Source organism: Acomys minous, assembly GCF_964271855.1.
Source record: "Acomys minous genome assembly, chromosome: 18".
Classification (NCBI taxonomy): Eukaryota; Metazoa; Chordata; class Mammalia; order Rodentia; family Muridae; genus Acomys; species Acomys minous.
Window position 1 is genome coordinate 69,024,750 of NC_140501.1, and position 144,179 is coordinate 69,168,928.

At 42.0% G+C, this 144,179-nt stretch overlaps 1 protein-coding gene across 1 annotated transcript; it reads left to right on the forward strand.

The window, feature by feature from the left end:
* Positions 1-22,346: 22,346 nt before the first annotated feature.
* On the forward strand, positions 22,347-116,508 carry ARMH4 (armadillo like helical domain containing 4). The gene is made up of 9 exons (XM_084768031.1): positions 22,347-22,475; positions 23,277-23,365; positions 30,934-32,332; positions 35,560-35,808; positions 38,054-38,248; positions 59,380-59,634; positions 107,616-107,647; positions 113,992-114,126; positions 114,339-116,508. Exons 2-9 carry the CDS (start codon positions 23,309-23,311, stop codon positions 114,405-114,407), a joined length of 2,391 nt encoding a protein of 796 aa, XP_084624157.1. The 5' UTR covers positions 22,347-22,475; positions 23,277-23,308; the 3' UTR covers positions 114,408-116,508.
* Positions 116,509-144,179: the final 27,671 nt, after the last annotated feature.

Consider the following 144,179-nt stretch of genomic DNA (forward strand, 5'->3'; position numbering starts at 1 on the left):
CTTTTTACATTTGTTGTAGGTGGTTTTGTCTTACTCCTTCTCTATGTGAGAGCCATGTAGCTTTATGTCTTTCCCCGTCCAACCTTGGTCTTTACTTTGACCAACAGAACGTATTTAAAGCATTTTTATTACTTTTTAAAAAGCATAAATGTCAGATTGATGCATATCTATCCTTTAGATCAGTATAGATAAGTATATATGATCCATTGTTAAGAAAAAGGAACATACCATAAAGTGTCACTTTAAATCCTAAGCAGTCTCTTGTAAACAACTCATATCAATAGGGTGTCAAGCAAGTGGAGGTCTGGCTTTTGTCTCTATTGTGTTGTAATTAAGGGCTGGTGACACCACCGCTGCCCTCTTTAACTATTTTATCTCAATTTAGTCTAAGCCTTGGGTCATTTGTGTCTATTTAAGCTTTAGTTAGTGAAATCCTGCCCATCATTTCTTGGAGTTTAGTTATTGTTATCTCTCTTTAGTGGACCTTTTCTAGAAAGCCCTGACAAACACCTTGTAGCTAAGGAGCTTAGAATTCCAGTTGTTGTCAACTTTGGGGAGAAGAACTCAGTTCCTTCTCCCTTTCTAGGTGTGAGTAACTTAGTCTCACGTTTCTCCACTCTCTGCCTATCTCTTTGGACTTTTTTAGAGAGGGTAAGGAGAAGTGTGACCATGACTATGCAGACAAATTCATAAGCACCAAAACAAAGCCAAAAAGGACCCAGGAGCCTCCTGCCATGGCGCCTTGGAAAGGGACCATAGTGGCTTTTATTTTATTCATTTTCTAGGCATTTAACTCCATTTTCCAGGCTAGTTTAGAAGACTGCCAGTCTCTTAGGCCCACCTCTCCAACTGGCCACGTGTATGCAGCCATCTTTGCTCTGGCCCATGGATGCTCTCGGGGAGCTACTATCCCCTTTCAGACTATGACAAAATGTGATTCTTAAGAATGTGGATACCTGCCTGCCTGCCGCACGTTGGGCACCACTTACTGTTTTTAAAATTATCTGTATTACTTGTAGGCCTGGCTAGCAATCAATTAAGACATAGACTCTTGTTATATTTTAAAATAGCCTTAGTTAACCTGGGGCAGGGCAGATAGCAGTCCTCTGAGTTACCTCCCATAGTGGGGCAGGTATGGGATCCCTGCCTCAATCCCATGCCATCTGCTTCCAATAACTTCTGTCAAGCTACCTCCCATCCATAATCCCAAATACTTGGTAATGTTCTTCATCTGGGCCAGATTCTCCATCCATGCCAGCCATGTCCTTCTCCTCCATCTAACCCCATGGCGGCCTTCCTCTCTTCACTTCAGGTCTCCTTTCTCCTCGTGGTAGTCTTTCTTCTTCCCAGAATTCCTTCCTCTCTAAGCCCCGCCCATCTCCTGCCTGCCTGGCTTTTTATTAAGCAAAAGGTAGGTGAGACAGCAAGCAGTAATTGGCATCAAAATACATCAGATTATTCCAATGTTCTCCCATCTTCATGCTACTTTTAATACTAATACTACTAATAATAATAATTTTAATAATAATAATAACACAAATGCAAATAACTGTTTACCAGGATTTCAAGCAGAGTGGAAATCCCACATTGAGAATGAAGAAGAGGAACCACAGAGGCCAACATGAGCTACAAGGAGACAGTCTGTTCTAATAAAGAGAGGAGGAGGAGAGGAGAGCAGGAAGGAGGGGAGAGAGGGAGAGCAAGGACAGAAGGGGAATTAGAGGAAAGAGAAGAAAGGAGAAAATTGGTCCCACAAAAGTTCCCCCCCCCCAGTAGCTCCAAATTCTCTTTCAATTTCTATCCCAATAAATTTTAGAAAAGTGGGTAGGTTAATAATCTTAAACTGTATTTGTGTCCCCTGAGCACTAGCTGGTATGCAAGGCACCATTGCACATGAGTTATGTATATTTTCAACATTAATTTTTATCTTTATGATCAATCAATCAGCAAAGGTTTTTGACTTGCAGAAATTACATAGTGTAATGCAAAGACATGACCAGAGAGCTTAAGGTGATTTGAGAAGAGGTTATCTATTAACAAGCATTACCAATACTGAACTGCATAAAATGTCTTATCTCTTCCATCAGTGTTCTCAAAGTGGCACTTCTTTTCATCATCTCTCCTCATACTCTCCCAAGAAGAACCATCTGATGGGGCCTAGGTGGAAGGTTAATATCTCATTACAGTCTCTGTGCATGGAACGGCCTCCCTCCTAGAAAAGAACCACGTGCTCTGTGAAGGAAGCACTGTAATTTAACTAGTCTCACATCTCTCACGACACCTACAACAACACCCTGACAGCTGCTGTCCAAAAAGGGTTTGTTGACTATTTGTGTCCAGGAGTTCATACCAAAATAGATACGGATGCTGTGATGCTCATCTTTTTTACAACTGAAATTTGAATTGGATTCTTCTGGCAGATGAAAGAAAGTGTGGCCAACCTCAGAGTGAGGTGTATTAACCCCTTACACAAGAAGGTTGGCTCCATGTAAATGGCTCTGAGACTTGGGGTTTGATTTTTACATCCTATGAAAAGAGGTCAGTCCATGCATAGATGTGGTATCTGAAGTCAGAAAGAGACGCAAGCCAACTGTTGCTTTAATTCCCTCTCTGACCACAAGCCTGTAATCCTTTTTTTTAATGTGTGAAGTTCATGTTCATTCAAAGAGTAGCAGTACATGAACAAGAAATTTTCCATGCGTAAAACTTTAAAACCATAGGTTTCAACCTCCCTAATCCTATGACCCTTTTATACAGATCCTTATTTTGTAGTGACCCCCAACCCTAAAATTATTTTGTTGGTACTTCATAACTATAATTCTGCTATTGTTATTAATCATAGTGTAAATATCTAATATGCCACCACAGGTTGAGAACTAGTGCTTTAAAGTGAAGGAGAGAAAAAAGGAAAGGAAAGGAAAGAAAAGAAAGCATTCCTTCAAGCTGAATCCTAAATTCAAACACTATCCAGGCTCAAATCCTTTGAAATAGCCACAGCCATGTTTTGTCTTACTTATTCTTTCTGAAGACCTGAAACATAAATCAGACACAAAATATTCACTTTGCAGAGTCAGATCAAAGCAATTCTTTCCTAATTTGTTTACTAAAAAACCCCTAAAGGTGAAGGGGTTTCAGATTGGAATCACAGAAAACCTGTCTCATACAGAGAAAAGCACTTGCTTTGGGACTCCTCTAACATTTGAGCCTTCCACATAGAAGGACAAACAATTTTACCCCAGAAAAGTCTAAGCAGAGGTAAATACTGCTTATCATGTGACAATCTTCCTTTCTCCCCACTTTTTCTCTTAGGGGCTGTCTGTGAGTGGATTCAGGCAGTGACAGGTTTTCTTTTCCTTCTCTTGTAAAAGGCACTTTAAGGCACTTGCCACTGCAGCTTCTGCTCAGCTTCAGACACTGTCCCCAGCAGTCCCCTGACAGGGACAAGCACATTTCGCTCACATCAGGTTCTGTTCAGTTTATGAAAGGAAACAAAACAACAGACAAGCAACAATCTCAGCCAAGACGAGGCAGGAATTCTCAAGGAGGGACTGGGACAGCAAGCAACCCAGCCACAAAACCATAGATCCATAGTTTCTCCTGCCTGCAGGATGTGCAGGAGCAAATGATGAAGCAGAACTTGAGGTAAGGACTGGCCCAGTTTGAGACCCATGTCATGAGTGAGGGCCCACTCTTGACACCCCTAGTGATGTTCTGCCATTATTGCAGACAGGATCCTGGAAACTGATGCAAAGATCCACAGACAAATATTAAGTGGATCTTGAGGAATCCTGTGGAAGAGGGAGAGGAAGGATCGAAGGGGCCAGAGGGGTCAGGGACCTATAGAATCAACTGACATGGTCTCATAGGTACTCAGAGAGACTGAATTGCCAACCAGAGAGCATGCATGGGAAGAACCTAGGTTCTCTGGACATATCTAACAGTTGTGCATCTGGGTCTCCATGTGGAACTCCTAAAGCAGGAGCCGGAGCTGTCTCTGATTGCACTGCCTGCCCTTGGATCCCTTTTCGCCTGCTGGGCTGACTTACCTAGACTCAATAGAAGATGAGCCTGGTCTTTTTCTTTTTAATTTATTCATATTACATCTCAATAGTTATACCCTCTTTTGTATCCTCCCATTCCTCCCTCCCTCCCATTTTCCCCTAACTCCCCTCCCCTATGACTGTGACTGAAGGGGACTTCCTCCCCCTGTACCCTATGTACCAAGGGGTCCTGCCCAAACTATGGCACCAGCCAAGGACAATAGAGGCCGTATACTTCAAACCCCTACCCAGATCTAGCCAATGGACAAGACATTCTCCACAGCTGAGTGGAGAGTGGGGTCTGACTTTCACACATACTCTGGTGCCTCATATTTGACCACGGCCCCTGGATGGGGAGACCTGGTGGCACTCAGAGGAAGGACAGCAGGCTACCAAGAAGAGACTTGATGAGCCTGGTTGGTATCCAAGGGAAGTCTCCCCTCTTCTGAGGAGAAGGGGAGAGGCGTGAGTAGGAAGGGAAGGAAGGAAAGACAGAGAGACTGGGGGAGAGGAGGGAAGCTGCAATCAGAATGTAAAGTAAATAAATAACCTAGTTAATAATAATAAAAAAGAAATCTCAGCCCACTTTTTCTTATTGTTCCTCTCCATTTTCCTTTAGATTCTATTTCCCTGATTTCCCTTTCTCATGCTCTACTGATTTCCTAGATTTAATATTGCTGCACTTAAATTTTAATGTCTTTATCTGGTGTGTACACTGTTTCTTTTTTCAAAGAGCGATGTTTGAGCATTTTGGTCCAAGCCTGAGTTTCTGAGTCTTTAATTCCAGTGAGCCACTGTGTTGAAGGCAGCCTTTAGAAGCATAACAGAATCTTGCACAATATAAGGATTGTTCACCCACATACTTTTTTATAGGCTCATGCCTTTGCCCAAGGCACAAATACAAGCACTTGCCATCACCTTCTCCATTGGGAAGAAACATGACATCCATAAAGGCATGTAAAATAGCTGATGAAGCTACGCTAGCAATTATATACCTTGGGAACAGCCAGAAGGAGAGGGAGCTTTGAGATGGTGCAGTTGGGGACTTGGAGAGCTAAGAGACATACTTTCTTTGGGAACAACTGGAACAGGGCAAAGCTTCAGTTATTACACCCTAGTATAGTCACAGTGCTCAACATAATGAAAACTTTCTCAATAATTAAAATCTCTCATCCTAAGCTATTCTTCCAAGCGCCTGATACACCCCTATCCCTACAGAATCACTTCCGCCTTCACTGCCACCATGCAAAAGAAGTGTTAAAAGCAGGCTTCTGTTGTGGGCTGAGACGTGTCCCCTCAAACTTCATGTGATAAAATCCTAAAGCCAATGGCAACTGTATTTGAAAGTGGGGTCTTTAGAGAGGTGATTAAATTAAAATTCAATCCAAATAATTCATATTTATGATAGTAGAATAAGCAATGTGGGCACAGTGGGTCATTTCGGTGACATCACAGAGAGAAAGCTGCTTTCTACAAGCCAGGAAAGATGTGCTAGAAGACACTAGTCCTCCTGGCGCCTTGATCTTAGACTTCTATTCCCAGTGTAAGAAAATTAAAATGTGTTGTTTAAGGCCCCTAGTCTGTAGAAAAGCACGTTCCAAGGCAGCCCTGACATGGGTGTAGCTTGGCACGTTCAGTGTCCCTGCTGAGCTGCGCTCACAAGCTCAGGATCATCTTTATGTGCATGAGTGTTTTGCCTGCTTGTATGTGTGCACGTGCCTGGTGCCCTCAGAGATGATAAGGTCGCATTGGATCCCCTGAAGCTGCCATTTATGGATCATTATGAGCCACCATGTGAGTGCTGGGAACCCAACCTGGATCCTCTGCAAGATCGGTGAGTTCTCTTAACTGTTGAGCCATCTTTCCAGCCCCACATATCAGACACTTTTTAATAGGCTCCATTATTAAGGAAGATAGTAATATTGTCTTTACTGGAGTAAGCCAGCAAACTTGTTGTAGGACATACTCACAAGTACTAAGCATTTACTTTCTAAATGAGAAAATAATAATAATTCAAATCCTTTTGGATTGTTGGAGGGTTGCTTTTTGAGACAGGTTCTCATATAGATCTGGTTGGTCTTGAAATTCGTGTGTAGCCAAAAATGACTAGATTTTCTGGTTCCCTTATGTCCTCCTACTAGATAGACCACTACAAATGGATTCTTCTACGTCATACTAGAGATGGAGTCCAGTACACATACGCTGGGCAAGCACTCTAACAAGTTCTAGCTCCAGCTCCACTGAGTGGGTTAAAGTAGATAAGCCTAAGGGTAACCATTTTTCTCTCTCCTGTAAATTCTACCTTGGAACAATTATGCTTTCCCCTGTCACAGATTTCTCTACAAACACACTTGTTTCTGAATCAGCCCGAATTTTCATTGATGGCTGGGATATTTGTCATAAATATCCAATACCCACCATCAACACAATAACAAGAGATGAAGAAAGCAGAATAGCTACACAGAACAATGAATGCCTTCGTGTTGTGTAAATACATGTTTATGCACTTATATATACATGTACAAATAATTGTAATGACATGTTAATTAAAAACAAAATTGATCTAGTTATTTTTTGGCTGAAACTCAACTGCTTTATCAGCTACAGATGAGATTAGCCACATCAAGATCATCTGTTTCCCATGAAAATTTTCTAAAAGTTTTTCTGTATTATAGGCATATTGACTACAAGCCTGCTGCCCTAAATAGGTTGTGGCATGAATTTGAAATGGTTCCAAAAACTTACATTGGGCTTCCTTTTGGATGTTGGTGCTCCCTTAAAGACCTCAAAGTATTAAAGATTTGGTCCTTAATGTGATATGATTGGGAGTAATAACTTTTAACACGTGTGACCTAAGTTCCTGGGGCATGTCTCCCAAAGGACTATGAATTCCTTCTCTTTATCTTCCTGTGTGCTCCTGGTAAGCGATATAAGCAATTTCACTTTTCAGGACTCACACAAGGATATGTTGCCTCACCACAATTCTCAAAGCAATAAGGCCAGTCATAGGTTGAACACTGTAAATCTATAAGCCAAATAAATCTTCCTTCTTTATAAAAACAAATTTCATCCTGTGTTTGTTACATTCATGGAAAGTTGCTGTATAAGTAATGGACACTTTCCTGGGATAAAAACATGGCTTATGACCTCCTTCCCTGACAAAATGTTATCTTGTCAGACTCCCATATGAATGTCATTATCAAGGAAAGGTGACAGAGAGATGAGCCAAGTATGTGTGTATGAAGGGGGGAAAGTCACTAAGAAACTCATTATTTTGCCCACTTACTAAAAAATTTAATTGCAAACAAATTACAAAAATATAAAGGTTGAAAAAGTTTATTGACCTCAAGTAGTGGTCTCCAAAACATGTGGAAACTAAAGATCAAAAGCTTTGACAGTCACTGCCTTCGAGCTTTAAAAAGACAAAGCTGTACTGACCATTACGAGCAGGAGTGTTGCTGCTTTCCAGTGTTGCAGGACTTTGGGTGTCTTAGCAAATCTCTGCTGTGTTGGCCAAACTATCCATCTTATGACCAAAATACCACCTCTATAACAAAAATCCTGAGTCTGGTAGTTTAAAAACTAAAAGGGTTATTTTGACTCACAGTGTTAGAAGTTTCAGTTCAAAATTGGCTGATTCCAATATTTGGGGATTTTTTATAAGCATGTAAACATCATGGGGGTAGTTTTCAGCAAAGTAAACCACTCACCTCATGAGTCTGAAAGCAGAGGAAGTGAGTGACAGGAATAGGCCATGGTCTCACAGTCTTTCTCAGTGATACACCTCCACTGACCTAAGAGAATACTACAGAAGGGCTACCCATCCCCTCTCTAAGATGCTACCAGTTCAAAATAGCGCCACTGCAAAGACTAAGCCTTTACCACACAGGTTTTTAGGGGATGTCTTGTTTTACTTTGCATTCTATTGCTGTGACTGATCACCAAGACCAAAAGCAACTCAGAAGGAAAGGCTTGATTTCCATTTATTGTTGTACTATACCAAGAAGGAAAGTCAGACAGACTGAAGGAGCAGACATAAAAGTGCTGTGTACTGCCTTGATCTCTGTGGTTTGTTCAGTCGGCTTTCTTATACAACCCAGAGCCATCTTCCCTGGGTGGCACCACGTACAGTAGGCTGGGGTCCTCCTAGATCAATCGTTAATCAACAGTGTTGCATTTTTCAGTTGGGGTCCCCTCTTCCTAGGTGATCCTTCCTTGTGTCAGTTGATGAGCTCTAGCTCCAGTGATAAACCTTGCCTCAAAAAAATAAAGAGTGCGAGAGAGAGAGATCCAACATTGACCTTAGGCCTACATGGATGTATCATCACAGGCATATGCACCCAGATGCCCAGGCATATTCTACACACACACACACACACACACACACACACACACACACACACACACACTGAATGAATAAACAAAAATCTGTGGGAAATTGAGAGATTCAACTCTAGGCTTCTTTTCAGCTTGTGGGATAATTTCTTGTGGGAGGGGAGTGTATTGGCTTGACTGTGCCTCACTGGCCTTTGGAAACAGGGTTTTATATAGCCTAGGCTGACTTCAACCTTGTCATGATGAGGCCAGCCTTGAACTCCTGATTCTTGTGCCTTGCCGCCCCCCCGCCCACTGCTATTGATTGTTGAAGTGAAGCTCTGTGCCCTGGCTTAGTTTTCTTTTGATTGTGAGATAAAAGCAGGCGTGGTTTATGGAAAGGATAGGATTCACTGTTGGCCAATGGCTGTGTAGCACAGCTCTTCACGCCATCCTCTCTAGCTTGCTAGACAGTCCACTGTGGTTTGTTTTCTTGAATTCTTGCATGCTTGTCTTCTGAGGCAAGGTCTTACCATGTAGTCTTGGGTGGCCTGGAACTCACCATGTGGACCAGGTTAGCCTTGAACTCATAGAGCTCCAATTACCTCTGCCTCTCAAGTGCTGAGATTAAATGTGCATTGGGCTTTCAGTTTTATTTTTTCTTTTTAAAGTATTGGTAGGAGTTTGGTTGCTATGAATATGCAACCTAAAATACTTCTTTTTACCTTTTTCCTCCACAGGAGGAATTAATAATAAATGAAAAAATAAAACGAATAGATCTGGGCATAGTGGAACATGTCTGTAATTCTAACCCTTGGGAGGCTGAGTCAGGGACATCACAAAACATTCAAGGAAAACCTGGACTACAGAATGAGACACTGATTAAAGAAAGAAAAGGAGGGAGATAGAGGAGGAAGGCAGGATGGAAGAAGGAAGGGAAAGGAGAGAGCAAGGGAGTAGAAGAAAGTCAGGAGAGAAGGAAGGAAAACAGAAAGAAGGGAGAGAAGGTAGAGAGGGAGGGAGAGAGGGAGAAAAAGTTATTTACACCAATACTGATACACAATGCAAATGCATGTTTGTATACACACACGCAAGCCAGGAGAAGTGCCTAGTCCCCACTATCACAGATGGATGGGATGGGGACAGGGCAGGAAAAAAAGCCCTGAAATCTGTTTATCAGACCGTGTAGACCTGCATGACAAACAGCAGAAACAAACAGCAGCAATTTCAATATAAACCAGGTCTTGCCATCTACCAGATGCCTTTAACTTGGGCAGTTCACCTAACATCTCTGAGTCAGAGGCATCCAAAACTAAAAACAAAACAAAACAAAACAATAATAATCTCCCCCACAGAGTGCAATTTGTAGAGCACAGCCTTAGCTCCATGTCACCAAGGAGAATGAAACTGTTGGTGCCTCTCGCCTTCTCCTCCTTGGGCAGCAAAAGGTAGTCTAACATTCCTTCAGACACATGGGCAGAGAGTAGGACCAGGAGATAACAGTGACAGCAAGTGGAGGAGTTCAAGCCTGGGCCAGGTTCCTGCATGGTGAGCTAAGCTTTCTGGAGGAAGGTGTGGAGTGAGATGTTCATGGGAAGGGAAATACAGTCAGGAGTGGGGTCTGCAAGGAAGGCACCGAACACTGAGATGGGGTGGATAAGAAAGGGTATTTGTCTATTTCTTTTAGCACACCAAGCAGTTCTAAGCTACGCCCTTGCCCCAAGGAAAGGTGTGTAATAACAGAAGCATGAATATTGGGAGAAGGTTGGTTAGAGGGTGAAATTAGACTTAAAATGGCCTGAGACTGAGCACGGTCAGTAACAGCCATTGAATCAGGGCCATGGAAACCTTTGTCCTAAACCAAGATTTGATAGCATGTTCCCTAAGTAAAATAACGAGGAGGGGACAGGAGTTTGATGACAAAAAGATCCAATTATCAAAACTGTGATAGATACAGGAGGAAGGTCATGTCTGGAGGAGCAGCTGCCACAGGGAGTGGAGTCATTGTAACCTGATACTGAGTCAGCCCAAGACATGTCATCTGATTGGTCCCCAGGCCTGTGGCAGGTCTAAATGCACAGACGTAATCCACATCACTTGCTGTGGGCCAGGAACGCTGTAACACAGTGATGTGAGTTTGTCAAGAGGAGGACAAAGATTCTGTGTAATTTCCAAGTCAGGGGCTTCCAGACAATGGCCAAAGTCAAATTCTTTTTTTAAAAGATATTTTATTAATTTATTCATATTACGTCTCAATTGTTATCCCATCCCTTGTATCCTCCCATTCCTCCCTCCCTCCCATTTTCCCCGAACTCCCCTCCCCTATGAATGTGACTGAGGGGGTCCTCCTCCCCCTGTTTTGGAGTCTGACAATAAATAGATCACACTGATTATAATACTTCTTTGCTATTGTTTCTCACCCACCAGGGAACTCCTAAACAGTTTTCTGTTGCACCTAAGGAAGGGGAACAAATAAGCTGTGCCAGGCAGACATGAGACAAACTCAAATTAGAAATCCAGAGTGGAGAAGTGCACCTTCACTAACTTTGAGTATGGGGGGGGGGAGGGTCTGCCTTAACTGACAGAGGCTGGCTCCTCTCACTTGCCCTAGAATAAAGTACCTGCTAATAGCTACATATTTGAGGCAGTGTCAGGTAAGTTGAAGAGAGAGGGAAAGAGAAAGAGAGAATGTATAAATATAGAATCACAAAATATGCCATTTAAACCATTTTTAAGTGTCAAACTGTGTAGCATGACCTATACTGTGTAACTAGGCCCTCTATGTAAGTTACCCTGTACATATATTTACATCCTGTGCATGTGCTCACATCCTGCAAATATATACAAACACTATAATTTCGAACTCAATCACATAACAGATAGAAAATAAAAACTGCTGTAGCGAACATGTAGAGATTTCTCCAGCCACTATTGTATCTGAGAATTTTTTTTTCCCAGAAATTGAGACTAAAAAAAAAAAAGTCTTACAACATTCTTCCCTCAGCTCAGATCTCCACTGGTAAAACAAATCAGCAGAAATCTCCTAACAATGTAAGCAAAAGTCCCACACTCTCACCTAAATTGTTACCCACTCTTTGCCAAAGCTAAAGCTGGTTTTGTCGGGAGTGACTTCTGTGGACGGGCATGGTGGTGCACGCCTTTAATCCCAGCACCCAAGAGGCAGAGGCAGGTGGATCACTGTGAGTTCGAGGCCAGCCTGGTCTACAAAGTGAGTCCAGGACAGCCAAGGCTACACAGAAACCCTGTCTCAAAAAACAAAACAAAACAAAAAAGAAAAAAAGAAAGAGAGAAAAGAAAATATGCCCTTTTGTAGTTTCCCTAGGACACTGGCCTGATAGAATGAAATTACGCACTCTGTTTACAAAAGGAAAAAGGGAGAGAAAAGCAAGACTCTGTATGCTATGTGGGGATGAAGTTGGAAGTGCAGCAGTCACACGGAAGATCACCAACTCACGACCTCCATACGGTTCACCAGGCCAAAGCCAGAGGTGGCATTTAGGGACCGGATAATTCCATTCTAGAATTAATGACTGAAGCTCAGGATTGGACCGAAGTATTTCATCATTCCTTTTTGAAACCAGGAACACTGTACAAACTAGAAAACACATTAAAAATTAAACAGCAGCCACGGGAATGTCGGAAGTCAGCCGAGCACAAGAGTGGAGAAGTGGAGAGGGACGAGAGAAAGAAGAAGGCTCAGATTTCTGTTTGTTTGTGAACCAAACAGAACTTGATGTGAGTGAAATGTGCTTGTCCCTGTCAGGGGACTGCTGGGGACAGTGTCTGAAGCTGAGCAGACGCTGCTGTAGCAAGTGCCTTAAAGTGCCTTTTACAAGAGAAGGAAAAGGAAATCTGTCACTGCCGGAATCCACTCACAGAAAGCTCCTAAAAGCAAGAGTGGAGAGAAAAGGAGATTGTCACATGGCCACTTCATTTACCTTTGCTGGGACTTTTCTGGGGACAAATTCGTTTGTCCTTTTGTGTGGATGCAGCCTATGTTAGATGAGTCCCAAAGCAAATACTTTTCTCGGTTGGACACAGGCTTTCAGTCATTCCGATTTGAAAAGAAGTCTCCCCTTCACCCAGAGACTTTTTTTTTGTAAACAAATTAGGAAAAGAATTGCTTTGATCTGATTCAGCAAAGTGAATGTTTTATGTCTAGTTTATGTTTCAGGTTTTCAGAAGAACAAATACAGCTCTGGTTATTTCAAAGGATTTAAGCCTGGATAGTATTTGAATTCAGGATTCAGCTTGAATGAAGGCTTTTCTTTTCTTTCCTTTTTTAACCTCCCCTGTCTTTTAAAGTCTTACACACGGAGTATTTCTTGTTCATGCACTGCTACTCTTTGAACGAACATGAACTTCACAAATACAAAAAGGATTACAGACCTGTGGTCAGAAAGAGAATTAAAGCAACAGTTGGCTTGTGTCTCTCTGATTTCAAACATCACACGCATGCATGGACTGACCTCTTTCATAAGATGTAAAGAATAAAATTCATTAAACCACAAGTCTCAGAGTCACTTATACAGAGCTAATCTTCCTGTGTAAGGGGTTAATACACCCCACTCTGAGGTTGGCCACACTTTCCTTCATCTGCCAGAAGAATCCAATTCAAATTTCGGTTGTAAAGAGATGGATATCACAGCATCCATAACCATTTTGGTATGAGCTCCTGGACACAATTAATCAACAAACCCTTTTTGGACATCAGCTGTCAGGGTGTTGTTGTAGATGTCGTGAGAGATGTGAGACTAGTTAAATTACAGTGCTTCCTTCACAGAGCATGTGGTTCTTTTCTAGGAGGGAGGCCGTTCCATGCACAGAGACTGTAATGAGATATTAACCTTCCACCCAGGCCCCATCAGATGGTTCTTCTTGGGAGAGTATGAGGAGAGATGATGAAAAGAAGTGCCACTTTGAGAACACTGATGGAGGAGATAAGACATTTTATACAGTAGCGTATTGGTAACATTTGTTAATAGCTAACTTTCTCTTCTCAAGTCAATTTGAGCTCTCTGGGCTTATTCTTACATTACACTACGGAGTTTCTGCAAGTAAGAAATGAAGCAAAACAAACAAATACACAAAAATGTGCTGATTAACTGTTCATGGAGATAAATTTAATGTTGAAAAGCATAGCTCGTGTGGCATGGTGCCTTGCATACTAGCTAGTGCTTAGGGAACACAAACACAGTGTAAGATTATTAACCCACCCACTTTTCTAAAATTTATTGGCATGGGAATTGAAAGAGAATTTGGTGCTACATGAGAAAAAAAATTTTCTCCTTCCTTCCCTTTCCATCTATTTCCCTTCTTTCTTCTGTTCTTACTCTTTCCCCCACTGTCCTTTCCTTCTCTCTTTACTAGGGCAGAACATCTCCTTGTAGCTCATGTCGGCCTCCGTGGTTCCTCTTTCTCGGTTCTCTAAGTGCGAGTTCCATTCTGCACTGAAATCTTGGTAAAAACATATTTACATTTTTGTTATTATTCTGACTAAAGATCAGCACGGGGATGGGAGAATGTCCACAGAAGCTCTGCTTTCTCCGACGTTGCTTGCACCATCAGCCTGCTGCTGGTGGAACATACTCTTGGGCTCTCGCATATCCTGAGCTTGGATCTAACATTTTGGCCTCTATTCCTTAAAAGAAAACTGAGCGATGTCTGTTAAAAACACGCTACGAAACACTTTCAGTAAATCTATCTGGGAGTCGCTCCGGGCCTATCTGACCCATAGCTCTCTTACTGAGTAAGGTCAATGTGCTTCCTCACAAGGCCACAACTCAGCACAGACTCAGTGTTTCAGAAATCTACAATGAGAGAGAACATCTGACTCTCTTACCACTTTATCCCAGTGCCCCACGGGTTCCTCCAAAAGAGCATCCTTTGAGCAGGCCCTAGTAGCCCATATCTGCAATGCCAGCACTTGTAATGCTGAAGCAATGTTGTGCATTTCAGACAAACAAATCTGAGTTTTGTTTCTCTTGGGAGATCATTTATCCATTTCTGCTTTTCAAAGGAGTAGAAGTTCCTTGGTGACAAAAGCAACAAGTATGTGTCCACTTCTCTTATAAATATTGCTTACCCATTCTTTAAAATATTGACTCCAATAATGACTGCTTTGATGAAAAAAAGAAAAGGCCAGGTGGTGGTGGCACACGCCTTTAATCCCAGCACTCGGGAGGCAGAGGCAGGTGGATCACTGTGAGTTCGAGGCCAGTCTATATAACAAAGTGAGTCCAGGACAGCCAAGGCTACACAGAGAAACCCTGTCTCAAAAAAAAAAAAATAACAGAAAGAAAGAAAGAAAATAAAAAAGAAAAGAAAACACAGAACGCAAGAATGGACATAAGACTATTGTCTGATGACTGAATGATAAGTCATGGGGGCCATTTTGAACATCGTTGCCAAAATTTTTTTTGAATGAAAAGACCTATTCATTGAACAACATAACACCTTTGATGCTGAAGACATCTTAAAGGGGATGTTTATAACCCATCTCACAGGATACCCTTATGGCTGTAAAATAAATAGGTTTCGTTTTTATATAAATGTTTCAGCCTGAGACTTTTTCATAAAAGACTCTTGTTGAAGGGCTGCACTGGTTTGACATTTGCTTCACTCAGCGTCTGCATGGTCCTTTCCTATCGTATCTTGCCTCTTCTATGCAAAGGGCAAAATCCCATTTTTTTTTTAAAAAACAGTTTAATAGTGGAGTTCATGGACTAAAGATAGCAAACAGTGATTAAAAGGTGAAAGAGTACATGTTAGAAAATGATGTACAGTATTTTGCTCTTTGGAAAATGATTTGGGGTGGGTGGGTGGGTTGGATAAAGAAGCCTGCAGATCCATCTGGGTGTGTTGTGTTCTGAAGTTAAAAGCAACTGCTCTATATAAAAAATTTTCATTCTGAAGCATGTTTAAGGAAAACCATTTTATGACAGAATTTAAATCACCTACTTATCTTACTAATAAACTGTACACCAAAAATAATTTTGTAACTTTACTAGCACTGAAGTAGTGTACCACTGGTTCTGCCAAGTGTCCTCAAGAGTTTGGGGTGCACAAAAAGATGGGAAGTCACAAAATGGATTCTAACTAGGTACCATTACTTTTCCACTCTCATCTCCACAATCAGCAAATTTCATAGAACGCTGAGTCTGCAGCTTAGTCCTGAGACCACTACTCCACACCAGAGACCACAGCTCAAAAGATCAACTTTAAAAAATCAAAAGCAAGCAGGAATTTCCCTGGAGAATTAGTCAAATGGTCATGGAAGAAGGCTTTGGGAGAAACTGGAAGGCTCATGTGCATCAACTGCTAGGAACGCTAGGAAGGAAACACATCACGGAGTGAAGACTCACATATCCAATTTGCAAGTGTCTTCTCCTTCCAAACTCAATGGCTGCACCTCCAATAATACTGATATAATCTAAAGGATTGGGTGAAGAATCAAAGAAAATGTTTCCACATGTGCCCTTTTTCCTTTTTAAATTTATTTATAATAAAGTACATATAGTAAGACTGTATGAAACAATCAGGAAAGGCATATGTAAAAGTTATGCTTAAAATATTTAGCTCACTTTTATCTGGCAACCTTGAAGAAAATACTACTTATCCCAACTAGGTGAATCTCAAGTTTTATACATATCACATCTTATATTTATCAATCTAAGAAACATCTTCCTAGACCTTAAGGCATTTTCTTAAATCCTAAACAACTTAATCTTAACTGTGAAATTATAACTATCTAGTCTTCAACCCCATTTGGTCATGTCAGGTACTAGTCTACTTTACCACAGAAATATACATCCTAGGTTGGAAAGATAGTAAATATCTAGAAACTAGCAACACCTGCCTATTCATATTTCCTATAGATGGATATGTAGATGATTGATAGATAGAATGACTCTACACTACATAAATATAAGCGTAAATCGATAGATGGTCCTCGAAAACTTCAGAGACCTACAGAACATGGCATTTAAAGATGTTTTTTTATTAATTTAAGGCCTTTTTGACTTGAGACTATCAGCTCTTGAAACACCCCCAGCCTACCTCAACTAAGATGATGAGCATCATAAAATCTCCTTTTAGAGATAAGACCATTACTGGCTAGCTAGCTACTGGGCAAACAATGCGCCAACTCTTTCTACAGACAATGCGCTGTCCAAAATTCACAAGACTTGGACACCTGCTGAGTTGACTACCTAGCTCTGCCATGTCAGGGTACACAAGTCCTTTATATTCCGTGATTCACAATTATGTCTTGCAGATACACTGGGCCAAATGTATGCTCCAATGTCATACAGAGAGATTGCATGACTAACCAGGCAGTAAACTCTCTCTGTCATTTCTTAGTTTTTGAAGCTGCTTGCCTGTACATCCTATTTAAGTAATAATTTTATCCCTTCAGGTGTGCCTTTTACCTTTTCATTACGGCCACATAGCTCAGATTAAACCAATGAGAGCAAGCACAAATAGTTCTTCTGTAATGCGATATAATAGTAAGAAAGAGGAAAGGCAAAGTGACGTCAGAACTTGTTGTCGTTATTTTTATTTTGTTGGATAAAGAGCTGAGAGGTAAGTTGATGACAGTAAATATAGCTAGCTGTTACTGTTTCTATTTTAGACACATCCTTACATCCAGGCTCAAATCATTGCTGCAGGATTAATTTTAAATGAAATCAACTGGACTCCAACAAAAAAAAAAAACCATATTTCACAAACACTAGCACTAAGTCAGGGTAAGATCTGCCAGCAACTTGTAAAAGCTTCTTGATCGTGTCTTCGCAAGACCTGAGATGCAACTTCTGTGGGCGTCAGAACATCTGCGAGGGACAGACCTCTACAGAACAGTTCCAAATGCACAGAACAGCAGTTTCTCCCACACAGAGGTCGTCTGGATAGAAACACTGTTCTTTGTTTTTGAGATGATTTTATAAGTGCAGGTCTTTTGCCTGTTTGTGTGCCTGTGAACCACATGTGTTACTGGTACCCTTAGATTCCAGGAGAGAGTGAGTCAGGTGCCCTGGAACCAGATGTATGGAGAGTTGTGTGCCGAGTTGTGGGTGCTGAGAATGAACCCAGGCCTTCTGCAAGAGCAGGTGATGCGTTCAGCCACTGAACCTCACTTTAGCTGCAGGAGTTCTCACTTTAGCCGAGCCCCATGGAGCCATGTGCAGGAGAAATCAAAGTACACAACAAATCTGTGGCCACTAGGTGATGCCAGGCAAGAAGAAAGGAAGTCAAACTCTGCAGTCATCTGCTACCCAGGCACTACTTGAGACATACGATGCCGGTATGTCAGCTTCCGCTGAGATGAGTGGCCTGAGCAGTGAGCGGTCAGTTGTACTCTGGTATCTTAAATATTCAAAAAAAGAGGAAGATACGAAGCAGCAGAAATTCCCAAGCTCCTTGTGACTCATCTTCAAGTTCTGACCCAGACAGGCTACATTAAAGATGAGCCAGGACTGGCCCTTAGCAGATGATAAAGATCCACAGGCTGCTTGAAACCAATCATGAGAACAAAGAGGAATCAGTGGCAGTGGTTTCCCATTGGCCAGCACAAATAGTAGTGCTCTATACTAGTAGGAAGGAGGAAAGACAAAGTAACGTAAGTAATGTCGTTATTTCTTCCTTGTTGGATACAGAGCTGAGTGGTAAACAGGTGGCTGTAAGTAGCTGGCTATCACTGTTTTTAATCTTAGACACATCCCAACTTCCAGGCTACATGGAGCATCTCTTAGCTGATTACAAGGCACCTAAAGGTTGGATCATTCATTGCCTTGGTTGTCAAGACCAAAACCATAATGGAGGCAGACATGTTTATGCTTCTTTTAATAAGAGTCATAAATAATAAAGCCTCTGGATACTCATTGCTTTCTGCTTTTTTTTTTTTAATGTATCCAGCTAGTCCTCTTTTATAAAATTATTTCATCAACAAGACAAAGATTGTAAAAAGAAATTCTGGGCACTTGATGCCATCACCTGAGCATAGTATTAAAAATTGATATACTCTTAAGTGTTTCTATTCCTTTAAAATAGGTTCTAGTTAATTAGTTTTTATGTGTACAGATGTTTTGCTTGCATGTAGAAGTGACTTTGTACTAATTTCTGCATTGCCCAATGAGGCCAGTAGAGGGCAGTGGATTCTGACATACTGGAGTTACCGATGGCTGGGAGCTGGCTTTTTTTTTTTTTTTTTAAATTGGAAATCAAGCACAGGACCTCTGGAAGAGTAGACAGTGCTCTTAACTCCTGTGTCATCTCTCCAGCCCCTTTCTACTCATTTTAATAATAGTCTCACTCTGCATTTCAATTTTTTCCTATCAACACTTCTCCTATGGCTATTATAAATAAAGCTGCTATGAACGTAGTTGAGCAAATGTCCTTGTGACTTGGTGAAGCATCTTTTTGGTTTATGCCCAGGAGCGGTATAACTGGGTCTTGAAGTAGATTTATTCCCAGTGTTCTGTGAAACTGCAGATTGATTTCCAAAGTGGTAGTACAAGTTCACACTCCCACCAGTAATGGAAGACTGTATACCTTGCTCTATATCCTTGCCAGCATGTGCTGTCACTTGAGTTTTTTATCTTAGCCATTCTGACAGCTATAAGGTAGAATCTCAGAGTCATTTTGATTTGCATTTCCCTGGTGACTAAGGACATTGAGTATTTCTTTAAGTGTTTCTTGGCCACAATAGGATCCTCTGTTGAGAATTCTCGGTTTAGATCTGTACCCTATTTTTAATTGGATTATTTGGTTTGTTGATGCTTAATTTCTTAGATCCCATTTCCCTAGCAGGGCTGCCTTATCTTGCCTCAGTGAAAGAGTAAGCACATAGTCCTGACAGGACCTGATGAGACAGGAAGAGTTGGTACCCGGGGTCAGAGGTTGGGGTGTGGAGGTCAGGGGTGGGGGTGTGGGGGTCAGGGGTGGGGGTGTGGGGGTTAGTGGTGGGGGGATGGGGGTCAGGGGTGGGGGTATACGGGTCAGGGGTGGGGGTGTGGGGGTCAGGGATGGGGGTGTGGGGGTCAGGGGTGAGGGTATGTGGGTCAGGGGTGGGGGTATGGGGGTCAGGGGTGGGGGTATGCGGGTCAGGGGTGGGGGTATGGGGGTCAGGGATGGGGGTATGGGGGTCAGGGATGGGGGTATGGGGGTCAGGGGTGGGGGTATGGGGGTCAGGGATGGGGGTGTGGGGGTCAGGGGTGTGGGTGTGGGGGTCAGGGATGGGGGTGTGGGGGTCAGGGGTGGGGGTATGGAGGTCAGGGGTGGGGGTATGGAGGTCAGGGGTGGGGGTATGGGGGTCAGGGGTGGGGGTATGGGGGTCAGGGATGGGGGTGTGGGGGTCAGGGGTGTGGGTATGGAGGAAATGGGTGGGAGGGTGGGGCTGAGAGGAGGGGAGGAAATGGGGTTTTGATTGGGATGTAAAATGAACAAATAAATAAATGAAAATAAGCATTCAAAAAAACTATAGTGATATTAAACAGCCATTGTTTATTTAGTTTTTGAAGTTGGGTATTCGAAATCCCTTTTGACTCAAAAGATTGTAACCAGTCAGAACTTAGTGGTAACCCAATACTGTCAGGGCTAATAAATGAAGTGCAGGATTCCCAGTATAATTTGCATTTCTCACATACGCCATGTAATTTCACCATAAGTATGGCCTAAATGTTCATTAGGACACAATCATCTTGTTTACACTAATTTCAAAAGCATTTTTATTTTATGTGCATTGATGTTTTGTCTGCATAATGTACATCTGTGCACAACTTGCCTGCCAAGTGTCCACATAGGCACAAAAAGGTGTTGGATTTTTCTGGAATTGGACTTACAGTGCACTGTGAGGTGTTTGTGGTTACTTGGAATTAAACCATGGTCCTCTGGTAGGCAGCTTATGATCTAGCATCTGAACCATCTCTCTAGGCCTTATATTAATTTTTAAAATTAGATATTTACCATTTGATAACCAGTGCATCCTAAAGTTGACATAGATATAGTTTATCTGAAATTCAAATTTAACTGAAAATTCTCTAGAGGATTCCTAAATCTATCAGCCCTCAAACTTTTTTCCTGAATTTGATGCTTTATTCTCTAACAGCTGTGGGTATGAGTATGTGCAAGAATTTATGCATATCACACACACATGCACATGTACACAAAACATACATTTTGTTGCTTTACACATTAAATGGCAACAGCACTCATAATGTGTGAATGTATTGGCTTAATATACTGAGGACACTTCTCTTGGTCTACAAATCTTGTGTATGTTGAGGTGGGGGAGGAAAAATTTTTGTCATTTGAGATAAGCCATATCAACTAGGATGGTTTAAAGTAGTTCTGATCATCTTGTACAGGATAAAGGATTGTTATAAATGTGTTTGAGGAAGATTGTTTTAGTTTTACTGCCCAGCTGGCCTAGTTTGCTGTAAATGGGAGAGAAGAACTTTACTATGAGAAAGGGGTATTGAGGAGATGACAGTGTTAAGCAGGCAACGCAAGTGACACTCTGCATTACTGACTTAGGAGTGTCGAAGAAAGAGATAAATCAACAGAGGCAGGATGATGTCAAAGAAGTTTTGACTAGATAAAATTTGTGGGTGGGTCAGGCCCCGGATGTGGGTGGACAGAAATATCATCTTGCTATTTTTTCTATTTCTCCCAGAACTCTGGATTCAATATTCACCTTTCTAGTTGTTTTAATTCATCCTATTCGTTTCCAGAATTTAGGTTTAGCTGACCCATTTGTGTGTGTGTGTGTGTGTGTGTGTGTGTGTGTGTGTACGCGTGTGCTAGCTGGGACCTTACCATATTATAGAACATTATGGAGAGACATGACCTGATTTTTAAACCACTGACGTTTAAAAAATGCTGAAAAATGACTTAGTTGGGTGTGGCCCAACTGGCAGGAGACCTGGTCATCACGCTGTGCATTATGTATTAAGTTGAACATATACAGAATACAGATTTCACCCATCAATTTAATTTCATTCAAAAACTATTTGTTGGCTACCATTCAGAAAAAAAAAAAAAAGATAAAGCTATTCTAGTCTAAAGGGAAGTGGGAGAAAGAAGTGCATACTCGTGTACAGTAAAAAGTATCTGAGCCAGAGATGAACACACACACACACACACACACACACACACACACACACACACACACACCACTGGGAGTAAAATGGCCCACCATGAAGAAAGGAGTTCATAAGAGCCAGAACCTAGGGGAAAGTGCTCTGTGACCTTTTTTAGAACTCACTTCTTTTCCTGCACAGTTAGGAGACGAAAAGGGGAAACTGAGTGCCTAAGAGGAGCAAAGATGACGGGCATGGGCATCCCTGCCTTATGTCATTGTACCAACTGCAGTCCTGAACCGAACCTTCAACTTTCAAGGGATTATCCTACCTTTCAGAGCCCCTGTGCAGGTCAGGAGGTAACTTGCATAGCACCTTGCTTTGTGTCAGAAGAAGCAGAGTCAATAACCTGTACTCTTTATTAACTCTTATTTTCTAATTCAGAGAGGAAAGAAATCGGTTTATTTTTGTTTGTTTGTTTGTATTTTTTTTTTTCAGAGTTCCTTTAAGACTCTGCTTAGGCGCTCTGTGAAGCTGCCCACTGTTCCCAAGGGGGACCACTCTGCAGCTGAGAACTGAGTGCCCCTTGTTTACCACGCACCAGCACCAGAGAAATTCCTGCTCAGAATGGACCAGGGCTCCAGTGTCTTCTCTGAAGGGACACAGAGAGCTGCAGCAGTGGCCTAGGATATGAAGAGGGGTATCTGGGGGCAGGATCTCCTGAGGAGTCCCAGGCGCAGGATCCCATCCTTATCCAGGCGCGTGTGGGAGCAGAGTTGTTGGAGTGGAAGCAGTAGGGGCGTGGTGCTAGCTCGTCATTGCCAGAGGGGCGGGTGTACCTATCCGCTGGCCAATCCCTAGCCTTCGCTGCAGCCTTATGAATAAACAACAAAGGCAAGCACCCTCCCTCTGGCATCCCAGACAGCCAAGGGAGTGTGGGCGGCCTCTAAGAGGGTCATGGCAGGGATGCGTAGAACCCGTGCTGCAGCTGTCCTTCGCGCTCAACTGTACTGAAGGCTCGCAGGTGAGGACAAGCCCAGCTTCTGCAGACCTGGCGAGAGACAGGGGTGGAGCGGGATTCCAGGGCGTTACGGGGTCGCTCAGTGAGTGGGGTGGCCCTGGGGTGGAGCGCCCTGCACCCTCCCTGGAACGCTGTACCTAGGCGCTGACTGAGCAGGGACAGCTCCGTGAGCTCTGGACGATTCTTGCAGGCCTGGCAAGACTTTCAGCACTACTTAGTCCGCCCGAGCCCTGCAGCTCAACACCGGGGAGCTGCCTTTGTGCAGGCAGAGCTTCCAGGCTGCTTTTGTGTGGAGTTGTCCCTTTTGCTCTGCCTCCCCTTGAGAAGTTCCTCAAGACTCTTATACTTCTTTCAAAGCTAGCATCTTAGTGTTCCAGGACCATTTAGAGCCGAGCAATGGAGGAGCTATTGCGGGCTGCTGTGGCCTCTAATATAGGTCCTGCTACTTTACAGAAAACAAAGATATGAGTGTTTAACGCAGGCATGTCGGGGAGCCTTCTTGCTCTTCCTGAGTCTCCCCAGGACAGATGAAGGACTCTTCTTGGGGAGGTCCCCTCATTAGAAAGAGGGCCTAGGGATCAGGCTGGGTCAAGTCCCCACTGCACCTGATACTCAAACATAGCACAGAGGCGTTGTCTGGAGGTGCTGAGACTTTGCATGAGCATCCTGGTCAGTGACAGAGCCCAGCCAATGTAGATGCTAACGCTGTAGAAGCTAAAACCCTGGGTAAGCAAGGGAACAGGCAAAACGGGACCCTCAAGAGTTTGGGTATCTCCAAGATGAGAAATCCTTTCCTTTCCTTAGAAAGAAGACTTGTACACCAAATTAAAGCTCAGATGTCTCGTGGAAGACTGCAAAGAAGGCCGCTTCAATCGCCTCCAATGCTTTCCTTTGTAAGTTTTCCTTTGAAACTTAAGGGGAGTTAAGACGGGGTTCAGAAACCACCCACGGAGTTCCAAAGGAGCTCTTCACTGAGAACCAATACATGTGGTCAGACATTGCAAACCTCCCCCTTCTTTGTGTGTTTTTCCTTGATGTCAAGTCATCTATAAGAGCTCCCATGGGTCTCGCTCAGCTAAGCATCTTCTGAACAGTCTGCTTGAGCACCAAAGCCAGCAAATCCTTTGTACAGCATCATTCAGAAAGACTCAGAGTCTGCAGGGAGGTTTTTCAAAGAGTCTGAACACTGCTTCTATTGTTCACAGAAGAGATTTAAAGCTGGTCCAGTTTGCTCTTATGGATAAAGCAGAATTTGTGACATCGGCTGTAGTAATGAGCCACACACTTACGCAGCAGTCTTAATGTTGATTGCAAAACTCCCAAGGCTCACTAAGACTAAAGCAACCACAGCAACAGAGCCAATTAGGGAAATGTGGATTTGCCTTTGTTTTCATGGGAGGCTTCAGATTGCACATTGCAGATCTTTGCTGCTGGACCTTCACAGTATGGAAATTCATCACTATTGAAGTGTTTTAATTCTAAACATGTGCTCATAATAGAAATGGGGATGGTGAGATCATCTTGCAAGATAAATTTTCACTCGTGAATTTCAGGTGTGTGTCACCCTATTCAGTAACTTTAAGGATTCTTTTCAAGTTGGATATACCCTCCCTCCCTCCTTTCCTCCCTTCCTCCATCTCTCTCTCCTCTCTCCCTCCCTCCCTCCTCTCTTTTCTTTTCTTTTCTTCTTCTTCTTCTCCTCCTCCTCCTCTTCTTCTCTCTCTCTCCTCTCTCTCTCTCTCTCTCTCTCTCTCTCTCTCTCTCTCTCTCTCTCTCTCTCCGAGATAGGGTCTCACCCCAGCCGGTCTGTAACTAGATGTGTAAATAAGGCTGTCCTGGAACTAGGAATGTATGGCTGCCTCTGGCTCTCTAGTGCTGTGGCTAAAGATGTAGACCACCATGCATGGTACATTGCTGCTGTTAACCGAATTTTATTTATTCTAACATAATAACGAATCCCTTCACAGTGGTCTGAATTTATTCTCTAAGATGAAACCTCCCTTTTCCATTAAGGTATGTGTGGCCAGTCTTTTTTCATTCTGTGTTTATTTGTTGATGGTGAGCAGACTCTGGGAAACTTATTCTGGCTTCCTTGTAAACACAGGCTAGTGCTCAGAGACCTTGCCAGGACAATGAGGCTCATGGACCACAAAGGACAAAAACAGAGGGCCGAATTCGGCCATTGAAAAGAACTGCCTGATATGGAAACAACTGCTTCCTGTAGGAAACTGACTAGGACAGGGTTCTGTACTGAAGGTGTGAAAACTGAAGTTAGGAGAAGGACAAACAGTCCACAACTGATTGATGCTGTAGATACTTCACACCGCCACCCCTCACCTTTGTAGTTTGAGAGACTTGTATATCGGAACCATGTTGGCAATGTCTTATATTGCATGATATTTAAACTTCTTCCAGTGGTTTCATATCTGCTGCCATTGTCTTTTGTCTGTCACCCACCCCTTGAAGGAAGTAGAATGCGTATGATGATGCCGTTGATGATGATGATGGCTTAGCACGAGCCTCAGTCCACTTACCTCTGTTTTGCCATTTGGTACCTTTGTTGTCATGATTTGCCTAAGGCTCAGCTAGAACTTGAATATTTTGTTTTAATCTCCAAGGCTAACTGCTCTTATCAATGACAGGATGATATCTTTTTTTGTTGTTGTTTTGTTTTATTTTGTTTTGTCTCACCATTATAGACAAAGCTTATGAAGGGAACAATATGCAAACCTCATTTGTGGTCTAAAGCCTAGAGAGAGCACTTGGCTGGCGATTGTCCTGCCCACTCATCCCTCCTCCATCAGCCCTGGCCTGGGCTGCTGTGCTCCTTAGGGAACATTCTTCTCTGTAGCTTCTCTTTACTGTGATGGAATGCGCTGCTGAAAGGATTGTTTGTCAGCCCATCTCGTTCACTTACAGTAAAGAATGGCTATAGCCCAGATCTTAGAACCAATATAAGAGACCAATGAGAGTTGCCAATAGCACATCAAGTCAGTAATGCGGTGCCTTTCTGCCAAGATCTGTAGCTTGATTAATAGGGCCAGAGTTGACTAATGAAATAATATTGACAAGGAGAACATTGATGGTTAGAAAAAGACAAGATAAAACAGTAGCAAATGGATCAATGAGGATCAAGAAAAGCACAAAGTGAAAAGATTATTAAGGCACCTACAAAAAGGAGTGTTTTTTTTTTCATCAATCAGAGAATCACTCATTGTATTTCTGAAAGGCTAGAGGGTAATTGGGAAACAAGCTGACCCAACACTCTGAAGCTATTTACCTGTAACTGTGACTCCCTCTGTGTGTGAGAGGGACACACACACATACACGCACACACGCACAGACACACAGACACACACACGCACACACATACACAGACACACAGAGAGCAAGAGCGAGGGAGAAGAGAGAGAGAGAGAGAGAGAGAGAGAGAGAGAGAGAGAGAGAGAGAGATTCTTTCAAAGGCTAAAATAATGTAAATAAGAACACACACAATTTGTTGGTACATTGAAATGTCAATTTGGATAATTAGCCCAAAATGATCAGGTGGTGAACAAAACATATAATCAGACCAGACAAGGCTAGACTAAACGCTGTCAAAAAAATCTTCTGGTACAAAATGGACACTGAATAGTCCCTCCCTTGATTACTCATGTTTACTCTGTGCCACCAGCTATGTACTTACTATCTCCTCTATCCACTTATCATCATTAAAAGCTGTAGGCAAACAACATAAACTTATAAAACCAGTGAGTACGTGGAAGAGACGTAGTCTCCTTTGAAGAGAGGTGACTTACTGAGATGATAGTTAGTGGTAAAGAAACTGAGAGAAAAATGGAAAAGAGTGGGCCAGTTTGTTTGCTTGTTCGGTTGGGTGCATTGGAGGTTTTTTGTGTTTTTACTTTTATTTTCATTTTTTTTTCACAGAAGCTTCCCATGAGAAATATATTCAGGACTTAGTATGGGCTGCAAGGAAGAGCAAGTGTCAGGCTAATATGGTGGAAGCAGAACGGATGTAAGTGCTGAGGACTAAAGCACTTAAGAGGGAGCTGTATCACCTCGAGATGGGAGTTTGCTTGGCCCTGGCATGAGATTTGGATACTAGATATGCTCTGTGTGTTGGGGGAGCGAGGAGTGATGTCCATTTGGGGACATTGCATCCTGTGCCATAGAAAGGTAGAGAAGCCAAGTGCCAAAGGCAAGGATCTTGAAGTCTGAAAGATTTCAAAAGATCAAGCAAAACCACATGCTATCACTGAAGCAGGATAAGCAGCCTCTTAAACTTGTGCTTTTATCATCTCAGATATAATCAGGATCATGGTAGCACCTACCTCATTAGGTGGAATGAAAGAAGGTAAATTTCCACCAGGCACTTATGAGCATTTGGCACAAATCGTTACCCAAGCAGCAGCCACTCTGGATTGATCACTGTCATTTTGTTCTCAAGAACAAACCACCTGGGTGGTCTATAACAGATCACAAAGGAGACAGTCTAGACAGATTCACCAATTAGAAGGCAATTAAAATAATGAGGATCTAGCTAGGAAGCAACAACTCTAAGAGGAATAATGAAGGACAGAGTCACAGAAGTTTGGACTCCGGGATTTAAAAGAGAAAAACTGAGGATGATACAGAAAATTGGGTGGAAAAGAAAGTTGTGTTTGAGGTAGACCCAAGTAGCTGCCAGGCTGTGAAAGACAAAGAAAGACCTGTCCGGAACTGCAGGTTATCTGACAGATTGAATTACAGAGAAATTTTGCTGCAGCCAGTTCAGCTTGCTTTAAAGCTCAAGCAGATAGAAAGGAAAAGGACCAGACCTACAAAAGACTGCTAGCTCACCACCCCATCATGGCAGCAGACAAAGAAAATCTAAGAGCAGGGATCTTTCCTCTCCGTTTTTCACAATATTTCTGTAAATATCAGCCAATTTTCACAGTTTACCTTCATGGTCAGTCCTTCTAGAACAGTGTTCATGGTCCTTTCCTAATAGACATGCAGTTCAACTTACCCTGTTAGTGTCTTCATAGTAAAAATGTTGAACATACTGGTTTACCCATCATGCCCTTGTTTTGGTACTGCACTGAAGCAAGGATGCTCTGCCTTAGTTGGAAACACATTGACTAACTAAAGGTGTAGAACGCCTGATGTTTAAGTTTAAGGATAGAATTGTGATTTTAAAAAAAATGTGGTTTATTGTTTTTGAAGCTTCAATATACAAGACAAGACAAAGAAAGAGATTCCGGACTGTGTCTGTTTAAGATTGTCAAATATAATGCTTGACAGAACAGCTTATGTGTCCACTGGTGGCAGAAATGCCGCAGATTGTTCAGAGGACAGCCAAGCCATTAGGATGCCTTGACAGGGAGTGACAGACAAGGTGATACTGGTTAGCTCCCCAAGAAATGCTTCCTACACTGGTGGGGCTAATATCTGCCCTCTGTTAGGAATGTGGTTAGGGTTTGTCAGCAGACTGGCACCGAGAGACGCAGAAGGAACAGCATCCAAAGATGCAGTATGAACAGAAAGTAAAAGAAGCATTTCTTCCTCTTGTTCCCTAGTGTTCTGATGTTTGAGGTAATTCAAAGGGAGACACAGATGCTCAGAAACAGTGGGAACTTCCCCCTTCGCTTCTCCCAGCAGAACAGCCTAAAGAGGATGCAGGCTTTTCAGCCACTAAGTGCTCAGCACTTCCTCTTTCCTGGGCACTTGGACACATAGTGGGTGTAGTGTAAAGGAAAGAAGGAAACCACCAGAGTCTACAGCATGTGGCTCCAGGGTTTATTCAGGGTTAAGAATATTAGCACTAACCTGACTGTGGCCAGGCTTTTCTTCCTTATTTTCTGATACCCTGCGGTTCCCATTGTCTGAGGCTAAACTCCTAAGAGAAGTGATGGGGACCTGCACTGAGCCTGAAAGATGAAGGGGTCTGCAGGTCGCCCCCTAACTCCTGTGAGTGGCAGCCTGCTTGCTGCTGTCCTGCCACAGGCTGCCATTGCACTTTCCTTTAACGTTCACATGTTGCTTCCCATAGCTAGAGCAGGAGCACATGACCTCCATACGCAGACACACAGCAGGCTGTGGTCCACCCCACGTCCTCTGCTGTGATTGGATTTAGAAAGCAGGTGGCCAGCACTGAATCACAGAAGAACCATCTTTTAGGGCAGAGGCAGGATTCCCTGTACACAGACATTCTAGAACTCCAGCTGTAGATGAAAGAAAGACCCCGAAGGAGACTTCTGTCTTGGCAAGGAGGTCTAAGCTTGTTAAACCTTTACCTTGTGCTCCTTTCCCCTCCACCTAATTTGTTCATAAAAGTCTCCTCTTAGCCCACGAGAGTACAAATCATAAAATGTACAGGACACATCCACCTTCATCCACTCATTCTCACTCATGATGTGGGCCCTTCCAGTCCCTGATGGGAAACGCTGACGCTGCAGGAGCAGTCTCGGTTTTGTTTGACTTCATTGTAACAAGACATGAATATGCAATAATGAAGGTAGAGGGGATCTCAGAGTTTGTTTTCTTAACTCCTGAGGAACTGAAGATATTTATTCAACACCACATGGCAACTTTTAAGAAGAAAAGTAAACCTACAAATCAGTTTGTAATGCTAGTCCATGTCCACCTAAACCTGTTACCACCCTCAATGTTTTGGGATGCTCTGATTTTCATCCAGAAGCGTAGACTATGTGGACTCAGCCTTTATGCACATGGTTTTCTGAACTCAGGGCCTTGTGCATGGCAGGCGGCATCCTGACACTCAGCCCCAGTCCCAGACTTCAGGGTATCCCTTTTGTCATTATGGTTAGTAAGATTTCACTGAATGACAGAAGAATGGGCAACTTCCTGGCTAAGTTCAAAATAAATCGGAAACCTGTATGGTTATTGTCAGTATTTTTGTTGCTTACAATATTGACATAGTTTCCAAATCCAATTTGTCTGCACAGAAACCCAAAGGCGTAGACGCAGTGTCCATGGACACTTGATTCACAGTCTCACATGTGTGCATGACCTCGGAGGTTAGTTGACTAGATGTTTCTGTGTGTCACAGCCTCACACATGTGCATGATCTCAGAGGTTAGTTGACTAGATGTTTCTGTGTTTCACAGCCTCACATGTGTGCATGACCTCAGAGGTTAGTTGAATAGAGATGTCTGTGTGTCACAGCCTCACACATGTGCATGATCTCGGAGGTTAGTTGACTAGATGTTTCTGTGTGTCACAGCCTCACACATGTGCATGACCTCGGAGGTTAGTTGACTAGACGTGAATGAAAGAAGACATGTACCTTGCTTAAAGATAGAAATTGGAATCTTGGATTTTAAGTTCAGGATTTAATCTTTTAGAAAAAACATGCAGAATCTTAGATATTTTATCCTTATTGTGCTGGGGAATCAAGATTTGGAAAATTTTCAATAAAGTAAAATCCAAAGTCCGACCCAGGACAATGGACAGAAAGATTTGTAAGCTGTTAAATTCGGGGAAAGATAAGCTGTTTTTTAACAGTAGCAGTAATGAGAATGACTAGCTTGAAGAATATAATGAATCTGGTTTTTGTAAATCTTAGCAAACCAATAAGAAATGCAAACTTGAACATTTTAAAAACAACATATGTTCATATTGCCTAAGTATCTTTTCTGATTCTTAAATTTGGAAAGATGAAGGTTTTGTGAGCAATTTTTCTTGTTACAAACAACTTGAACATTTTAAAGGTATATTTTGGCGGAGCATTATTACACCGGCATTTCTAAGCTCATGAAAATAAACAATTTTCAGCATATTTTGATACTTACCAAGTTTCAAAACATACTTTCCACTTTTGACTGCTCTAACAGATTACCGTAGCTTGGAAGTAGGGGTAGGGGAATTGTAAACAACCCCAGTCACAAGATCAACAAAACCCCTCATGTTCATCTCTTACATTTATATGCATGGTCAGGAGCCCACACTAAGGGCAGCAACAAGTGTGGAATCTGGTTAGAGCCTGGTCCATAGAAGCCACAATTTTATGTGTCCTCACATGATGGACAGCAGGGGAAGGGGATGTCTGAGGCTTTTCCACGGGGACCCAGCCTCATTCATCAGAGCTCCACTTTAACTATCCTTAGGATTAGATCACATATAAGTTTTAGGGACACAGTCACACAGACCCCAGCAATACAGACATTCTTTAAATGAATTTGCAATGTTTACTTTCCATCTCCGAGGCATGGTGCTATTTCTACTGTGATCTTGTGTACCCCTTTCTAGGTGCTTTAAGTTAAATCAGTAGGGGAATTCAGCAGGGGGAAGTGAACTGGGTTATCCATGTCTCAAGGGCACAAAGAAATAGAACAACCGTCTCCTACCTCCCTTCCCTGTGAGGAAGTCAAGGAGATCACTGCACTTCTGCTTCAACCTAAAGGAGCATATTTACAAAATACGTCCCCATGACAGTATGATGTGCTTTGCTTCCCTACAGGACTCAGTTACTGCACCTGTCAACTCCTTCAACTTATCTTTCTCTTCCACGATGAGCAGACCAGCTCTGCTGCACACCTGCATGGCTTTCTGCAGCTTTCTCCTCCTCACCTTGGCCACAGAGTGTCTAGCTTTCCCAAAGGTGGAAAGGAGGGAGATGACACAGGCTTATGAGGAGAAAGAGCAGTCCCGGAAGATGAGCACAGATGACAAGGAAAACGTCTCCTTTGCTGCCAAGTCCGTGCCCCAGCAGATGTTCTCTGAAGCTCCAATGGTTCTGTCTGCAGGACCTACAGTGACACCATTAAGTAAAGTATTCTCTGTCAGTGAAGAAACCCACCTTCCAGGAGCTGGGCTTCTGCATCCTACCAGCCCTGACCTTCTCTCTTCCAGTGAGCCAGTGGCCTCCGCAAGTGAACAAGAGCATGGTCCCAGCCAGCTCAAAAGAGTGTCTCCTGAACAGGGACTTTACAAGGCCACGTTACCCATTGCTGCCTCTTCACCTGCATCCTTGAGTCCTGACCAGGAGGGAGCCTACAGAAGTTTTAGCCCCCAGCCCCCTGTAGACAGGATCACAGATGGAACACACAGCTTCCTGAGATATGTGGACAATCAGTTGTTTTCAACTGAAAGTCAGGAAGCAGCTAGTCTGGAAAACCCACCATCTTCCTATATAAAGACCAAAGAAATGCCATCCACCAATTCAAGAACTGAGCAAGTTAGAGCAGATGCAGCCCAGAGCAGGACTGCCTCTCCTGGGATCGATTCCACAAAAGACACAGAGCCTGATGGGGAGAGGACCCCACATGTGCCAGCAGATGATGCGCAGAGCACTCCCACCACACACTTGGTGGCAACCCATCAGAATGTCTTCAATATTGAGTCAACAGCTGACAGTCTTCCAGGGCACCCTAAGGGCACAGTGAGTGTCAGCACAGCTGCCTCAGTTTCTTCTGACCTGAGTGATGAGTGGGATGACACCAAATTTGAGAGTGTAAGTCAGATGAGGCCCCCGGAGCCAGGAGACAATGCAGAGACCCAAGTGAGAACAGAGCCACCATATAGGACATTTGTGAGCTTTGAGGGGACTGAGAGGAACCCCACTTCTATGGAGGCCACAAAGGTGGCTGCAGGGCTGCCAGGAGGAGAGACGCCCTTGGCAACAGCCACAATGACTGCACTTGAGGGTGAGAGGTCACCAGTCTTTACTCATCAGATTCCCTTCACTCCCACGAGGCTGACAGAAGACTCTGAAGTTTCCACTGTGCATCTGTTCCCAGGTACAGGAGGGTTCACAGCATCCACTCAGGAGGACAGGACCATGTTTTCCCCAGAGACTGCAGTTTCTGCCTCTCAATATGAGTCTGAGGCTCAGCAGGCAGCAGGAGATGTGCTAGCAGGTAAGAAGTAAAAAGCTAAAACAACATTAGAGCTTTCCCCAATTTTCTTTTTAATACGGAACCTTTCAGTTCAGATTATTTTTATTAGTGTTGTTGTTTAATTTTTTGAGATGGGATCTTTAAAGGCTTTCTTGAATTTCCTGGTCCTTAGCTCTGACCACAACTGCCAGCACTGCAGCTGTGTGTCACCATGCCTGGCTGCATGCATTTTGTTTGTTTGTTTGTTTACTTTGGTTTGGAGAGAGGATCTCAGTGTGTGTCCTGAGTTGCCTTGAACCTAACGTGTTATTCAGTTGACCCCAGAATTGTGACTCCTGCCTCTACCTCTTGAGCAGTAAGATTACAGATGCCTCCGGCTTTGGTTCTATTTCTTAATGGTGACTTAGAAACAGGCCTCCGGCTTTGGTTCTATTTCTTAATGGTGACTTAGAAACAGGTACTCAGGTTTTAAACAAAATCATAAATATTCAAATAAATTGTATATGTTTCATAAAAATCATAGCCTGCACATAAGTCGAGGTCTTTAGCTGGGGACAGTTCTGCAAACACCCCACTCTTCTTGGCACACTTAGCAGTCTTTGGAGATGGTTTTAGTTGTTTTGGTTGAGGCGTACTGCTTTCCTCTTCTGGATAGGGGTCGGGGATGCTTTACCATATTCTCCATCTGTGGGACAGCTCCCGGAAGCAATGGTCTCGGCCAACACATCACCGGCATTGAAACAATGTAGTTGAATATTTTTTCTTTCTTTTTTTGTTGGTATTTTTGAGGCAAGATTTCTCTGTGTAGCCTTAGCTGTCATGGACTCGCTCTGTAGACTATAGGCTGGCCTCTAACTCCTAGAGGTCTACCTGCTTCTGCCTGTCTGAGTGCTGGGATTACAGGCATGTGCCCCCACACCTGGTTATTTTTCTAGTCTTTTTTCATGAAAAAATATAAATACGTATGAAAATGTGAAGGAAGCACCTATGTGTTTAAATAACTTAACAACAATGGTTGATATTTACATAGTAATACAAAATATGTGACATCTTTGATATTTGTTATCAAAATAATTAGGTAAATTTTTATCTGATAATATTAACCATTTTGGTCCTCTGACCTTATTTACTCAAAAATATATTATCTCGAAATAATATAGAAAAATTATACATAATTTTCTTGCTTCATTCTGAATTTCCAACTTTTTCTTGGCCTCTATATCTTTGAATATTGGAAGGTGAAAACTTTAATATTTGTTGGTGATGAATTATGTTTTTATTATGTGATTGGTCACATAATAGAATCTAGAAGGAAAGGCTTATTGTAAATTATATATGTATTCTTACTTCAAATTGTTTCACAACGTGCAAATCTTATGACGTGGGCCAAGTAACCTATTAATGAAACAAACAAACAAAATATTTGTAATATGGCCTATAAAGTTTTATTGTGATATAATTCAAATGCTAAAATAATCATTTGATAAACAATAAAGGTAAGAATGAATAGTTTACATGCCTATTTGAGTTTTTGGGGTTTTTTTTGTTTTTTGTTTTTGTTTTTTTGAGACAGGACCTCAAACTGCTCAGTCTCTCACTGGCTAAATGATGAAAGCTGGCTGTGAATGCCATGCTCTCTCGCCTCTACCTCCAAAGTCATTGTCATTGTCGTGTGTTTCATGTCCAGCTTCTAGCTCAGTTTTTGAACACTGGATGGGCTGGTAAAGTGTAAAATTTCATATATATGCATCCAGAAAATGTTTTATAAGTTGTGTTTAATCTTTAAAAATTGAGACAGTTTCTTACTATGTAACCCTGTGTGGCCTCAAAAGTGTGGAGATCCATCTGTGTCTGCGTCTCAAAAGCTGAGATAAAGGCATTACCACCACACGTAGCACTTTCGTTTCTAGAACGTGAAGTCACATGGTCCCCAGCATACACTGCACCATTACATTTATATTGTTATATTTCGGGTTTCTTTCAGCTTTTGCTGGTGCAATCTCAAAAGTAAAATGGATTTTATGCTAGTCCAACTATTTTGATGACCAAATGTGCTCTTGGTAATAATTGCCTCATTTACCTACTGTGAACAGGCTTATTGGTTAAGAGCCTGTAGTGCTATTGTATAGGACTTGATTTTGGTTTCCAGCACCCATATCAGGTCCCGGGAATCTAGCATCCTCTTCTGGCCTCCATGGACACCTGTACTCATGTGCACAGACACACACACACACACACACACACACACACACACACACACACACACACACACAAACATGTAATTAAAAATAAAATAATTAAGAAAAAGATGCCTACTGAAAACCTACTATGTCCAAGGGACTGTTCTTTGTGTTTGGCATATGTAGTGTTCCCCTGGATTGGGCAGTGATCGCCTTTAATCCCAGCACATGGGAGGCAGAGGCAGGAGAATCTCTGAGTTCCAGGATAGCCAGAGCTACACAGAGAAACACTGTCTCAGAAAAAAAAAAAAAAAGAGGAAAGGAAGGAAGGAAGAAAGAAAGAGGTAGGCATTATTATTGTTCTTATTTATAGCTAAAGAAACTGGAAGCCTAAAATTGGTCAGTTTACGATAACAATGCAAGTGAATGATTAAAGCAAAATTCAGTCCATCCCCTGAGGGATAGCTTTGCATGGTGGTATTACTGCCCTTCTCCCTTACCACAGGTGAGAGAGTAAATTAGGAGCACACACCACACCCCGACTCCCTTGCCTGTCCATCCCGGAAACTAGGTGAATGCTGGTTGTTATTATTTTTTAAATTTCAGTTTTTTAAAGGCATGGTTTCTCTGTGTAGTCTTGCCTGTTTTGGACTCTCTTTGTAGACCTGCCTGGCCTCAAACTCAAAGATCTGCCAGCCTCTGCCTGTGCCTTCTGAGAGCTGAGATTAAAGGCACGAGCCACCATGCCTGGCTTATAGTTTGTTCCTTAACAGACTGATTGAGTTAATATTCAAATATGTCTGAGGAGCTCAGCTGGCATCTTCCTATTCTCTTTCAATTCTATTCTAGGTTTTTTTGTTTGTTTTTAAATTAACTTCTTTATTTCTGCCTTAGATTTCTCCATAACTCTCCCAGGCAGCAACTGTAACACTGTTTACTGACCCTTGATTCTCAAGTTGTCATTGTTGCTCTAGAAAGAGCTGGCCGTCCTTTTTCAATTTAGTAACTTCATAGTGACATTACTCTATAGGAATGTGGTCTACTTTAAGATGTTTCCCTCCTTTTCAGACATCACTCAAGAGATGGCAGTGGCCACTCGAGAACTGGATACTACAGTACCCTTGGCGACACAAGAGCACAGACCCACCATGGAGGTTCTCAGAGGCAGTGGGGAGTCTGAAGAAGCCATGGTATCCCCCTCTCCTGTACCTGTTTATGTGGGTGCCACTGAGCTGTCCAGAACATGGGGGTCTCTGGCCACCCCAGCCTCCACCACTGCTGTCCCTTTGTCCCTGGAAGCCACCTCTTCCATAGAAGGTCAGTAGGGGAGTGTGGGTTCAGGGTTTAGGGGATCTTTACTGTGAGCTCCTGGAATGAGAGAAGCAGCTGGCCCTTTCACCAGCGTACATGTGTCCCCTACCTAGAAAGATGGTCACTGTCTTTGCTTCTAAAAGTGTGTTATAGCCTCAAAGGATAAGGGTGGCTCTTCTCTAGGTCCCCAAGTCTATGCCTCCTGAGGTCTCCCTCCTAAGAGCCAGATTAGGGAAATGTAGAAATAGCAAGGACCTGGGTTTGAAGCTGCCTTTGGTCCTTTCTAAGATTGGCCTTAGGTAAGCATGTAAATTTCTGCAGGCCTCTATTCATTTCCAGTAATGTCCACTTGGTTATTGTAAAGAACTATTCCATGAAAAGGGCTTCCTGTATCATAGGCCGCCAAATTGCCTGCTCTCTTGAGGGGTAAGGAAGTTTAAAGTGTGACTGCCTATCAGAATCTCTTAGGAATATATATGTGTGTGTGTACATATATAATTCATAATTTATATTATATTTATTATATCATTATGTAATTTATATTTATTACATCATATTTTTAATGATATTAATTATGTTAACATATGCTAAGTTCCCCAGGGTGCTTTGGCACACGCCTGTAATCTCGGCGATTAATTATATTATGATTATATTTATAATTTATAATATAATTATCTTATATCATTTATATTATATTAATTTATATTGTATTTATTTTCACTATATATGTATGAAGATGAAGAACAATATGTAATATTTATTTATTTCTCTGTTACCCAAGTAAAGATGACTTTCATGTGTTTATTGCGATACTTTTAACAACGTAATAAATGCTTTCCAATCCTGCCCCCTAATCCTTTTTCTAAAACAACACAAAAGTCAACTGTAGAGTCTTGACAACAACCTCCATGAAATCTCTTTGATGATGCTCGCTCTCAGTGTCTCTCTCCCAATTGACAACTAACATTATCAATTTCGTTTTCATAATTTTCTTCATTCCATACCACCTTTAGTTTTCTTGTATCTATAATCACTACTATATGTACACATGTAAAATTGTTTTGTTATTTTTAACTTTATAAGAGAAATACTGTACTACTGATGAATTTTTTTTAGAACTTACCAAACAATTTTTTTTTGAGAGAGGGTTTCTCTGCATTGCCTGGACTGGCCTGGACTCACTTTGTAGACCAGGTTAGCCCAGAACTCACAAAGCTCCTCCTGCTTCTGCCTTCCTGAGTGCCGAGATTACAGGCGTGTGCCAAAGCACCCTGGGGAACTTACCATGTTTACTTATTGTTCTGACTGCCAACTATCCTGTAGATTTTTTTCTAATCATTGTATCGTACTCAATTATGGAAACATCTTATTATTCATCCAGTCTTCATCTGTGCTCCTGCAGTTTGCATTTGGGGCATTTCCAGCTGTTGTGAATACTGCTGTTATGAACACTCTTGTCATGTTTAGCATCGGGCATGTGAGGGACTTTCTCCTAGGTAGTGAGTCATTGGCCATAGGAAGTATGAGTGCTTTGCATTAGGGGCCAATGACTCCTTTCCATAGTGGCTTATACTTCCAATTTATACTTCCAGAAGAAATATAACAGAGCCGGGTAGTGGTGGTGGCACACACCTTTAATTCCAGCATTTGGGAGGCAAAGGCAGGCAGATCCCTGAGTTTGAGGCGAGCCTGGTCTGCAGAGTGGGTTTCAGGACAGCCAAGGCTAAACAGAGAAACCCTGTCTTGAAAATATATGTGTGTGTGCGTGTGCGTGTGCATGTGCGTGTGTGTGTGCGTGTGCGTGTGCGTGTGTGTGTGTGTGTGTATAATGGGGCTCTGTGCAACAACCACTATGGACTTCATTTGGACGCCTTGAAATGGAGTCTACTTTAGACACAGATCAAAGCTCAAACTTTTCCATGTGATTTTGTAAAGTATACTTGGCCTTCCCAAAGTAGTCCCCAGCATTTAATTTAATACATTTTTTTGTCAACAATTTTATACCATTCATTACACTGTCAATAAAATAAGTGGGATATTAAATTTTAAAACCAAAATTATGATTTGAAATAGTGTTTTTTCCTGGATAAGGAAATGTTTTTGTCTGTAGCTGGGCTGATGTGAGAAAAGCTGAGCTAAGTACTGAATTTACTGTGTATAACACACTGGTTTCTTGTCTTTCAAAGCTTATGTTAACATTTTTTTATATTGATAGTCTTGTGAGTCAAGACCTGTCTTTTGTGTTCGGCAGACCTGATGGATACAATCACTGGGCCAAATGAGGAATTCATGCCAGTTTTGGTCTCTCCAATGGTACCCCCTGAAATGACTGTGGAAGCTCCCACAATTTCTCCAGCACTCTCTTTTGAGGAAAGAACTAGTTTGTCCATCAGCCCCACAAATCCGACTGCTTCTTCTTATGGCCTGGAACAACTCGAATCTGAAGGTATGCTTGACTCTGACCACATATTTGAGAAACTAAATATATGTGAGTTTAAGTCACTGAATAAACTGTGTTCTGCCTCTGATTTTCTATACCCTGTGAGCTAAGAAGGTTTTACATTTTCAAATGGCTGGACAAACATGGCAGAACAATATTTTGTGACATGTATAATTTATCTAAACTTCAAGGTTCAGTGATCGTAAGTAAAGCTGTATTGCAGTCCAGCTACATGTCTCGTTTGCATGTTGATTATGGTTACTTTGGGGTCATAGCTCAAAACTGAGAAGCTGTGATAAATACTGTGTTCCCCAAAGCCCTGGCAATACAAACATATGTATGTATGTATGTATGTATGTATGTATGTATGTATATTTGTGATCATCTGCTGCAGTTGAACATTAGACTCAACCTTGAAAGTTTTCAGTGAGTCCCAATATATTATATATGAATGTGTGTGAGTGTGTGTGAGTGTGTGTGTGTGTGTGTGTGTGTGTGTATGTGTGTGTGTGTGTGTGTGTGATCCTTAACAGAAGATAAACGTTAGACCCAGAGTCCTCCTGAAGAGCTTTTTACTCTTCTGAGATCACTCAGAACCCTCTGCCTGAGATCTCTCTCAGTGATTCCAGTTAAATTTACCTGGGCAGGATATGGCTTTAAGATTAAAATGAGTATCTTAGTTGTTTTATTATGCAAGCCGGGTAAGAATGGTAGATTTAAATGGAGGAATTGTGCTTTTTCTACTTTTTTTTCCCCATAGAGCCACTCTCTGTATTATTCTGTATGATTCTTGTAGTAACATCTTTGAGTTACTGTCTAGACACAAACAGTTTTTTTTTAATTATTATTAATTCTGAGAAACTCGTGCCAAACTGTGCTGTAAGACACTGGCTTTGATAATGAAAAATGCAACTGAGGCAGAGCTGCACTTCAGCAAACAATAGGAATGGACATAGGGCCACAGTCATGTGACTGCTGGAGTCATCTCCCTGAGAGGTGGGAGGTGCCAGGTGCAGGGATGCTAACCCGGAACACAGGAAGCTCTTAGGCAGCAGCCATGTCCTAGGTGAGAGAGGACAGAAGATGCACTGGGACTTTGTTTTCTCTGCAGGGAGGAGGTGCAGCCAGCTGTGTAGAAGATGCTTTTTCTCCCAAAGACTAGTTTTATCATTAAAAAAAAAAATGTGTGCTTGTGTATGTATGTGTGTGTGTGTGTGTGTGTGTGTGTGTGTGTGTGTGTGTGATGTGTGTGTGTCATGTGTGTTGTGCCCTTAGAAGGAGAAGTCAGAGGCATCAGATGTTCTGAACTAGAGCCATAGGAAGTTGCCTTGGGTGCTGGAAATCAAACTTGAATCCCTTGTAGAGCAATGTGCACCCCTAACCACTGAGCTGTCTCTCCAGCTGGTCTTACAGCCTCCCAGGGTGACACTTGTAATCTGCTCACTGAGAGCCATAACAACTTAAGAGTGGCTTGGGAATTTCACAGCCACTGTGAAATTTAAGCTGGTTTAAGAAGCAGACAGTGTGGTCTCAGAGGTCATCATCCCTGTCACACCCCATGAAGACAGGTGCCACAAACAGGGCTTTGAGCTCGATGCCTCAAGTTTTCAGTTCCCTTGAATGCTGTCTGTAAAAAATCCTGTTTCCTTGAATTGACCTGAGATATAGGTGGCAGCTCAACTTGCAAAATTCATTAAATCAAAGAAAAATATATTTAGGAATAGTCTATATTTGCCTAACCATAGTAATTTTCTAAGTTTAGTAGATGATGACAGTTGTATTGAAATACGTTAGAATTTTTCTGATGTGCCTAAAGATATTATGGCGTTTGAAATCTGTTCTTCCACACAATTCAGTTCCAGCTTCTTTTTTGAGAATAGTTTGTCAGGTTTTGAACTGAATTATGATTATTGTCAAAGTTTCTAAAAGATTTTTTTGGAACATTGAACCCCTACTCAGATCTAGCCAATGGACAGGACATTCTCCACAGTTGAGTGGAGAGTGGGGACTGACTCTGACACAAACTCTGGTGCCCCATGTTTGACCACGTCCCCTTGGTGGGGAGTCCTGGTGGCACTCAGAGAAAGGATAGCAGGCTACCCAATGAGACTTGATAGCCTATGATCATATAGTGGGGGAGGAGATCCCCCTCGGTCACAGACTTAGGGGAAGGCAATAAGGTGAAAGTGGGAGGAGGGAGGAATGGGAGGATACAAGGGATGGGATAACAATTGAGATATTATCTGAATAAATTAATTAAATTTAAAAAATAAATTAAAAAGTACTTTGTAATAGAAATATTCTTTCTGCTACATTGTTGGGCTTAAGATAATTAAGATCTAGTATTCGATTAATTAGTACATAATTTTTCCTAAAGACTAAGATGAATAATTAATGTTGAACTTCTATGTATTAAAGACATCAGGACTTTATCCTGGTGTTTAATTTTTGGAAGGCTGAAAGAGCTTTATGTATTTTAACAGATAAGCCCACCAGACTCCTGGCTATAACAGGGGCCTCCATTTTCAGCATGTGACTTTCTGCCTTGCCTAAACATGATATAAATGTCATGTTAGGTATAGACTAAGCAAGTGTTTTCATTTTACCACAGGATTGCAACCAGAAGAGAATTTGTCCTTATCAACATGTATTGGTAGTGTCACGTGTTCTTAAACTGACTTTCAAAGTTGTTTGTTTGTTTTTGAGACTGGGTATTACTATGTAATTTACTCTGGTCTGGACCTAGCTATAAAATGAGTCTGAGGCCAGTCCTGGACACATTAGACCCTGTCAAACACACACAAATGTGTAAGTTGTTGTTGTTGTTTATTCATTTAATCTTTTATGGCATAAAAGCCATTCTCAATCTGTGTGTCACAACCCTTTGGAAGGAAAGTCAAATGACCCTTTCACAGGGGTCCCCTAAGACCACCGGAAAACACAGATATTTTACTTTACTATTAAAACTGTAGCAAAATTACAGTTATAAAGTAGCAACAAAAATAATTTATGGCTGGGGGTCCCCACAACATGAGGAACTGTCTTAAAGGGCCGCAGCATTAGGAAGAGTGAGAACCAGTGGAGTAGAGGATATCTGTTTGCTTTACATAATTTAAAACTGTGTTGTGTTTTGTTTACTTCTGAGGAAATGGAAAATAATCTAGGCCGCAAAATGACAACAATAATTCTGTAGAAAGTAGTACATTTCTTGAAAAACTCAGCGTTTAGAGACTGAAGCTGTAGCTCCGTGGTAGGATACTTACCTAGCATGTGCAAGTCGCTTAGTTCAATCCCAAGTACCACAAAAAGGAAAAGAAGAGAAATTCAATATTCAGAAAAAAATGGATTGGTTCTGCTTTTGCCTGATACTCATTTATGTGAGCAATAGGAAATCAAAAGCTGAGCTATCTCAGACTGTGACTACCGTCCATTTATTCTCTTATCTGGGCTATCTCAGGCTGTGTGATTATCTTCCCTTTATTCTCTTATCTGGGCTATCTCAGGCTATGTGATTATCTTCCCTTTATTCTCTTATCTGGGCTATCTCAGGCTGTGTGACTACCTTCCCTTTTTTCTCTTATCTCCTTTGTTAAATGTTTGGAAAAAGGAGACAGGAAGATGGAGAGATCAGGCTCTCCTGAGATGCTGGAAGAGAGGAAATTGAATTCTTGTTAGGATGGTCCGTTTAATGAATGTATGAGGACAGTGTGGAGACCACGCCTTATCCCAGACAATTCCCATTTCCTCGTTATTTCAAATGGCCCATTGAATGCAGGTTGTTTTTTTTTTTTAATATAATAAATGAACCAGAATTCTGTAATAACTACAGGAATAATGGAACAGTAGTTGACTTGCTGGAGGGTTACTTTTTAATGTGTAATTTATTTAGTTTAATAATTATAAATTGGTTCATATACAGTATAAAAAGGCAGAGAAGCATAAATTTCTCTCCACAGATGACATAAGAATTTCAAGAGAAAGTAATGTTTTTGATTTTGCTTTATTTTGTTTTGTTTTTTGAGACAGGGTTTTACTTTGTATCCCTGGCTAGCCTGGACCTCTCTATGTAGACCAGTCTGGCTTTGAACTCACAGAGATCTCCCATCTTCTGCCTCCCAAGAGGTGGGTCAGAAAGTTGTGTTTGGAAAAGGTGCCTTTACTTGGGCAACTGAGATGATAATTTTTACAATATGATGGTCTTTTGCAGTTGACTCTGAAGTAAAAAAGCCTTGCCTTTTCTTTTTTTTAAAGATTTATTTATTATGTATACAATGTTGTGTTCACATGTAACACCTGCACACTAGAAGAGGGTACCAGATCTCATTATAGATGGCTGTGACCTGCCATGTGGTTTCTGGGAATCGAACTCAGGACCTTAGGAAGAGCAGCCAGTGCTCTTTTTTTTTTTAATTTTATTTTTTTATTAATTTATTCGTATTACATCTCGATTGTTAGACCTTCCCCTGTTTCCTCCCATTCTTCCCTCCCTCCCACTTCCCCCCTTCTCCCCTTCCCTATGTCTGTGATTGAGGGAGACCTCCTCCCCCTATATATGCCCTTAGAATATTGAGTCTCTTCTTGCTAACTTGCTATCCCTCCTCTGAGTGCCCCCAGGCCTCCCCATCCAGGGGTCGTGGTCAGAAAAGGTCACCAGAGTTCGTGTGAGAGTCAGATCTCACTCTCCACTCAATGGTGGAGAATACCAAGTTTGTCGGCTAGGTCTTGGTAGGGGTTCGAAGTTTACTGCCTATATTCTCCTTGGCTGGTGCCTTAGTTTGAGGAGGACCCCAAGACCCAGATCTGCCTGTCATAAAGTTCTTCTTGTAGGTTTCCAGGACCCTGGAGGTCCTACTATTTCCCCATTCTTCCATGCTACTCTCGCCTAAAGTCTCAAAAGGGTGTCCACTCCTCTGACCCACTTTATTGGTAAGTAAAGTTTTTCATGGTACGTATCCCTTGGACTAGTGTTTTGATATAAGTGAGTATATAACGTTTGTCTCTTTTTGCTTCTGGGTGAACTCACTCATTATGATAATTTCTAGGGCAATCCATTTGTCCACAAATTTTGGAAATTCCTTGTTTTTAATAGCTGAGTAGTATTCCATAGTGTAAATGTACCACAGTTTCTTAGTCCACTCTTCTAATGAGGGACACTTAGGCTGTTTCCATGTTCTGGCTATTATGTATAAAGCAGCTATGAACATGGTTGAGCATATGTCCCTGTTGTGTGTTAGGGCATTTTCTGGGTATATTCCAAGGACTGGGATAGCTGGGTCTTGAGGAAGCTCTATTCCCATTTTTCTGAGAAAACACCAGATAGCTTTCCAAAGTGGCTGTATTAGTTTGCATTCCCACCAGCAATGAAGGAGTGTTCCTCTCTCTCCACATCTTCGCCAGCATGTGGTTTCATTTGAGTTTTTGATCTTAGCCATTCTAATGGGTGTAAGATGGAATCTCAGTGTTGTTTTGATTTGCATTTCTCTGATGACTAACGAGGACGAACATTTCTTTAAGTGTTTCTCAGCCGTTTGATATTCCTCTATTGAGAATTCTCTGTTAAATTCCAAGCCCCATTTCCCAATTGGGTTGTTTGTTTTGTGGTGTTTAATTTCTTGAGTTCTTTATATATTTTGGATATTAAACCTTTGTCAGATGAAGAGTTGGTGAAGATCTTTTCCCAGTCTGTAGGCTGTCGTTTTGTTCTCTTGACAGTGTCTCCTGCCTTACAGAAGCTTCTCAGCCTCATGAGGTCCCATTTATTAATTGTTGACATTAAGGCCTGGGCTGTGGGTGTACTGTTCAGGAAGTTGTTTCCTGTGCCTATGTGTCCCAGGCTCTTCCCCACTTTTTCCTCTAACTGAATTAATGTCTCTGGTTTTAAGTTGAGGTCTTTAATCCACTTGGACTTGAGTTTTGTGCATGGTGACAAATAAGGGTCTAATTGCATTTTTCTACATGTAGACATCCAGTTAGACCAGCACCATTTGTTGAAGATGCTATCGTTTTTCCATTGAATATATTTGGCTTCTTTGTCAAAAATCAAGTGAGAAAATGTGTGTGGATTCATCTTTGGGTCTTCAATTCGATTCCATTGATTCACCAGCCTATTGCTTTGCCAGTACCATGCTGTTTTAATTACTGTTGCTCTGTAGTACAGCTTGAGATCAGGTATGGAGATTCCTCCGGAAGATCTTTTATTATATAGGATTGTTTTTGCTATTCTGGGTTTTTCATTTCTCCATATGAATTTCAGAATTGATCTTTCAATATCTTCAAAATATTTTGTAGGTTTTTTGATAGGGATTATGTTGAATCTGTAAATTGCTTTTGGTAAGATGGCCATTTTTACTATGTTGATTCTCCTGATCCACGAACAAGGTAAATCCCTCCATCTTTTGATGTCATCTTCAATCTCTTTCTTCAGAGGTTTGAAGGTTTTTTTTGAATAAGTCCTTCACTAGCTTGGTTAGAGTTACTCCTAGATATTTTATGTTGTTTGTGGCTATCGTGAAGGGAGTAGTTTTCCTAATTTCTTCCTCTGCCTGTTTGTCATTTGTATACAGGAAAACTACTGACTTTTTTGAGTTTATTTTCTATCCTGCCAATTTGCTGAAGGTGTTTATCAGCTGTAGGTGTTATTTGGTGGAATTTTGGGGCTCACTTATATACACTATCATATCATCTGCAAATAGGGATAATTTGACTTCTTCCTTCCCCATTTGGATCCCCTTGATCTCCTTTTGATGTCCTATTGCTCTGGCTAGAACTTCAAGAACTATATTGAAGAGATATGGGGACAGAGGGCAGCCTTGTCTGGTTCCCGATTTTAGAGGGATTTCCTTGAGTCGCTCTCCATTTAATTTAATGTTGTCTGTTGGTTTGCTGTATATAGCCTTTATTATGTTTAGATAAGTGCCTTGTATTTCCGATCTCTCCAGAACTTTAAACATAAATGGGTGTTGGATTTTCTCAAATGCTTTTTCTTCATCTAAAGAGATGATCATGTGGTTTTTCTCTTTCACTTTGTTTATATGATGGATTACATTGATGGATTTCTGTACGTTAAACGATCCCTGCATTCCTGGAATGAATCGTACCTGGTCATGGTGAATGATGTCTTTGATATGCTGTTGTATTTGCTTTGCGAGTATTTTGTTGAATATTTTTGCATCAATGTTCATAAGAGAAATTGGTCTGAAATTCTCCTTTTTTGTTAGGTCTTTGTGAAGTTTAGGTATCAATGTGACTGTGGCCTCATAAAAGGAATTTGGTAATATTCCGTCCATTTCTATCTTTTGGAATAGCTTGAATAGTATCGGTATTAGCTCCTCTTTGAAGGACTGGTAGAATTCTGCACTGAAACCATCTGGCCCTGGGCTTCTTTTGGTTGGGAGACTATCAGTGGTTGCTTCTATTTCTATAGGCGAAATAGGGCTATTTAATTTGTTTATCTGATCTTGGTTCAATTTTGGCAAATGGAATCGGTCAAGAAATGAGTCCATTTCCCTTAAATTTTCAAATTTTGTGGCATAAATGCCTTTGAGGTAGGTTCTTATGATTCTTTGCATTTCTTTGGTGTCTGTTGTTATATCTCCCTTTTCGTTTCTGATTTTGTTAATTTGGATAGTGTTTCTCTGTCGTTTAGTTAGATTGGCAAACGGTTTGTCTATCTTGTTAATTTTCTCAAAGAACCAGCTCTTGGTTTTGTTGATTCTTTGGATTGTTCTCTTTGTTTCTAATTTATTGATTTCAGCCCTGAGTTTGATTATTTCTAGGCGTCTACTCCTCTCGGGTGTTTCTGCTTCTTTTTTTTCTAGAGTTTCCAGATGTGTTGTAAGTTGTTTACGTGGGATGATTTCCTTTTCTTTTTAAAGGCACTTAGTGCTATGAATTTTCCTCTTAGCACTGCTTTCAATGTGTCCCACAAATTTGGGTATGTTCTTCCATAATTTTCATTGAATTTTAGGAAGTCTTTATTTCTTCCCTTATTTCTTCCGTGACCCATGTGTCATTAAGTAGAAAGTTGTTTAGTTTCCACGTGTTAGTATGCTTTTTGTTATTTCTGTTGTTGTTGAAATCCAGCCTTAGACCATGGTGATCTGATAAGATACAAGGTATTATTTCAATCTTCTAGTATCTGTTGAGGTTTCCTTCATGACCAACTATGTGATCAATTTTAGAGAACGTTCCATAGGGTGTTGAAAAAAAGGTATACTCCTTTGCATTTGGGTGGAAACTTCTATAGATATCTGTTAGATCCATTTGATTCATGACATTGGTTAATGATGTTATTTCCCAGCTTAGTTTTTGGAATCAAAGACCTATCCTTGAGTGAAAGTGGGGTGTTGAAGTCTCCCACTATTAATGTGTAGGTATCGATGAGTGGGGCAAGCTTTGTTAATAACTCTTTTACAAATGTGGGAGCCCTTGTATTCGGAGCATAGATGTCCAAAATCATGATGTCTTTGTTGACTTTACCTGTAATTCAGATCATCAGTTTTGGGACCTAGAATAAGGTCTTCACACAAATGTTCTGGTTGTGTAGATTGATCCCAGCTACCTGTCCTTCCTGTGGCTTTGTAGTCATGACTCCTGGTTGATCAGAACTTCTGGGGGCGTAGCTGTCTTTTAGCTCTGTGTCTATACCCTGTAGAGGTGTCCAGCTTTTCCCAGAAATATATGCCTGGAGGGCCCAAGGTCACTCTTGGTCAGCAATTAGATACTGCAAGCAAGACCCACGTTTCGACTCCGGATAACATGAGAGTGCCTGCCTTGCTTGGGCCAGGAGCCCCAGCTAGGCTCTCTTGATCTTGTTCGGGTAGTGCAGGGCCAGTGCATTGCAGCTGGGTAGGAACAATAGGGTTGTAGAGCTCTGGCGGTCACCTGGGGAACCAGATCTTCCCGCAGGGCTATGATGCTCCACTAATGCTCTAGGTCAGTAAATAGACACTGCAAACACGCCTCACCCACGTCTTGTCTCCTGATAATGTGAGAGTGCCTGCCTTGCTCGGGCCAGGAGCCCCAGCTAGACTCTCTCGTTCGGGGAGTGCAGGGCCAGTGCCTTGAGGCTAGGTAGGAACAATAGGGTTGCAGAGCTCTGGCGGAAGCCTGCAGAACCAGGTCTTCTCGCAGGGCTATGCTGCTCAGCTATCACTCTAGGGAAGACCCACGTCTCCCGATAGGTCTGTGGAAGCAGTCCAAGCTGATTTCTCACTGCCCCTGTTTGCAGGCTCAGTCCGCTGTGATGGGTGTTAGGTTGGGCCCCGGATGGACAGCGAGCTGCAGTCCCACTTTAGCTGTCTCTGTTGGGTCCCGCTGCCTGTGTTTCCACTCAGCCTAGGTGGGTGACCTCCGCAGTTTGGGGTGGTGTGGAAGGAGGAATCCTAGGGCAGATTCCCCCTCTTCACTGAGACTCCTCGCAGCCAGTGCTCTTAACCTCTGAACCATCCCTCTTTTCTTATTGGTTAATTAGACAGCAATTTGGCGGCACCCTAAGAGATACTAGAGAGCAGCTTCTCAGACCTCCACTTTTTTTTTGAAAGCTCCACTGAGGAAACTTCAGGGGTCATTTGATTTAATATTATTTAATGTGGATGTATGTTGTACCTTCAGGCATGTATGGGCACTATACGGATGGCTAGTGCCACAGAGGCCAGAAGGACATTGGATCCCCTGGGGCTGAGCTGCCATGCAGATGTTAGGAATGAATCCAGGTCCACTGCACAAGCACCAAATGCTCTTCATCCCTGAGCTAACACTCCAGCCTTCTAGGTGTCAGATTTTGAAAACAGATGGCTGGCCATTTCAGTTATTGATTACCTCTCAGTGTGGGTCCTTTTGTTGTCTTGCCCTGATGTCATCATGCCTCCTCGGGCACCAGTGACAGGCCTCTCCTGAGCATCTGTCAGCTCTGTAGGGTAGAAGAGCCAATCTCTCAGCACTCTGTATGGGTATCACGTGCTTGCTAGCAATACTCATGTGGCCAGTGGTATTTCAAAATATTTTAAATTGGGAGTATGAGCCACTGCTACGAAGCTATATACACAAATTCTGCCATAGGAACAATGACGGCTGACAATCATTCTACTTTTCTGATGTCTTCTTAACATAAGAAATCATTTATGCATATACTCACACAATTCAGTAACATGGTTGCAGAGTTGATGCCCACATCACGTGGGCACGTGGACTTTTCCTAGTGGCAGCTTCATGCTGCTTAGCATGCTCATCTGTAGTCATCCAAAAACATCCTCCATGGGGACTGATGGTAAGTGTTTTTGTCTAGCAGTGTTATTTACTCATTTGATTATGAGTGTGTTTGTGAAGAATTTGGCAATTTGGGGGCTACCAATAAGAATAAAGGATTGAGCATGACCTAACAGAGCACAGGTTTAGTAGATGTGTAAACAACAATGCAAGGTGAAAAGTGAAAGTGTCAGGCTCCAGGCCAAGGTTAGATACCTATGGAATGTGAACATGTGCTCATATGTATTTAGATCTTGGTGTATATGTTTATTCATCATTGCATTGTTGCTGACAGAAAAGGAGGTGCACCAAATCCTCAGATATTTAAAAATGTCAGGGTTTTTTGCGTATGTTTTTACGCTGTCCTTTAGACATCTTGCCGTCTCTGTTTCTGTTGGGTAGCTTCCAGTCATAGGGGAGGGGAGTAAGGGGGAAATGGGAGAATACAAGGGATGGGATAACCATTGAGATGTAACAAGAATAAATTAATAAAAAATAAATTAAAAACATAAAAAAATAAAAATAAAAATGTCAGAAGCATGAATAGATATTATATGTGTGTCACTGATGATAAATTAATTTATGAACATTGACCCAATCAAACTTTTCTAATTCAGATAATGGTGAGATTAATTATTTTTTAAGATTAGCTTTTAAGCTTTTAATCTAAGCATTTGAAAGGCAGAAGGAGGCAAGTTGATCTCTGTGAGTCTGAGGGTAACCCGGTGCTCATAATGACTTCTAGACCAGCCAGAGTTATAAAATGAGTGTGTGTGTGTGTGTGTGTGTGTGTGTGTGTGTGTGTGTGTGTGTGTGTGTAGACAAATGTGACAGAATAGGCAGTAAAGAAGAGTCGGCTACATCCTCAGTCTCAGACCAACCAATCTTTTACTTATTAGAAGCTGTATTTTGCTTCTCTTGAGAAGGATGTTCAAGCACCAAGTGGTTTTATTCTGAATGACTGATGTGGACTCCTGCACCATAGCTGAGAGGCTCTGTGGGGGAGTGGTTGGAACAGAGATTTCTAAGTGTGGTGGGTTTTCTGCAGTTGAAACACACATGTGGCTTGGAAGTATGTAATTGCATACAGAGATTTCAAAGGTATTTAAAAAATGTTATTGCCATGTCTTAATCCTAAATAATAATGGGCTCCATTATGATATTTTCATCTAGATAGCAAAAGTATTTTAGATGTTTGCACAGAAGGTATTTTTATTTTCTTTTAAACAATATTTTAAACCTACAGTATGGTGTGTGTTTGTTTTGTGTCTGTGGGTACATGGAGGGTGGAGGACATCTTGCAGGAGTCATTTCTCTTCTTTTACCATTTATCAGGCTTGGCAACAAGCGCCATTACCCACTGAGCCAGCCCACTGGCCTTTCATCAGGGTTCTCAGCATGAAAGTGTGTGTGTGTGTGTGTGTGTGTGTGTGTGTGTGTGTATGTCTATGTCTCTGTGTGTGTGTGTGTGTGCGCGTATCTGTGTGTGTATTTCTTACTGAGGTAAGCATGAAATTTTCATTATGCTGAGTACAAACCATTACAAACCTGACAGATGTGTAAACGGATATGAGGATAATATCTATCACTGGCACTCTGGCTCACTGTGTTCATCACCTTGGGGCTGCTTGGGTACCCTACTACTTCTGCTTATTTATTTTATTTTATTTTTTAAAGGCAAGGTCTCATTCTTTAGCCCAGACTGCCCTAGAACACACTGTATAACTCAAGCTGGCATTGAACTTGTGGCAGTCCTCCTGTGTCAGCCTGCAAGGTTCTCAGATTATAGGCGTAAGTGACTACACTTAGATCATATTACCTCTTTATGTTTAAATTCATCTATGATCCTCAAAGAAAAGATCAGAAAAAGATGTGATGTATCTATTTAGATACATAACATTGTTAAAAAATCGTCACATTTGGAAACATTTACTCTGTTCTGGTTTGGTAAGTTCTGCCTATGTTTCCTAGTGCTTCCTTCTGCAGCCAAGCTGCCTCTTTCTACACTGATGATAATACCAGACAAAAATACCCCAAGGAACTATCCCCTTCTAAAATACTATGTGCATCTCCAGGGCTTCAGCATGGTAGACTAATTGAGGCCTAGTAGTGACCCCATCTCCCGCATACACACGGCCTCTCACCTTTAACTGTGGGAAAGCAACAACAGTTCAGTGACCATCATGATTAACTCCCTGTACACTCTATCCTCCAGAGACAACCCCATCCTCATTAGAAGCCTGTTTTAGTTTCATCTATGTTACTGTGGTAAAACGCTGTGATCAAAAGCAATTTGGGAATGGGAAGAGTTTCTTTTTAACTACGTATTATGTTCCATAACTGAGGGGAGTCAAAGCAGGAACCTAAGGGCAGAAACTCAAGGCAGGAGCTAAAGGCAAGCCTGCTGGCTATCCCTACAGCATTACCTCTAGCCAGGGAGCTCACAGCTAGGCAGAGAGGCACAGACTTTCGAGGAAGGCTGCTTGATGGCTCTCTGGCAGGATCATGCTCAATTAGTTTCTTATCTTTCCTAGGGTCACCTCCTTAGAAAATGATGCTGCCCACTGTGGTCTGGGCAACAAGCAAGTCAGTTTCCCAGGTACATGCCCACCAAACAACCTGATCTGGCCAGTTTCTGTCTGATGACTCTGAGCTATGTCAGATTGACTTTCAGAGCTAATTAAGACAAAGCCCGATTCGTTTCTAGATATTTTAGCACCATTCTCATTTACAGAATAGTAAGGTTGTTGTGTCATAGACAAATAACAATCAGAGCTACATTATTCCAAAAATAGAACAATGAATTGAAAATTAACATGGGGGAAAAGAGGCAGAATCAGCTCTGATCAAATGCTTCCTCTGTGAAAGCCTCTGAGACCACTCAGCCTCCAGCAATGACTGAGAGAGTATGCTGGGAAAACTCCCTTGCTTCTGGCCACAGATGGACTCACTTGAGTATACGTCCTGGCTCCACTAAGAAACCACACTGAATTTTAACCAAAGATTTTATGTATTTAGATCTCAGTTTTCCCATCTGTCAAACAGGGACATTAATGTTTTTAACATTCTTACTGTGCATTTATACATAGAGTAAATATATAATGTGACTTAGTTTCATGCTTAATGACTTCATTTCATAAAATTATGTATCACTTATCATGCACTACCAGGGCTTATTTATTACAGTACAGGATATCTTCTCCATGTTGTTATTGTCTGGGTGGCACGTAGGTGACATGGCAATAACAAAAACAGGACAGGGAGACAGCAGGAAGTGTTGGAGTGCTGCAGGGAGGGCACACCATTTCTGATCCAGACAGATGTTTATTTTGCCAGGAGGAAAATCTGAGCTTAGTGGTACCCGCTCTAAGAAAAGACCAGTCTTTTCATGTCGTATGAAACAGTCTGAATTGTGTGGCCTAGGAATCAATCCAGGTGGTTATCCATTTTAAGTAATTATTTAATTTCTGGAGTCAGCATCCTGCAGTGTAGCCCAGGTTGAACAGACACGCATGATCCTTCTGCCCCAACCTCCCGAGGGCTGGGATTGCAGGTGACACCAGGCCTGGCCTCAATTTCATTTTTATAGTCTGCACATTCCACATGCATCTGCTCTCCTAGACAGCGACAATCAGCTTAGGAGGTATCACCTGACATCTTTACATCTTACTTAGGAGCGTGCAATTACTTTCTAGTCATGCATACAATGGCCTGTCACTGTCAGGTGGTGTGTACAGTCACAATTACAACTTTGTCCTTATGATGACCTTCTTGTTTCCCTTCTCTCACTGTGTGACTACTCAAGTCTGGCGCTAGTTTTGACCCCAAATTGAGCATCTAAAACAGTGTGAATGAGGTGACAGTTCCCAATCACATTCTTTTATAAACGTCTTAGGTATCATGCGCACCACTGAGAGGTCACATTACTTCACAGCCTCTGAGGAATCTGTACTGACACTTGCACTCAATTAGGTCAGGGAACTTCAGTATTCTTAAGTAATTCTTTATATTGTATTTGGCAAGAGATAAAGGAGGGCATGGGGCTTAGTCTCTAGCATTGGCAGAAGTCAATTTCTATAAGGGTCGTCTCTCCCATGCCACCTTCCCCAGTAAGACAACAGGCTGTAGATGGACTTCCCTTTAAAATATGTCAGACTCTTTTGACACACACACAGTACAATAATAAAAACTGTATTTAGGCTCCATAAAGGGGGTATATATTGAGGGGAGGTTTTGAGCAAGACACAGTGCTTGATCCTTAGAATGTTGTAAAAAGGATTTGACAAAGTCTGCTTTCAAAAGTAAACACTCACGGGTATAATAAATAAAACATATCTCCACAAAATAGCCTACCCCCTCATTGTTGACTCTTTTTACAGTTTGAAGGGAAAAAAAACTACCTTAATCAGTATTTTTAGAATATCAATAATCACCCTATCCAATCTGTAGTTTATCTTTTGCGTGGGTGTGATGTTTTATGCATAGTTTCTATTCATTTGCTTAAGGAAACTATTATTTTATGGTAACTGAGATAAAATATTTTATTTTGCATGTCTCAAAATTTATAGATTCAAGGCTAACACCACATCCGTGTTTCCCCATAGACCAGCCTGCAGAAGCAGAGTAGGGACAGCCCGTGTCCTGGGAGACACGCAGAGAAACTGTGATCTGAATTGAGAGTCATTTGCCTAACAGTAAGAAGCCACAGTCTAGAGTTCATCACTATTGCTATAAAGGCTCTCTGTATTATGGTAACGTTAGGATGAGAATGGCAGAGCAGAGCACATCCATGTGGTCCAGCCTGGGAGGAGGTTAGGTATTAATTAGCTATGGCAGGTGAACTGGGTGGAATGCGCTCTCCAACCTGTTAGCCAGAGAGCAGGAGGATGTGATCAAGAGCAAAACATACAGATTTAAAGAAAGGAAGATTAAATGAAATCAACAAAAACATTGAAATATTTTGCAGCTACTATTTGAGGTAGACTAATTGTCTTGCCTCGGACCTTTTCTTTTCTCATTAAAACCAGTTTTAAACAGTGTTAAGGCCACTTACCAGGAAAATATAAATTATATGTACTGTTAAACATTAAGAATGGAGTTTAAATTTTAATTTTTTTATAAAATAGTGCAGGCAAATATGGGAAGCTTCAAAACATGTTTATTTGGTATTAAGAAGAGATAAATGAAGTGATGGACAGAATATTTTGAAGAAGGCAATATATAATATCACTTGAGTTTTATATTTTAATTAGGTGTGTGTGTGTGTGTGTGTGTGTGTGTGTGTGTGTGTGAGTGCGTGCACATATGATGCACATATGAAGGTCAGAAGGTGACTTTGGGCCTTCTTCCATCATGTGGGTTCAAGGGATCAAACTTGGGTCATCAGGGTTGGTTGGCAGCAGGTGCCTTTACTCCCTGAGTCATATCACCACCCTTTGAGGTTTTAACTAATTTGAAAAGATACAAGTAGATCATTATGATGGGCAGATCTGGGCCCAGGGGTCCAGTTCAAACTATGGCACCAGCCAAGGACAATACATGCAATAAACTTTGAACCCCTACTCAGATCTAGCCAATGGACAGGACATTCTCCACAGTTGAGTGGAGAGTGCGGTCTGACTTTCACATGAATTCTGGTACCCCATATTTGACCAAGTCCCCTGGATGGGGAGGCCTGGTGGCACTCAGAGGAAGGATAGCAGGCTACCAAGAAGAGACTTGATACCCTATGAGCATATACAGGGGAGGAAGTCCCCCTCAGGAACAGTCATAGGGGAAGGGAGTAATGGGAAAATGGGAGGGAGGGAAGAATGGGAGGATGCAAGGGATGGGATAACAACTGAGATGTAATATGAATAAGTTAATAAACTATATTTTAAAAAAGAAAAGATACATCAGGTAGCAGATGTTCATATAACTATTTGAAATTAGGATTTGAATAACAAAAGAAGGTCTTAGTTTGTTGGGAGTGTATCAAGGGAAGACAATGTAAACAATTTGTTAATGTATTATATTTGGATTTCAGGTTTAAACAGAAATGTGATGGGTTTTTACCATAGAAAGGTCAGTAGGTCATGGATAATTGAGTTTATAACAAGGCAGAAGGGTCTCTAGAAGGCATACTAGCTTGGATTTGAGGACAAAAGTGGGAATAAATTCCCAGTAGAAACCCAGAGGCTTCTCACACTTTAGAATCAAGCCCACCTGCAACTTGTAACAAGCATCAACAAGTTAACACGCAGGCGATCCACCATAACTGAGGGCAGCAGAGACTACACTGTCAGGCACAAAGTGTGTAATAGCCATGTGCAGAGAAATGAGGAATGAAGTCACAACACAAACATGTGACCCAGCAGATGGCATGGGGGAGTGCTAGGAGGAGAAAGACATTCTTGAAGTCCAGATTAGAAAGAACAAATTCAGGGAATAAAAAGACAGATCCTTTCCAAAGAAACAGGAGTCTGAGAACAGACTTCACGGAGGACACTGGGAATGTAAGCTACAGGACAGGATTCCATCGTCAGCATGCCGGGAAGAGAACAGCCAAGAATTCTGTGCTCGTGCATTTAAAGAGTAAAGGCAACGTACTAAAAACAGACTCTACAAAATGAGCTGCTAAAAGAGGAAGAAATACAACTCTGACAGGAAGGGCTGAGACTCAGGAAGAGCTAGGAACAAAGTAAATCCACGACCATTTACAGACATTACAACCACTTATACGTTATGAAGCAGGAGGAGAGGACAGAGCCAAACAGTGGACAGCAACAGACATAAATCAGGGCGGTATCACGAGGATAATAAAGATATCTACTTGCTTGTGTGTTTGTGTGTGCAGGGACAGCAGTGCCAAGGGTGCATGTGCAGGTCAGGGGACAACGTTTGAGTCCATTTTCTCTCACCCCACTGAGGATTCTCTTGCTGTTTCTGCTGCTGCGCAGCATCTGCCAGGCGAGCTAGTGGCTGATTCTCGTGTTACTGTAGTGGTGCATGGATTACTGATGCTTCTAGCGGCATCAGCATCTGTTTTTCAACCTGGAAATTTTTCTCACCTGTTGAGCTATCTCACCAGCAATGATTAGAGCCCTTTTAAATGACAGGTAAGACAGTGACAAAAGTTAGTTTTTGTTTAGCTAAACATGAACACTAATGTTTTCAGAATCAGTTCAAGGCTTAGAAACGTAGTGGAATATATAATTTAAAAGTGCTAACATATGCCATTCAGTAAATTTGAATAATATTAGGAGCAGAAGGAGGTTAAGGTAATAAAGGAGTATGCATAAAGTTGCAAGAATATGTGTGTGAGAAATATTTAGTTTTAGTATGTGTATGTGTGTGTCTGTGTATAACCATGTGCATGTGAGCATGTGAGTGTAGGTAACATCACAGGGGATCCATTTAGATGTGAAATTTAATATGGTTCTGGGCTACACAAAGTGGGTGTTAGAGATTGAACATGGCCCTCTGCAGGAGCAGGGTGGTCTCTTGACCTCTCAGCCATCACTTCAGCCCTCAGACAAGATTATTAAACACATTCTAATTCTTCAGTGGAATGGTGAGTTCTCTGGGGTTGTGCATTAGCAAGCTTGGTGACACATTTATGGTATTTGTGTATATATGTATGCTATTACATTGAAATTTGATGTTAAACTTCATAATATACATATACACAAATATCTTTGTATATATCTCACATATGATAAAATATGAAGGTGGGAATATTTAAGGTTTTAGAAATGTAGGGGTTCAGTAAATTCTCAACCAGCTTAGAGCCTTGAGGTGCTGAATTTTGTGATAGAAATGTCTGCGGTTTCTCAGCAATCCAACTCTTAGAGAGCCATCTGCTGGAGGATTGCTTCATAGCCTTAGAACAAATTTAGGCTTCCCTGTCTGGCTTTTAAGTTTCATACTCAATTTCATGCTCAACCTAAGAACAAGCTGAATATAAAAATAATGCCACTCCTAGGGCTGTACTTATTCTCATATGTGGAAACCTTTTTGCCAACATTGCTACTAATCAAAACAATTTAATTCAATTAATTACTATTGTCATCTGTGTGTCCATGTGTTTGCATATGACGCATGTGAACGCAAGTGCATCCTTGCCATGGTGTGTGTGTTTGGGGAGGAAGTATCAGAGAGCAACTTCTTTTCTTCCATCATGGCTTTCAGGGATTGGACCCAGATCCTCACGTTTTGGTGGCAAGTGCTGTACCCACTGAGCCACATTTCTGCCCTTATTTTTGAACTTTAAATATCTATTGCCACAGAGTTCCCAGATATCAGTAAACATTTCTTCCTTGGAAAGGTGTTCCCATTCCTCAGAGGGACATGGCAGAAACTAGTACAACTTAGCCCAGGGAAGTTCCCTTCTTCACAGTAGCCTGCTACTTTTTTGTGTGCGGTAGTTTGTCTGCCTTGGATCCTTTTTTAAACATAGGAAGGGGAAGGGAAATTCCAGTGAAAAGAGAACTCTGTGTTCTAAAACTAATGATCACATAGGTCAAAGGTGAGGGTTCATATGAAGAATGGCTGCTGTAAGAAGGCAGAAGGAACAGGTGAGGAGCTGTTCAGAGTCAGGAGGGGGAGACATGCTGGGGACACAGGTTCTTCTTCTGGTACTTTCCCTCATCCTGGGATGGCACATCTGCAAGCGTTCTTCACTCCTGTGGTGTGCTAATGACAGTCTGGAGACGCTCACTATGTGCTGGTCTTTTGGACCTGAAAAAAAATGTCTGCATTAGAGATCCTGGGCCAGCCTTTGCTGAGATCTGCCCATGAGAAATTTATATTAACCTAGAAATAAGCAAATTAAAGCATGATCTTCAGTGACCACAAACTGAAGTCATGTTTGTAATTAATAAGAAAAGTGAGCCCTAACCTAGAAGGAGAGCTATTCTGGGTTTGAACAAACTCGTTTTATCTGAGCACCCGAAGTTGTTATTAAATGAGCCCCCGGTGAGTGAGACAGAGCCTGTGAATTCCTTCCCTGCTCAGGCAGCAATGTGAGTTTGTGGGATAATGCCATCATTGCCTTTGGGTGTCTCAGAGGCTGCACCTCTCAGAAGAACAAAGGCTCCTGTGGGTTATGAAGCTGCTCTTAGGATGGTCTATCAGAGCGTGGCCAGAGAGATGACACTGGCTCAGAGAGAGGCTAGACACATTTTTTTTTCTCTTTCCTGGTCATGTGTGATAAGACATTATTAAAAAAAAATTTCTACTCTGACCATATCACTTAATGTCACCAAGCATTGTTGAGCCACCTGGTGTTCTTATCTGGTACTGCTGCTTTGTGTTTTAGTGTTCCCTCCCTCCCTCCCTCCAGCTCTCCCTTCCCAGTTCCCCTTCCTCTCTCTCCCTCCCCCCTCTCTCTGTGTGTGTGTGTTTGTGGGGGGTGGGGGGGAGATGAAGCCTAGTACTTCACGTGTGCTAGGCAAGCACTCTCTCAACTGAGGCACAACCCAGCCCTGACAGTACTTTTTTAGTTCATCGCACTCATAGCAAACTAAAAGGAACAAGAACCTAGTCTGTGTTGTTGTCCATTGATTACTTCCACATCTCCACCTTTCCTGGGCTTTCAATCTTTGCATGTGATGTCATTGTCATGGCTGTCACATAATGTGTCTCAAGTAGACTTCTTGATTTTGTATATTATCTTTGCATTCCGATTGGTCATGGCAGGAATCTTCTTCCCTCTTGTTTCATATAATAACAATCAGCAAGTGTTTCTCCTACAAATTGTATCACCAGCTCTCCAGATCTGCGTCATATCTATTTTCAGGGACCATTTCTCATCCCCTAACCTAAGTTCTAAGAGCCTCCTCATGGAAAATTAAAATCAGTGAAGCCACTTAGATGCAGATTCCTAGGTCCCTCAGACCACTCCACTGGCTGCACCAAGAAGGCTCAGTTGTAAAAGTTAACTCTTAACAATGCTGATGTCTTTTCATGGGTCATGGGCGTGCATGATAAATGTCCAATTTCATAACTCTCTTTAGCACTGACTGAGGATGTTGGTGTAATTATTTCCAGGTTTGGAGGTTACTATCCTACAGGGAAAGTGCAACCCAAGCCCATATGCCTCTCATGTGACATTGCTGAATTCTATTCACTGATGTAGAAGATGGAAAGAGAAGTCATCAAAATAATGTTTTCTTCTTTAATATTATTATTAAAAAGATGAAAATAACTTCTTTTTATATTCTTTGATATGTGAGGGTAATTTCTAACAGATAAACATTCTATGACCTCCAGAAAACAGAATGTCTCCTGTTCCTGTCTTAGTTCACCTTCTATTACTGACCAAGAGCAGCTTGAGGAGACTGCACTCATTTCATGTTTTACATTATAGTTTACTGTGAGAGACGTCAAAGCAGGAGCTTACCGGCATGGAGACAGGAACCTGAGGCAGAGGGCATGGGGGAGTGCTGCTTCCTGGCTTGCTCCTCTTAGCTTGCTCAATCTACTTTTTTTGTACAACCCAGGATCACTTGTCCAGGGATAACACAGCTCACAGTGGGAAGGGTCCTCCCACACAAGCCATGCCCCACAGACCTGCCTACAGTCCAGTCTTATTGAAGCACCTTCTCAGCTGAGGTTAATTCTTCCCTGATGAATCTAGCTCGTGTTGTGTCAAGCAACAAAACAAACAAACAAAACCCACAAAAACCTAACAACCACAATTCCTAAACTTTAACTCCTAGTAAACGTGAGGGTTATCTTATGTAATACAGGGTGCATATCAGGCACACCATCTCGTAAAGCTTAGACAGCCCAATGTTGACTTTAACACTTGGTTTTAAAAAGGCAAACACGATTATTTTGTAGTGTTTGTGTCACTTCAAAAAAAGTGTCATTGAATGTCTTCAAGGTTTTCTTTGAATTCTCTTTTCCAGAAGTTGAAGATGATGAGGATGAGGAGGATGAAGATGAAGAAGAAGAAGAGGAAGATGAGGAGGAAGATGAGGAAGATAAAGACACAGACTCCTTGTATAAGGACTTCGATGGTGACACTGAGCTACCAGGGTTTACTCTGCCTGGCATCACATCCCAAGAGCCTGACATAGAGCCCAGAGGCATGGATCTACTAGAGGTAGCCACCTACCAGGTTCCAGAAGCCATTGGGTGGGAACAGCAGAATCAAGGTCTAGGTAAGAGCCTTTCGACTTATCCATTCCTTTCCCCCTTGCCTAAGGGCATCTGTCTTAAAGAAACATTTTCTGCCTATGGTTATGTGTGTGTTCTTACAGGCAGATTATCAGCTATGTCCCCAGGGATTCTGGATCTGTGCTTTTACTTAGCTGACTCCAATGCACCACTGCCCATTTCCAGTCTGGTTACTTGATGTTTGGAGAAGGAGAGATACTTAGCCAGGCCTCAAGCAAGCCACACACATGGACTGGAATGGTTTTTGTCACCCTCTGTCCTTTCAGAATTTGTTCCTTAGAAGTTTCTCTCTTGGTACTGGATGAGGCATTTGATAATTTGGGGACTTTTCACTTTAAATGCAATTTCACTCAACAGTCACATGTTTGGTCACGTGGTGCCTCTTTCTCTGTGAGTGGTCCAGGTTGCTAACACAGATGGCGGTGTGGGCTAGATCCCATCTCTATACTCTTTCCAGGCTATGAGTGCTTCCAAGCCATCCCTTTCTTTTAAAATATATTTTATTAATTTATTCATATTACATGTCAATTGTTATTCCATCCCTTGTATCCTCCCACTCCTCCCTCCCTCCCATTTTCCCCTTACTCTAATTGCAGGTAGACGCTATTGAGCCCTGAGTAAGAGACTCACACTCTTTTCTTTTTAAAAATTTATTTATTTGTTGACTTTACATCTTAATTGCAGCCTCCCCCTCCACCTGCTCACGCCCCTGGACACCCTTTCTCCAAATTCTCCACTCTCCTTCTCCTCAGAGAAGGGGGAGGTACTCCCTGGGCACAACCCTCTCTGGCACATTAAGTCACTCTAGAACTAGACACATCCTCTCCCACTGAGGCCAGACAAGGCAGGCCAGTTAGAGGAAGGGGATACAAAGGCAGGGATCAGAGTCAGAGAGGACCTCCATTTCAGTTGTTGGGGGACCCACATGTAAATCAAGCTGTGCATCTGCTACATAAGTGCAGGGAGCCTAGGACCAGCCCATGCTTACTTTTTGGTTGAAGATTCAGTCTCTGTGAGCCTCCATGAGCCCAGGCTGGTTGACACTATAGGTCTTCTTTACTCTCTTGATGTGATGAGTCACCTCTTCACCAAAGAAAATCTTTTTAAAAAATATTCTGAGTCATTAACAGCTGCGGGGGCGGGGGGCACTGACATTAAACATAAAAGTCATCAAGCCACCCTTGGAGGTATTTCTTTCAATACTTTACTGTTGGTTTGGGACATGCTCTGGATGGAATTCTGTGCTTAGCACCCTGTAGATTGGGATAAAACTCTAGAGAATATATAGATGAGATTTCCTATGTAATAGGCACATGGTGAGGAGATGTCATGATGGAGAATGCTTCTCCAGAGCATGTGACTTTGTGTACAATGCTTACTGTTGAATTTCAGCTTGGTGAATCAATGAATATAATTGGCTTACTTAACAATAATATGGGGTCGGAGTTTCTTACAGGAGTACAAGTGATCTACACATAGCCACATCATTGAGAAGTTCCAGCTTTGATGACAACCTCCTAAAAGCTGCATATGGAGTTTCCCCATCAGCTAGGTCCCTCCTAGAAAGGCTGAGAGAAGCATCATTATCCCCTCACCTGAGATTATAGCCACTCAGTCCCACCTGTGCCTCTCTCCCCACTACACAGAGTCTTGGGAGGAGATATGGAAGGGATGAAGCTCTGCCAGCATCCATCTGAGCCCAGTCAGGCCCAGCTTTTGACCTCTAGAACTATGAAGTAATAGGTTTGTGATGTTTTAAGCCCCTGATTTTGTGTTAACTTGTTATAGCAGCAAGAAGAAACAAATTCAGGTTTCAGTAACTATTTAATAAAAGTATAATTGTATGTCACTTGTGGGCGGCATGCAGACATTGTAATCTTAGGTCTGACTTTTCTTCACAATACATCAGCAAAAGCGCAAATATACCAAGACCTATGAAGTAACTTGTACTTGTTACTTTCTATGAAGTAGCAAGAACAGAAGATGTAGGCAACATTCAAGCACAAAGCAGTAGATTCACAGACCCAAGTTTTCTGAAATTCTGTCTTCTTCGCGCCACCTGTGTGTTGCTATGAGTGCAGAGAGCTCTGCCTCTAGCTGAATTCACCTTTCCAGGAAGTAGTTGGAATTGAGCCACGAGACCACCTGGAGAGGGGAAATATGATTGGTGCAGTGGGTAGAGAGGGTGTCACTCACACGCATCAGTGAGTTCAGGTCTTCTGTCTTCAATCTAAAGAATTCTGCAACTAGCCATGTTAAGCTAATGACTTTACTTTAGATATGTGTTAAGTTCATAAACTCTGGGGGAAATCTTACAGGCAGCATTACTTCATGCCTTTCCTCATGAAGAGAGCATCTTGGGCCACTGTACCATTTAACTGATGTTCTAGAGGAATGAGATTTTGGAAAAGCCATCAGTTAGTTGAGTGCTGAATCATTATAACTGTCTTCATTTTTATTCCAAAAAGCCTGCATTGCACTGGACACTAGATTGAGGAAATAAATTGTTTTGGGAGTTCCTTTAAATGTCATTATATTTACTTAGTGAATGGTCTCAGGAAGAATGCTGGCAACAGATACATCTTTCACTCTCTATGGGACATTCGCTGAGCCCCTACTGAATGTTTGCTCTGTGTTTTGTAGATCGTGAAAGACTGATATGTTACCATGTCATAAATTATCCTGGAGCAGAGAACAGCCTCGCAGATGTGAGGATAGTAGCCGAGCTATTCCAAAGCGGGGAGCAGAATAATCGCCATTGCTTTACTTTGCATAGTTGGCATCCATCTGTGAGATGTGACTTTAGAAGGTTGTATTGCCACCCACTAATTTATGTCACCTTTTCTAGTAGATCCTTCTTTAGATTAGGATGCAGTGCCTTCAGAAGGCAAGGGGAGGGGGATGCAGACTCGCTCTCTGGGTAAGACATTTCCTTAAGAAGTTCTCATGCATTATACCCCACAAGGAACCACTTATCAGCTTCCTTAGCTGGCCGTTTTTCAAGTTAAATGGGAGAGAAGCGGAGGTGAATGTGCTTTAGAAAGACAGCAAAGCAGAGTGCACTGTTGCAGTAGTGTGGCAGGTACGCCCTCGAGAAACAGACTGCTCGGCCGTAAGGAAGACTCGGCCTTAAAACACGACAGCACTCCCTTCTCATCTTTCACCATCAGTTTAAAATGACGCACAGCTGAGACCAAACACTTACCTTATACTGTGGTAGCAAGGAAGAGGTGCTTTCTAAAGGACAGTGGCAGGGTGGGCATGACAGCAAATGTTAGTGAATTCTTACAAGGGACATGTAAGCTGAGGTTTCTGGGACTTTTGCGGTTAAATATGTGTGTGGAAGGAAAAGAGAAGAAAAACATTAGTCTAATGTAAAAAGCACAAAGAGAGACAGCACACTGGGCGAATCTCCCAGAGCAGGGTCCTCAGTCTTGGCTGCCTACTTAGCTATAAGTAGGTGCTCAGTTAGCTTAAAAAAAAAAAAGGTGCCTGAATGTGACATCTACAGACTTGCTGCCCTAGCTGGGATCTGCTGACCGTCCTGTCTTGGGGAGGTAGCTTCTGTGTAGGTAAGAGCTCTATTTGAGTAAGAAGGTTGGAGACGCTTCTTTCTCTGCTTTGAAGGAAACCTTCAACAGTAAAAACTTATATTGCTTCTAGTAGTGTTTTGTGTATTGATGCTTTTGGTTTTAGGTTTTATGGGTTTTCCCCCCTGAATGGGATCTTGTGGGCTCAGTCACACTGGTCTCAGAGTCTCAGCCTTGCTGTGTAGCCAAGAATAATAAACATTCACTTCTGACCCCTGCTTCTACCACTGGGCCCAGTTCTTTGCAGAGCTAGGTATCAGAGCTGGGGTGTCATGTGTGATAGGCAAATATTCTGCCAAGTAGCTTGTGCTGTGCCCCCTCCACAGGGATTATTACTGTTTCTTAAAAGAAAAATCTTCCGGCATTTTACAAGTCATATAGAGAATGGACGGAAATTCAATGTTCAAACTTTAATTTCCTTTGAAACATCATGGTCCCCATACAAATTTCAAGATGTAGACCTCAGAGGTGTGGATGTAGACACCTGCACCTGGGATTGGCCAAGCATTTGCTGATACATATGGGTCCTTTCTGTCTCAGAGATGATAGTGGGGTAGGTTTCTGGACTAGAGTCTAAAGCCACTCTATTTTCTTTGGGGATTGAATTATTTTTCCTAGACAGGTCAAACAGGTAACTTGGATGCAGACATCGCTTCTTTCTATCATGTGCCTGCCTTTAGAGTAGAGATAAAGCCAGCATCTCCCTCCCTCAGGTGCATGATCACATAGCATGCATTGCCTTGGAACCCAAGGTGCTGTTTCTTCACAGGTCTTTCCGTTTGATGTGGGTCACTTGTAGATTAGTAGTAGTTGGAGATTTCTGTCTGCCTGCATCCACATATTCAGTGCAGTTTTAAACACTCCCGTTGTGTAAATTTTCCATTTGTTTATTTTTATCTCTTGGTCTTGTTACATTTTGTGAGGCTCTCTCAGTCCCCTCCTTAGTAGGAGGTAGGCTATAAATAGGACAAATGCAACAACATGACGGACTTCCTGCAGCTCAGTCCCACTGTGCTCCCAGATGTCCAGAAGGCTGCAAACCCCAAGTCATCAGCTCCAGCAGACAGGAGGAGTCCTGAGGAGCCTGAAGAAAAGGAGGAGCTGCCTGCATGGAACTGGATGGACACTGCATTTCCTTCCGCGTTACACTTCATGGGCTCTGATGAGCAGCTGTGGGTGCTGCTGGTTATGAGCTGCGGTTTCCTTTTCACCAAGGGCTGTGAAGGCGTCTGGGAAGAGGAGAGGACTGACAGACAAATGGGGCTTGGAACTGACAGCATTAGCTGAGCTCAGAGTCTCATTGTATAATTCCAGCACTGAGGCAGGGGGATTGCCATAAGTTTTACATAGGCTGCAAATCTGGGCTATAAGGTACTCACCTTATAGATAGTAGCTAGTATGGGCTACAGAGTGAGACCCTGTCTGATCCTCTCTCTCCAAGCTGAATGGATATGAAGCGCAGTTTTGTGGGTTGTGCTGTGCCATGTGTGGTTTTCTTGGATTGACTTGTATAATACTCATCGGGAGCACTCCCTCCCCCAGGATTTCAGGCAGAGACAACTGACGGAGCTCACTCATGTCAGAGCAGTAGAGAGAACTATGTCACTAACAAGATACCATTCACCTCGTCATAAATACCCTTCTCTTTCCATGTCTTATTTTGAAAAGAAAAAATTAGTATAATGTCAAGTCTAAGGCTTCTTCTTCTTCTTCTTTTTTTTTTTTTTAACACTCTCACACATTGCAGGCTGGCCTCAAACTACCTATGTGGTTTGTAATGTCCTTGAATTTCTGATGATGTTGAAACATCTTAGTGCTGGGATTACAGGCAGCCAGCTCCCTGGCAGTGCTTGGGGTCAAACCGTTGGCTTCAGCACGCTGCATGCTAGGCAACTGCTCTCCCCACTGAGCTACACCACCAGCCCTACCTTTCAAATATCAATGGGTGGAATCCACAGTGCTGTACTGAGTGTTAGTGGGGCAACGTGGCAGCCATGTGCCTTAATGATTCTCCCAGGTATATTCTTGCTAGGACATGAAACATTTCAGCTCAGAGAGAAGTCTTTAGGTCACTTAACTCCAAGAACTCACAGTTGAGTGCGCTGTAGCAGTAAGCTCTATGTGACCTTCCAAAAGAATTGTTAAGCCACCTGGGGATGCTGAAGCTGTGTTTGGGATTAAAAGGGATGCTGATACAGAGTCAAAATGCAACTCGGGGAAATGCAAAGGGGGAGATTAAATGTTCAAACAAGATCAAGTAACAAGAGGTTCAGCAGATCAAGCATCAGGACGTCTCCTAAAACGTACTTACCATCCTTCTGCACCCCTGATGCGTGCAAGATTTTCGTGTTCTAATCTCCTCCCGTACTTCCTTCAGTTGCTTTACAGAGGCTGCCTCCATGATGCTCCAGTCATCTTCAGAATCACCGGGATGTGTATGGAACATTGCTGAGGAGGCAGTTTTTCTCCTACACTTTTCTTTCCGTGAATGGTCTTCTTATTTCATTCTTACAGATGAAAAGTCTGTCTACACTCAGATATGGCTGAAGCTTTTCCCTTGGGAACCCAGCTCACCCAAACCCCTTCGTGAAGTCATGGGCCTTAGCCTCCAGCACTGACTACTACTGATTGCTTGAAGGTGGGGGTGAGGGGTAGCTGACTTTGAGGTAGCTGCCACTTGGGGTTGGGAACATTTCAGCCCAGCTGGGAGAAGGGAGGGGACACTGTCTCTGATAGCTATAGTCATGGTAGAGGTTTAAAAGACACCAGTTTAGACTCCTGGGAAAATGATAATCCATCAGACTCTGGAAATTCTCCATCATGTTCATAACAGACACCAAGCTTAGGTATCACACAGCAGTAGGAAGCCACCTGACTTGCGCTCTTTGGATTTCTATGTAGAATTCATTCAATGTGGTTTTTATCCACTCCAAAACCTTTAATAATAACTAATGATGCCACCAAGGTATAAGCCTTGGAGCCCACCCTCCTGACTCACTGCCCCCCCCCATCTTGTTGCCTGATTTTACTTTGGCATATTTTAAGAATGAGATAAGCAGGATGAGTTACTGATAGGGCTCCGACAACTGTAGGATACTTGAATGCTTTTCAATGGCTCCTGACCTTGAAACTCATGTTAATGGCATAGGCTCATCACTCTGTAGACAAGATAGTTTTAACACAAACTTCCACTGCATGGACCAACTCAGCAGTAGGAAGTGGAGGGATTCTGACTGGTTAAGTTGTGCTAACATTCACTAAGGGCCTTGTGAATATATGTTTGCATATGCGACTATTCATATATGTGACGCACATGGGTGTGTGTGAGCACAGTTGTGGAGGCCAGACATCAATGTTCTGTGTCTTCTTTTTTTTCTATTTTTTTAAGTTTTTAAAAATTTTTTTATTAATTTATTCTTGTTACATCTCAATTGTTATCCCATCCCTTGTATCCTCCCATTCTTCCCTCCCTCCCATTTTCCCCTTATTCTCCTCCCCTATGACTGTTCCTGAGGGGGATTTCCTCCCCCTGTATATGCTCTGTGTCTTCTTTAGTTGCTCTCCACCTTGTATTTTGAGGCAGCATCTCTCACTGAACCCAGAGTTCATTTATTAGGCTATGCTGGCTGGCCCATGAGTCCCAGGAATCCACTGGCTGTGTGCCCTTAAACACTGTACTTATCTACATGTGACACCATATCCAGTGTTCATATGGGTGCTGGGGACCAAACTCAGGTATTTTTCTTGTGCTCTGGGCACTTAACTGACTAATGCAGGTCCCCAGATTCTCCCTCCACATCTTCCCTTTCACAGTGATTCTTTCTTCTTTATATTTCTTTTTATAAATTAAAAAAATAATTTTATAAGTTAGAAAATGAAGTAGCAGGTTTCATTGTAGCGTTTTGTAACTATGTTTTCATACTTTGTTCTTCATCCTTCTGCCCATCACACTATTTATTTTCTGGAGAACATTTTGAGGCTAGATTATCCAGAACACGATCTAGCACTTTAGATTTTTTTAATTAATTAATTTATTTATTTATTAAGACAGGGAGTCATTCAGCTAGCCTGGCATCAAATCTGCTATATAACTGAGGATGACCTTGAACCTCTGAAACCTCTGCAGGTGCGGGAGTTACAAGCATGTGCCTCCATGCAGGACTTTAAGTGTTGCTAGGTATTGAGCCCAGAGCTTTACAGACACTAGGAAAGCACTTTTTTCAATTTTTTGATCTCCAAACTGAGCTATATCTCAAATCTTAATTTTTTTAAGCTTGAGTTTTGTGTCTTGTACTATTTTGTGCTGTAGAAATGATCAGACCTTGGAAACAATGGGCCAGTTACCTTCACTGGCACAGACTGTAACTCAGATGAAAATCAGATGTTTCCTTTTCAGAATGAGAGTTTATTACAGACTTTCAATTGTCTGAGTGTAGGGGCATGTGCTTTCAATTGCAGCAACAAGCGGCAGGTCTGAGTTCAAGGCATGGTTGGACTACCTGTTATATTCTTGTCCAGCCAAACCTACCAGTGACTCAGAAAGAAAGAAAGAAAGAAAGAAAGAAAGGGAGGAGGAAAGGAAGGGAGGGAGGAGGAAAGAAAGAAAAAAGAGAAAAGAAAAGTAAAACAAAAAAGGGAAAACTGCAAATATTTAATCAGAGGGTCTTATAGAGACAGATGTTGTAAGGTTCCCACCAAGGAATAAAAACAGCTTAGTCTTGCCTAGAGCAGTAGACACTATGTACACTGTCCTCTTCGCCACTGGCTAAAACAGACACTAGAGTTGCTTTTCCTGCGGCTCACTTCTAACTCACCTCTTAAATGCTTATGGATTCTGGTTCGAGAATTTTCCTTTTTGTCTGTCATTATTGGTTCTTGTGTCAAAGTTCACCTTAGATAAATTTAGACTCATTTGATTTTGAAAATTTTTTCTGAAAACTCAAACCCAAATATCTTTTTAAATTAGTACTATTAATTAAGTTATTTGTTTACTTTACATCTTGATCTCAACTTTCCCTCCCTCTTCTCCTCCCAGTCCCCATTTCACTTTTCTGCCCCTTCTCCTCAGAAGAGGGGAGACCCCCATGGACATCACCCAGCCTTGGCACATCAAGTTGCTGTAAGACTCTGCACATCTTCTGTTGAGGCTAGGCAAGGCAGGTCAGTCCAGGGAAAAGGATCCAGAGGCGGGCAGTGTAGTCAGAGGCAGGCCTGCTCCCTCTCTAGGACTCGCACATGAAGACCCAGCTGCCCAGCTGTTACATATGTGCTGAGGGCCTGGGCCCATCTCATGCATGGTCTCAAATCCAAAGAGCTAAGTGTCAAATCTTCCCCTTGATTTAATATTTTTTAGTCCCTCAGGGCTCTCATTTTGATAATGAATCATAGTGAATTAGATTACTGGAAAACATCTTCCCTTCGCTAGGAAGGAAGTCCTGTGAAAACCCAGGAGTCGATTCTCCTTCGAACAGAGGGAAAAGGAGACTTGGAATGAAGCCAGAAGCCAATCCCCGCATCAGCCACAGTTAATAAAAACATTAATATGGCACATTACACCCCAGGAAAATGCTGTGAACTAATTTCCTTGCAATCAGAATGCACTTACAGGGACCAGTTGGGGAATTATTAACATGTGAAAACCTTTAAGTAGGCTCTTCTGGCAATTAAACAAGAAGAAATATTAGAACTGAAAAAAATTTTCACAAAGGAAGAAGCAAAGTCTAGATTGCTCTCTTTAAACAAACAAACAAACAAAGACAATGAGCCAAGGTGATGTTGAAAGCCTTCTAGCTGTGTCCAAACAAAATCAATCAGGCGATTGTCCTTATCTCTTGATTTGAGATTATGCTAGTCAAAGTGATTATCTTAATGAAATACAGGACCACTGTATTAACCAATCTGAAATAGAGTCTGCAAACAAAACTGGATTTACTCAATGATGTTTAGAAAAGGAGCACACTTCACCATTCTCTCTCTCTCTCTCTCTCTCTCTCTCTCTCTCTGTGTGTGTGTGTGTGTGTGTGTGTGTGTGTGTGTGTGTGTACATGCATGCATGGTGTGAGCATGCATGAGGAGGCCAGGGTCCTACATCTTCCTGGGTCACTCTCCACCTTAGGCTGTGGGATAGAGAGGGCTTCTCGCTGAACCTGGAGCTTCCTGATGTGCTAGCAAGGCCTGGGGGTCTTCTCACCTCTACCTCCCAAACACTGGGCTTACAGGAGCATACTGCCCCTGTGCCTAGTGCTGTGGCACTCTTCAAGCTTGTCTGGCTGCCCTTCACTCATGAAGCCTATTCCTCAGGCTGCACTTCATGTTTACAATAGAAATCAGAGCAGTTAAGTATATGTCCCCGTATCTTCAGTTAGTGCTGAAGCCTCTTACAGCTGAGCCTCCTGAAATCAAACAGAGAACTTGGTCATTTTCTTTCAGTATTTGAAAATCAGTATCTATGGCTTTTCTATCTCAGGTCCCTTCTATTTCTTATTTGCACAGAAAACTTCATTCACAGAACGTGGTGCAAGATACAGATCTGTGGTCATCCAAAAGTTCCAACTCAGTCCACGTAAAAGGCTGTGGACAGTCATGTGTGGACAGACAGAGTATTAGGACTCAGGGAGGGACCCAAGAGTGAAGGCAGGCTCACCACTGAGGAGGTTTTGACTTAACATCTTCCACATCTGAGCTCCTCTGTAGGACTGAATCTCAGGGTGAATTAAGCGGGCATGAGTTTTCATGTTTCCCTCTAGAAAATGTAGCAACAGTTTGAAACAGGGTGGGCTAGTAAGGAAAGAGCTGAGAGAAAGAAAGAGGGGGGTTCTTTTTTAAAGATAATAACTGCTTTAGAAATCAAAGGCGCCACATGTGAATATGTGCACACCGGATGGGGTTTGTGTTTGATTACTAACAACCAATACTGCCTCTACTATCTTTTGCACCTTTAGCTTTGTGGTGTTGGGGACCTGAGCCAGGGTCTTGCACATGCCGTGTAAGCTCTGTCCCCTGACCTGGCTGCCCATCTCAACACCTGAGCATCTTCTGACGTGCACAAGAGGCACCAGTGTGCTAATTTTTCAAGCGGCCAAGATATACCTCATAGTATTCTAGGTTTCAGATTCTTTTTATTTAGGTTGGAGTTGCCAATTTTTACGGGACAAATTCCCAAAGAAGTGGGAATTTCACAAAGCCGAATATAAACATAAGCGTGTTATTCAGACAAGAGGAACTGAATTAATGGTGTTTCCTCTAGTGAGTCATCCGTGATAGCCCCCTCCTAGCCCCCTTCAGCCAGGCTCCCAGGAGGGGGCGCTGCAGCCAGGCACTGGTGTTCAGGGTTTTGAGCCTAATTCTCTGTGGACACATCAGTGAAATCAACACAGAAGTGTGTCCTCTATTCAAAGTAGAGATAACTTTAAGGATTATTGTACATAATGGCATGTGGCATCTAAACGCCCTGGGGTCTTTCTTGTCTGAGGCATCCTCTGCAATAAGCATTTGGGAAGATGGCAGTTCCTTAAATGTAGCAATAGATGGCGCTGTAGTCAACTAAAACCTCTGGAAATCTGTGACCTGAAGGATTCTGTTAAAGGGAAAGTAGTTTAAAATTTGCCCAGGCATCACAATTTGCTCCTCACTCCAAACTCAAATCCTTCAGCCAACACAAAATTTTCTAAAAATATATAGATTTATTATCATTAATTTACATATGTGTGTGCATGTGTGTGTGGGAGCCTGTGTGTGCCATGATGTGTATGCAGAGGCCAGAGGACAAGTTGCGGAAGTTACTTTTCTCCTTCCACCATGTGGGATCTGGGAATCGAACTCAGGTCATCAGGATTAGCAGCAAGCGCTACCAACTGAGCCATATCACTTGCTCTAAAGTTAGCTTTCAAAGCTTTCAAAATATATATTCCTTATGGATTTTGATTGGATTCCTTATGGGGTTTTACACTTAAGTGTTCTTCTGCTTTTTTTTTTTCAAATTGTCCCCACACACCCACTTCCTTCACTGTGGCCCCTGCTCCTCTTTGATGCATTCCCTTCCTTGAGATAGTTTTCTGTTGTGCTTACACGGCAACATAGACTATTTCCTCTATTTCTTTAAGACCCCTTCCTCTCTATTATGATCTCCATTCTAGTTTTATGACACCCACCCAATATCTACAAACACACACACACACACACACACACACACACACACACTTTAAATGTAGGTTTTGCATTTGAGAGACAGTGTGCAGTATTTATCTGAATCTGGCTCATTTCCCTTAATGCAATGATGTTCAGTTTTATCCATTTCCCCCACTCCAAAACAAATACTATTACACACACACATACACACACACAATTTTTTTTTTAGGAAAAATGTGATCTATAAATTGTTCCATTCCATCCATCCAACAGATAGATAATCATGAGGCAACCATGAGCATTTGGGAGAGCGGATTAAAGAGGTGGTGACCCCCAAGAAATGATCCCACTATATGCTAAGGCATAAAACTGGGAAGCCCTTGTCACCTGGCTTCACTCTCTTTAGGAACCCCACCGGCTTGTGCTAGGTCTCATTTGCCATCTGCACTATTTGAATTGCATACAGATTAGCTTCCTTCTCCTGATGTTATTTAGGTAATTTAAACTACCTAAATTAATTACAATTCATATTACTGTCATGTATCTCCTGATTGAATGCAATCTGCCTAGTGTTCGGCTTTTGCACTAAAATACTCTGAGAAAGTCCCAGTATCATTAGCATGTGGTGTGTGGAAGGCACATTTAATGTTGAAGCACTCTGTCTTTCCCTGGAATTTTAATTCATCTCCCACTGGGGTGCTTTGATCCATAAGCAAAAGGAGTGGGAAAGGCAAAGCCAAGAGTTGATCTGGCATGCGGGAAAGGACAGGCCATTGCATTCAGTCTTGAACATTTTAACCAGACAGTAAAATAAAGGTTGACACAAAACATAAAACTCCTCTCTTCCATATTTACCTGTATCTCCAGTGGCTCACTAATTATATTTTAAAACCCAAATTCAATGCATCAAGCATTCTGAAGACTGATTTCTGAAGGACTAAATCTAAATCTGTTTGTCACCTTTTAAGGGGATTAAAAAATCTGTATTGTAAGAAAATCTGTTTCATGAATCACTGGTAGTGGTTCTTGCCTTTAGTTAGGACCTCGCAGAAGTAAGTTCCCTGTTATTTTTGATGCTATTACTATTTTATTTCATTTTTTTTACAAAAAAATGCTGTCTCAGGACTTCTGTCATTTTTTAAAAATACATTCAAACCCTTCATTTAATTATCATTGTATAAAAACTATGACTTAAGGCTACTATGATATTTCCAACAATTTTCTTTAGATAAGTAAATATTTACACATACCAGATTACAAAATAAATAATCAGTATAGTGAAAAGCTTACTGCATTGTTTCTCTTAATTTGTGTATGTCTTTATGTCTATTTCATATCTCTCCTCTCTCTCTCTCTCTCTCTCTCTCTCTCTGTGTGTGTGTGTGTGTGTGTGTGTGTGTGTGTGTGTGTGTGTGTGTGTGTGTGTAGCTGAAACTAGTCTTGAACTCAAGCATGTAGCTCAGGCTGGCCTCAAACTCTAGATCCTGTAGGCTTGTCTCCTGAGGTCCTCTTGTCTGTGTTAGGGAGTTGGCAGTGCTTGATGATGCTGTAACTTGAAAACGGAAGCATAGTCTTATAGTAGCCCAGGAAGACTTACTGCTCTGGCTGTGCTGTTAGCATGCTGTGGCCTTAAGTAAACCTTTTAGTCACTCAGAGCCTTTAGCTTTTATCTGATATGATGTCACCTCCAATGGAGCTGGCCCATCTCCCCTTCTGAGTTTATGTTGCTGTCCTTGGTCTGAACTTTCATCCTGTGATCTAGGGACTATCAACTTTTTCTTCTTCAAACTGATAGGAGTACAGAGCCCAAGACCCTACTTTTCCAGTTCTTCCACTTCCTGTCTATTCTCCACATGGTTTCAGAGACACGGTGTTGAAACACAGTCTCATCTCCTCTGTTAACAGCAGCAGCTCCACTGAACCTCTGATGCCACCAAGTTCTGAGGGACAACTCCCACAAGACAGTAGGATCCAGTTTATATGAACCCCTTGAGCTGGCCACCCCCATTGTTAACAGGGCAAATTAACTTTGCCTTGCATGGCTTTGGAGCTCTGCACTCTGGGGACTAGAATCCACCCTTTGTAAGAGCCACCTTGTGCCGCCTCATCGCTGTCTGTATACTTTGTACCTGGCGCGGTGTCCTCACAGCTGGAGCATGCAGTGTTTTTCTATGCTTCTGCACCTGCATAGCTCAGCCTCTCTGACTGCAATTCTCTCTCCCAATCCAACCTCCTCTGTCGGTGGATGTTCACTCACTCTACAACAGATGCAGAGATCTAATGTAGGAGAACGCTTCTGAGATAACTGTCCCATTATTTTTTTTTATCTCCCACAGCCCTGCGATAACAGTATTAAATTCATTACTGTCTGTTTTCCTTATAATATTGTGAGCATTGTTTTGAAATGTTATTTTAAGTTTTCCATTTTTCCTTAAATGTAATACACACACACACACACACACACACACACACACACACACACACACACACGGATGTCTTGCCTGGATGCATATCTGTGCACTACTCGTGTGTCTGGTGCTGGATAAGGCATCAGTTCTCCTGGAACTGTAGTTACAGACAGTTGTGAGCTGCCATGTGGATGCTGGGGATCAAACCAGGGCCCCTGGAAGAGTGGCCAGTGCTCTTAATGGCTCAGCCATTTCTGTAAGGCAAAGATATTAGCTTCTTAAGGGTGGAAACTCATGCCTTTTCCTACTCTGTACTTTCAGTGGCCTGTCATAGCATCTGGCACATTCCTGAGAGTAATGAACAAACAGATGCATATATGCTGCATAGATGCATGGATGGGCATAATTATTACAGTGTTTCACACCTCAGTGGAAATGGCAGCAACTGTGGGCAAGAAGAAATGGGTGGCAACTGGCACGCTTACCTTTCGCCTTGATATCTTTATGTCCATCCTAAACTGATGGCCAGGAGATCTTTGGAGAAGATGCTTCTCATGATGGGAGGATCAGCGACTTTCCTTTGGCTATGTAACTCTAAATTCAACCACTAGCACACTTCCTTGCTGACTGGGAAGCAAGGCTAACTGTTCTCTGATTCCACTTCTGTGTCCTTTAGTAGCAAGTCGTTAGGAGACAGTTGTCAGTTAGACCTTACTGAGGCTCGCACATCTTAGTTTCAGCCGAGTAAGTTAAATACGATGCTGTCTGTTCATCGTGTTGCATCCTGAAAAGCACAGGGTGTACTTCAAGGCTACAGCATGCATCAGGTGGAGACAGTTACTGTTGCCAGTGAACTGCGTGAAAAGTTACATGGAAAGCTTATCGTAAAAACATTAATGCTGCCGCCTTTGATGGAAGGACATTAGGAACTGAGCTCTTCTGTTACAAGGCTAAGTATGGAAATTCCATTCCACTTTTGTACAGTTGATGGTTATAACCAGTTTGCAGACAGCCAGGTTGGGGAAGATGAAAATAAAAAGAACTAAAAGTTTTTATTTTTAATTTTTGAGATTATTATTTAATTGCAGTGTTTCTACCTTCTCTTTCCTCCCTCCAGTCTCTCCATATACACTTTACTACTCTCCTTCAAATTCATGGCCTTTTTCCACTAATTGTCATTTTGTGCATATGTGGATATTTCTATACATATCTATTCCTAAACACAACCTGTCCAATTCACATAGTGTTACTTGTATGTGTGTTGTCAGGGCTGACCCTTTAGCACCGATAGCCAATTGGTGTGAATTTCTCTGGGGAAGACCACGTCTCTTGTCCCCAGCCTTCCTCGCTTGTCTATACCTGTTTGTACAGGATGGAGGCCTCATGGCTTGTCTCTGTCCTGTTTGGCATGTTCTTTGGCGTCATCCTTCTTCAGCTCACACTTGGGCACTCATGCTGCCGAGACTTTGTGTGTGAAGCCTCTGTTATTACCGAGAGACACAATCTCACAGAAAACTCCTCCATCCTCTGGCTCTTAAAATCTTGTTTCCCCATCCTCAGCAATTGTCTCTGAGACCTAGGTGCAGGAGAGTTTTGATATTGCAACTGGGCTCTGGAACTCTGCAGTTGGACTGCTTGTGGCTCAGTGATCTCTGTCTGTTGTGAAGAAAAGTCTCCTTGGTGAGAGTGAAGACTACATTTATCTGTGGGCATAAGGGCAAATGTTTATAAAAAAAATACTGTTAGGGATTGTGCTGGTTTAATAAATTAGTGGTTATGCATTCTCTTCCAATAACCAATCATGAGCTCACAAACGCTGAGCATTCAGTCACTTTCCAGTACAAAGCATGGTCTCCCTCCCATTGAATGAATCATTACTCCAATGCAAGAACTGTTGGTTACTTCCTGGATGTCTGTGCCATTACCACACTCTTATGTTTATTGTGCTGTGCTGGTCATTGGTGAGGTTAATAGCTGAATAGGACTGTTGGTTTCCTCCCTCCTTGGACGCTTGCATGTCACCCTCTGGTACCTTGAAAGGTAATTTTCAGGGAGGGGACATTCAGCTCATTCCCAGATCAGGGGTGTCTGGGCCTTGTTTCCTAACTACAGGGCATCTTACACAATAGGAATTTACCTTCAACCTCTGATGAGCATCCAAGGTCAACAGCAATGGGCTGTATGTTTTGAGACTCCCTTGGATAGTCCTGACTTACAACTCAAAAGAGGGTCTCTCATGCCTGGCATTAGGATTTTGGTTAGACCAATGTTTCTCAACTTGTCATGGACCCTTCGGAGTTCGAATAACGTTTTCACAGGGGTCACCTAAAACAATTGGGAAAACACAAGTATTTACATTATGATTCATAACAGTAGTAAAATTACAGTTATGAAGTAGAGACAGAATGATTTTATGGTCAGCATAAATTGAGGAGCTATACTAAAGGGTCACAGCATTAGTAAGGGTGAGAACCACAGGATTAGATGCTCTTTGGCTTTTGAAGGGGACACTGCCATCCTAGATGAGAAAAGTCACACTTATATATATGTTTATTTACACATGGCATTATGTGTATTATACTTTTACTCTTTTATCACTGTCTGCACAGGGCTCTGCGAGGCTCTGGGGGCTCCGGCCTTCACCCTGCTCTCCTTTGACACAGCTGTGCAATTCTGTTCTGCCCTTCTTCATGGATTTGGTCTGATTTCTGAGTTTCCCACTAGATTTAAGATCCCAGAAGTTCAGAGCCTGCTTATCCACAGTTAGCTCTCTAGGGTCCATAACAAGGCCGGTGGTAACATAGCGCCTCAGTGAAGATTTGCTGAAGGATTGGGTGAAGCTTCCAGAGAGAAGTGCCCACCTAGACAACCAAGCCTCTCTGCTGCATCGAGCTTACCTAAATTCACAACGTTGATGGTGGAGGCTTGAGAATCTTCATCTTCACAGGGAAAGCTCTGAGGCCAAGAGGAAACCCCATCCTGCCTCAGTTCAGATGTGTCGGAGATTATTTGTGGTGATGACTTTATTTGGATTTTTTTTTAACTTTTATATTTTTCTGTCTGCTTGTTTGATGTGTACGTGTGTGCACGTGTGTAGTGTGTGTGTGTACACGTACATACATGTGAACTCATGAGTCTTACTACACGTGTGTAAAAGTCAGAGGACAACTTGCAGGACTCGGTTCTCTCTTTCTACCATGTGTGTTACAGGGACTCAAGTAAGGTCTTAGGCTTGGCAACAAGCATCTTTATTCACTGAGTTATCTTGCTGCCTGGCCTTTGATTTAAATGCAAATGCTATTACATTTAGATGATTCTAAAATTGTGCATGCGTCTTGTAGTGTATATATAACTTTAACATCAATGGTCAATATTATGATTAGTAATGTACACAGAGTGCATGATTTGGGTTTAGGATGTTGTAAGTTGCTTTTAATTTTCTGTATGGACAAATGACCAGATTGATTTTCTTCTAAGGTTCCTTTAGAGTTCAAAAACATTTGCTGAGCTTGTTAGAGCCTTCTACCTACCCTTGTCTTTGCTACTTGAAATTGAGTCTCACATAGCCCGGGTTAGCCTTGAACTCACTATGTAGACAAGGCTGGCTTTGAACATCTGATAGTCTTGCCACAACTTCTTAAGTACAGAGGTTGTAGTTATTTACAGGCACACTTAGCTGGAATATTTTTCTTTCTTATATTAAATTCATTTAATTGAGGAAAAGCACATTAAATTCACATAAATAAAATTCATATAAAATTATCCACTAACCGTTTTGCAGTAGGTATGGAATTCAGGGGCACTTAATATACACAGTGTTTTGCTACCATCACCTCCATCTGGTCCCAAGGCACTTTCATCACTCTTAGCAGAGACCCTGCATTGATAGGCAGGTGGTTTTACTCGCCATTCTTTTCTCCTCAGCTATGGCAACTACAAACTCTCTCTGTGGAGTCCCCTGCTCCAGTTCTCTGTCCTCCTGACAGTAAACATGTAGAAGAGAAACGGCCTTCTCAGATGGCGTGCAGAGGCAGGAGCAAAGAGGACTAGGTTTTGTTCTGAATTGTTCTTAAATATTATTTTAAAAAAGTGCCACACAGCACAGAACAGTATCACATACCATGAAAGACAGTAAAAAAAAGTTCGGTAAATTCTTGAGTTCTCACAAATTCTCAAAAGAAACTTAATATCCTCTGGTTGGATTTTAGAGAATGAGCTTTTCCAAATGTTTTTTAAATAATAGCAATATACTCAGCATAAATGGTAATAATAAACTTGCTTATTAAAATAGAACACACTCTTTTTATAGAAAGTTGTGTTTATCTTAAGGGCATTCCTGGTTCTTAGTCCTTGATAATTCTGTCTTCTTTTCAATTAATAATTATTCTGTATTTAATCTTATAGTGAACGCAGTCTTTAAGAATGTGTCTGGTGGCATTTATGTGTGTCTTAGCACATTATATATGCATTAATAACTACTGCTGCCTGATCACACCTGTATGTTTCCATTTAGAATCTTACTAGATGTTCATGATTAAGATTCTATGCTACCCTAGTCAGTGAGGACCGCGTAAGAAACAAGCATTTCGGGAAAAACAAATGAGTGCATAAATATCAAGAAAATGTCTTTATGTGATAGTCAATATTTGTTAGATTATTTAAGGCAAAATTTTAATACCAATATTTTGGATGTTTGACTCATGTATTATTTATTCATGTTACAAAGTAAGCATGGAAAATTCTTCAGTTTCCATTTGCCAGACTGGCTACTTCCAGGACACTTTCCTCCACTACTGTGTCTTCTTGCAGTCTAACTAGTTATTCAATCAAGAAAATTGTCCATCAAGCAAAAGCCAGATCGATTGCAGCTTGCAGAAAGTTTCTGTTGGTCACTTTTAGTGTTTGCACAACTTCTTGCCTCTGTCCATCTGTGTGATTGAGAGTTGACTGTGCAGCTTGACATGTGCATTGATTTTTGCCTCCCTATTGGCTACAGCAGACATGAGTGAGGGAGTGGTGATGGATGATAGCACCACAATGTTCTTGGCCAAAGCTATGAGGCTACGTCCTTCTCCAACTCACTGAATCAAAACAGAATACTAAAAACTGTATGCTTGGACTGGCAAGCCTTACTTGGGATGAAGATAATCAAATTTTATGCTTATTTAGAAAAGAAACAAACAAACTGTAACCTGCCTACTGATCCTTGATAAAATGTTACTTTAAGAGAGATGTAAATTGGCTCTTAAGTCTTCATCCTTAACATTCTGTCCCCTTAGAACTTGCTATCCCAGTGATGGCTTGAATTGTGTCCTCACCCCAGAAAGTACAGTGAAACCCCAAATATCAGTTCTTTTGATTGTTTGAACTTATTTGAAGTGGAGTCTTTGTAGTTTTTTTTTTCCAGTTAAGATAAATCACAGAAAAAGTTTTTATCTAGTGTAGCTAGTGTCTGTATAAGATGAAGGACATTTGGACAAACTAAAGAGGCCATGTGAAGACTGAGGCTGCCAGACATTTGTTACCATAAATAAAGCTTTGCCTGGAACTCCCAGATCCTGGAGGAGGCCACAAGGACCCTTCTTTGGAGGGTTTAGATGGCGAGTGGCACTGACAGCACTGTGATTTGGGAATGGGTTTCTTTGGTTTTGCAAGCATAAACCTCCATGGCATCCATTCGTCCAGCTTGCAGTGCTTTGCTCTGACAACCTGAGGGAGCAGTGCAGCCACCTGAGCCTCTGCTCTCTCCCTTTCTCCTAGACAAGCTGCAAATAGGCTGGGTTGCACTGTTCCACTGAAACTGAGCTTCCTGGGGTCTTCAGGACCTCCAAGGAAAGGCTGAGGGTGCAGACTCCAGATCTTTATTGCTGAGTCAAGTCTTAGCTGCATGAACTCAGGTAAATTAAAGAGTCTGTGCCTTAGTTTGTGTTTATAACTAACACATGAATTGATGTGTTAGAAGTTAGCAAAGCTAAGACACTCATTACAGTGCCTGGTACATGGCACCTCCTTGTCATTCTGCTGTTCTACACGCTGTCCCCCCATAGTTCTCTGACCTTCTGGCTGCAGCCCTGGACTGTGATGGCCGCTTGGTGCCCTATGTTCTGCTGCAGTGTGCTTCTCTTCCCTGCCCTTGGCTGTTCGCTTAGTAAAGATGTCTCGGAAGGATGTGTAGCTAGTGGGTGGGGCCCAAGTATAGAATCCTAACAGTTCTTAGCTTTATTAGGTGAGTAATTTTGAATAAGTTTCCCTTTGTGGGCCACAGATTGCTTAAAAAGTGCTTCATGAAATAGGAACAACCTGTCTGTGGAAGAAGTAAATCGGATTGATTAAGCAAAGGGCCCACCCGAAGCTGGACTTGAACTGTGGTTTCTGGGACATGGTCTGTCCCAGGCAAAAGTGCCATTTAGTTGGTGTCTTCCGTGATGACACAAGAAGCCTCTGTGACACAGAGGCTCAGCTTTCTACAGCAGCTTTTCCCACTGGGGTCAGTTCTTAGGAAGCTGAGAAAAGCTTACCAGATTAAGCTTTAGTCATGGTTGATGCTTACAGCCCTCCAGCCTCTGCTCAGAGGTGATCAGTCTCCATCCTCCCTTGGGGACAGCAACTGACAGATTCTGCCATTGGAATGGAGGGCAGGGTAACTAGGCATAGGACTGATAACAGGCAGCCATGCAACCCTTGGTTTCAGAAGTGATTAGTTCCTGGATGAGGGTTAAACCTAGTGAGAATGTTTGACTAGGATGATCTAGGTCATAATTTTGATTCCCAGCACCACTACACAAACAAAAGCAATGAGACCCCAAAATGAATGGTTCTAATATAGCCAGTAAAGGAAACTGAGCAATGGGAAATACGAAAGGTTCGTTCCTGACTTTATTCAGTGACAACTGTCATGAGAAGGGGGGTAGGCTGGAGCAGTGGGACTTGGCATGTAGTGTGCCAAGCCCATACTCTGAAGAAGGGTGTCACATGAACCAGGCAGGATTTCAAGGCCTAGCCATTGAACTGAGCCTCAAAAAATGTATCTAGTCCTAGACTAGGCAATGGAGAATACACCTGTAGACTGAGTAGGTGCAAGGGCTGGGTGCAAGTTTTGCAAATCATAAGCAAGCATGCCGCAGTCAGGCAATGTGAGAAGGGTCACCATGGGCCGGGAATGTGACATGAGATCTGAGATGGGACACCTGAGCCTTACCAAAGGGACCCAGGGAGCTGGGGTGGGGCCGCCGGTGTAGGTGCCTCTGTTGATATTAAACTAGGTGCTGTGCTTGATCAAGGCTGCACCAGTGGTCTGACCTGGAGAGACCCTGGAGGTCTGGGAGAAGAGATTAAAGTGTGTGGATGCCTAGTTGTTTGTTGCTCATAAGTGTTACAGACACGTGGGCAGGCAGGGAACCTGGGACTTCTGAGAACATCTTCCTTAACACAGGTAGTGAGGAAAACCCCACAAGCATAAACCCAGAGATTTTCTACCCAAGCCTTGCTTGTTGGTGAAGGAGTGGCCCTTTTCAGCCATGGGTGTTTGTAAAGAGTATTCAGACTCAGAAGCTTGCCTTGTGTTCCTGGGTTTATAATCCTTCACAAATGTTGAGGGGACATAGCTCCATGGGGACAATCTGCAAGGCCACTGTCATGGGTGCCATTATTCTCCATCGGCGATAAATGGATTTAAGATTCCAATATTACAGCATCCAGTGATGAGACCAGTTTCTAAAGATCAGCAGCTATTAGGAATAAATAAAGGTATTATCAAAGGCTTTACATCCCTCCCAGTTTTAACTGGCTTTCATAAGTTTTTTTTGTTACAATCAAGAACAGATTGTGTTAAAGTTAGACTAAAGACAAACATTAGTGTGAGGTGAGTTCCAAGCCAAGAACAAGCTGTTCCCGCCTGTGTCAGGGTTATGAGGCAAGAGTGGTGAGGCTGAGTCACTGGTGCAGACTGTACTGCCCTGTTAATTCTGGAGACAAGTTCACACCTTTCTCATGTAGACTGAGTATCCTGCAGCTCAGCTAAAGTGGTTATGAAGATGAAATCACCAGCATGGTAGTCAGATTCGAAAGCACACCTGATACAGACTACAATGCACTGTGCTCCAGTATACCCAGTGTGAAGACGGTAAGGCTGCCTCACCCTGAGCATAGGCAGTGTAAGTGTTAGTCTCTGACTCTCACTGTGTTTTCTATAGGCTCACAGCATGCTCTAAAACTGAAACATGCATCCAACAGACCCTGTTACTGACTTTCCAATGGTTTTGGAGCCGGAGTTGCAGTCATGGGAGAGTCGGCTACACAATTCTGGAAGCTAAAGGAAAAAATAAAATAGAGTAAATCAGGGTGTGGTGGTGCACGTCTGTAGTCCCAGCACTCAGGGAGGCAGAGGCAGGTGAATCTGTGAGTTGGAGGCCAGCCTGGTCTATAAAGTGAGTCAAAGACAGCCAGGACTACACAGAGAAACCCTGTCTCAAAAAATAGTATCCAAAAAAAAATAAGCCAGAGTATAAAAACTTCGCCATGCATTAATAATCTCTAGTTCTGCTCACAGTCTACAGACTCTAGCTGATCATCAATTCTCCATAAATGCCGTATGCAGAGAGAGTTACTGCTTCAAAGAGGTTTCTGTAGCACACTTGTGCTGAGTGATGCAGAAAGCATTGGTCTTAGGGTCCTTTTTAGATGACTGATGTTAAGCTTTGGTTGAACTATTTGCAATAGAATACACGGGCTGCTACAGAAAAGACATTTGGCTCTCCATCCCCTGGACTGTGGGACTGCATGCTTAATATGAAAGGCTGGTCATAGATGGTGACTTCAAAATCAGAGCTCATTCTGAGTGGCAATTCAACATCCTCCCCCGGGTTCCTTTCTACAAGCAATATTTCTGCCTTGGATTGGACAACATGGTCATCCAAGTGGCCTGTCACCCAGCACTCAGCAGGTCCGTTAAGAGCATGACCTGCTGGCTTTTATAAGTATGCTGGAATACTCAGAACCTCAGAAAGGCCCTTTAAATATTGTGTGCAGCCTTCTTCTGTCCCTGAGCCTTGCAGCCCTGACTTATGCTAGCATGGCTTGCCTCTGATTGTCACTCATGTCACTGTCCCTTCTCTTAGTGACTGCAAGGTGGATTCTGTGTTTGACTTCAAACTGTGCACTTCTTGCACTTTGCTCAGGACATCGCTCAGTGTTTAAAGAGGTCCTCTTGCTTCTCAGAACGCCTTTCATGTGTTCCTAAGGACTGTGCTAAGACGTTCCTGTCATTCCTTTCTCTTTCTGTAGTCTGTGGATGGGGTACTGGTTTGCTTACTGCTTATGTAGCAAGTCATGAAATACAGTAGTGGAAAGGAATGGGCTTCCCTACCTTTTCATTCTGCCATTCTTTGCTGAAGGAAAATAAAGAACCAAATTTGAGCAGAATCAAAGGTAATTGGTCTATGGCACACTAGGGCTCCATGCATTTGAGTTCAGGATGTGCTATAGTCACTTTAGTTGGAATCTTTGACAGTTTGTGCTAAACTATGCCTTGTGTGCAGAGTAACCCTTAAGTCCCTAACACTGTTTCCCCTATGGTTGCTTTGAGAGTAAAAGTGGCTGTGTAGGTGCAATGAGTAAGCTGGCTCTTTGTATATGTGCCGCAGGCTATTAGAACTGTGTCTTATATATATAAGTGAACATACGTGTGGTGTATACATGTGATTGCTCTGTCCATCACTCTTTGCTTTATTTCTTTGAGACAGTGCCTTTCACAGTCTGGGCCTAGGTTGGCAGCCAGCAAACCCTGGTGGTCCTTCTGTCTCTGCCCCTCTACCCACCCTACTCGCTCTCGCCCTCATAAAATGTCTTTACCCACTGAGCTATCACTCAAGGCCATGATTGTTGTTGACTCTGGTGTTCACTTAGGCTCTGAGAAGCCTAGTACCTTGCAGGTGTTACAACCTGTGAGACTTCCAGGTCTTTTGTCTCATAAACCATTATTCTAGTCACAAAATCCAGGATACTATAGTTCCTTCATTAATTTAACCCCTCAACACACACACACACACACACACACACACACACACACACACACAGAGAGAGAGAGAGAGAGAGAGAGAGAGAGCCCCCCTCGCTCTCGTAAAGTGTGCCTGCACTAGAGTCATTAGATCTAGGTGTGATTCTGTTCAAAATTAATTAATTATATGATTTGATTAATTCATTTCTCTAAGTCTTACTTTTCTCATCAGTAAATGAAAGATGGCAATCTAGAGTTGTGAGGATTAAATAATCTAACGTGTAAGCAAATTGTTTAACAAATAGTCTGCACCCAATGAGCCCAGTGAAATATTTGGTTCTACTTCGTCTCGTGTATGAAACACTGAGGTTGGTTAAAGAGCTAATGGTGAGTGAGCCTTTTTATTAAAGTTGAACAGCATCATCTTTGTACTCTAATTCTCAAACAATACTTAACCTCACTTGCCTTGTACTGTGTTGAATCTATACTCTATTGACTTGGGACCCTTGTAGTGTAAGAGCCAGAGGTCTGGATAGGTAGATAGTTCTGATTCACTGGTCATTCAGGATCCATGTTCCTTCTTGAGTTTTGTTTTGTTGCTTACTGTGACACTTCCAGCCCCTTGGGAAAGGGAGAAAGGGAGAGTGTAGAGGAGGTGTGCCTACTTCCATAAGGAATGGGCCCTGCAATTACATTTCATTGACAATAACTTCATCACAGTGACACATCCAAGTGCAAATGACAAATACACTAGTGCACCTGTGCCTCATGTGACAAGACATGTGGCCTGTTGTTGTAGGACAAGGGAAGAATAGGCTACAATGGACAACAGATCACTCTTTCCTTGGAATCCAGCCTAGAGAATCACACATGGGAGAAGAGGACCTATGGCATGCTTCAAAAGCACTACAGGGTGTCTGTTTTGTAGATGGGTCAGGAGTGTGGATCCAGACTCTAGTTCAACAAGAGATTTGACGTCACGACATTGACCAAGATACAGAACCCATACATCTTTGCTTGCTTCATGAGGAAGCTGTGGGATGATGGCTTGTCCCCATGTCCGTCCCCAGTCATCTGTGACTGCCTTGGTCAGTCATCTCAGGTTCTCTCCCTCAGGGTTGCTTCTTCATGGCACTTCTCATGGGATGTAACTAAAAGGGATGTATTTGCTGTCATCTATTATTTCACTTCATCAAACAATGAGTCTTGTGAAGAAACAAGCATGTCACAACAGGCTGCAGATACCAAAAGGCCAAACAGTATTTATGGATTGATTGGCTTCTTGCTTGATAAATGCAAATCAATTGCAATTTATTGGACCAAAATGCCAAGCACTGCAAAGTTTTCTTTTTTTTTTTTTTTTTTTTTTTTTTTTTTTTTTTTGAATGAATGAATGAATGCTCTCAGCATTGAGAAAATAACACCCAAGGTCTTTTCTGTTCTTACATTTGACAATCCTGTGACTCAACCAATCTCCACTTGGGAGTAATCCCATAGTCGTTGCCTGTGCAGGCATGCCTTCTACAAGTTCTTCTATCACCAACTTAGGGTAAAAGTTTCCATCTCCTTCCGTGACTCCCACAAGGTCAACTTAATTTATTCCAGTTTAAGAGAAAAATGTCCTCACCTCTATGAATAGAGCTATATTTTAAAATCCTCTAGCCTTTCAAGCAAAGGGGCTGAGTACTTAACAGGGTATTAAAATGCAGGGCCATGCAATTTGCTGAGCATTGGAATCTTGTTTTGGACATTAAATCCTAAAACAAATCCCTCAGAGATTCACTTGGAAAACACCACGAAAGCACTTATTTCATAAAAACCTAAGCCTCTGTTTTGAAGCCAGTTCCCATCAAGGGTTTCACTGGTGGGTAATGACTGAACAGTAGAAAATGTGTAGCCATGGCTCTCCAAGGCCTGTGATCTAGATGTTTGATTAAAATGCATATTGAGATTTTCACAGTTATACTGAACTTTCCGGAGCTACTGGCATGTGGACCAAGCTGTGTGTACAGATGTTATATAGAATAGGTGTATATAATCATGAAGCCATATCTCTACAGCCTTGCAAGTAACTGGTTTTTCAGTACACCTTTCAGTGTGGTTACAAAGCCAGGCTAGGGTGCTGGGAATCAATTCTAGGTCCTCTGCAAGAGCAGCGAATGTTAACTGCTGAGCGATCTCTCCAGCCTCCTCCTCAAACCAAAGTGTAAGGCCAACAAAAAAATCAAGAACAAGGCCAATTCCACTGTAAAGCAAGGCCTTGTCAGCAGCTTAACTTCTCTTTCATTAAACAGCTGAACGGCCTGTCCCTTGTGCCCTGGCTTGTGTTTAAAGTCCATTATAGGACTGTGCATCTCCACCAACCCCCAGTTCTCCCCCCCCCCCTTTTTCTCATTTGTTTACCATTGGTCATGACAAGATTTATAATAAAAGAGAAAGCAAGGTAAGAGTTTGAGTAAAGACAAGCCCAAGGCTTTGAAGCATATGGTTCTCCTAGGACTTGCTAAGACTGAGCAGTCACGGCTATGAACCTAAAAGTTCTATTAAACCATCAAGACCCCAGAGAAGGGGCTGCTCATCGGTCCTCCATTCCTAGGACTGGGTGCATGCAGGACTACATGGGATGTGGTGCTAACAGTGTTTACCTTGCTAGCAGAAAGATCATTGCACAGATGAGACCCATCTGAAAGCACTCCACGTGAATCCCGCGGTGAAAAGGTAACTGTCAGGCCATGAAGCTGACCTGTGAACTGAAGAGAAGTTATTGAGAGATTCAGTTTGACACCACTGCTTTGATGCTCTCTTTGTGAGAACCTAGATTGGAGACAAGGCCACCAACAGAGATGCTTCTGGAGAGATCACTCACGCCATAAGCCACAGGGTATGAAGTAGCATTAGGTTTCCACATTAGTGGTAGAGACTCAATACAAGAAGTGTGCACTTTATGTCTGAGCTGCAGGGGATGTCTGTAACCTTACAAGGGACAGCTAATGAGGCAAGTGCAGCGCCATTGAGTCACTAGGTCATTGCTTTGAACCCTGGGAATGAAATGAGTTCTATGCTTGAGTTTTAGCAGTGATGAAAGTCCCCTCAACTAGTTCTTTCATATAACTAACTACCTGTGATTGATCAATGACGGGGCTTTTCCTTGACAGCACGGACTGCATCCATCTCTCTATCCATTTTCCAGCAAGTGTCTGACCACCAAAGAAGCCCTGTCAATCGTTGAGTTGACTCCCGTCACCACAGACAGCTATTGAGTCCAAACATCTGGTTCTTCTAGTTCTCCCTCCTTCCTTTCGCTTTGGGATCTAGAATGTGCAGCCTTTCGTGTAATGTGGTGACATAGATAAGACAGGCTTTTTGTAAAATAATGTGAAATTCAGTGTCTCTGATTGTGGCATTGTTCACAGTTCAGAATCTCATATTTCTTACAGCAGTGAAGACTGTCGATTCTCTGTGGCCATTTTTTTTTGTTAAGTTTTTCTTTTTGTTTGTTTGTTTGTATTGGTTGGTTTATCTCTCACCACTGATATTTTCTGCTCCGTTAATCAAGAATTCCAGTGGGTTGATATTCTTATTTATCAAATCAAAGGCCTAATTAAGGGATAAAGCATTTTCAAGCTGCACTCCAAGGACTTCTGGCTTCTTGCTCAACGGCATCACTTCCTTCCTGATTGTCCCTGCTGTCCTCTCTCTGTCTTATTTGCCACAAAGCACTCGTTTCACCTCTTGCCTGTCTTCTCACATTCTCGTGTGCTTGCTGTTCTTCCTTCCTGTTCTCATTTCCAGCATTTTCCTTGCATTAGGTTTTGAGTTGCTATTCCCTTCAAATAACACTATTAGAAAAATGCCGTATTCTCCCCCAGAAGCAGACAGGCTTAAAGTGCTGACTTCCAAGGTGAACTTTGAGTCATACGAAGGACAGAAAACAGCCATATTGTGTCAGTATATTAGGAGTGGCCATCATCACCACACAAAACCTGGTTTCCTTTCAGACATCCCCCTTGTAGCTGTGTTTCAATAACCTCTATGGAAAACCTTGTCACTCATCAAAGAATATAGCCACTTAGTGTTGCTTCATCTGTGACTGAGTCCGCTTCTCTTTTATGCAGCTTTATGTCTTCATAAAGTAAGAAGAATACATTAGAAAAGTTCACATAGATGCTCAGCAGGTGACAACACCAAAGATGTGACTGTCTTTTTAAAAATATATTTTATTAATTTATTCATATTACATCTCAATGGTTATCCTATCCCTTGTATCCTCCCATTCTTCCCTCCCTTCCATTTTCCCCTTACTCCCCTCCCCTATGACTGTGACTGAGGGGGACCTCCTCCCCCTTTATATGCTCATAGGGTATCAAGTCTCTTCTTGGTAGCCTGCTCTCCTTCTTCTGAGTGCCACCAGCTCTCCACATCCAGGGGATGTGGTCAAATATGAGGCACCAGAGTTCATGTGAAGAATGTCCTCCTGTCCATTGGCTAGATCTGGGTAGGGGTTCGAAGTTTACTGCACGTATTGTCCTTGCCTGGTGCCCAGTTTGAGCAGCATCCCTGGGCCCAGCTAGGTGAGAGAAGCATGGGAGAATGGGGAAATAGAAGGATCCAGAGGGTCCTAGAAACCTACAAGAAGAAGATGTGACTGTCTTTGAAAAAGGAAGCTTGAGTCCCGTATGTTATAACTCTCAGGAGAATCTAACGGCACTGCCACTTCTCCTGGGAGGAGTCCTCTGGAATAACATACATCAACTCTTCCATGCAGTGTTCTATGGCGGCTAATTTGGTAACTTGAGCGTCTTTCTCCTCATCACACTCAGGGCTTTCTTCTTCTGCATCGGGGCTGTTTCCAAGATCTGCCTTGCTCTGTTTCATTTCTGTCCGTCCGCCCCGCAACCCCTGCTCTTCTCGCCTCTCTCTCTTTTTATTTTGTTATATGTTGAGACAGAGTTCCACACAGTAGCCCAGTTTAGACCTGAACTTACTATGTAGCCCAGGCTAGCCTTGAACTCATGGTGTTCCTCCCTCCCCAGCTTTGTGCGTGCTGGGATTATTAATGCGTAGTGCCACGCGCAGCCCTCTGGTTCTGTTATCTCAACATCTGTGCACATCTTTCCACATCACCTAGCCTTTCTGTGTGGTTTTCCTGAGTGAATTATCTCCCTGGCTTTTCACTTGTCACCTTGAGTCCCTAAAGTCTTTTTCTCAATTTATCCAAGGTCCCAGTTACCTTGCCTGGGTACCTATGCCACCTTAGTCTTTTTGCCTCAGACTCCTAAATAAGACTGTGCATTAGATCAAGAAAGCAAATAACTCCTGTGGAAAGTCTGTGTACTTAAAGGTGAAGAGTGCAGGCCCTCTCTGGGCTTAGGCCCCAGCTCTGCACAAGGCAAGGTGCGTGACCTTGGGTGAACGGTTAGCCGCTCTTGTGCCAGTGTTCATATTATCAGACAGATATAATCCCACCTATGTTATATAAAAAATAATTAAGTGCATCAAGATAAAGGCCTTAGATCAGTATGTTTGCTACAAGGTGCCACACGCAGCACCAGGTGCTCACTCTTACTAATATATTAAAACCCATGTTCTGAGGCTGCTGAGGGGGAAAGGATAGATTTGGCTTATGCTTATCTAAGGGGACGTACTCATTTTGAGGTTTTAATCTTGTCCTCACATTTAGATGAACGTGTAAACACAACAGAATCAGCAGTTTTTAAACATGTTATTTGACCAACTCATTGGCATCTGAGCAAGGGTCTCACTGTGCTCGCGATCAGATTCTAGTGATGCAGTGAAGTTTGGCTCTTGAGGCTTAGGGAGAAGGATGGAGGGGAGAGAAGTTGCCTCCAGCCTCGTGGTCTGAGCTCCCCGTGTTGCCAGGGACCAGCTCCAAGCAGTCAGCGAGGCGGCCACAGTGACTGGGGACAAAATGATTTTAGACTTGATCTCAGTTCTACTCAATACACAAAACTGGCCTATTTTTATTGTCACATAAAGGAGTTAGTGTGTTTTTTTCGTAGACCTCTGTCTTTATTAAAATAACAATCTAATACAAATAATATGTTAGCACTGGAAGGCCATGAGAACTTTTATCTTGTCAAAAGAATTTGTCTACATATTTCTCAAATTCAGGAAAGAAGAAAGTAAATGCCAGTTCATAAACTGTGCTGAGCAGATTATGAAATACAAATCCTTGGGTGCATTTGTTAAAGCTACGGCCCCGTGAGTTGAGGCCACTGAGTGAGGCCTGTACATCTGTGTTTCTGCCAAGTCGCTCGGGTAATGCTGTTAAGCTTGGTGTCTGCGTTCTTTCTGCTCTTCACCTTCAGACTTGAAATAATGGTACTTGTCCATTTCCTAGTGTCCAAAGGAGTGATGAGAATTAATGAGGCGATTTACATAAGTGATCTTGCAGGAAAAGTAGGATTTCAGTGTAATTGTCAAGGGCAGAACCGAAGCAGAGCAATTCAGCATATGGATTGCTCCCCAGGCGTGAGAGGCAACTCAGGCACTGGATTAGGAGAGCGAGAGTAATCTATGGCTATAGCCAGACTGCCCTGGAACTTTCTAGGTGACCTTGATTCTCCTGGCCACACTCTCCCCGCTAAGTGCTGCCACCACAGATGTGTGCCACTGTGCTTGACTCCCCATGTCATTTTTGAGGTATACAATTGAACCCATTCTACCGTGTCTCTTTTTCACTTATGGAAGCTTAGACCATGTCACAACGTAGAATGAGTTATTGTCTAAACAGCTGACTTGAAATGCAGAGAGTATAACCAGTTAGCAGCCACGGCAGGTCACAGGGTGATCCGCATCTCCTGTAGCTCAGGTGTGAGTCTTGTCGGTGCTTATGCCACGTTTGCTTGTTATCATGCCTGAAGTCACCAGAGTTAAGAAAGGAGGGTGGAGAGGGGGATGAGTGTACTCAGCTGATGTACTGAGGGTTCACCATCCTCCCTCCCAGCAGTTGCCTGCCACACTCCCCATTCTCTCCATCACCTGGGCGATGCTGTCATATCTCACCATGCAATATATGTACATGTCTTCATTGTGCCTCCGAAGTCTGGGTGTGTTAACTGAGCCATGATCCGTGCATTGAGACTGAAAGGCTCTTAAGAATGGGAGGAATATTGGACATCTTTGGATCCTATCTCATCAGTGCTTGCTTTAGTCTGGGGACCAACATTCTTTTTGTCCCAGGCTCTTAGTGGCTCACAGTTATCTGTTCTAGGAGGCTACTTCATGGACCTTCTTTTACATGACAGAGTCAATGGAAAAGACTTATTTTTAAAATGCTCTACAAAATCAGGCCGGGCGTGGTGGCGCACGCCTTTAATCCCAGCACTCGGGAGGCAGAGGCAGGCGGATCGATGTGAGTTCGAGGCCAGGCTGGTCTACAAAAGTGATTCCAGGACAGCCTAGGATACATAGAGAAACCCTGTCTCGAAAAAAACAACAAAAAAATGCTTTACAAAATCAAGTGTGATGTCGCATGCCTGAGGTTCCAGCTATTTGGGAGGCTGAGGAGATGTGATTTGCCTGAGCTTAAGGCTCCATGTTATTATTACAATGAAAGAAAAAGCCTCTAATTTAAAACTGTTTTTCAAAACCAGGCATTAACTTTTGGTAAACTGTTGTAAATGCAACATATATCTTCAGAATAATCAGATCTGAAGACACTCAGGCAAGTAAGGCTTTCACTTTTTGTTTATTTTAGTTAAAAGAGAATTGGGTCTTGTCACGTTCTCTGAAGAGAACTGAGATGTGTCTGCTTGCAGAAAAGACTATTGCAAGGCAACACCCAGAAGACAAGAGAAGTCGCATGGAAGAGAGAGCTCCCCGGGCTGCAGTGGCAGTCCCACTTCTGTGAAGGTGTCAGCCACAACCCAGGTCACAGCATAAGGAGTTTGTTTCCCATTTGGATAAAACTGATGCTATACTACAGAAAAGGAATTCAGGACAAGCCAGAATGAAGCCAAGTCAGTGAATTTATAAAGTATTTACACAGCACCATACAGGAAAAGACAGAGCACTGAGACTGAGATGTGGGTGGTGGTGAGAGAGATGGGGCTAAGTGTCTTTTAACATGGCTATATAGCCCTGTGGTTTCATAGGTTATGTTGCTCCAACACTCTAATTTATTAGATTTAAAGAAAAATAGCTTAAGTTTTAAGTATAGTTTACAAATTAAGTAAATTACAGGACCTCATTTCCCTCCATTTTATAAAGAATTTCCTTTTGTAAGTGAAATGAGAAGGTGGTTTTATGAGGCACCACACTGTTTCAATTTAGGGATGAAATGTTTCTTGTGATCGGGTGTTTCCACATTCTTGGCACATTATCCAAGAATCAAATAAAGGAGTACAGGGACTGTAAAATAGCAAGACTGCTTTATCCAAAGTGCCGTGATAGGACAGAGCAGAAAGCAGCACACTGTCGTGAAGGGTGAGCCTCTGGAATGAGGCTGCTCCGGCGCCCTGGAGGAGGACGGCCCGTAGCTTCTTTGTATGTGTTCTGAAGGAAGGGAGAATTGGTTATGAAGGACATAGTTTGCACGGTTCTCTATTTTCATTGACAGTTCTAAAGTTATATAACCTTTTCTCTACTGGGCATGTCCCTTCCTATAATGCATCTGATTTTAAACATGTGCATGCGCACACCCGATTATTTATAGGTACAAGGTAGTTAATAAAAGATTTTCCCTAGAAATCTTGGAAAGCGTAGTCTTCTTATTTATTATGGGCCCAAAACCAGTTCAGGCTGGAGCGGCTCCCTTACCCTTTTATGATTTATGAAGTTAAAACCTAAGTGTGATGGTCTCTAGAGGGAGGAGAAACGTATTCTATTGTTCAGGAGGGGTGCACATCCTGCCTGATGCAGATGGATACCCTCAGCTGCTAACAGGTTGCTAGGTTTGTTGTTCAGAGAAGGAGTTTGCACGTATCTAGTTCCTTCAGGTAAAGGTCTACTATCTCTCAAGGATGCTCTTAGAAGAGACAGGTGGACATAGCCTAAACCAGGTAGAGTCTCAGGTGGCCAAACTATCCCCTGTGTATTCTACTCTCAAGAGGAGAACTGATATGCTAAAACTCAAGGCTACAAACAATCCCAGCCCCCAAATTAACACAGCTCACTTGTTTTACCATTTTTCTTTTCAGTGTCTTTAGGAAAACTACAAGTTATCGCTATAGGCAATTTTGACTTAGCCAGTTGTGTTGGAGTTTCTTGCCTCTTGGTCAAGAAGACAGGCAAGCTTCATGCCAGGACAAGAGGATTCTCTGCCTTCTCATGCACCCCCAAGTCTATTTAACCTGCCTCAAAATAAAGATCAGAAGGAAAAGGACTGGGCAGTGTCAGACTAAAGTAGAGAATCAATGAAGGGGAAGCCTTGCTTTTCATTTGGGATCAGCAGAGCAGTGTGATGGTGACGCATTCCATGGTGAGCTGTGAACTAGTTAAGAGAGGTCACAGCAAGGGGAAATGCTGACAGACACAAATCGATGAGGGTTCCATCAGGTACTTTTGAAACAGTACTCTCAGGCCATGATGATTAACAACAGCAGTGGCCTCTGTCCAAAGTTTAAAGGGGCAGTTTCTGCCCTGATGGCCTTATAGAAGTACTTTCCATATGAGGTTGTAGCTGCCTCCATGGAAACATGCGCATCTGGGAAAGCCATTTGCATAGTTACGGCCAGGCAATGTTTATTGGCAGAGCCTTTTATGGACAACTCTAGTTTGGGTATGACAACTTTCATCTTCCTTTCCCAGTGGAAAAGGACTCAGATGGTATTTCAGTCCAGAAACTGTTTTGTCAAGGTTCAGTGTGGGTTCTTGAGCCATTGCTCATGGGAAGATGTGTGTCCTCAGACACCAGCTGACACCGGAACATGCAATTCTGTTATAACCTGGAAGTCATGAGGGGAGGCATTGGAGCTGCACAGATGTGACAGCCCCAGGAGCTGCAGGGAGGTGGGTGATGGGTGACAGAGGAGGCAGAAGGTAGAGCAGATGTGAAAGTTTGGAGTTGAGGAAGGCTTTGCTCACAGAAAAACTGAAATCACATAGAGTTGTGTGGGACAAGAAATAGTGTATATCTTTGCTTAGAGCAACAAGCTTTGCAAGGATTTTAAGCAGAAAGTAATTATATCAAATTGCATTGGGGGAAAATGGTTTAGAAGGAAATAAGGATGTATCTGTGGTACAAGAGGAAGGCTGACTACAGCCTGGTTAGGAAGCAAGTGTGGCAGAAAATTCCAATGCCAGGGAAGACTGTTCAGGATACACTTGCACAGTGTCTGTTGGGATAATTTTCTTTCTGATAATAACTATGTCCTGCATTTCAGTATATTAGTTTACCATGGTTTGCATTACAATTTTTGGAATACCCTTTATCTGAGCACTTGGAAGGCAGAGGCAGTTGAATGTCTATGAGCTTGAGGCCAACCTGGTCTACACAGTGAGATCTGGGTTAATCAGTACTACATAGAAAAAGACTCTGCCTCAAAATTAATAACAATAACAACAATAGCAACAACAACAATAATAATGATAACAACGACGACGCAACAGTTGGGAACATCTTTCTGATAGTTGAGGTGTTCCAGGGAGTGGAAGTTCTTTCTGAAGCCTACTCCAAAAGCATCTGCATTAAAGATAAGACCTCACACAAATCTTGGAAAGCTTCTCTGTAACACTGTCTCCCAGGGGAAGTGGCTGTTATTTGCTTAGCTTCTTAATGCATATTTGTAATTTGCCATAGTGTTAATGGCCTTAGACATCTACATTATGAAGAAAATAAACTTATTAATAATGTAGTTATAACGCCAATTAAGAGAGTGGTTTGTAGCTGCTTCTTTTTAAAATAATTCGAGCATTTGTTTGCCACTAGGTAAAAACAGATCTATTTGGCAGATGAGTGACTTTGGGACCGCTTGCAGCTAGACAACTCATAAATGTTTGTGGAAACGAATCTAGGGGACAATCAGATTTTATTTCTAGTGGTTAATAGATGCTCAGAGCTTTGGGATTTAATTATGCCTGCTTTAAAAAAAACTAGAGAAAGAGAATTCAATTTCTTTTAGACCTAACTGCAGTGTTAATTTCAACTCATAGATGTATGAAGCTTTACTGGATTCTCTGACACACTACCTGGTACTCATTAGATTCTCAGTAAATATTGGCTACATTGTAGAACCCTGCTAATTGTGTTGAAGCACATCAAATTGTAAGCCTAATTCAATTTCTGGATAAGCACTTCCAGTGAATTGAAAGCAGGGTCGTGAGGAGATATTTGATTGTGATAGTATGGCTGATATTATTTGTATCTCACACAAAAGAGACTAAAAATAGAAGAGAAAAGGAGAATCTGGCACATAGGATTGCTTCTAGGCCAGCATCCTTTTGTCTAGAATTGACTCGTGATTGTACAGTATACCAGAGAAACCACATAAACAGGGGATCAATTCAGTAAGAGGGCTTCTGCACCCCAGGCAGGCTGAAATGGCTTCATTTGCTCTAGGAGAGGACAGTAGGCAGGCAGCACCTGAGGACTGGGACACGATGCACCAAGCAGGTGCAGATGGACTATGAGTTCTCATCTTTCCCTCTTGGTAGCTTCCAGAATGCTACAGGTCATTCGTTACCCCATCTCTTATCAGTTAACACTTTCACATTTTCTTTCCCTTAGAATAATAATAATTTCTAGTTTCGCTTAGAGTGTAACATGAAAAATAGTTCATTTTAATGGCTGGATAATATGCCACTGTTAGCTGATAGACAGATGAGTTGTTTATTCATTTGGATATTTAAATAGTGCTGGTGCTAGTATTTATTGTCTAAGACCTGTTCTCAGTGCCTTTAGGTATATCCCCAACAGTGCGCTATAGGATTATGTGGTAATTTTGTGATCTATATTTGGGGAGCTAGCAGGTTGCTCTTTGTGTGTTCTCCATCACTTGTTCTTTTCTGATCTTTTTAACAAGCTCCCCTGGCTTAAACTAGTTGGGAAGTAGCATCTCACTTTGGCTTTGATTTGGATTCTTCTATGACCAATGACACTTGGCAATAGACACACATAATGTTATATACTATATAAGTCCACTCATACGCTACATTCTGAACATGTATGAGTCAGCAAGCATGTTAGTAGTTCCTGGGGATGTTGTGGGGGAGCTCTCATGGAATATATGTGCTGGAATTGTTTTTGAAACTCATTAGAGGTAGCTGTTACCTAACGTTGTAAATGTATTGAATGCTCTTTAACTGTAGCTTTAGAGCTCTTATTTTTGTTACAAGAATGTTGTCTTAGTAAAAAAAAAAGTGCCTTGTTCAAAGTTAAGTGTGAATCTCCAGTTTTCTGCAGTAGGGTGGGCTGAGTGACCGGACTCTCAGTTTCTGCTAGAACACAGAAATACTGGCTAAGTCATGGTTTCAAAGCATTCGATCTGGACAGTGTGCATAGCTGATCTTGAAGAGCAATCTCTTGTTGTGAGAAGAGGCAATGTGAAGCCCAGGCCATCCCACTACCAGGTGATGCACAGTGGACTGTGAGTGTGGGGACACTAGACCAAACAGCATATGATTGAAGGGAAGAGTTTAAAACCAACATTATCAATAGACATGGCCTTGTGCCACTGCAAGTCAGAAAGCCAACCAGGAACTCCTGAGCACAGAAAGTGTCCTGGGAAAGCAGCCCTCCAGGGCGTAGCCCCCATACAGAGGCCTGAGACATATCAAAAGAGCACCTCTCCTTCTGAGCTTCTGACTGGGAATGAGGGAGAAAAGCCATTGGAAATTCTAGGCTTGACATCATGATGCAAGGATCTTCAACTGGTAATGGAGTCTAGGACTACCTGTCCAGGGAACACGAGGGTCCTGGTCCAGATGTGCTTAGCACAGGCAAACAGGAATGTTTCTGCAATTCAATATCTCTGAGGGAGATCAACTTCCACTGAAGAAGTAAGTTCACAGGAAAAATGCTAACTTGTGAAGGAAATAAATGATCCAGCAGGAGGGAAAGTAAGTGAGCATAGGAAGCTCCCCGTAGTGAGTAGCGATGCTCAGGCTCCAAGTAACTAAGGAACAAGTGAAGGAGCAGAACAGCCCCACACCCACGGAGAGCCAACAGCTGCTCCCCTGAGCCCAGGGAAGTCTGGGGCCTGACCTGCTCTCCTGTGTAAAAAACCAAGACCCTTAGACTTTCCATTGGGAGCAAGAGCCCAGGGGAAATTCAAGTAGTTCACTTAGGCGGCAGTGCAGTTCTATCCTTGGGTATATTTACTGTGATGGCAGTTGATCTTCTGTTTTAACATAGAAAAAGCTGCACACAATTCATGTCCACAACTTGATGAGTTTGGAGATAAGTGCACATTCCTGACACCAAGATCATAAAGAAAGATGTCACCTCCCAAGTTTCTCCTGTCCCCTTCCTTCATCATTACCATCATCATCAGAACCCTTTGACTTAAGCAGTACTTTCTTAATGAATGGACGTAAGTCTTCTCAACACATACACCAACACGATGTGCAACCACGTCAGTAGCTATGTCAGATTATAATGATCATTTCATAGTACATCCATATGTTAAGACTTTAACAAGAGGCTCATCCTTGTAACAAATTTTTACAAATATGGCATAATACTGTTGGCTTCAGGTACTATACTGTACGGAAGATCTGCAGCCTTATTTATCTAACAGCATCACAGGTGTTTCCCTTAGCACCATCAATGCACAAATGTTCTTAGGCAAATATTTGCCTTAATTTCTCTTGGGAGTAAATCTTGACATTGTTTAGCACTGTGGATAGGCAAGCCTTGTGGACCGGTAAGTGGGACTTTAGGAAACAAACCCTGAAGCAAGCTTTAAAACCAATTTAGTATTCATTCGGCACTTTGTTTCTAATTGATTTCATTGGTTGGCTGTGTCAAAGCACTGGGAAAGTGGGAGCTTCTTGTGATTAAGTAAATCATGTCCAAAACTCTAGCTGAGAGCCAATGGTAAATGAGGTCCCCAGGAAATGTCCCGCTCACCTCAGCCCTGGGTCCAAACCATGGCTTTTGTCAGTGAAGCTCAGAATTTATATAAGAAAGAGTGGACTGTGTCTCTGTCATAAAGCTGATGTACTCTACCATTTTACATAGCAGTTGAGCCCGAGGAAGGCCTGTGTGCTGGGCTTCCGGGCTTTTACTCTGACTAAAGCCTCAGGGTGTCTGGGGATTGTACACTTCACATCAGTGGCTCTGTTAAGCAGCTCAGCCAAGCTTGCCTCCAGTGGACTTTTGGAAACAGTAAGCTTTCTATTAAAAAATAAAGCGGGTTGTAACATCCCACTTACTGGGCATGTATCTAAAGGAAGTGGAGTCAGCATATCCAAGAATACCCAACACCTCTGTTTGCAGTGGCACTATTCATGACTGCCGGGATATGGGGTCACCGAATAAAGATGAAGAATACGTGCGCAGCAGAAGTGTACTTGGTCAGAAAAGGAGGAAGTTCTGTAATTTGTGGCAACGTGGACGGGGCTGCAGATGTTCATATTAGATGAGACAAGCCAGGCCCAGAAGGGCAACTGTGGAATCTAGGAATAATCCCAGAGGAGCAGAGCATAGAAGGTGCTTACCAGAGTCTGAAAAGCACAGGACGAAGGGCTAGAGGAGAGATAAACGGGCAGACAGCAAATTGTAGCTATGTAGGAGGAACAAGATCTAGTGTCCCCAATATAGTAGGACAGAAGTATTATACATTAAAACATGTTATGTATATATTTTGTATATATACACATATATTTGGAGATATGTATATATTTTGTGTATATATGTATGTATTATGTATATAATTGCTACAAGTTTATTATATATTTTGCAAAAGTGTAGAAGAGTTTTAAGCTTCCCAACACAAAACCATAAATATTTAAGGAGGGAAAAACACTAATTGTCTGACTAGATCATCATTTATTGTCTGCTGATATGAAATTACTACATCCTGCTCCAAGGGTGCATACAATCATTACATGTTCATTAAAGTAAACAAATAAAAATATGAAGAAAAAATAGTTTCTATTGTTAACCGCTGGGTTGGAGAGAGATAAGGTAATTAAAGGGTGAGGAGGTGAGCAGTTCTGAGCCCTGAGTGTGGTCTTGGTGAAGCCGAATGAGAGATCCGGAACCTCATGGCCCCGTCGTGCTTTCCGGGTGCCACAGTGAAAAGGCAGCAAAGCTTCACTTCACCCAATTGTAGAGGGTGGACACTGACTAATTGTTAAACTTTTTCTTCTCTGGTGAATGGTGGGAAGTAAAGTCGCGTGCCTCCCTTTTAGGGGAGGGACATCTCCACTTGAGTACAGTACATCTCTATGTTTGAGGTTCATGACCACCTTCTCATCATAGAAGTGGTGGCAATATCATATGTAATTTGTCAACATCAGCATGGTTATTATTGAATGACCCTGGCAGACACTAAGTTGATTTTAAGCCAATCTTCCCCTGCCTAAAGTGCTCAGTAAATAAAGATATTTCCAATGTTACTTGAAAGTGGAGATTAGCTTATCTGGCCTCTCTGTGCCCTTCTCTGTAAATATCAGCTGAGAGCCTTCAGAATTAATTGCCTCTTGAACACACAGTTACTGCTCACTTAGCCCTGTGCAAAGAAGTAGGTCATTCTGCTTCCTAGAGTCTTGCTGTTCTGTGATTATATGAGGAGCACATGGCTATAGATGGGGTTTATGTGCCTTGAAGGCGGGTAAATTTAGGACCTCTAGAAGCTAATCCATAGACACAAAAACTCAGTGGTATTTTTCTATTTTAAACAGACATTTAATACTGAAAATGTGGTAGGTTTTCTTATTCTTAAGAGTGGTAAGTTGGAAAAGAGCTTTGTTCCTTGAATCAGAACAACACTATGACTAAGTCATAAACAGTGAGAAAAAACTGGCTGTCATTTATTTTATTTGTTTATTTATTGATTTATTTATTGGTTTTTCGAGACAGGGTCTCTCTGTGTAGCCTTGGCTGTCCTGGACTCGCATTGTAGACCAGGTTAGCCTCAAACTCACAGTGATCCACCTTGCCTCTGCCTCTCGAGTGCTGAGATTGAAGGCGTGCATGCCACCACACCCGGCTGTCATTTATTTTTTTGACAGAGTAGAAGTACTCAGGATTATGAGCACACACTTTAATAAAACAAAAGACTGTATGGTCTTCATTTTTTACTTTGGTAAAATACACACTTCTTTTTCTTGATTTAGGTAAAATACTTAAGTTGTGTTATTAATGGACAAATCACTGGTAGATGTATCACTAAAGAGGCTGCATTTATGTCCCTGCTCCTTGACCTGTTGGCGTGTGAGGGTCTCCCTTCTACAACTCCCATGAGCTCCACTGTCTATTGCCCTCTGTGGCACACTCTCCTCTCATACCATGAACCCATATAAGTCACCCTCCTTGATTTGCTCTTTAAGGTGTTTTGTCACTGAAGAGAAAAGGAACTGACTCACCACACTCTTAGCCACAACTAACACATGCATTAATGTTCTACCTTTCTCCCAGGAGCCTGCCTGTGGCTTTTGTATTTTGCATTTGTAACATTAGAATCACGTGCCTCAGTCTCCAGACTAAGCGTCCTCAGCATTGCTCATTCTTACTGGTAAGTTTCCTGCCAGGCTTTCTGTCTGTCAGGTGGTTGTTGCCCAGAGGAACACTCAGGTGCCACAGGACCGGGAACCCACATAAGAGCTAGAAAATATGCATGCTAAGATGGAACTATACATTCTAGCTTACTCGGTCTGAATGAGAGCTCTGAAGGTGAGTCGTGAGCCCACACACTCAGTATTCGCCACCATAGTCCCCTCCCTGAGATAGAGTAGGGAGCAAAGATACACGTGATCGAAAGATACACAGAGGTTAAGAGGCAGAAGGTGACACACATAAAGCCAGAAAAAGGAGAACATTGTTTCAAGAGTACAGACAGACAAGAGGGTAAGATAAACAAGAAGTCAGGTAAGCTCCCCCCCCCTCATTTTCAGTATGCCCTTTTCTCGATAATTCATCAAAGCCTTTATGTGCATTCTGGTGTGGTTGCTCTAGCCCACAGTCCCTTCCTTGTGGTGGCCTCTTCACCAAGCTGTAGAACCATCCTCAGACAAGGCACGATAAACCAGGTCTTGACTGTGTATCATCACTCTGAGCTAAAATAAACCTCTTTTCTTGTCAACTACCCAGCCTCTAGTATTTTTATTATAGCAGCAGAAAAAATGGATATTGTCTGTGAGGTTGAATGTTTCCCCCTTTGGAGAAATGTCATTTGGGTCTTTTGATCTTTTGTGGGAAAGATTAAGCTTTGTCACAGGTGGAAGCAGTCTTAGCGGGCTTTACCCTTGGGGCAAGCCATGAATACCTTGTGACAGACTGTTTGGAGCCTTCCTGGGCTTGGAATTCAGGAAGCCGACCTGGGAACCCCACCGTGGCTATTGTTTTCCTAATTGACCCTCGAAGGGAGAAGGAGACCGCCCTTTGCTTGTGACTGGGAAGGTGGGGAAAAGAAAAAACAACAGGTGGAGGCGAGGAGAGCGCGCGGAGAGAGAGAGGACCAGACCAGCTCGCGGGACTGAGACACTTAAGGACCTGTCCTGTGGAACGGATTCCGGAAGGTTTACTCTTCTGTCCCTTTAACCTTTTTTTCCTTCTTGTGTATGCTAGTTGGGTTGTATAATAAAGTTTAATTGTTAATAAACAGAGCCAACAATCTTTTCAACTTGTTGCTTTGAGATAGAGTCTCACTGTGTAACCCTGTGTAACCGCAACTAGGCTGGAATTTACTAAATAGACAGGGCTGGCCTTGAACTTTTTACTTTGCTTTCTGTGTGTTAGATTAAAGTGCTCACTTTAAATTAGGGCATTTACCTTCTTGCTCCTGAGCCATCTGATTCTCATACAGTTTGGATCTTTTCTCCTTACCAGATAAGTGATTTTCAAATGTTTTGTCTTGTTCCATATGGATTTAAGGCTGTGTCTTTAATTTCTGTGGAAAATAATCGTTTTGATAAATCAACAGATTGAAAATCAACAGATTGTTTTGGGCGCGATGGACATTTCAAGAATATTAAAATTCTTCCAATCCTTGAAGACAGAGTAGTTTTCCCATTTTTCTGACCTCTTTCATCCTCAGGACTTTACATCCTTGGAAAAATTCATTCCTAATTGTTTAGCTTGATTTATTTCTATTGTAAATGGACCTGTTTCCCCCATCTTTTTTTCAGGTAGTTTGCTGTTATATACCAGTACTGCAGATTTCCACAGGTTGATTTATAACTAGTAACTTTTCCCATTCCAGTTATAAGTTCTTTTAGACTTTATATGCATGTGTGTGTGTGTGTGTGTGTGTGTGTGTGTGTAAATGTGTTAGTGCATCTTTGTATGTGTGTTTGTGTGTGCACACCAGTGCATTTGTGTCTCTCTGTGTATGGATGTAAATGGTATATTTTTATAAGATTATAGATTTTAATTTGCATTTTCCTATTCAACTTGTTTCCAGGTAGATGACTTTTTCATTCTATTATCTAACTGCACTGGCTAGGACTTCAGCTACTATGGAAAACAGAAGCAACAGAGTTAGGCATCCTGTGTCCCTGACCTAAAGACAAAAATCCTTCAACTTTTCACCAGAAAGTATGTCAGCTGAGGACTTGTATATATGGCTTTTGTTCAGGCCTACTTTTTGTCTGAATACTTCCATTCATACTTGAAGGAGACCAGAGGTTTTGTTATAGTGTTGTGAGTTTGAATTTTTATTACACAAAATTTTGAGACACAACTAGCATCAGTGGGACTAGAGTCAATGCTGTCGTCTAAGGAACTAGGCAAATGAAAGGTCTCACAGTTAGCAGTTTAGCACCAACTTCAAGTTGTAGAGGTCTACAGAGTTTTGTAGGGGGTTAAAAATGTGTTTTCCTATTAATTAAGGAGCAGTACAAAGATTATATATATATATATATATATATATATATATATATATCTTGGCAAGCCCTAAAAACTACAAGGAATAAAAGAATAATGTCCTTAATTCTGCCTCTTGTTATTTAATTTGGTTACTATTTTGGCATGCATTGCTCCCGTTACACATAGTATTTCAGTCTGTTACTGGTGTGGGGAGGAGAGCCAACCCTGAACTATGCTCACTAGCACATAGTGCTTGAACACACAAACTTGGATAATTCTGTTTCCTTAAAGAATTTTATTTCGCAGAGCTGGGGAGGTGTCTCAGTGGCTAAGAGCTCTGCTGCTCTTCCAGAGGATTTGAGTTAGATTCACAGCACCTAAATGGCAGCTTACAACCATCTATAACCCAGTTCCAGGAGACCAGGAACCCTCTTCTGGGCTCCCTGTGAGACATATATGGCATAGAGTTATGGATACAGGAAAAACACCCAAAGTATATATGTATGTATCTATGCATAGGTACCTGTATCACATAAAGTTATATATGCTATTCCACTCTGTATGCATGCTTGAGGTTCTCCACATCAAGTTTTTAAACTATTTTTAAAATATCTGCCTAAACCTTTTTGGACCCTTATCTACCAAAATACCAATTTCCACATCACTCCTGAGCTGTACCTAGATTTCTTTTCTTAATGTGAATCCCAGAGCTGATATATGGACTATACTCTTTAAAATTAGCTGCACATATTCAAGCATTCTGATTTGACATGCCTTTTTGCTTACTTTGGAACATTATATTGTATGAATATTACCTGGTATGGGACTTTTTCTTAGTGTTCTTTCCTATTGCTTTGACTGTCCATCAACCAAAGAATGGATAAGGAAACTGGTACATTTACGCAATGGAATACTATTCAGCTGTTAAAAACAAGGAAATCTTGAAATGATCATCCTGAGTAAGATAACCCAGACCCAGAAAGACGCACAGAAGCTCCACAGGGAGACTATCAAGGCCTGACGATCTGGACACAGGGGGCCCTGAGCAAACTGATGCACCAGCCAAGGACAATGCATGCAGAGGCCCTAGACCTGAACAGATGTAGCTGATGGACAGCTCATTCTCCATGGGAATGTGTGGGGGGGGGTGATGTTGCACCTCTGACCTCACTCTGGTGCCCGCAGTTTGGTCACTGCCCCTTGGCAAGATGGCCTAGTGGGCACAAAGAGGAAGGGGATGCAGGCTATCCTGATGAAACCTAATAGGTTGTTGCAATACAATTGGGGTATGAGGACCACCCTAGCAGAGGTCTAGCAGAAGTGAATAGGCTGAAGAGGGAGGAGGGTGGGAATGGGAAGATAAGAGGGAGGAGATTACAATCAGGATGTAATATGAATAAATTATAATAAAATATACATTTAAACAAAATAAAATAAAATGCAACTTAAGGGAGAAAGGGTTTATTTGGTTCATGATTGCGAATATAGTCCATCATTGTGGGCAGTCAAGGCTGCAGGAACCTTAATTGTCTCGTCACATCACACCCACAGTTAAGAGCCGTAAACAATGAATTATTCGATCCACACATGTTACTGTTCAGATCAGCTTCATCGCTCTTATACAATCCAGGATGTCCTGCTCAGAGAAAAATACTATTCAAAGTGGGCAGTTATTCCTGCCTCAGTTAAGATGACGATGACAATCCCTGCACACATGCCCACAGGTCAACCTGATGCAGACAATGAGAGTCACTTTCCAGATGATTCCTTATTGTGTCAAACTGACAGCTATACCATAGCCCATTGAGATGTCTCCGTGGGTAAAAGCACTTGTCATCTAGTCTGGTGACCTAAGGCTGATCCCTTAAGACCCACAAGGCAGAGGGAAAGAAATGACTCCTCCAAGTAGTAGATGTCCTTTGACTTTCACACGTGCAATGTGGCAGGAGCACATGTAAAGGTGCAAAACACACACACACACATACACACACACACACACACACACACACACACACACACACACACAGAAAACCACCCACCAAACAAATCCTGAAACCTAACCATCACAGACTCCATATAATTTGCTTGATGAACCTCAGGTATGGGTAGCTTCCCAGGTGAGACCCAAGTTGAAAATGCTCCTCTTAGCACTGAGTCTCCAACAGTGTAGAAGTCTATGGATGCCTCAAATCTAGCCTTGTCTTGGCCTCCTTTCCCTCTGCTCTGAGCAACCTATTCTTTCTGAGAGCAGTCTTCCTGGTCCCACCATCATTGTCCTATCCTCCGTATAATACCCAAGCTATTTCCTGAGTCTGAACTCTGTCCTTCACTTACTCACACCCCACAATTGCTTCTTCTTATCTACTTCTTAGATACTTGATAGCTGAACTCTCTTCTCACTTTTAGCAGATCCCATAGCGTCCATTGACTTGTCATAGGAAGGGCACAATGCTTGATGCAACACCATGAACATCGCAGATATTTGTAGAATGAATGAAAGAATGAATTTTGAATACTCTCTTTCTTGCATTGAAATGTTTTGGATTTGAGATATAGTAACGCAACACCCACATTTCATTTGCTTTTTTTTCTACCTACTTGGATTCTATATCGGGTACTATACGGAACATTTGCATGTGGCGTTTGTAATCTTCACAGTGATTTCCCGAAGCTTCTGTTGTCATCTCTGTTTTACATAGGGGGCTATTTCCTCTAAAATCAGCGGCTAACCTCCCTTCTTGGTGGGTTCACTCCTAGAAGCATCAACTCCTGGCCTCGTTCTGAGGTTTCTAGATGTCTTTGTTGTGACCTGGACATGACCCTGATCCTATCCTGATCAGTCACCTCACCTCTGTCTGAACCCAGTAGGGCCAGAGCTATGAGGGAAAGACAACCCTGAGGGTTTGACAAGGTCATTGCATGAAGTCTTGAGGCCATTGAAGGAGGTGGAAAAGCCAAAGGCATCTTCATGTTTGCAACCACAGTTGATATAGGCAACAGAGAAGACACTCTCCTAGAAATCAGGCTGGCATTCTTGTGGCTATTTACTGGCTGGCTGTGAGTATCACCTCAGCTTCCATGTATTTTCTGAGTATGCACATAATCTCAGTCTTTGAGACAAGGACTTATTCTGTAGCTCAGGCTGACCCAAAATTTGAAGCAATCCTCGAGATTCAGGCCCTGGAATGCCCAGATAATGGACAGGGGCCACACATCCGGCTTGTAAACAAAGCTTCCCTGGCTCTCATGACTGTCATCTTGTGGGTCACATGCTTCAATGCACGGGGCTGTGGTTTGTGAGATGTAGTCACAGCCACGGCAGCACTGTCACATGACCAAATCCCTCCCTGTGGGGGAAGACTGTAAATGCCAGTGCTGACTTCCTGAGTACAGCACTCTCATTCCAGGACCCCAAAATTATGGGGCCAACTCTACCTGGCCTCCTGTTTGCATATAACTTGCAGGCAAATATTTTTTTTTACATTTTAATATGATTTTTTAAATGACTATGACATATAAGTATTACCTGAAAATCAAATCTCGGTGTCTATAAATATAGTTCATTAGAGCATGGCTGAGCATGTCTCCTTCTTTGCCTTTCAAAGCTGCTTTGGCACTGCAGCAGCAGAAGTGCACAGTTAGGACAGGCTGTAGCCTCGCTGCTTTGGCACTGCAGCAGCAGAAGTGCACAGTTAGGACAGGCTATAGCCTTGCTGCGTTCATATATTTACTCTCAGAGTACATAAGTAAAAGTGATAACTCAATGTCACCCCATTCTATTTGTTGGGGTTTCTAGTCAGGAAAGCAAGTAGAAAGAAACCTTACGTTTCTGTCTGCAATTTATTTACTGCTTTCTACTGCTTGACAATAAAGATAAAATGAAGATACCCTGTATCCCCCCTCATTTTTCGATGCTTAAGTAACATGCGGACTAAAGCACCAACATAAGCATTAAAAGCCAGTGAAGCGTGAGACGCCCGTCCTCAATATCAAGTCATCCTCCACACTCTGAATGATACCTCCATCTTTTCCTATTAAAACTCTACATGGTTTCATCAGGATCTGGAGAAAATTACCTATTGGTCCAGCCTCCTCACGTTACTTCTATTATTAATAGTAGTGATTGTACTATTGCTAATAGTGGTTGTTGTAGAATTATGCAGTTGAAAAGGCAATGAGTTCTCGATATTGGCTCTGTTCTTTTTCCTTCAAATGCAGTTGCACTGCTTCTGTTTGGAGCAGAGTGGAGCTGGGCTTCCTTGGTGCCCCATTGCCCTGCCATTCTCTGTTCTCTGCTCTCCGACACGCTTCAGAGTGAGGCATCCAGGCATCCTCATCCTTGTTGATCTAAGAACTGAGACAAACAAGCGTCAGGTTACTGAGAAACTGTCAGAGGAAAAAAATGCATGTAGCACCCTGAAAGTGACTCTCTGTCCCCTTTCCCAGGTCTGCTCCTAATGAACTGAATAGTTCATAGAACTCAGTTAGCAAACAAAATATTCTTTGTTCATCTAATGATGTCAGGGTGGTTGGTTTCTGTTTTATTTCTAAATAAGTGTCTTAGTGGCACATACCTTTAAGGCAGAGACAGGCAAATCTGGGAGTTCAAAGCCAGCTCAGTCTACATAGTGAGTTCCAGAACAGCCAGCAGAGCTATTTAGAAAGACCATTTCAAAAGAAAAAAAGCCAGGGCTCTCATTTTGTTAAGATTGTCGAGGTTTTTATGCTATCTCATGCCAAAAAAAAAAAAAAAAGAAAAAGAAAAAGAAAGAAAGAAAGAAAGAAAGAAAGAGAAAAAGAAAAGAAAAAGAAAAAAGGAAAAGCTTTAATATATCAAATTAACAATTTATTGAAAACTATGAAATGTAAGTAGGAGATGGATATTTATAACTGATTCTCTTCTTTTTTCTAGTGAGAAGCTGGATGGAAAAGCTAAAAGACAAGGTAAGGAAAGTCTCTTCCTCCTCCTGACTTATTCTAAAGGGCAAATAAAAGACGTGAAAAACAGTGGAGCTCCCACGGATTACCACTTAGGAATTTATATGTATACATGCCAACACATGTGCCTGTAATAGGAGAGCATAACTCTGAAGGAGAGCTAGGAGGGGCGTAAGAGAGTGTGGAGGGAGGAAATGGAAAGGATAAATGTTGTCATTAAATTGCAATCTTAAGAATAATTATAATAGTGGAGCTTCAGTTTGGGGTTCTGGGCCTCTCGACAGGGGAGGTGTTCTCTTTGGATTCCTTCATGGAGAACACAGGAGTTGGACGCCATATTCTCTGGAACCTTGTTCACCTCTCCTCCCCTCCCTCCTTCCCTCCCCCATCTCTGTGTGTCTCTGTCTTTGTTTCTGTCTCTCTGTCTCTGTCTCTGTCTCTCTCTGTCTCTGTCTCTCTCTGTCTGTCTGTCTGTCTGCCTCTCTCTCTCTCTCTCTCTCTCTCTCTCTCTCTCTCTCTCTCTCTCTCTCATATAATGTTTCTATGTGTGTGCAGGTATGTGTGCTTGTGCACATGCAGAGGCCAGAGGATTGAGTCAGATGTCCTCCTCCATCACGGTCCTACCTCATTCTTTTGAGGCAGGGTCTCTCACTGAACCTAGAGCTGGTGGTACTTTGGGTACACTGGCAACCAGCAAGCCCCAGCAGTTTTTTTTTTCATCTCCACCATTCACAGAACTGAGGTTACAGGCATGTGAGAGGCCTGCCATCTAGTTGCAATGTGGGTTCTGAAGTCAGGCCCTGTGGTTGCACAGCAAGCTCTCTCAAACCATTGTTTTTAGATTTGGCTCGTTTTATTTTGTGTGTATGAGCATTCTACCTGAATGTGGACTGAAGTTACAGATGGTTGTGAGCCACCATGTGGGTGCGGGGAGTGGGGCCTGGGTCCTCTGCCAGAGCAGTAAATGCTCTCAATCACCAAGCCTTCTGTCTAGCCCAAAAGCAAGCACTCTTATCCACTGAGCAGGCCCTTTATTGTCACAAAGGTGTAATAATTTACCTTGGGTGGTACTCCCAACTAAATGATATCTCTGACCTACCTGGAACTGTTTCTTTTAGGAGACACTGACAGTGTGGTTCATCTGTATCCATGCGACAGGAAACTGCCCTAAGTGTGCAGCTTATTGCAAAGTTGCTTCTCATTAGACACTAGCAAGCCACCCTGTCTGGGTGGCCAGCTGTGGACAAGGACTTCCCCCTCTTGTATAGATTCCACACAGTGGTCAATAATGCTAAATCCTTTCCAGGTGCATATTTTCTTTCTTTTTCTAATCTTTAATCCTCTACAAGTTTTCACATTTGGTTGCTTTGTAATTTTAAAGGGAACTACTCAAAATATCAATGGAGGCCTGAAGTCCTTGTTGTAGTCCGCGATAGATGCCATTCATACGCTTTAGCTCAGGTCTAATTGGGATTTCAATTGCTTGAAAAGCTTACTAATGGTCAGGCATTGACATGCCTTCAGTTCCCCAGACTCAAAACACCTTTGCTTGTAGTAGTTTTCCATACATTTTGTTTTATTATTTGAGCCAGTTTTCCTATAGTGGAATTACTAGTTTTTTAAAAAATTTTAGTACAACTTAATGTTAAAGAATAAGCCGTCTAACTGAAAGTAAAATTATGTGATTACAGTAGTTCTCACTACTCCTTTGCTTCTCAGTAAAAATTAACATATATGTAGCTTTTGAGAGTGAATTTGTTTTTGTTTTCAAATATGTTAAAAGTGACATAGGAAATGTTCAAGCTGTTGAGGTTGTTGGGAGCCATTTTGGTACTGGTTATGTTCAAATGGACAGAGAACGTGTTAGAAGAATATCCTGAGAAAGATATTTTCTAAAATAATTTATGTTAAGATACATTACAAAATGATTAATGTAGACTTAAGAATTGGCATGAAGCTGCATTGAGCTTTGCTATTACAAACTTTATAATATGCATGCAAATGTCAACTCTTACTTGTTACTGTCTGCAGAAGCACAGCAACTGCCTCTGATGAAAGTCACTCAAGCCCTTAGACTGAAAACTCAACACATAATCAATAGCACTCTTAAACCAAACCAGGGTACCCTCTCAATCTAGTTTCATAATTGGTTATGACACTGGGTCTTTTTTAGTTACGAGAATTCCAAAAAGGAAGTGTTTTCAAAAGTTCTGGCTCATTTCTTTTCTTGTTTTCTTTTTTTCCTCTAGTTTTTGTATGTTAAGATTAAGGCTGCTCTCGAGGGACAGGAAACTCCCAGCCATCACAGCTGAAGTCAAAGGCTCATGGGTAGTAACAGAGAAACAGGACGTAACGTGCTTCAGTTTGACGATATACCATTTGTGGCCTTCATTCCCAAGGGGGATTCCTGATTCTGCATGGCATGGCCAACTTAGCTAGCTCCATGTTCTAGCCCGAAATCAGAGGAGAAAGGGAAACATGGAGGACAACCTGTCATTTAAAAAGAAGGCTTTCTGCCGTTCTCAAGGGAGATATGAGAGCCTCCTCGGCTTCCCCTACAAGGAATGTGTTATTGAATCTGTACGCGCCACGGGGTCTTAGGGTTACCATCACTGTGATGAAACCCCATGATCTTCCTGCCTCTGCCTCTCTTACCCTGTGATTCCAGGTGTGTGTCACTGGGGTCAGTTTAATGTGGTGCTGGGGGTTGAACTCAAGGCCTTGTTCGCTCTGGGCAAGTACTTTACCAACGGACCTACATCCTTAGTGCCTTTCATAGGTTTTTCTTATAACTTTCTTTAAAACAGATGTTTTTGGACAATGTATTTAAGAAAAAACTCAAAGGCAAGCATATAAACCCAAGCATTGCTAGTCAGATTTTGGTTTATGATATATTTTAAGCACTTAAACTTTAGGGGGAAATAAATAAAAATAAAAACAGTACCAACCATACCCCTACCATCTCTAATCTGGATGTAGCCACTGCTAATATTTCACTGCCTTTGATTTTTATTTGCAAACATAATCTCTTACTTATTTTTTACTTGAACCATCTGATGATAAATTGCATAGACCGTGGCCTATTTATCTCTAATTTTTTTTTAGTGTGTACTTCCTAAGAATAAGGACATTCTATTATCAAATCTTACTGCAGTTCCTATCTTGAGCCCATTTACTGTAGCTACAGTACATTTATGGTCTCTGGTATTCATAGTGCAACTTTCAGGAGACCGGAAATGACCTTTGCAAAAGTATCAGTTCTCTAGTGTAAGACCCCATCAACAATTATGTAACATATTCCTTGATTATATTTCACCATTTCCTTTCATCATTTTACAGCTTTCATTTTATTTTAATATACATATTTTTGAAGGATAGTTTATTTTAAAAAGTAGAATCTCTATCATTTTAGTCTTGTTGGCTGTTTTATCATGATTAGACCCAGCTTATACAGTCTTGGTTGGAAAAACGCAAGGGTAAATTGGACTCCTGGGATGTCATTTCTCAATGCGTATGCACAGCCAATGATTTTGAACAAAGAAAAGCTACTAGGCACAGTTGATAGCTTAAAAAATAAGTGCATACGATCTTATTTTATCTGCAAAATTTAAGTGATAGGCAGCTCCAAGGAATGTCTTATTTTTGTCTTAGTCATCTTTGAAGGACGAGTGGTTATGTTGCATTGGAAGATGGGCTGAGGGCTTTGTCCCATCCTATAATGTATTTGTGACCTGAAGGCAAAGGAAATACCATTTAAAAAGTGAAAGACGTAACTGATTTTTTTGTATGTGAAATATGACAGGAGTGACATATTTGGAACACTTATATGTTGGTATGGAGTTAAACTACAGAGCTTCAAGAGGCTCGGGACTTATTTATCAAGTTGATATTCTGAAGAACGAATATTGTCCTCTGCATGTACAACCAGAAAAGATTCATTAATGGTGCTGAAAGTTGATAATTTTTCATATTAAATATGTGTGTATATTTCCATGACTTGAAAATATTTATTTATTTATTACATTTTATTATTCAGATTACAACCCGATTGTTATCCCCTCACGTGTATCTTCTCATTCCCCCTCCCTCCGTCTTCCACCCTATTTCTCTCTCCTAGACCTGTGCCAGAAGGGGACCTCCTCCCCCATCATATGATCACAGCCTATCGGCTCTCATTCCAGTAGCCTGCTCCCCCTTCCTCTGAGTGCCACTAGGCCTTCTTACCAAGGGGAAGTGGTCAAATAGGGGCACCAGAGTTCATGTCAGAGGCAGCCTTCGCTGTCCCCACAACCATTGAGAATGAGCTGTCCATTGGTTAGATCTGAATAGGGGGTCTAGGTTTACTGCATGCATTGTCCTTGGTTGGCACAGCAGTTTGTGTATACACCCTGGGTCCAGATCCACCACCCTTGATGGTCTTCTTGTAGGGTTCCTGGACCCTCTGGGTCCTTCTATCTCCCTATCTTCCCATATCTCTCTCACCTGGAGTCCCAATAGCAAGTCCCAGCATCTGTCCCAGTCCCCTGCATAAAAAAAAATGTCGATTTTTTTTAAAGTTGGTATTTTTGATGATAGCACCAAAGGTTTTGAATTGTCCAATATTTCTCTATATAGAAGATTATAGAGTTTTTATAAGACTCAAGCAGCTCTGCAAGAATTTTCAAAAAAAAAACCTTGGTTTTCTACAGAATGTATGAATTTGTTGAAGAATGGTTGGGCTTTGTTTTTCCATTGAAAACACTACACTGAATTCAAAGAATCCCACTGCTAAGTTGATGGAAAGTTTTCCATGGTTTTCCCAATTTAAAACTCTGGAATATAAGGCCATTGAGGGGGTGCTACTGAGAGCATCTCCGCTAGTCCACATGCAGGTTAGAAAATCAAAACCTACAAAGCTCAGCGGGAATTTCTGAAACTAACTTCCGCCCCCCTCTCGTGTGTGTGTGTGTGTGTGTGTGTGTGTGTGTGTGTGTGTGTGTGTGTGTATGCCCCCGCATGTGTGCCTGTCTTTCTGTCTTTCTGTCTGTCTCATTTTGGCTCATAGCTAGAAGCAGTTTTGCTAAATAAGAAATTAAATAGGAGCAGGCGAAATGAGTCCATGATTTAAAAGCGCTTGCTGCTCTTGCTAAAGACCAGGTTCCATGCCCAGATCCAATGTGATGGCTGATAACCATCTGTAACTTTAGTGCTAGGTGATCTGAAGCCTTCTGACCTCTTCAGGCACTGCATGCACTTGGTGACACACATGCACTCAGGCACACATACACACATCACATATGCACAAACTAAGCAAATGGATCTTTTAAAAAGAAGAAATCATTAGAAGACTCATGCCTTTTCAAAAAAAAAAAAAGAACCCTATTTATTCTAGTTTTTTAAAATTCTATTTATTTGATCACTTTACAGCCTGATCCCAGCCCCCTCCTTTTTCTCCTCCCAGTCCTGTCCTCATGCTCCCTCCCCCTCACTGGAAGGGCTGGGGGAGCCAGTGGGCTCAGACACCACAAGAAGACTGAACCACCAACCAAAGAATCACACTGTTCTCTCAGGACAGAGTGTCCACAGTGGCCTTGGGCAGCTGGGAACACCCCAAGGCTCCTGTGGAAGCAGCCGTGTTGCTGGCAGTGGTCCTCGGGCCACTGCTTCCCCAGGACCGAGGACGGTCTCTATTCTGGTCTCCTTCACATTGCTTCTCTCTGAGATCCATTTCGTATCCGCACATCTCCTCGTCCTTGTCCTCCAACGATGAACCTGCCTCTTCGCTCGTGCCCCTGCGCCCTTCTTGTTGGCAGCACTCTCACCTTCTACTCATATGCTCTTTTCCTCTTCCTTTCCTACTGCAATGCAGCTGAGAAAAGTGAGAGCTGAAGGAAGGGAGGGAGGGCGCGAGAACGAGCCACCCCCCCCTTTACCGTCCAAGGAACACAGTATTCCAGAGGACATTTCAGCCCTTTGGCAGGCAACTCAGGCTGTTTCCAATTTATTGCATTTTAATAGCCCTGGCATTCTCAGAAGCCCACTCCATCCATCTTTAATACAAATTATATTTCTGTCATCAAAAATTGATGTTGACAAATGTGCATAATCAGGTGGCTGGAGGGGCCACTAGGTCTGGCTGATTTATTTCGGAACATACTTCTAAGGGAATATATATATACTCATTACTTTCTCTGTTGCTTTTCTTCCCCCAAAGCAGTACCTTTGTTCTAGGCTCCCTTTTTAATTGTAACAGAGCAGCCAGAAGAATTCAGAGCATCTACACACCTGCTGCTATGTATCAGGAAAAAGCCTCCCAGAACCTGGTGGTCTGTGTAACATCCTGATGAACGTCTTTCTCCTTCTCTGTTCAGGCTGGCTACATGTCTGGGATGCTGGTGCCTGTTGGGGTAGGGATAGCTGGAGCCTTGTTCATCCTGGGAGCACTCTACAGCATTAAAGTTATGAATCGCCGAAGAAGAAATGGCTTCAAAAGGCATAAAAGGAAGGTATGCAGAAACAACAGCAAGCCTAATTTGCTTCAGACACTCTTTCACTACTTGCCGGATTGGCTTGTTAAAAGTGCGGAGAGTTGCTTAATGGTGCAGGAAAGGCTTTTGTTCACAGTGCTTCCTATCAGCTGCTCCCTGTTCTTCAGAGTGTGTCTGCTTCTCCACTTCACAGAGAGAGAATCTAACATTTTCCTGTTTTCTTTCCCCAGCAGAGAGAATTCAACAGCATGCAAGACAGAGTGATGCTGTTAGCTGATAGCTCCGAAGACGAATTCTGAATTGGACTTTGGGTTTAATTGCATAGTCGATGAGATCCTTTCTTTATTTTATATTTGGAGGCAAAAAGAAGAAAGAGAATAAGTAAATAAATAAAACAGTATCTCACCATCTTGCTGCTACCAGGCCTTTGGTCCAGCCCTTGAATGTGCTTGAGAGTAGATTTTTCTTGTGCTGAGCAGAAAAAAACACACTGTATACCAAATGTAGCACACAGTGTTTGGCTATTCTGTAGTATGTTCGCCATCACCAAGGGCTGCAACTTAGAAACACATAGTACACATGTTCAGTGGGGTTAGCTGGGTTAGGTAGAATAAATATTTTGTATTTTTCCATTGCCTTTTCCTTGGTTTGGATTATGCTGAACTGAAGTTAATGGTGTTCCCACCAAGGCATCCTCAGCTTTGATAGACAAATTCTAAGGAAGAGTAACTGCTCACAATCCTTCTGTGCCATTTTGAGATTGTTGGCTTGTGGACATCGCTGTGCCCTATGTGTGTATCAAAGACTAGTTACCACTTGGAATGAATTTTTTTCTGATATATCTCACCTTGTTAGGATTATGTTCAAGTTTGCATATATACTGCATTAAACTTTCCAGCCTCTTAGTTTTTATTATTTTTCTTTCTTTCATTGTCTCACTGTTAGTAAGAAAAAAATGCACCAGAAATAATGAATTACATGAACCCTTAACCTCAGTTTGTGCTTATTCTCTTAAATAGTGTAACTTAGCTCATTGCCTATGCTGAAAGAATCTTATTTTTCATCATTATAACATATTCCTTTGGTATATTACTGAAACTAGCTAAGAAGAAAGAAGGACGACATCAAGATGAGGATGTGTAAGCTTCTAGAGTGATTGTCCTTGCCATTTGGTTCTGTGTTTAAGTGGCCATTACTGTGAATAAGGCAGAGCACTTTTTCATGTCTATGATCTTGTCACCCGTGGGCCACCAGTGGTATTTTTGGCTTTATTCATCAAGGAAGGAATTCTTTAGAGAAGGTGACCAGAATTCTCATGTGCAAAGGAACTCTGGGCATCCTTCATGGGGGAGGATGGGCTTTTAGATTCTTTCTCATTTCTCTTGGAATGTAATTTCCTCTTCCATACCAAATAACACATTTAAACACCCTGTTTGAATCTGGGTATTTGGAAAGTATAGTTCACTGAACTTAGCAATATAGCTTGGGTCAGTTCCTAAAATAGATAAAGGTTACCAAAATGCTGTTACCATGGAGAATGTGTTCATAGTCATTAGAGCCTAGTCCACTGTGACAGGGTCAATGTAATTATTCCTCATAGATCTGAGTGAGAAAGGACACATATTTTTGTTTTTCTATTCTACTGGGGATGGAGCTAAAGTAGAGGAGAGAAGGAACCAATCATCAGTCACATCTGTGGACTCAGCATGAGGACAACCTTAGGCCCAATCTATGCACTGCCTCCTTTCCCCATGCTTTGAATGATATCATGACATTGGAAGGTCCCTCTTTAAAACCAAGGCTTCTTGGTCAAGAAACATCCATTGTTGATATCTGTGTTTGTTAAGTGAATGGATTTCTCATGCAAGCTCTTCCCTCCCACGGGAATTTAAGCATCATCTCTAGGGAGCTAATGAGAGAGTGTCATGGGACCCATTTCTGAATGATGGCTATCTAGAAAAAATATCTTCACTAGATAATTTTGATTTAAAAAAAAAAAAGCAAGTGTTTAAAGTTGAGGAAGAGAAATGAAAAGCCCCACAGAGGCAAATAAAAGCTAGCAGTTTGTAAATCAGGTTGAAGTCAAGGTTTTTTCTTTTAAAGTAGAACATGAGTCATGACTCTCATCAGTGAGTCCCAGTTCCGCAGGAGGGATGCCTTGTTTTTTGTAAGGGATGCTTTCTAAAGGCTATCCCTGCCTGTGTTCCTCAAGCTGGGAACCAGTGAGCAAGAGGAAACATTGTTACCTGCCTTCTTGACAAATTATATACAGCAAATTAACAATAGGTGTTTCTAATTCAAGGACACTTGGGTTCAACTGATGGGCACTCATACCTGGCATTACTCAATCTGTAGCTTTAGATTAGATCAAGGATAATAGTGCCTCTTCACACTCTTTTGACTGCTTTGGGGACCCTTTTCCTCATATTGGGTTGCTTCATCCAGTCTTAATACAAGGGGAGGTGACTAGTCTTACTACAATTTGATATGCCATGTTTGATTGATATCCATAGGAGGCCTGGCCTTTTCTGAAAAGAAATGGAGGAGGAGATGTGGGGTGGGTAGAGTCTGGGAGAAGAGGACTGAGGAGAAAACCATGGTCTGAATGTTTAAAAAAAAGTCATATTATCAGTCACAAATTCACACAGTGTAGATGACATGTGTGTGAATTTGTATTTTAACAACAATCTCAACATATCCTTTGGCACTCGTGAGTGTGTACAGAAAAGGGCCTTACTTAGACCACAGCAGATTTCTGTACAAACCTATTTAGCTGTCTGTATAAAGAAACGTGGTATAGCTTTGCACTAGACTATTACTCAGTCCTCAAAAACAAAGAAAGAAATCTTGTTACGGTGACATGGATGACAGATGTTGTTTGCTAAATAAATAAACCAGACATATAAGAAGTGTTGCGTGATTCTAATGGATCTGAGCTATCTAAAATGACCAAATTCGAGACCTGGTGGCACTCAGAGGAAGGATAGCAGGCTACCAAGAAGATACTTGAAACCTTATGAGCATATACAGGGGGAGGAAGTCCCCCTCAGTCACAGTCATAGGGGAGTGGACTAAGGGGAAAATGGGAGGGAGGGAGGAATGGGAGGATACAAGGGATGGGATAACCATTGAGATGTAATATCAATAAATTAATAAAATTAAATTAAAAAATAAACTGGCCAAATTGAGAAACCCAGGTAGAATGATGGTTGCCAGGGGTGGGAGAAGGGAGAGGAGGGAGAAGTGAGGAAGTATTGATCTGTGGTATAAAGTTTCAGGTTTGAAGATGAGTAGGTTCCAGGCATCTGTTGTACAGTGTAGCACCCACAATTAACAATGCTGTGCTGTACAGCATAGCACCTACACTTGACAATGCTGTGGGGTTTTTTTCACTCAGAATTTTATTTAGACAGTAGGTCTCACATTAAGTATTTTTACCATGAGGCTAAGAGCTGAAGAGAAGCAAGACTCTGGGAAGGGAAATTTCCCTTAGTCACTCTACCCAACAAATCACACCTGACAAAGTAAAATAAATAAATAAAAAAATAAATAAAAAAAAATAAAAATCAAGATAAGTGAAAGAAACTACTAGAAAAAAAAAAGACAAAAGACCAGAAGGCAGGAGTGAGGAAAAGTTTTCTATCATACCCTTGGTCCCTTTTGCTATAATCAGAAGATAATATTTTTATTTTGGAGTGCTTTGATTTTACTTTCTTCTGTCAGCTGTTTCTTTTACTAGCCTCTGATTCAATTTATATGCAATATTTAGAGTTGGTTAGTATCCCAGGGTAACAGACTCTCTTAGCAATATTTTAGCCTCGCTGCAGCTTGTATGTTACCCCTATGGTAGTTTTTCAGAAACTTAAAGTACCCATACCTCTTACACAGGTCAAAAATGTTGAGGAAAAGCTTAAAGCTAAGTGCAGGAACATATTTAAAGTGGTTATAAGACTAGTAAATTGCAAGGCAGTTTGTCATTTCATTAATTTATTGCATTTAAATTTTATTTTATTTTTGTAGTACTGGAGATGAAACTCATGACTTCATATATGCATGAGGTAGCAAATGCTGTACCACTGAGCTGTGGCTTCAGCCTTCATTTTACCACACACACAGAGAGACACAGACACACAGACACACACTTGAAGCCAAAGTTTTAAAATATTATGGCCATGAAAACAATATGGAGTAATATAAATCATTCTGAATGCCTAGTGCTTCCCTTTCTGTTTGCCTCTGGATATTTTCTTCCTGTAGAAGTCCAAATGTAGCACCATTTAAATCACATCAACAGTGTGTGTGTGTGTGTGTGTGTGTGTGTGTGTGTGTGTAATCAAATCATCTTAAGCACCAATTTCCATGGATATGAATAATCATCATTTCTGCTAGATACTAAAAAACAGTTTTTGGAAATAAGATTTATTATTTGGCACAAACTTATAGCTGTGTGGCCTTTTGTAGAAACAGACTGTGCTTAGACCAAAGAGAAATATGCAGAGGACAGATTACACTGGAAGAAAATAATCTCACCTTTTAAATACAAAGATGTAGTAACAAGGAGAGAAATGTGAATAGAAAAAGATGGAAGAAAATCCTAATTAATACAAGGCATGTGTAACAATGGTACATGACAGTGTAATGTCTTAGGAAGAAAGAATACAAGTCACAAATGCATTTTTCCTTTTGTGATGCTGGGAATCAAACTCATGGCTTCACACATGCTTACAAAGTGCTCTAACACTGAGCTACACCCTCTACGGTGAGACTTAGCTACTTAGAAAAAACAATGAAGCTAAACAATAAGAAGAAAGAAAATGAGGAAAATCATTAACATGGAAGGGACCATAAATGTATACAAACCTATTTGATTTCCATCTTTCTCATCAAAGGAAATTATACTAGGTAAATTGAATATGGCCAGGAAGGCACTGAAGTCCACAATTAATGGGTAAATGAGAAGTGGATGGTTTCTTAAAATTAGCTTATGTTCAGTTAAATGACTTCCTTAATTACATAGACTGCAAATTACTGAATGTGAACTTTTAGAGGTGGGAAATAAATTGAAAAAATTACCCTAATAAAAGTCTCATATTTCAACATATAGAACTCCATAGGATGCACAACTCCATTTAGGGGTAGCTATTAGACCTATAAGCTAGGATTAACCAAGGAGAGATATCTCATTATGTTACTCTGATAATTACACCTTTGGCAGTCAACATGGCTGAAAAACATCATCTTGCACTAAAGGTATCCCATATGTGATATGTGAATCTACTGCTATATTAATTGACTCAAATTTCTCTTATGCACATGCATGGTAAAATAAATAGAAAGGAAAAGGAAAGAAAGGAGGAAGGAAAGAGGGAAAGGGAGCTAAGAAACAGCAGCACAAGCACAAAGAAGCCACTTGTCTGCTCTCTCTCATTCTTGTTTACTCAAAAGCTCAAAATGATATTAAGGTGAATTCTGAAATCTTCCCCTGAGGAACGGAAACACTGTACTGTTCTTTCTCAAAAAGCGGCAGTTGCAATAACACAGTGACAAACACAAATACAATACACTATAGGAAATACAGAATGTAAGTTCTCACAGGAGATTACAATATACAACTAAGATAGTCAAGATTGATATAACCTAAGAGGTATAAGATTTTATGGGATGAGAATAGACAACCCAAGAGGACATAGAAATGGAAGAATAATTTCTATCATATTCATGGTAAAGTCCACTTTTACCTTCTTTACAATGTTCACAGTTTTAGGAATAGAGTGTAGGGAAGCGGCAAGTCAAGCAGATGAACAATGTTATTTTGTTGCCTTTGAGAAGGAAAGGTTGTCAACTTGGGTCTCAAAGGGGAAAAAAACTGGTATCAGGTCAAGAAACTGAGTTTTTTATGAACTCTGAATCCCAACATTTTCTTCTTGAGTAATATAGTATAAAAATAAGAGAGGAAACCAAAACCTTGGAAATGTTTCTTCAATTGTATGGAAAAAGATAAGCAGAAATAGATCTCTAGAAAGTGGCAAGGATGTGATTCCAATGAAGAATTATAATACAAAACCCCTATTTCTTATTCCCCATTTCCTCATTTATGCAGGAAATAAAGAGAAAGGAGGAGATACAAAATGACTTCAAAAATGAACTGATTAGATCTCATTTCAAATGTCTCCAAGGCACACATGAGATCTTGGATTTGGTCCCCACAGTAAGCAAACAACATAGTACCCTGTGACAAGGGGAAGGGGGTGTCTGGAGATTTTCTCTTTAGTGAGCAAGAGCACTGGGAAGCATTATTTCTTTTCTGAATCAGCGCCCCTTGGATTCACAAGAACAATGAGATGTAGTTAATATATCACCAGAAAGAACATACAGATTCATGGGGAGGGGATTAAAAAAAGAAAAAGACAATTTCATGCCGATGTCTGTTGGACCCAGAAAAAGAATATTCAATCCTGCCAAGAAGATGAGGGATGTTTGTCTAGGGCAAGTAACACCAAACCTCTGCCAGAGGATTTGTAAAGGTTAGTGAAGTAAGAAAGGAGAAAGAGATGCTTGTTCTAGCTACGTGGACCAGAGTAGGTGAGGTATCATGGGAAATTCATCATTGAGAGGACTGTTAAAGTAGAAAGGAGTACATGCCATAGCAAATACAAGGTTGGTCCTAAAAAGTCTGGTAGACATGCCAAAGAATCAGGATTTTATTGCGGAACTCTGCTTTTTAAGGTTGAAATCTGGTGCTTCAGGTAGCCAACTGAGCTCTGTCTATTACAATGGACTCCCTTTCTCAGCGGGTTCTCTCTTCACCTGATCTGGAGACTTCCAGATCCCCTAAGGAGTGTCAGCCCTCAGGGAAGATTACAGGCCTGACCCTTTCTGGATAAAGCTTCTTCAGCAAGCACCTGGGCAGTCCTGGAAATATCCTACCCTATGCTAAGGAGATCCCAGCCTTCAGCAAATGACCTTTAATCATACCTGGAAGTTCTTCCCCCACCCAAAGGATAATCAAGTACTGTGTTCTCCTTCTTGTGATAGGAATGGTGCTTCTGCATGTAAATCAGGTACCATATCACTGTATGTAGATTAAGTGTCCTGGCACCCCTAGCCTCAAACCCAAGGTGTATAAATATCTGATTCAGGAAAATAAAGGTTGGCTTGCCCTTTTACTCCATGCCTCCATCATGACCATCCGAGCCTCATTATTTATTCTGGGGGAAGAATCACTGCTGGATGGCTGGGGCCTGACTGCAAGGCAGTGATGTCAGAGCTGCCTTGGCAGCTGCTGAAGCCCACTTCATCGCTGCTAGCTTGGTGCTGACCATTTGTGAAGCACCCATGAGGAAGCTTTGATCTCGGGACCTTCGATCTCGAAGTCTGTTCTCATCTGGAAGCAATGCCTGGACTGGCCCGCTGGACATTGAACAAAACTTCACTTTGAGAATACCTAGAAATTATGGGAGGGTTTATGCTAAGAAGTACTATGGTCAGGTTTGGGATCATGGCAAGGTCTTAGAAATCTGAATTTAAGGATACCAGTCATGGTCAAGGCTGATGAAGCAATGCCGGACAGAGATGTTTGTAGTTCCAATGAGGGTAAAGAAGCAAATATGGAGGCAAAGATGGATTCTGTAGGTATTGAGAAGCAGGAAAATACTCGAAAAGACTTGAGGATTGATGAGATATTAAAATGAGTAAACAAACAAACCAAAACCAATGGAAGATAAAGATCATCTCTGAGGCCCTTCAGCTCTCATGGACTTCTGCCAAAATGTGGAGGCAGCTTCAAGTCTTTCAAACATGCACCTGTGTGTGTGTGTGTGTGTGTGTGTGTGTGTGTGTGTGTGTCTGTGTCTGTGTGTTCATTCTCTGTGACTTTCATCAACGTGTCAAATACATCACATTAAATTAATAAATCTATTAAACACAGGAAAATTTGTAAATATCTCCAATAACTTTGGTTTGGCCTGAGGTCTGAGTTACTACCTAAGATTTGACTGAGTTTCTTGATTTGTGAAGACTGTTATGAAAGTCTCTTGACAAGAGACCCGAAGTTTATAATCTGCAAAGTTTCTCCCTTAAGACCAGACTCTATGAAGATCATGTCAGGGGCTGTTTGTATGGCCTAGGCCGTCATGTGAGCCATGTTGTTTCCATGTCTCACTACTGAGCAGTTTCTGGGGACTTTAGATAGCTGTCAGGAGCAGTTATCAAGCATTTTGCTTTCCTCTGAACATTTAACATAAGGCAAGTTTTCCATGGTTGCCATATCAATGCAAAAGTGGATTCTAGAAGGCATCAGTGGTAACAATGCAGAATTGAGGAACCACAGAAAAGCAGAATAAATTTGGATTGCCCAGTCCTAATCGCCCTCCATCATTAAGCACTGTTAATACAGCACGGTCTGTATTTTTCTAATCTTTCATTTCCATGTATTTGTGGTATAGTAAATACACTTTTAATTTGACACAATATTGAAATTGTAATTCATATACTATTTCATTACTTTCCTTTGGCTGCCATCTCCCATGATTCTTTTGAATGTAAAAGAGCTAGGTAAATAATCTGGTGTTTGATTTTGGTATTTCATCATGAACAAGACTTACTTGGCATCTGGTGGTCCATGAATGCCTGTTTTGCTATGAGAGTTCATAGCTGGAAGGCAAAAACTCTAGAACCAGAACATCCATTGGCTGCCGCAGGGCCGAACTGCTCAGCCTGTGGGTTGCAACACCTTTGGTTTCACAAGGGGCACCTAAGACCACAGGAAAACAGAGATATTTACATTACAACTCACAAGAGTAGCGGAATTGCAATTATGAAGGAGCAACAAAAATAACTTTATGGGTGTGGTCACCACCGCATGAGGGCCTGTGTTAAAGGGCCGCAGCTTTAGGAAGGCTGAGAACTTCTGCTCTAGGAGATTACAGGGCGCGACCTCCTTCTTGCCTCGATCCTCAAAACGAAGACTGTAAGCTTTTATAGTTGGGCAGAAAGACTTAATTACCGCAAGGGTAGATAATGCGTGACATTTCAGGAAATACTGAAGGAAAATAAACTCACTGAAGTGACAGGAATTGATTAAAGGCTTATTCGGTTCAACTCTCCAGTCTAATTGGTATTTTCTGTATTATTTATTATTTCAGGACATGCATGTTATGTACATTTCATTTCACTTGGCTAATAGTGAGTGAGAAAACATTCCTACCACACCCATTTTCATGTCCTTGAGAAAAAGAGGAGCTGTGGCTTTTGTGCCCCTTCTGGGTTTGATGCATGAGATCTTTTAATGCAACCTCTCCCCCACCCCCGCCTGCTGTATCAGAAGGACCTTCAATGTCAGTTGGATAGGATTCATGGTTTAATAAATAATATTTCATTACTTTCTTTTATCTAAAAGGCTTACTTAGTTTTATTTTGTGTTTGAGCATTTTGCCTGCACATTTGTATGTGCACCACGTGTGTGTGAAAAGATGACGTTGGATCTCCTGGAAAGAAAGTTCAAGACAGCAGTGAGGTGTCATGAGAGTGCTGAGTACCAAATCCAGTTCCACTGCAAGAACAGCAAGTGTTCTTAACTGCTTTTACACCTCTCTAGCCTACATTTCATTATTTTAATACCACATATTTCCAGAAAAAAACATTTCTTTGATGATAGTTAACAAACCCCATGTTTTTAGTGTTTGACCAAGACTTTTGTAGGCATTTTCACTAGCCCACTCTCTCCAGGTTTCTTGTAAAGGGAAGCAGAAAGGATCAAAACAAGACAATGTGCAATGACCTCCATTGTGAAAGTATAGTCTTTTGGTATGAAAATAAATTGTTATGCAAAGGATGCAATTGGATTAAAATAGACTGGGGTAAGCATTCAGCAAACTGCTTGGTTGAATCTTTTCTGGGAAGGCCATGCTCTTTAAAATACACTTCAGTTCATCGTGTTTAAGGTCTAGACTTTGAGAAACGCAGCTGCTAATAGAATTGGTCTATTTCTAAGTAATAAGAGTCTTCATGTTACTTTGGGGGAACCACTGCATAGCTTAGTTTTGTATTACATATTTCAAATATAAATCTCAAAAATCAGAGTGAAACTCAATTATTTAAATTTAACAATAACAAAATTCATGAATGTTTACTAAGCTTCTTCTGTGGGCCATGCACTGTGTTCTTAACATGTACTTTAACATGGACAAACTCACTTAACAGAATTCCAAAACCCACTGTGGTTTGTGCTGTAAGTCATCAACTGACTCTCCTAAGGAAACACCTCACTTGTGATAATAATGACCTAACAAGAGCAACATCAAAGAAAGCCTGGTTTAATTTAGTTCCATGATTTTTGAGCTGTATGGCACTGGTCTTCAGCCATGGTTTGATGTGGCTTTTAAGCTATGTTTGTTACAACATCCTCGTGAATATTGGCTTTGGGCATGGAGTCCACTCCCAATTACTCCAAAAAGAGGAGTCACAAAGAATATTGCATATTGAGCCATATTCTGACACAAAAAAATCCTCTTCTGAAGTAGGTAGTGTGTAAGAGGCACTTGAATTACTCAGCAGTTAGTTTAATGTTAGCTTCTGTAATTTATTGGAGAAGTGGTTTGAAGTGACCCAGCCCTTTATGATATTTGTCACAGTGACCTAAAACCAACTTACAGTTTATAAACACTGGCTTTGAAGTAAACAATAACCAGTAATATGATAGTTGTGCAATGCTATGAAGGAGGCTGCTATCTTACAATGGCCACACTTTAAAAGTTTGGAATGTCGTGCATTCATGTATCATTGACTTCTGCGTTCACAAGGCTGCCATATAGATTTTTATGAGACCCAATATGGCTTAATGTGATTTTACTCTATCCTGGAGGAGAATTCTTGTCCTGGCTGTAGGTATAAATTTCAGTACTTCAGCCGGGCTGTTGTGGTGCATTTAATCCCAGCACTTGGGAGGCTGAGGCAGGCAGATCACTGTGAGTTTGAGGCCAGCCTGGTCTTCAAAGTGAGTCCAGGACAGTCAAGGCTACACAGAGGAGCCGTGTCTGAGAAAACCAATAAAATAAATTAAAATTAAAATTAAAATTAAAAATTGTAGCACTTCACTTTAAATAATAAAATCTGTGTGACTCAGGGCCCCTTCCATGCTTAAGACTTAGGAGAAGATGGTTCCCTTGAGCTCAATGTTCATTTATCCTGAGGGAAACGAAGTGTGTTCCATCTGGAGACAGTACTGCTCGAGGACAGTAGACAACTGAACAAAATAAATTATTTAAAAATTCTCTTAGTTTTCTTGGGTTTTTTTAAGTTCTTGTGTAAAAGAGAGAAAAACAGAGAAAAAGAAACAGAGAAAGAAGAAAGACAGAGAGGAGAGGGAGAGGGGGAGGAGGAGGAGGAGGAGGAGGAGGAGGAGGGAGAGGAGGAGGAGGAGGAGGAGGAAGACCTAGTTAACATAGTTAACAATGTCCTTGTAGTGTAAACTAGAACATAACAGAGAGTGGAAGAGAACACCAGAGCTCCATTAACACCATTAGGCAATAGAGTCCTGGGAAAACGGATTCCTCTAATCTAAGGATGCCTGAGAGGAAGCATCACTGACCAGTTGTACCACCTCAAGTCCTTCTTTATTCCAACTACTGCTGTATTGAGCCAGTGTGTGCAAGCTTCTCCTGTTTGCTCTGCTGTGGGTCACTATGAGGCTTCACCTGATAGTCTTACGTGTACAGCGTGACAATGCAGAGAGCTAGCCTGGCAGCCTTAACCAGTGGCAATGGAAGCTGGTGGGGGAAATGCTCTCACCATCTGGTACTCATCTGTTTGCCTTATATAGCATTCATGAAAGTCTTCAGAGACTTCCTGATGCAGTGCCACCCTAAGCCTTCATTCTTGGGCCAGCTTTCTCTTCTTCCCTATTTCATTGTTTTCTGCATGCAAGACTTTGCCTCAGACTCTGCTCTCGGGGAAACAAGATCACTGGTTGGTGGCAATACTGAGTCTCTTCTTAGAGTGGGTATACCTAGCCAGCAGAGTCTCTGTTGCTAAGGCTACTGCCTGTGCTAGACTAGGACAGTCTAGGATATACAGAAGGCAAAGCATTAATTCTGTGCAAGCATTGGTCTATAAACAAAAGACAGAAAATGTAAAAGGAGTTCATTGGTGTGCTTAGACTGCTGCAAACTTTGAAAAACAAATAAAATGAAAACTTAAAGTGTCGGGTCAGTCAATTATTTACACTGTAATGTTTTTAAAGCTAGTGTGTATAAGGAGGTGTTTGATAATGGTCTCTTTGGCACAGAGTGATGAGATTTTTATATTCAAGGTCACCAGCCAAGCAAGCAGCCTAAAGCAGCACAAACATTGGTCAGAGAGAGAGAGAACTAGAACAGGTGGTCAAGGAGAAAGATAAAGAGTGCTGTTATGGCCCTGGCATAGCTGAAATAGTGGCAAATAGTATTTGAATTAATTCTATTTAAAGAATATCATTGGTTGCCATCTTGAAGCAGAGTCTGGGACAGATTAAGGCTGAAAGAAAGGTGCAAAAGAGCTCAAAGCTTGAACGCATTTTCTCATTTACATCAATACTTTGGCGATCAAATCTGTGCAAGGGTAAATCTGCCCTTCAGGGGCACAGGTTGGCAGGCTCTAGCCTTGTTCTGTGACTTGCTCCATTCCCAGATGGTGGAGCATCCCAGCACCATAGGTGTGAACCAGACCAGTACTCACACATATACAACCAAGAGCGTGGGGGAAGTGGGCCTTTGGGGCTGACACTGCTGACCAGTGAGAGTGAGGGATAATGGCTAACTGCTTTGTGTTCTTTCTTTTCCAAGGTAAACTGTTTTCACTTGCAGCTGATATAGCTCTTTGGAAACCCCTGGAAGCCAGTCGCCTCTAACAGTGGCCAACTTGATAATGAGTGATCCTTGATAGTCTTCTGTCTCTAGCTAATGTGTATTCTGGCTGCAGGACATCACAACTATGGTGTTTAAGCCTTTTGGGGGTTCCATTTTGGAGGGGGTACAAACTAAGATAAAATGCAAGGGAAGAGGGTGGAGAAAGAGGAACTGAGGAGGGCAAATCAAGGTAAAAATCTGTGATGTGCTATTAAACTGCAGGAATATTTTTGGGACATCAGAGCCTTATTTAGTGCTATGATATTTCTGATAATGAAGATGACACATTTAGGCCACATGTTCCTTGTTAGAGACACTTTAGCCAGAGGATAGAGCAATTTTAGAGCCGGAAGGATCCTTGGATCTCATTCTCAGATTAACTTTTATTTTAAAGAAAAGGAAGCTTGGGCTGTGAATCTATTATATTCTAATTCATTTGCTTAAAAGGTCTTTACTCTGTGTCAAATCATCCAGGACAGACCTACACAATGTTGACCACTGTCTTTGGGGTAAAATTATGTCCTTCAGAGCCTTGAAGACAAAAAAGACAAGCAAATTGGGTTAAGATGAGGTTAAATGAAGTGAAAGTTGACCTATATTCAACAGTAAAGGAAGTAGGATGTTTCACAAATTTGCAGCACTAAGAACTAAACTCAGGGCTTTAAAAAAAAGGGGGGCTTATTATCTTATCTGTGTGCATGTTCTGGCTGCATGTGTTTCTGTGTTCCATGTGATGAGAACGTCAAATCCGCTGGAGCTAGAGTTATAGAAGACTTTCACCAATCACTGAGTGCTGGGGATGAAACCTCAGTCCTCTGGAAGAACAGCCAGTGCTCGTAAGCACTGAGCAATCAATCTCGTTAGACCTTTAAAATCAGGGCTTTACACATACAAGGCAAGTGCTTTGCCACAGAATTACAGGTTCACTGCAGAGGTGGAGATATTTTAGGTTAGAGAAACAAACTTTGCAGTAGGTAACTTCTCTCAAGTCTTGTTAAATTTTTGCTCACAAAAGAAGAGAGCTAACACATTCTATCATGCCAGCTGGTCATTCCAATATCTATTTGATAGGTTAAGAAGTGGAAGTTTAGAGAATGTAAGTTAATTTCCAAGGTGGTTTCTATCTAAGTTGTTTGTTATATTCTTCCCATCACCCTCTTCACCACTTTCCTCCATCAAAGAGAAGCTCATCTTTCTTCAATGCCCAGGAATTGCAGAGCTTCTAAGCAAACGTGCCAGGGTTCTGGAAGTCCATTGAACTGGGAATAAATCACAGGCATTCCTCTGTTCCCTGCATCCACAACTTTCCACAAAAGGCACTGCTCAAGTTGCCTTAAGGCCAACTAATATGCATCACTTTCACCTTTACCTTCCAATCTCTCTGCTAAAATTATCTGCCAAATTTTCAGTTAGGACTTGAAAAGAGCTTTACTTATAAAATAATGTTTCTATCTAAAGCTGAAACCTATTTTTCAAGGTGTATTAGTTGTTTTCTCACTGCTGTGGCAACACAGGCAACTAAGGGAAGTAAAAGTTCATTTTGGCTCCACAAAATAGTGGGAAAGGCATGGCCCCAGAGCATGAGGCTTCTGGTCACATTCCGTCCACAGTTCCAAAGCAGAGAGAGAGATGAATGCCAGTGCTAATCTAGTTTTCTCATTTTCATTTGGTCCAGAGCCCCAGGTATTGTCCAGATAAGGGTGGTTCTTCCCACCACAAATTAACCCTGTCTAGAAACCCTGTCACAGACACATCTAAATCATTACGGATTCTGTCTGGTTCACAGAAGGCAAGGTAATTATGTAAATAAGGCAGAATGAAAGTATTATTTGTCAATCGTTGACATTTTAAAACACCACACTCTTAGTGTTTTATGAGGGCTTCATTCATTCACTCAATACACATATTTTAAGTGTCTGGAACTGTGATGTTCAGTACAGTAGGAAGTAGCCACATATAGCTGTTTAAATTTAAGTGAATTAAAATTAAACTAAAAGTTTTAAATTTAGTATCTTAGTCACACTAGCCTCATTTTAACTGCTCAAATAGGCACTGCATATGGCCACCAGCTGCCATGTTGGACAAAGTGAACACAGAACGCTTCAATCATCAGAAAAATTTGTACTGGACAGTTCTGGCCATTCTGCCACAGTATTAACTTCCAGGGATACACCGTGTGAATAGATAAGGCCCCTGCTTCATGATATATTTTTAGGGTACCAGAGCAATGTGTATATATATATATACACATATATATATGTGTGTGTGTGTGTGTTTATATACATACATACATATATTTATTAATATATGTAATGCAATATAATACTAATTAGTATAGTAAAGAAAACCTTTACTATGTTAAAGAACATTGAGAAACACCACTGTGTACAACTGAAACAATGTAAAGGCTGCAATGGGAGGAATTCTGAAGGCAGAGAGAACAGGAGATGCAGAGAGAACAGGAGGTGCAGGAGCTCTTAACGATGTTTCTCCACTCAGGAAAGAGATCAGAGAGTTTGAGCGCTATGGGCATCTTCAGGATAAAACAAGCCAATGAAGGATGCCACTGTATGTGGAAGCACACAGAAAATGCATAGCACTGGGTCTTTGATTTAGCATGTGTCAGAATCACCAGAAATGTTGGTGGAAATAGACTTCTGAGCCCCATCCGTGGACTTCTCGCTCAATAGACCTGGCCTGGCCCAACAATCTGCATTTTAACATGCTCACAGATAATGCTGATGTTCCAGGAGACCACATGCCGAGAGCCATATATAACACAGGAAGAAATGAAAGCTCAGAGAAATGCATTCAAGGCAGGAAGCTGGAAGTAGGAACTGAAGCAGAGAACGTGAAGCAATGGTACTGATGGCCTTGCTTCCTGTGGTTTGCTCAGCTACCAGTGAGCACCAAATGTTAAATGTATGAGTCTGAGAAAAAAATATATCATGTTCCGACCATAACGCATATGAGCTTGCTGTTGTTAACAGAGACAAATGGTAGCTGCATTTTGAGGGATGTTTAATGTGCATCCAATGGAGGCAAGTAGGAGCTGACCTTTGCATGACAGATGCTTAGGAAAACTTGTTTTAATATGGGTCATTTCGATGGGGTGGCTTTTCCTTTTATTGTAGTTTGCTTCTCTGTTGCAGTTGGGAATGCTGCTTCCTGGCTTGCTCCCCACGGCTTGCGCAGCTATCTTTTTATACAACCTAGGATCAGTTGCCTTGTGCTACCATGCACAGTGGGACATGTCCTTCAGCAGCTGGACTTGTGGTGACTTTGTTGGGTTCCTTTTCCTACCTCCCTACACTACCCCTACCCTTCCAAGCCCTCAACACAAGGAAGGAAAGAAAGAAGATTACAGGGGAAAGGGGACATTGATATTGTTACACCACTTCCTGTTGACTAGGGAAAGTTCCTTGGGGTGAGTTTCATCTTCTTCATCAGGATATCTCCAACCAGCAACCATTATGTAGAAAACAGCAACAAACAGCAAACAGAAGCAAAGAGCAGCAGGAGCAGCAGCAGCAGCAGGAGCAGGAGCCGCAGCTGGAGCAGGAGCAGCAGCAGTAGCAGCAGCAGCCCCAGCCCAACTCGGCTTCTCTCGGGGCTCTAAGGTTATATATGAGCTCGAAGGTACCCAGAATTCCAACATAAACTATCTTCAGCTGGCAAAGTCACAGCCCATTCTAGAACATGACTCAAATAATAGTCAGCTGCTGTGGACAATCTGAGGCAGCCCCGTATCCCACAATTTGGACTAAAGCAAAAACATATTCACATAACTTTTCTATGTTTAAAAAACAAACAAAAACCCAAAATTCATTACATTCTTCCACTTCAGACATCAGTCAAGACAATGTCCCACAGATGTGTCAACAGGCAAATATGATGAAGGCAGGTCCTTAAGTGGGATGCCTTCCCAGGTGACTCCAGCTTGTGTCAAGTTAACAAAAAAGTAACCAGGACACTGGTATATTTACCAATCATGGGCAAACTAAATATTAAGTATGTGCTTGACTCAGTTGACTTTAGACCTCTTGGCCTTTCATTTTTCACAAAGAAAACATCCCCTATACTGGTACTGTGTGATAAAGACACCTTCCTTAGAAGTGTTTATTGGTCAATATCAGAGTATTCCACAAGTTTTAAACATGAACGGCAAATCTTTTTTTCCAGAACAGAAAAAAAAAAAAAAGAATACATCAAGATGACAATTGGTGGCTTGTCACCTGGTGGCTCCACGCTTTGCTACAGAACAGAGTCAGCTCTGAGGAGCTTGTAGAAGTAACCCACCAAGCCTCTCCTCCCAGGTTCTCCTTTCATCGGTCTGGTTTGGGTGCCATACACCAGTATTTTTAATGCCCAAGAGCATCTAGGGGTAGTTATCCATGACCTAGAAAAGGGTTTTACATCTGTTCTCTCAGGATGTTGGCAGATGGTGGAAAGTTGATTAAAGACAATAATTCTCAAACTGGGGCATGCATCAGAGCTACCTGAGGGCTTCTTAAAGCACACAGAGCAAAGCACTGCTCTCAGAGACCCGCAAGGCTGCAAGCTGGCTGGTTCTAATGAATTCCTGACTGTTTCCCATACTGCACGTCTGTGGGCCGTACTTTGTGAGGAATTGGCTTAGCAGATTTAGAAACGCAAGCTAGCAAGCTGCCACCACTAGCATGAATCCTACGACTAACTGAGCAATGGAGAGGTCTTATCACAGGTCTTGTTGGCCTTAACTTATTGGCCTTATACCAGGTTGCCTACTGTGTGCACAACTGGCTGTTTTTAATCATCTCCATAATCTGTTAAGACATGTGCAGTTTACCCCCAGGTCTCCAGTCGGCAGAGCAGAGGGAGAACAAACTCTACATGTATCAGCAGGGGGTCACTGTCTATGTCCACGTGTGCTGTGGTGACTACAGATTCAGCAGCTTCTCTGCCTCCAGGTGCCAGTTATGAGGGATATTGTACGAATGAAATGCATCAACAAGCTGGCTGTTGTTGAAGGTGCACAAACTCACACAGAGAAAGGAGCTGAACTGCTCTGTAGGGAGCAGGGAGATGGTGTGCTTTTATTGTAGAGAAAGGAAGATGTCTCTTGGTCTGTTTCTCTACCTGGAAGACACAGAGCTTGAAGTTCACCAAGCTTCCCAAACAAGGCTACCATGCACGCAGGACAGTGGTTGCATCTGTAGTAAGACTCCCTATAGAGCCACTTGTCCCCCAAAACATTGGAAGTATTAGGCCACTCAAGAGGGTGGAGAGGTGACCCTGTAGTGACAGGCCTAAGAGGAACTGCTATTGAACAGTGGAAGAAGGGGTAGGATTCACACTTTCATGGAGAAGAAGGGAGAATATTGGAAATTCAGAGAGCTCACCTGCCATCTAGCTGAGTCATATCCAGCTTCTGACTTCTGAGACAGCTCAATACAAAGGACCATGAGCACATCCCAAGGTAATATTTTCAAATCACTCTTACTGGTCCATGGTAGTCTGGCTTCCTCACAGAGTTCTTTATAAACCTCAAATCACACAGTAGCTTTATTTGAGAGGATAAGCATATATCTGGTTTGACTTATGCAGTCCTAGTTGTGGCCGTTATCTGTTACATACCTTTTTACATAATTAATTTACATGTTTAATGCATACTTATTAATAATGCCTCTCAGAAACATAAACAAATGATCACTTTCACTTTTTATTTTTTTATTTTTTATTAATTTATTCTTGTTACATCTCAATGGTTATCCCATCCCTTTTATCCTCCCATTCTTCCCTCCCTCCCATTTTCCCCTTATTCCCCTCCCCTATGACTGTTCCTAAGGGGAATTTCCTCCCCCTGTATATGCTCATAGGGTATCAAGTCTCTTCTTGGTAACCTGCTGCCCTTCTACTTTCACTTTTTACAATTGTATTAATTGATTTTCTTCCTTTCTCTCTCTCTCTCTCTCTCTCTCTCTCTCTCTCTCTCTCTCTCTCTCTCTCTCCTTTTGAGACAGGGTTTCTCTGTGTAGCCTTGGCTGGCCTGGACTCACTTTGTGGACTATGCTAGCCTCAAACTCACAGAGATCCACCTGCCTCTGCCTCCCCGAGCGCTGAAATTACAGACATGTGACACCCTGCCCATCTTAATTTCTTTTCCTTTTTCTGTGACAAAAAAAAATCCCATAGAAGCAACTTAAGGGGAAAAAGGTATATTTTAGCTCATTATTCAGGCTGTACACCTTCATGGTAGAGAAAGTGCATGGAAGAAGCATGAGGCAGTCTGCTGATTACACTGTGACTGTAGTCACACAGTCAGGTAGAAAGGGAAGGGGGTAGTTTTTGGCTTAATTTCATCATTCTCTAATTTTATTCAGTCTGAGGCCTCAGCTCATTGGATGATCTACTCACATTCAGGACATACTCAAGGAAACATGTCTCTTAGGTGATTCGAAAATCATTCAATTGTACAGTGAAGATTAACCCCCACAGATCCCAGTGTGAGACTCCACTATGTAAATGGACTAAAAGGAAAAATTTCTCAGGGTCTAGGTCAGAGCCATGGAAGCCAACAGTCTCTCTGTGTGAAGAAGCCTGTCTGGCAGCTCAGGAATGGAGAGCCCACTTACTTTCTACAAGTTGGGAGAGAATGTGAACTCATTGTAGTGATATTTCAAAACTGCTGATGGGGTAAGGACCATGTGGTTCTGGGGACCACACGGTGCTTTGATTTTTCTAACAATAAGCGTTCTGTCCAGAAACAAGGACATTACTCATGTTATAATCCCAGTATCCAGGAAGGCAGGGCAAGCAGATCTCTGAGTTCAAGGACAGTCTGGTCTACAGAATGAGTTCCAGGATAGCCAGGGCTACAGACACAGAGAAACCTTGTTTAGAAGACAACAACAAGAAGAAGAAAGAGAGAAAGATGAAAAGAAAGGAAGGAAGGAAGGAAGGAAGGAAGGAAGAAAAAAGGACAAGCAACCAGGCTGGAGTCTTGTGATACCTCCGGGGCCTCATATTTGTCACTATGAGCATTAATGCCATCTTCATAGCACTACCAACCAGGGACCTTCATGATTTGCCCCTTCCCTTGCCTTCCCTTCTCTTGCCTTGCCTTCCCTTCCCTCTCCTCCCCGCCTCTCCCCTTCCCTTCCCTTCCCTTCCCTCATCTCCCCTCCCTTCTTCTCCCCTCCCCTCCCCTTTCCTCTTCTCATGGCCTGGCTTTCACTTCCCCCTACTGCTCAAATTGCTCTCTGAGATTCTATCTGGCTTTTCCAAGTAAAGCATTTCTTACCCAACACAGGAATGCTGGTTCATCAGGGAAGTTGGGAGGCTGAGCAGCTGCAGACACAGCTGGTGTCTAGAAGCCCGTTGGCACTGTCCAGCTTTGTTTCTGATGAGTACATGCTTTTCAGGAGGCATTACCCACAATATTTTAGCCACACAAACCTCCCAGAACACCATGCAAATGCTGTTGGCTAGACTGGGGCTCTGGATGCCATTTTGTCAGGCACAGCAAGTTCTAGTGTCTCGGTTCTGATGACTCAGCATTCCAAAAGGATTCCATCTTCTCCACCTACATTGAAAAAAAATCTGTCCTCTAAAATGCCTCCCCGAGAAATAGAAAGTGCCTCCTTTGACCATGTCTACTGACATGGTGTTTGATCTGGGAGAGAAGATGGGGGGCTATGTGGAAGCATCATTCTTTGGGATGTCAGAGTCTCCTTGGAAGAATCCTAATTAGGGACTTGGGGTGATTGACAGGTGGTGGAAACTGGAGAAAGCACATTTGACATGAAGCAGAAGTCAGTGTCTGTGCTGTAAAAAATATTGGCAACTGGAGACCTTGAAAAATCTTTTCAGGTAATACTATATTTTTGTTCCTTAGCTAAACGTATAAGAAAAGCATCTGAGATGGTTGCCAATTGCTTCTGCTATTTTAAACAGGATATTGTATTACTTGGTAGCAAGTAAGTTTCAAATTTAATGGAGTTTATTTTCTATACCATGGAATCTTGCTGAGTATGGTCTTTGGGTGTATTTATTTTTAAAGTTAGTGGTCTGTGAAGGGCCACATCTCATTTACTTACCCTGAGAGAAGTCTGAGTTTGTCAGGAAGGTGGCCCTCGAAAAGGTGAAGGAGACAAAATTCACATATGCAACATTCTGGCCACGCTTTGTGCTTGCAAGTCCTGTGTCCTATGTCCCCATCTTTGTAATGTGGGGGTAGAATGTGGTCATGTCTCCTTAATATTCAGGTTACATAGCTATACAATCCCAGCTGCTAGCACAAAAACAAACTTCTTTCTCATCCTCTTCACTAATGCGCTTAGACGAGGCCCCTAAGCCTCAGTTTCTTCATCTCTGAAATATGTATAACAGTGACAGCTTGTAGTGACAGCTTCCACCTCATAGAGTTATTGTTATGATTAGATAAAATTCACATGAAAAACAAAGCCTGGGTCCTGCTTCCTGGAGGTGATTAAGAATAGTCTCAGACTCCAATGATTCGGGCTTGGAAACCCCTTCTAATTTTTCCACTCAATAGGTATATACCTGTGAGACATGTATAGGGGCATGCATGTCTAGTGTGTGTGTGTGTGTGTGTGTGTGTGTGTGTGTGTGTGTGTTTAGTCATTCAGGACTGGTCCTGAATGGGGGGCCTTCCACTTACCACTGACACATTACACACTCCTCCATAAACTGGGTGTCTTTGTTTTCCTCTGGTGTGCATGAAGTCAGTGACATAAGTAAACCTGTTACACACCATAAGAGGGTGATAGCTCTTCATATAATGTCTGCCTTCCTTCCACACTAGCTATACTCAGGCTACCAGATGAGTTGATGAGGTAGAACAAATGACTTTAGTCACATGCTCAATTTCTACCACTTCCCAGAGGCCCCCTAGGAGTCCTCTTTTCTTCCTCAAAGTCAAATATTTCTGTCATAGTGGGCGTGGCTTTGGCCTAGCACCCTAGGTCCTCCTGGTGGGTCTATTCAGCTCTCAAACATTCTTGTCGTGGCTGGGTCTCTCTAGGCCCATGTGTTCATTAGATTGCAAAACCCACATGGCAAAAACAGCCTATTACAGACTCTTATGGTGTTAAGGATCTAATCCAGGGTCCTGTGCATGCTCAGCAAGTGGTCCACTGACATTCCCCTGCTCCAAGTTTGCTGATTGGTCTGCTATACAGCCATCCTTTCCTCTGGATTTCACTCTAAAGTTACAAAAAAAAAATCCTCACTTGCTTTGTGGGTTGGAACATTATTCTCAAGTACCATGTCTATGGACTTCAAACCCAAAGAAGCACACTAAGTCGTATACCTTTTTCCTCAATGTTAGAGCACATTAAGGGCTAGAGTTTTTTTCTTTACTGTAGGTAGCATCTAACCAGTGTTTATTAGGTCATGGTCCCCTTGAAAACCTTCACCAATGCAGCATCTCCTTTAAAGTCTGCTTTTTAATAATATGAATAAATTAATAAAATATTTTTTAAAAAATACTCCTTTTTAAAAAAAAAAAACCCATTAGCACCTTGCTTCTTACTAGGACATTAAAAAAATGCTTAGTTCTTGCTCCCTAAATATAATTGGTACTAATAGTACACACATGGTGGATAAGGCATGCCATCTTCAAAACATTAAGACAATCGACATCTCTGTAGATGTGCTGTGAAGTAAAGCTTTTTAGATAAGAAATAATAATGCATACTGCATTCCTGGTGTACAAAGCAAGCTTTAATCATCCTTTTCCATAAATGGACAAGAATGTACTTGTTATGTCAGTGCCTGTGCCTGTGCCAAGTGCCTGAGGCTGTGCTAAGCTCTCTGTGATGGTGCTGTTTCTGGTCTAGCTGCTGAAATTGGGGTCACCAGGCACTTAATTGTGTGGTAGCATGGTAGCCTACCATGCTTTGCCGTGGCACGGTTTCTTTTTCCCATGGTTGGCAGGTGATTTAACTGGGACTGCCACTCTCATCTGCTTTGGTTTTGGTGATAGCTGTAAGTTCTGTGGTTTTACGTGGGGGCTGTCATGGCTTTCGTTCTGTTCTCTTGGCATGGGGTGGGAACAGGTTTAAGACAGTCCATCTAGATCTTCTTAATCAATGGTGCAGGAAAGAAAGTGAAGTTTCTCTTAGCTGTTAAGCATGTCTACCCACAGGCTTGGGAAATAGGTCAGTGGTTAATAGCTCTCGTTTCCCTTTAAGTGATGTGAATTCGGTTCCCAACATCCACGCCTGGCATCTCACAACTTCCTGCCACTCCACTCCAGCAGCTTCCTCTTCTGGCCGTGGTAGACACTCGCCCTCACCCATATGTACACGGATAAAGGTCTCTTTGACAGAGAACATATATTCTGGTTGCATATTACAAACACAGTTCTGTTTATCATATAGCCTTCAGAGCCAATCACGCTTGAAAGACGTAGAGTGTGACTGTGCTTCATGAAGCCAAAACCTAATCATCCCTGTTTCCCTGAAGTCACACTAAAAACCCGACACATGCGTAGTCGGGATTTGCTACTTTGTGTGTTCTTCTTTCTTCCACCTTTTTTTCACCCCTTTTTTCTTCCCTTTAAACTCCCAACACTAGATAAGAGAGAAAAAACGGATAGAGAGGAAAGGAAAGAGTCCCTGAATAAGGTCATGGGTCAGAACGGGGGCAACATTATCATTAGACTACTTCCTGCTAATTAGGAATATTGAGCTCCTTAGGGAAAGTTTGAGCTTCACTGTTAGGATATTTAATTTCTTTTTGTTGTTGTGTCTTCTTTGTGTATGACTACTTAACAAGCTGTGGCCAACAACAACAACAACCAGTCAATGACCCCCTTTATCAGGGCTCTAGCATTTATATACCCTCTTAAAAATTCCCAGAATTCCACACCTCACACAATCGCAGAAACTGTCTGCAGCCAGCAAAACCATGCCTCTGCTAGAGCAGGAGGCAAATCAGGATCAGCTGCTGCACAGCAACCCTGTATCCCCACGTCTTGAATTAAAACATATTCTTGTAATATATCTGTGTTTTCTGAAGAAATCAACATTTCGAAGTTCTCACTACATACATGTATTTTGGGATAACGCAGTAGGAATATTTATTATATTTACAATATGTTCTTGCTTCCTTTTGTCAGCTGACTTCTTTCCCTTAAGTCAGCAAGTCCTAGGGCTTTTACCTGCTTAAATTTGGAAATGGTATTGTTCTGTCACTGTAGCTCACAAGGGCTTCTGTCCTCCAACCATTTCACTTCACTTGTTATAAAACTCAAATAATCCTTTGGTTGGCTCTGTATTTCTTCACTCCTTGAAGCGCCAGCTCCTGCAGGCCTCTATTGTTCTAGGCACCCTGATTTCCTCTTCAAATCTTGCTGAGCAGTGTAAGTACATCCACTTTACCTTTGACAACTGTGGGCTATCGTTGGCCATTTTCTCAGCTTCTTGTGCTCCATGGCCCCCAACTCAATGGCAGAGTTCCTCATGCTCAACACCAGCCTTCAGATGATGGGCAACTAAAGTATCTCAGATATCTCAGGGCTTCTCTCTACAGTGCATTCTTCATAGCTTAGATAGGGGAGTGTCCTCTGGGCCCTCCTACGGGATCACTGGGTTGGTTTGCAAATCTCCTATGATATCTCTCTTCTATCATTATTACTTCTGAACCTCCCAGCTTCATCCACCATCTCTACTCCATTAACTGTAGGTCACTACTGTCTCCCGTCTTCTCAGGGAAATTGTAGCAAAACTGGCTTCGGATATACAGCCAAAGCAAGGGACCTGGAATCATAGAAAAGTAATGGGAGATTTTCACTCCTGTGTCCTTCTTTGTGGAAATAAGAATGGTACCAGGGCAGGGATCTTCAGAGTTTTGAAAATATAACAATTAAGCCTACAACTTCCAATTCCTAAGGAGCAGAAACTTCTTCTAACTTCCATCAGAAGGTATATTTAACATCAAACTAACGCCAACAATTATTTGGCAAAAGAAAAAAATCTATTTGTTCTGCTACAGAGATATACACTAAGTATCCTCAGGACTCTGGGAAATTTGTAAAAAAAAAAAAAAGTGGCCATTGTCACAAAATGGTCATCTTGACCATCAACTTCATTTATTTTTATTTTTTAATTTATTTGATAACCTGCTTTCTCAGGATCTTCTACCCCAACACTCCCTCCCATATTCATGTATTCCTTTTTTCCTTTCAATGACTCACTGACTCCAACTCATACTGTCCATGAATGTGAGTCATCTACTGGACCATGGACAGCCTACCAGGAACTTCCTATTGCACTAGAGAAAACTGAGTCTCTCTTTTCCAGAAACTATCAACTTGTAGTAGCCCCTAATCTAGGGGTGGGTCCTTGTGAGCCTCACCCACATCCATGCATCCATTCTGTAAAGTTGGCTATTGGCTTGATCGCTTGTAGTTGACCATTGACTCTTTATGCAATATAATCATTCCTGCAAGCCTCTGAGAACTTTCAAATGACATTATTTTGAATAGAGAACTCATTAAACTGAAAGTTATTTTGAAAAAAGAAAAACCAACTGGAACAAGTTACCATTGCAATTTTCTTATAACCTGAGCTAAATGGCTAAAAATAACCATGCTACAGTACACAGACATAAAGAAACTAAACAACAAGGAGGACCCTAGGGAGAATACTTAATTATAATTCAGAAGGACAAATAGGCTAGACACCAGATGCAGTTGAAGAGAAGGACCATGAAGGGAGCCTACCATAGAGGTCCTCTGAATGACTCCACATAGCAAGGGATCCAAGTAGATGCTGAGACACACATACAAGCTCCTGAGTGGAGCACTGGGAGTCTTCTGGAAGGGTTGGAGAATAGAAGGATCTGGAGGGGTCAGGAGCTCCATAAGGAGACCAATGGAGCCAACAAATCCTGGTGGAGGAGGATTTGCTGCACCAACCAAGGATCATGCATGGTGAGGACCTAGACCCTGCTCAGATGCAGTAGCTAGGCAGCACAGTCTCCTTGTGGGTCCCATAATATGGTTAGTAGGTGCTACCTCTGACATGGACTCTGGTGCCTATTTGTTGATCACTTCCTCCCTGGTGGGGCAGCCTTGCCAGGCCACAGAGAAAGAGGATCCATGCAGTCCAGATGAGACTTGCTAGGCTGAGGTCAGATGTGAGTGGAGGAGGGCTCCCCTTTCTGAGGACTAGGTGAGGGAGGGAGGGAGGGAGGGGGGATGACAGAGGGAAGGTGGGACTGGGAGGAGGATACAATCAGGATGTAAAGTAAACACATTTCTAAATATCACATTTCCACGAGCCTCTAAAGGAGTTAAAATTTGATGCTTGCCTATTCTTGAGAAGTTGTATTCACCACGGCATGGTGATGATGGTAATGATGGTGCGGGTAGTGATGATGTATTTATTATGTGCCAGTCGCGGTTCCAAGTCCGTGACATGCACACTGTAATATTCTCACAGCCAACACTATGCAGTAAGTATCCAGTGTACTGCTCCTGTCCTCTTCCAGACTTCACTCACTCCCATTTCTCTTCACATCAGCTCTTGAAATGATCGTAAGTGAACAGAACCCACCAGGCCCATCATGAAGCTGTGTCCAGAGTCCGCTAAACCAGCCAATCAGATACTTATTTCCATTTCTCATTCATCTCTCCCCTTGGATCCAGGCAGGCAGTAGAGAGTTATACAGTGTGGGCACTTCTACAGTGACCTGTAGGTGACTAAAGAGTCTCACAAATCCAGCCATATTCTTCCTGTTGAGCTTAATAGCCTTCCCTCTTGAACCTGAGCAGGTTTTAGTGACTTGTTTCACTAATAAAATGGAGGAAGAGTTGTCAGACACCTGGAGGCTAAATTCAAAGAAACCCTGCAGCTTCCACTTGGGTTTCTGAGAATGCCTGAGCTGTCGTGTAAGAAATGGGATGATATGTCTTTGTGCTTGATAGAGAATCCCAGCTGAAATGCCCCTTTCACCTAGCCCTGTGCCAGATACATGTGTTAAGGTAGCTCAGATGTAACATAAATTTATTGCCAGCTGACTACCAAGGAAGTGACCCCCACTGCAGGCACATGGAACAGAAAAAGCATCACAGAAGTCCTGCCTTGATTAGTAACCTCCTAAGTCATAAAAACCCATACATTTTTGATGGGTTAAGCCATTAACATTTTAAATAGTTAGGACAAGGCAATAGACAACTAGAGAACTCTCTGGAAGGATAATATTGGTGGTTGGAGTGGACAAATGGTGGGGTAGCTGGAGTGGTGAGACAGGCTTAGTCTTCAAAGTATAAATGTACATGTCCTGGAGACTTTCTGTTCCTAAGTGTGTTCATCAGTGAGCTTCTGTCGAGTAAGACGAGAGTACACTGACAGCCTTCAGTTCCAGGCACAAGTGCCTGCTGGCGCTTTTTTTTTCTTGGAAACAGGAAATATCCCCTTTTCTGGCTTAGGTGATTTGAGGTAAACGTTTGTTTTCTAAACCAAATGAGTCCAAATGGAAACTACCTAAGATCCCTCCCACTTGGTGTCCTGGGTCATGCTTTGTGGCTGCCTTGACTTTGCAGGTACAGAAATCTGTGCAAGAAAGCCATGAACTTACTGTGGACAGTGGGTGGGGAGAGGGCTGAATGTCCTTCCCACAAGGTGGTTTCCTAGAAATAATTGCATAAACTATGATAAGTAAACACACTTTAAAGCAAGAACGTGAAGAGAGTGCACCTGGCGTGCTCACATGTTTTCTGTGGGAAAAACAAAGACCAGGGAAAACTATTCTCAAAGACGATAAGATGTAACATCAAGCGTTTTCCCTCGATGTACTTGGATGTACTTGTATTTGCTTAAGCTAACTGTAAAAGTCACCTCATGCTTTGCTTGCTTTAATAATAAAAATAAGAAGTGGTTTGTTTGCACTACTCTTGAGCCATAAGCCCAGAGTCCCCTAGTTTTCCCCACACAGATCTTTGGAACGTATCTTTCATCCTCAAGAGTTAGCCTCACTGGCTACGGGTCAGGTTGACACCCAGAGAACATCTACTTTCTTCTCCTAACAGGAAACCATCAATAGCAAAGCAGGATGACGGAGTCTCCATGGTTTCATTCTTGCTAGAAAATTGTTATTGTACATCACTGTGAGGAGCCCCATGTGCTTCCTGACCACTATTATAGACAAAATTACTTCAGTTAGCCTTCAATATGGAACAGGGTGATGAGAATGATCACCAATGTTTAGCTTCTTCCCTGGTACAAAACACCAACACTAATGCTCTGCTCATGCTCAGTCACTAGGTCTTCATGACAATCACAGGAGATGGATGCAGCTATTTCATTTTTGCTAGAAATTCATTTCTGTACATTTTGAGAAGATGAAAGTGTATATGGATCCAGCTGAAGTGATGATTAATGGCTGGAATCCATTGCTCTGGATACAAATAACCCACTGGTTACAGGTAGCCCTGCAGGCTCTCTGGGCTCTTAATAGACATATCTTTTATTTATTGTATGGCAGAGCTTACATAAAGACTCTGGTGTGTACCAGAAACAGAAAAATATCATCATCAGACAACAGGTGATGGGAATAGGTAGAGTAGATGCTTTATGGGCAGCAAGAAGCCTGCGCTTTTCCCTAGGTCAGAGCCAGCTTTTGTGAAATAATGGGCCGAGTCCAGAGCAGAGGCTCGTACCTCATCCAAGTGCAAGAACAAGTAACAAGGAGAGCTCAGACCTAAAGGAGGCCTCTGTGTCACCTTCTCCAAAGCCAAGGGAACATTGCCAAAGAGAGAAGAGAGGCATGGTGTGAAATGCTATCTTCTTGATGTGACATGGTCATAGCAATCTTGAACACAGAGAAGTTGTAGTGACCTGAATAAGACCTACACTCAGTTGCCCACGGCGAAATGAGAGGTTAACTAGTTAGAAGAAAAAAGGGACCAGCAGTAAATGGAATATGTAAGAGAGGATAACAGGGTGAACATACCACAATTTACTGTATAGATGTACAAGACTGCAATGAATAAAATAAGCTAATTACTAAAGTAACTTAAAATAGCATTGTAGGCTCAATTTCCTTGACAAATATACTTTATTATGAACTTATTAAATGAGCATACCTCCCTTACAACCCAACTAGCCTAAATAAGAGGGAAAGGAGATTAAGGAAAACAAGAATGGAACCTGGGTATCAGTTCCTAGGAACGATTCTCCTGGTTTAGTCAGCAGGATTTCAGCAGACCAGCAATTCCACCAAAGTTTCTGCGGAAGCCTGGAGCAATTGGAACCTGGAACCTAAAGCCTCAGCTGGAATCCGAAGCCTTGAAGCTTTTCCTGGAGCGGTTCTCTTTAGGAGCATCTTGAAGTACAGGGATGAACAGCCAGAAACCAAGCCCCAACAAAATGTTCAACCTCCTGTTTTGGGCATCTGTGTTTCTGTGTCTGTGTCTGTGTCTGTGTCTGTGTCTGTGTCTGTGTCTGTGTCTGTGTCTGTGTCTGTGTCTCTGTGTCTCTGTGTCTCTGTGTCTCTGTGTCTCTGTGTCTCTGTCTCTGTCTCTGTCTCTGTCTCTGTCTCTCTCTCTCTCTCTCTCTCTCTCTCTCTCTCTATATATATATATATATATATATATATATATATATATATATATATATATATATATATGATGTTTTTCAGCTGCCAACAAGCAAGCTCCCCCATGAAGTGTTTCTACTTCTAAGTGGAAAAACATCCTGCTCTCTCACATCTGAGTGGTAAACATCCTGCTGTCTTCCCCATCTCACACTTGGGATCAAAACAAAAACAGGTTGGGGGTTCATTCAGAAATTAAAGTCTTATTCCTTCTCAAGTCTCTGAGGGGTGTTGAAGAACAGATAGTTTAGTTCTACAATCAAGTTTAGTTGGTTAGGGGATAAGATCTTTTTAGATCATGATAAAGGAATTAAGTTAGTAGAGATCAAATAGGATAGATATTGAATTTCATTCAGAAATTTAGACCCAACAAGACAGGAAAGATGTTTACTTCAAGTTTGACAAATACAAATAGCCAAATCACTATGAATGCAACATTTATAGAACTCATGATTGTCACATGGTTCTTTCCGCTGTATGTAGTTTGTTTTACACATGTGTAGTAAAATAAATGTATATGCAAAACAGGTTTATCTCCCCTACACAGCATCCTAAATGAAACACTGCCTCTCAACTTAAAATCCT

What these genes read in the sequence shown, in the direction of transcription:
- ARMH4 (XM_084768031.1), top strand. Translation starts at nt 23,309, where the DNA reads ATGTCTCGTGGAAGACTGCAAAGAAGGCCGCTTCAATCGCCTCCAATG. An exon ending in AGCAGGAGATGTGCTAGCAG is followed by an intron (nt 32,333 to 35,559) that starts GTAAGAAGTAAA and finishes CCTCCTTTTCAG; the next exon opens with ACATCACTCAAGAGATGGCA. An exon ending in TCAAAAGGCATAAAAGGAAG is followed by an intron (nt 114,127 to 114,338) that starts GTATGCAGAAAC and finishes TTCTTTCCCCAG; the next exon opens with CAGAGAGAATTCAACAGCAT.